The following is a 142,522-nucleotide window of genomic DNA, read 5'->3' on the forward strand; positions in this document are numbered from 1 at the left end:
GTGTGGAGAGTATGTGTGGCCCAAATTTTTATGTCGTTCAAACTGAATCATGCGTCTAGGATATTTGATTCGTTTCTGTTTAACTGAATTTGGTGCGTGTTGATCTTGAACGCGGCGGTACTGTGGACAGCATAAAAGTAAGCTTCGCTGGGGAGAAATTTCTACGACTACGAGCCGGTCTGCGCGTGCACGCGGTCTGCGCAGTGTCTTCCTGCAGTTTGATCTGACCAAAAGAAAATTCAGAGACGGAGAATAACGTTAGAACTGCTCGAATCTTCTTCAGCGCGTGTTTAGTTGCGCGAAGTTTGGATTTTGGGCTATTGTAACACTTTTGTTTTTATTTGTCAATTAGTGTTCAATCATGGACTAATTAAGCTTAAAACGTTCGTCTCGCAATTTTCAACCAAACTGTGTAATTAGTTTTTTTTCGTCTACATTTAATGCTCCATGCACGTATCGTAAGATTCGATGTGATATGTACTGTAACATTCTCTCTTAATTATGGTGACTCTTGTTGTAGCCTATATCTTATGACTTCATGAATCTAAATTTTGGTTTTTCATATTTTAATCTTGTTAACTATTACATATTTTATCCTTAAGTTAAGTTAAAACTCTTTTGCGCCTTATTGTATATTTTATCAACTCTTCTATTGGACCTTTTCAAAATAAGAATTTTAGGTCACAAACTACACCCTTAAATACTATGATGGAATAAACAATTATTTAAATATGTACCGCATTGCAGATCGGTGGTAGAGCTTGAAGTGAGATCTATAGGTAGCGATGTTAACCACATAAGGATATTAATATTTAAGCTTTATAATAATTATTTACTCCAAAGAAATTCCAAATGTCAAGAAGATATAGCTACATGTAGTTTGCACTAGTCTCATAAAACAACCTGAGGTTTTAAGGTTTGACTAATCTTATCATAAATAATCTAAAAGGGGTCTTCTAAATTTATATCTAAACTAATTGCATTTCTCATAAAAATAACAAAATTAATCCCAAAAATCTACATCTAAGTTACTTCCTCCATCCCAAAAATAACGTAATCCTACCACAAAATTTATGTGTAATTGTTGTTGAGGTCAGCTTTTCAGGTAAGAACCCACCAATTAAAAAACCATGGCATGCAGTTTGACCGCACTATCTCATCCACGTAGCCTCTAGCCTCCTCCACAAGAGAAAAAACACCGTCCGAACATTCTCCGAGCATTCCTGATACAGTGATGGATGTTGTGTTCAGATGCTTATCAGAGAGGGGCACATGCATAATTTTTCCCTCTCACTAATCTGGCCTCGGTAAGCGAGATTTATGGGACGGAAGGAGCAGCTCCTGGTACATGTTTTAACTATTGAGGACGGAGTGTAGGCGGTGAAAGCAGACCATGGTATCACAGCTTGTTCGGTTGGCTGGTTTGTATCGTTGCTGGTTCATGAAAAAGTACTGCTGGCTAGTTTGTGTGAGAGAAAATATTATTCTGATTGAAAATTTACGATCGTTTACGACAAGCCACAGTCAAACGAACAGGCTTTAAGTGGTCATGCAGGAGAAGTTTAAAGTTGAAATCCAACATGTCAACTTCTGATTTGTACTATTTGAAATCTATCGATAGAAGACGCCACACTTGTGGTGCCACCTCTCGGACGTGTGAAGACGCAAAGTTGTGGTAAGCGCAATATATATGCTGTGTAGTATATACTCACTCCGTCCTGAAATATGGTAATTAATTTTCTTTCATATAATAACGGGAAAGCATGCTGATCTTGTCAAGTATTCCGTGCATTACTAGCCGGTAATTAGAGTTGCCAAATTAAACCGTACACGTGGCATATGGTTTTGGACTGAGATACCCCCACAGCTAAAGATGGCAATGAGGACCCGCGACCCGATAGCCGACGGGTATTTACTCTATTATGGTCTAAATATGAACTAAACACACTACCCACGGGTACGTAAATGGACCAAACCCTTCACCCATCGGGTACGCGGGTATGGGTATGTTCCAGCAGTCCCCGTAACCGTTTACCCATGGGTGAAAAATACCCGGCCATCTGAAAGAGATCAATGCTCCGTGGTTAGACTACAGATTCTGAAAAGTAATGCAGGTAGAGAGAAACAAATATGCTTGCCAGTAACCTTGGTCATATTTGGTGTAAAAACCATAGCAATGTTGCGAGCATTCATCTTGTTGTACCTTTCATTTTCCACCACATCTGCCATGAGATTGATGGTCCATTCAAGCAATGCTGCTTCAACAGAAGGTAGGGTACTTGCAAAATGGCTACACTCTTCTTCAGTGTTGCAGTGCATCACTTGTTCTGGAGTCAACGAGTCCAATACTCCACTTGAAAGTTCCCGAAACCATGTCTATAATCAGTAACTTCTACATTAATCATGACTAATGTAGAGGAGAAACTAAATGGAAAGGAATATTAATTTGCAGAAGATATTATTATATGCTATTATTTGTCTAATTTTATGTGCTCTGGTTAGTAGTGGTTGCTGTTGAATTGTTGATTTTCATGTGCGTGAATAAATTGTTGGTGGGTATGAGTGACCCGACGGGTATGATTTACCCGGCCGGGTATGGGTATTCTGATGGTACCAAATTTTTATGACGGGGATGGGTCTAGGGTGGCCATACCCGATGGGGATTTACCCATTGCCACCCTTACCCACAGCCACAGTTCACAATATGAGTCCATTATTTTTGTTTTCTCTTTGTGGAAAGGAATGCTAGCTTTAATAATTTACTGGGCCCGAATGATTCGCGGTCACGTGATGCAGCGGGAATGTAAAAGAATGTTGTTGGTAGGAGGAGTCACCTGTTCCTTCAAATGATTCCATCCATGCAACCCCCGACCTTGACCACGAGGCCGGAGATCTCGTTGCGCTCACTGTCACTGACCAAACAACGAAATAAACAGACACCTTTCTTCTCACTCCTCTTATCTCTCTTCTTCCTGAAGCCCCATTCGGCTTACCCCATATTTAGCTTGTTTAACTTGTTTTTTCAGTCGGAACACTGTTTTTCTCACAACAATTCAGCCAGAACAGTATTTTCAGCCAGTTTCAGCAAGATTCAAAGACCAGGCGAACGGGCCAGAGAGCAAGCAGAGTAACCACGCTCGATCGGGATAAGATTGCAAAATATAATGCAACCATATTTCTTTCCACCACAAGTATAACTCAATAGCATATTGTGCTTCTAAAAATGATTCAAAAGTACAGATCAAATGCACAAATGAAAAGGTACAACAAAGACACATCTCAGTTAGTTAGGTCGTTTGCATTGTGAAAATTTTTTAAACATGCCCCCCTGCATCCTATATCGGCTCAACACAATTGAGGAGTTTGAGGGGATTTTACCCCTACAATTGAAAATTTTCCTTAATCTCATTCAATCCCCTCACAGCCTGTTCGTTTGGTCCCAAAACCAACGAGGATTGGGAGGGACTGAGGCATTTCAAATCCCTTATATAAGTCAAAATCCTCCTCAACACCCCGTCAATTTCCTTTGATCCCTGTGATTTTGAAAACAAACGAACAGGCCTCAGATTGGAGATTAAACTGAACAACCCTTAAGTGGTAGTCGATGTCCCCGTAACTAGTACGACAACCTATTTTGACTTTGCCGATATCAAAACACTTGGGAGGTAATTGGACGTATTGAATATTTCATTACTCATCATTTCTACATGGAACCACACGTGGGATCTTCTAAGAAAATGAGAATGAGATCTAAACACTGGGTTTAGGATAAGATTCTAGAATCCAACCTATCTGCTCTAAACCAACTTTTTGAAGATTGTCACTATGCAAAGATAACAGTTGCTATAAGAATAAGATCCACATTCATTATTTTTTTATTCAGATCCGAATTCTACAATGGATATCTAGAATTCAGATTCTCACCATGAGAATAAGATTCAAACAAACCATAGTCGATTCTGGCCTTTTTCTTCCACGAGTCGAAGGACTCGTTGGAGTTGCACTAAGGACTTGTTTGGCCGAGCTCCCGGCAGCTCCGGCTCCAGCTGACACCCACGAACACTGTAGCATCACTGTAGCAGCGAAGCTGTTTTCGACGCCCCACCTTTTTTCTCTCACTGTAGCGGGGTACTGTTCACGGAGCCAGTGAAGCTCCAGTTCCGGGCTCCTCCGGCTCCGGTTCTGACACGCTACAGTGCACGAACAGTATAGGAGCCGAAGCCTCTAGGAGCCCGGCCAAACAAGTCCTAAGTTATATATAAGCACTCTTGCTCACAGAAGATTTAACTAATTTTTGACCCGACGGTTCCTGCGGCTGATAAGCCGGCTGAAGCTGATTTACTGTGAGAAAAAAACACTGTAACATAGCTGATAATCCAGGCCTATAAGGTCAAGTGAACAGGGTGACTCATAGTATTATGGTACTGGTACAGGTGTGCACAGTAAAAGCGAGGCAGGATACGCTAGCTGTTAGTGAAAAGGCGGGGACGACACCGTTTCTCCGACAGGCGAATTCCTCCAAATAAATGCATTGGTATCCTGCTGTGTGTGCTGTTGCTGTCCGGCCGGGCGTCGATCGTCTGCTCCTGAACGTCTCTCGTGACCGCGCGGGAGGGGAGGCAATCCATGCTGCATGCATGCCAGCACAGGTGCGCTGAAGTGTACTGTATCTGTGCGCACGTAGTATCATCGCGGGACTGTACGTGCACATAGCAGCGGGCGCAGGCTTTTCCACGGGCTACTGTACGGGTGTTTGGATATTAATAAGATGTACGTCGGAAAAATATTGTATAGGGTATTTGAATATTAATAAAAATAAATTACATAATTCGTCAGGAGTCCACGAGACGAATTTTTTAAGCCTAATTAATTCGTCATTAGCACATGTTTGCTATTGCAAAACATTATCAAATCATTGACTGATTAGGCTTAAAAGATTCATCTCGCAAATTAATCACAAACTATGCAATTAGTTTCGTAATTAGTTTATATTTAATACTTCATGCATATGTCCAACATTTGATGGAACAACGACTAAAATTTAGGAGGCACAGCCAAACACCCCTTAACTCTACTCTCCGCGTTCCATCTATCTCTGTAGTTCTGTACGTTACATGCATAACTGCTGCCACGTACTTCTCCGGCCCCGACACCGGGTGAGAATGCCGGCGGACGCCACTGGCTGGCCGGGACCGCGCCACCGCGCCGCGCCGCCTTTCTTCTTCGATTCGAAGCCTTTTTGTTGTCACTGTTGACAACGGAGCAACAGCGCTTTGCAGTATATTTTCCGTACAGTAGTGTAACGAGATTTACTCCAAGATACTCCGATATGCTATAATACTCGTATGATATACTTGTAACGTGCATTCTGCGTGTACAAACGCGTACGCGACATTGTACAGACGTAGGAGTAGCTTGTAGCTACTAGAGCCGAGCTGTAGATGTACTGTACATATGTACTTCCTCTGTTTCAAAATAGAAGACGTTCTTGCTTCTCTTCTCTATTTATATTGAATATATTTTCATAATAAATTTATTTAAAATATAAATATTGCACATGCTTTCTATAAGTTAAAATTTAGAAAGTTTGACTACACATCTCGTAATAACCTCAATCTATTCTGCGACGAAGAGAGTAGCTAGCTGGCGGGTGCAGCCATCCGGCCGGCATATGGGGCGTTCACGCATTGCACGCAGAGGCATGGCCAGCCCCGGCCGGCCGTGTGTGCCTCGGGAGTCGGGACCATGCACGCGTACCACATCCTAGTAGCAGTCGAGTCGGCAGTCGGCCCCATCCTCGCCGGCCGGGCGCCGCGACAACTTTAACGTTGGGCACAAGAACTCGAGACAAAACACATCCGGCGGTCGCGGTTGGTGCGCCTCGTTAAGCCCGTGTTTAGTTGGTGGAAAGTTAGAAATCTGGCTATCGTGGCATTTTCGTTTTTATTTAGCAATTAGTGTTCAATTATAGACGAATTAGGCTCAAAACGTTCGTTTCGTAATTTCCAACCAAATTGTGTAATTAGTTTTTTTTGTCTACATTTAATGCTCTATACATGTATCGCAAGATTTGATGTAATGGATACTATAGCACTTTTTAAAAAAACTTTTCACCATAAACATGGCTAACCCGCTCCCTTCCCTTCCCTTCCCCGGCCGGCCGTTGGGCGGAGTCACCCGGCAGCAGTCCGGCCACCGGGTCCTCCAGTCAAGTGGAGTCGTCCGCAGTGTCTGTGGGCTGTGGCGGCCGCCGCCGCCGCCGCTGCATGGCACTCCACTGCAACTTTTTCACCCCGGCCGGCTCGGTCACGCTGCTGGAGGCTATGATTGCAGCACTGACTGCAGCCTATTTCTGGGCGGTTCCCTGCTCCGCCCGCATCGTCTTCTTCCACCTGTGCCCTGTGCCAAAGGCGCTGTCGTTGGAACACTGGCCGGCCGGTTTTTGACTTTTTACTGGCGGTGGCGGCCAGCTGGCCAGGTAAAAAACTGAAACAGCAGCAGCCGGCAATCACTGCAGATACAGGCGTTTCGCTGCGCGCCTGCATCTGCATGCATGCGCACGCAGCCCATGAGCCATGCACCAGGGCTAGCCGGAGACGGCGGTCCTGCATGATGAAATGAAATGGAGACGGACAGCGGAGAGACAGCCGGAGACGACCGAGCGAGACAACGCCGTGTCGGGGTGGCGCGACCCAACCCTGGTCTGTCTCATCGTGTCCCCTAGCCTGCCGAGGGCTCGCCCAGCATGGCCGAGTGCGAGTGGGGTTGCCGCGCGCTGAACAGACTGTTTCTTACGTAGCTACCAGGTCAGGTGCTGTGCTTTTCGGCCCCGACCGACGATCCATCCATCCTTTAGGCTGGCTGCCGAGCAAAGTGATGGCCATTTGCATAGGACGAGTACTCATATCTGATCCCGATCCCTAGTCGTGGAAAAACGGCCTTTTCAGGGGAACAGAAAAGCTGGGGTACGGCGGTGCACTGCTTCAGCAGCCTAGTACACGCAGCACGAGCGTGGCAGGGTACTACGTTCCCTGCCTTTTGCAATTATTGTTCCTCTCTATTCACAAGCAAGTTGCGCGAACGTGTCAGCATAGTTGTCATGTACTTGCTTTGGCCAAACAGCCAACGAAACGAGCTCCGAGACGGAATCGTCAAGGACGACGACATGCATGCGCTCTTCTATTCATCGGCACAGCTAGGGCCCGGTAGCGGGGAGGATGCGGCCGGCGGCGGCAGGGCCGGGCAACGCGAGGAGAAGAACCAGCGTTCAGAGAGTTGAGACGGAGAGGTGGTGGTGATGCGCCATACCGGTAATAGTTTGGCTTAGGACGACTTCAGAAACTACGTACTATATTTTGGTGTAGAAGTAAGGCCCAGTTTAGATGGCAAAAATTTAATCATAGTCTAATTAGGTTTAAAAGATTCGTCTCATGAATTTCGTCTAAACTATGTAATTAGTTTTATTTTTTATTTACATTTAATGTTTCATGCATGCGTCCAAAGATTCAATGTGACAAAGAATCTTGAAAAATTTGACATTTTGGAGGGGAACTAAACAGGCCCTAAGTAGTACATCTTAGCGATACTATGCTATCCGTACGTATATCAACATTTGCACAATACATGTTACACGCTTTTGTACCCTTGAGACAAGACATTTATACGTAATATCTTTCTTTCTGTCGACGTACGATTCCGGATCGTCGATCGGACTGTGTGTATGTGTATGTGTATCCAACCATGCATCAGGTACCCTCTCACTTTTTTGGCATTAAACATGTCCTCTCTTGTACATGGCATGTCCACTCATCTTCGACAGCACAGCACATAAGCCTTATCTGTTTTTTTTTCTCTGGCCAGCCCATCTCTTAGAAGGACATCTCCCTTTTAAAGTATGTAAACCGTTTTAGCTTTACTATGTACGTAACAGACACTCTTATATATACCTAGAAAGCCAAAGTGGTTTATAATTTACAATGGAAGGAGTACATCTCAAGAAAGAAACTACACTGCGTGCTCACTATTTTCGAGCGCTAGACTCCCTTTTCTGTTGGTGATCGCCGCATAGTTATCTCCCACCCCAGACTATGCAATGGCGACAACACATCTCCACCCATCAAAAGAGAAAAACCAATGCAAGCACAAGTAGTATTATAGTAGTCGTCGTCGTCTTGTGAAAAAAGTTGTACTCCATGTAAACACTAGAAATTTAAGCTAACACCCAATGCAAGCAATATTTCTTTTCTTGACTTACCTCACTCCTCTCTTTCCCTTCTCTACAGTCACTTTTAATCCTCATATTTTCTCTCACAAGTCACAAGGCAGCCAACACTTGCCCTTTGCAACGGAGCTAGCTAACAACTACTAATTGATTAGCACGCTAATGATAATTACTCCCTCCATCCCAAATTTCAAGTCATTTTGGCTTTTCTAGATACATATATCTTGCTATGTATCTATACGTACGCTATATTTAGATGTATAACAAAATCTATGTATTAAGAAAAGCCAAAACGACTATATTTAGATGTATGACAAAATCTATGTATTTGAAAAGGAGAGTATTAACTATTAGCTAGCTAAATATTAATGGAGGATTGTTTAGATTCATCTATTAATATGTTTCTAATAGGTGGTTGTGTCCTATGTGTACCTCAAACTGGGTGGTGGAAAGGCTGCTTAGCTAATACTCCTATATATCTTTAGACCCTTAAGGTTGTGTGTCTACTCTTTTCTAGGGTCAATCTTTATTTTCCCTTGGCGAATAATTGTTGCCTAGCACACACACTCGGTTTGATCGGTGACAAAGAATCCCACTCCTCCACCCATCAAGAGCCCTCGTCCTATGAGATTCGAGGGATCTAAGGCTAATCATGAGGGCTTTTCGATCGGTGACAAGAATCCCACTCCTCCACCCATCAAGAGCCCTCGTCCTATGAGATTCGAGGGATCTAAAGCTAATCATGAGGGCTTTTCTATGAAAAATTCACGCTCCAATCTCTTGTCTCTCCATAGCCAGCTTCCAAATGTTATCGTATCTCCTCTGAGAAAGGTAAATTCCATTCTTCTTTCGAGAATTTCTCTTTTATTTAGGGAGTCCGATGGCCTTCTCATCCTATGGAATCTCAAACAGCTGATTGCACTCGACAGACATGTTTAAGACTACTCCGTTTTACTTTGTTTCAGTTCTGCTTCTAACTTTACTAACCAAATAGGGATATCATTTTTTTTCTCTATATAAAAGGTAGATTTTTTCTTACATTTTGTGAAACACCTAAAGAGATACTCTAGAAATTCTATGTTTTTAAGCTACTCTATGTTGGAGTTGATGAAGTAGAGTTGGTGGACTAGTCACAAATAGGCCCTAAGGCCCTACATGGATTCATTAACAGTTAATTAATAGTTAACTAGCCAATAGTTCATAGCTACTACCATTAGCTAGCTAACTATTAGCTGTTATTAGCCGGTTTGGTCTAACCAGTGAGATAATTATTAGTTAGGTACTCCAACCGTCCTAAAATATAAGATATTGAAGCATTCAAATTTTATCCCAAATTATAAGGTATTCTACTGTAACTCGTCTGAAAGTCCTAATCACATATGTATCTTCCATTAGTATCTATTACTAGACTTTAAATATGGTAAACACATAGTTTCTTTATAGTTAAGGGATGGTTACATGCGTCATTTGCATAATTTGTCCTGGAATTCTAAGTATGCTTTATATTTAATGATAGAGAGTAACTAACAATTAGGTAGACTATTGACCTGTTTAGATTAAAAATCAATTATTAACATCTAACTATTAGCTCGGTGATCCAACGAGACCTAAATTATCGAACACAACGACGCATCAATGCATCACACACACAAACAGAAACCGCCGGATCCAAAATCCAGCCGCGTGGCTGGCAGCACCTGGATTCATAAACTTTCACACCAAACGCCAACCTCACTGATCGATGATCAGTGATCACACCAAATCAGACACCTCCATTCATTCAGTTCATACCATGTCTCATCAGCCATGTCCTCGATCGCCCCACAACAAATTTTCCACGTCACCAGCAGTCGCCAACGTTACAATTGGCCATGTTCGGCTTATCCCATATTCGACTTGTTCGGCTTTTTTTCTTCGGCCAGAACAGTATTTTTCTCTCACAACAATTCAATCAGAACAGTATTTTCAGCTAGTTTCAGCTAAGTTTCAGACCAGCGAACGGAGCAAAAATGGCAGCAGCGCACGTGACAAAAAACGGGGAGCAGAGAACAAGACGCATCGCTCGGATCAGAAAAGAGAAAAGGAAATAAATAAGCCGGAGAAAAAGGCGAGCGAAAGAAAAGGGAAAAAGGAAACGGAGAAAACGCAGGGGCAGGGGACGGCACGGCAGCGCACTGCGCACCCAGCCGCACCCCACCAAGACCCTGTTTACGGAATTTCAAAGAAAATTCATAGGAATCCATTTCTTTAGAAATATTTCTAGAAATGTTATTTGGAATTTATGAAACTTCAACAGTAAAATAAAGGAAAGTTCCTATCTCTGTTCATTTCACAGGAAACAAAACATCCGGTCCAAACCAGATTCACGAAGACCGAGACAGCAAGAGAAGAGGAGCAAAAAATAATGTTATTTCCTGTGTTTTTTCTTGTGTTAGGGACTCATGTGTTCCAAATCCCCTTCTATATCCTGTGTTTTTTCTTTCCTCTATTTTACCATTACACACTCATCATATTCATACGTTTTTTTCCTATTCCTATATCCTGCGTAAAAAAAAAAAGGCCCCCAAGTGTGGCTGGCGGCGGGCGGCGGGCGGCGGGCGGCGGGCGGCGAGCGGCGGCAAACGCAGAAAGCAGGGTAAGGCCCCGTTTGGCTACTTGAGAGCGACAACGAAGAGAGAGAAAACCGGCTCTCGTGAACAGTGACCGCACAGGAGATAAACAGTATCACTAGGAGCCGGAGCCGCCCTAAAATCCAGCCCGCCACGCCGGCGACAGGCGTCAATGTACGGATGTCTCCCCTGGACTGCCCCACCCCCGCGATCCTCCCTCCTCCGTCTCCGTTCCGTTGCTCCGCCCCCGGCCCGTCCGTCAACTGATTCCCCGGCTTTTTTTCCGGTAAAACCACCCGCCGCACCGAAAGCGCAGACGCGCCTCGATGCCTCGTGTTCCATAACCAACACCCCACACGGCCATTTGCCGTGCTAGCCATAGAGCCCCCCACAAGGCACCACACTCGCTCGTTGCCACCGCCACTTTCCCCTCGTCGGACCTCGGACGGAAGAGCGCTCTCCCCCACCGCCGCCGGGGGGGGGGGGGGGGGGGGGGGGGGGGGGAAGCGGAGCAAACGGGCGGGTTTTCACCGCGGCCTGAGAAGGAGAAGGACGACCTGCGCCGCGCGCATCGCGACGAGCCGCTCCCCGCTGGCACCCACGCCAAAAGGCGAAGATTCTCGGCCGAGCCCCCGTCCCCTCCACCACTCCCCGTTGTAGCCGGTAGGAGGAGGTAGTCACCCCAGATCTGCTCGCCTCCACGCCCGCCCGCTGCTCCCCCTCTAGATTCGCCCCACCCGCTGCTATGCGGTTGCCGCCGCTGCTGTGACTCTGGGCGAAGCAGCGAGGGGAGGAATAAAAAGCGGTTCTTGCGGGCGTCAGGCAGCCGGCTGCCCCGGTCGGTCGGGTCGCCATGGGGTGCGGCCAGTCCAAGATGGAGGAGGAGTACGCGGTGCGCCACTGCCGGGAGCGCTCCGAGCTCCTGGCGCTGGCCATCCGCCAGCGCTACATGCTCGCCGACACGCACCACGCCTACGCCGAGTCGCTACGCGCCGTCGGCGCCCTGCTGCACGACTTCCTCCGCGGGGTCCAGTCGCTGCCGCCGCCGCCGCCCGAGCCCGCGCTCCGCCTCCCGCAGCAGCGGAAGGGCGACGGCCTCCCCGCCGCGTCACCGCCGCCCGCAATCGCCTCCTCCTCCACCGCGCCGCCCGTCGCCAAGCAGGTCCGCATCGCCCCCGACGACGGGCATATCCACTTCTCCGACGACGACTCCGATTCCGAGAGCGGGCACATCAAGTTCCACGACGACGAGGAGCCCGACCCGGCTCGCCGCCGCTCGGAGGTCGTCCGCTCCGCCGGGGAGCCGGGTCCTCCGCCGCCGCAGATGGGACCGCCCTACGCCTCCGGGTATGCTCCGCCGCCGTATGGCCCTGGATACAGCTACGGGTACGCCAATGGGCCTGGGCCTGGTCCGGGTCCTGGTCCTGATTATGGCGGTATTGGCATGAACGGCGGCGGCGGTTATGAACCAGGCTATGGTGTCATGGGCGGCGGCGGCTACGGGCAAAGCTATGGCGGCGCCGGCTATGATGACCAGGGCTATGGTGGCATGGGCAGTGGTGGTGGCGCTGGCGGCTATGACCAAAGCTATGGTGGCATAGGTGGATATGGCCAGAGCTTCTTTAACATCAACTACGCTCGCAGCCAGCCACCTCCACCGTCTGTCTCGCACGAGCACCGCCTGCAGGCCACTAACGCCAGGGTCCACTACTATTCCGGCAATGGCGAGCAGCAGCCACCCCCGCGCGGCTACGGTGGTGGGTACTATCCACCGCAGAGCTCGAGCTCATATAATCAGTATGCCTATGGTGGTTACTATGGAGGTGGTTCTGCTCCTGCACCACCAGCAGACATCCCTTCCTCCTCCCGTGAGCCAGCCACACCACCGCCGCCTCCATCTCCGCCGATGGTGTCCACCTGGGATTTCCTGAACCCGTTTGAAACTTATGAGAGCTACTACGAGCAACCAACTGCTACAGCAGCTCCATACTCTCCCAGCAGGAGTTCAAAGGATGTTCGCGAGGAGGAAGGGATTCCAGACTTGGAGGACGAAGACATGGAGGTAGTCAAGGAAGCTTATGGTGATGAGAAGCACCCTGTGAAGGGTTACATGGGGAACGGGAAGGCGGCCAAGGAAGAGGGTAGGAGCAGCACGGGAGATGAACTGCCCCGCAAGTCCAAGGCGTCTGAGGCCAGCAGTAGTGGGAGCAGCTTGGAGCATGACGTGCATGTAGTGGAGAAGAGTGTTGTCCGAGAACAAGTTCAACACTCGGAGCCACGGCAGCATGTTGCCGGTCTACCACCCACAGGATCAGAGAAGATATACATTGATGACACTGAGGTGGTGTTGGAGATCAGGACTCAATTCGATCGTGCCTCTCAATCAGCCGGTGAGGTATCCAAGATGCTTGAGGTTGGAAAGATGCCTTACTACCAGAAGAGTTCAGGTTTCAAAGGTTGGTAAAGCTTATTTCACATTTGCAATAATAATTTTCAGTCTTACTGTACACTTAGCAGTATGAATGCTAATTTGACACAATTTGTCATTTAGTCTCTGCAATGATGGTTTGTGGTATACCGACAATGGAGGAGGAGTTTCTGCATTTTGAAGAGGACAAGGCGATGGGATCCGGCAACCTCTCCTCTACACTACAGAAGTTGTACATGTGGGAGAAGAAGCTTCTTGAGGAAGTTAAGGTATAGAATGTGCTTTACATCTTTGGATCTGTTAGGAATGTTGTGGACTAGTGGTATGTGAGATCGCTTTTGGGCATATGATTCTATCTGCTTGCACCTACATGCTTGTAGATCTTAACTGAGTGCACAGTCAAAATCTCGTATGTGAAGCTTCCAGATTTTATCCATTCTCTCATGTTATCCTGGGTTTCTTCTATTTATAATTTTTGGGGTTGCCGTATATGGAAATTTTAGCTTCTGATTAGTTTTGACTTCAAGGCGTTAATTACAGATCAAGTAGCTAGTTTAGGTTATGATTATGAATGTGCCCGCACCAATACCTATTTTGGAGTGCCTATTCATATGTTATTAAGAAATTAATTGTGCTTCTAATATCCTTGCATTTTCTCCCTTTTTCCTTTTTTGAGAAATGGTCTATTCCGGAAATGATTGTGTCTATGGTTTTGTGCTCTCTTTTGCATGGGCTTTATGTTTTCTACATTCAGCCTTTTTGTTCCCAAGGCTTCACTCTGACACCACAATGCTTTTACTTTGCCAGCCTACTTATGGGTCCATGTTTTTTGGACAATTTCTCTTGTTTTGTTTTTATTATGTCAGGCCTAGTAAAAGCCAGCATGGATTTCCAGTTCATTATTATTTTTTGTACTGTGTAAACTGATGTAACTTCCTTTGGAACTTACAGACATAGGAGAGGATGCGCTAATTCTGTTTTTGTACCGTGTAAACTGATGTAACTTCTTTTGGGCCTGACAGACAGAGGAGAGGATGCGGGTACTGTATGACAGAAAACGTGAGGAGCTGAAAATGTTAGATGAGAAAGGTGCAGAAGCTCATAAGCTTGAGGCCACTGAACTTTACATCAGGAAGCTATCAACTAAGATTAGCATAGCTATCCAGGTTGTAAACACTATTTCAGAAAAGATTAGTAAGTTGAGGGATGAAGAGTTGTGGCCACAAACATGTGAGCTCATTCAAGGGTATGTCTTATCTCAAAGCAGCTCTAACCTTCTTATTTTAGCCACGTTATTGCAATACTTCCTCTATCTGTGTTCTGATTTTTTGGCATGTCTTGTTTTGCGCTTGTCTAACTAGTAATTTGGTTTGGGTTCCCTCTGCAATTCTTAGTATGGAAATAAATTACTCAAAAGGTTCTCACTGGCCTAAGTAGTAGATGCTGTTTGGTTCATGTATTTGTAACGCCATTCGATTACACTGCTAACGGATAACATATGATTGTGTTTGTTTCCGTCCATCTGTAATTTGGTCACGTCGTAATCCCATACCGCCCTGTAGGAATTTGTTACCCCTGCCAAAAGAGTGTGAATTGTTAGTTTGTTACCTGCGTGTTTTCTCCTCTGCTCCACATCTTCTGAACCAGGCCGGCTGAGGGTCTTCTCCGCTCCACATGTTGCGAGGCGCATGGCCGCATGCAGGCCCTTTCCATTTCCGTTACCATGTGAAAACAAACATATCGAGTGATCTGTTACTTTATTAACGTTACGCCTGTTTTTCAATTACATTTCTGTTTTTGTTACAGTTTCTGAACCAAACATCATCGTAATGGTTTTCTTGGAAGTAACCCACACAACATCTAACAAAACAGGAATAACATATTTGTTGTCATTCATGCCTAAATAGATTGATAACCCTGTGTTAATACTGATAGAGTGATATATAGGTGCAAAGTTCAAAAAGGCGACGCCTTAGGCGCGCCTAGGCGCGACCAGTCGCTAGTCGATGGGTTCCCGCCTGGCCTATGGGGGGAGGCGGACATCCAGGCGCAAGGCGGCGATTCGGTGGGCTAGGCGGCGCGGAGGCGCGAACGCGCGGAAAATTGCTGCAGCGGGAGGTCGCCGGTGGGGGAGGAGGAGCTGCGAGCGGCGGCAGGCGCGCACTAGAGCAGAGAGAGAGATGCTAGAGAGGGGAGGAAGAGGAATCGGTGGCGGCGGCGGCTGATGCGGGAGGAAGCGGATGCGGCTTGCGGCGTCGAGAGGATGCGGGAGACAAGTAGATGGATAAGGTTGGAGACCTGGAGTGGGATAAGGATGGAATAGTGGGCTGGACTGTTGCCTCTTGGGCCTTTCTATCTCTCTAAGCCAGCCTTTCTATCTATCTAAGCCCACTATTCAGCTGTTTATTTTTCTTTTAGAATATAAATATATGTATATTAGTATATATACAAAAAACGCCTAGAAAAACGCCTTGGAACGCCTAGGCTGGCCTAGGCGCTAGGCTAAGGGTCAGCGCCTAGCGCCTTCTTGAACTTTGTATAGGTGTAACATCTTGAATAAAGTTAGGACTTTCTAGAATGTAGTCATTGGTGTTCCTGACATAAAAGATGCATAAAACTTGATTGGAGTTTGTACATGCATTCTTAGATTCAAAATTGTATTTACAATGAGTTGTATTCTTAGATTCTTAGATGTATAAGTTGGCATCTGTGAATCCTGTTTTTTGTCCATAGTTACTTGATTATTTGTACGTTGGTATATTTGCCATAGATTATTTCTTGAGACTAAAAAACAATATATTTCAGGTTGATGAAGATGTGGAGCGTTATGCTAGAATGTCATCAGATACAATTGCATGCCATATCCCAAGCTAAAAACATAGACTCCATGATAGACACTGCAAAGTTCGGTGACGCTCATATGGACTTGATCAAGCGGTTAGAGCTTCAGCTATTGGATTGGATTGCTTGTTTTGTTGCATGGGTTAGCGCTCAAAAGAATTATGTTAAAACTTTATATCAGTGGCTGAGAGATGGTGTTATCTACGTTCCTGAGGAAACTGAGGATGGGGCGCCTCCGTTTTCTCCTGGAAGATTAGGAGGGCCACCAATTTTCGTCATATGTAATAATTGGGCTGCCAGTGTGGACAGGATATCTGAGAAAGAAGTAGTCGAGGCAATGCAGACCTTTACATCCAACGTGCTGAATCTCTGGGAGAGGCACAGGTCAGAGCAAAGACAGGGTCTGATGGCGAATAAAGGTATGGACAGGGATCTTAGGTTGATGGAAAGAGATGAACAATCAATGCGCAAGGCTCTGGAAGAACAAAATAAGAAGCTTGTGCTCATTTCGAACCAGGGCAGTGTATCCTTGTCTGCACAAGTGTTACATGAGCGAGGCCCTGGTGCTGAAGCTGGTAGTTTGCAAACAAGTCTGAAAAATATTTTTGAGGCAATGGAGAACTTCACTTCTGCATCTGCAAATACATACAAGGAGCTCCATCTTTGCGCGGAAGAAGAGAGAGCCCGAGTTGCACAGGCATAATCGGGGTTGTTATTGATCTGTACATGAATTGGGCAACACGCTGCATTCTTTGATCTGGATGACCAGCCATTCTCCTCCAGCCATAATCGGGAAGCACAGTTATAAAAACAGGCAATCACCAGACATATTCTGGTAGTTGGGAGACCCCTGAGGCGACAGAGTGAAGAGGCAGGCCCTTGTGCATCTGAGAAGCTGAATTATGACCTCTAGTTCACCGGGAAACCCCAGAAGATAGTTGGAAGATGTAAGCTGCATGATCTTGGTTCAGATCAAAGCGTGGGGCAAATAAGATGCAAGATTCATGGAGTGCTCCCCACCCCATGTCAACACTCAGCATACACACAAGAGGTCAGGCTATCAGATTTATCAAAAGGTGTTCCATAACGGCAGCATTTTGGCATGTCAATGTACATTCATTGTACAGAGAGGTGACGCGGGATGAATCGAGCTGGAGCCTTCTGTCCGCTGCCGAGAGCCCGGACATGTTTGCTTTGAGCTTCCTCTGCAGTGTTTGGACTGCGGCTTCGCCGTGCAACCGCACCGGAAGTACTCTTGTAGGGTTTACCAGAGATTGATGAGCTTGTAGGGTAGGCGTCCTGACCCGTTCTGCAGATCAGCTAACCAACCGCTCCGGCCATCGTCGACTTTTTTTTTTTGGTTTTGTTTATTTATCATACATATTATTAATTCATTTGTAGCACCCCGTGTACAGCTGCTGGCTAACTTATTAAAACCTGCCGTGCCATATTTTATTCATTTTTTTTTACACCCCGGTTCGCCCTGCTGAGCCACCTGTGTGATTGCCAGATGGATAGTTGTAACGGTGGTTAGCAGTGATGGCACAGCATTACGATGGTGAGGTTATTTAGTTGGCTTCCCTTCCGAGTTGCGTCGCAGCTATGGCAGCCAGGCTGCGTGGCCAGGGTCCAGCAGCTTGTCCTGTGCTCATGCATGGATCCGATCCGATCGTTGCACACCGGCTGCTTGCATCGCATCGCATCTGCGGAAAAAGGATGACAGGAGCTGGACTGGCCTCGCGGTGTCGTGTCAGGCAGGCAGCACCGCGCGCGCTTCGTTGTTGGTTTCCCCGTCGGCGTGTACAGCCGCGTCGTCGTGTTCCTTCACGTGACCAAGGTGGCGCCACGCACCATGCGCTGCACGCCTCACGTCCGTCCGCGTTAAGTCGCTTTGTGCGGGTGGGCTATTCAAGTTCCGGCCTCAGGGTCCGGGCCCCCACGGAGCAGTCTCCCGCCGCGTCGGCTCGTCTCGGCCCAGCGCGCCCGAGGTGCTGCTGGCCGGGCCATAGCGTGCGTGCCCAGGAGCCGCCGCGACGCGCGCTTCCATGTTGGGCTGAATTCCCTCGATCGGCACGGCCTGCGCGACGAAATCGCAGGGGATGGCATTTGGCGCGTGCGCAAGGTTATCCTTTGGCACTCGTCAGTGAAGGGCGGGCGTGATGATTGGAGCGAATCGGCAGTGAAGCGTCCACTCGTCGTTCTAGCTTGTAGGCCCCCTAGGCCGTGACATGGCCTACTGTCGGCTTGTCGCCACTCAGCCCTGCAGCCAATCCGGAAGAGGTGGTTGCTCGCACGGGTGAACAACGAGCTAGCGGTAGGCGAGCACACCCCCCATGGGCCATGGCCAAGAATTTCCTCGCATGCACGCACGGACGCAGTTACCCGCCGCCAACGCAAAGCCAAGCAAAGCGATTTTCCGTGCTGGCTCCTGGAGGCGCCTGATTTTCCCTGCAGAACGACCATATAGGCACTAAACAATCCTGCAAAACCTGGGCTTTACGAGAAAAAGGATCGGAGCTGGTCGACGTACCGGGCTGATGAATTCGCATTTTTTTTTCGCACGCACGCACGAGGCCGGAAAGCAACGTTATTAGGTCACAACAACCAGGCGCACTGCACCGGGATGGATGCATGGATCGACGCATAGGCGCATGTCGGAATAGATTTATATTTTCTGACGGGGAACATGATCCGGGCCTAATCCACCTGACGTTCGATCTTGCAGTGCAGCTGCATTGCCCGGCCGGTACATGCTATGCTAATGCTATAGCGGGTAGCGGCAGCACGAAAGCGCGCGTCTGTGGCACGCGCACGCAAGCGCTAACGAGCTAGCCGTATGTATGTGCTAGCATGGCAGGCGCGCTACGCCGCGCCGGTGCCGGCAACACGGATGAACAGTAGTCACGTCAGTTAACTGTGAACAGGAACTAACGGACAGCAACCAAAATATACGGTTCAAACGTGATGTCTGCCGAACAGTAATACGAACAGTATCAAACAGTGACTGAGGTCCTCGGCTGCCTTCGATTTATCCCCTGCTGAGGGATTGTTGTTGTTACGTATTATATATATATATATATATATATATATATATATATATATATATATATATATATATATATATATATATATATATGAGGAACTGCCATATTTTATATAGAGTAAAATGTATATGTATAGTCCATTAACTTGCTGAGGGATTATTGTGGTTACGTGTGTGTCTATATATATATATATATATATATATATATATAGATAGAGAGAGAGAGAGAGAGAGAGAGAGAGAGAGTAAAATGTATATGTGTAGTATTAACTTACGAGGGTTTATCGATTTGGTCTATCAGGTTTGAAATTGTATTTTTATCTAAAATCTTGATTATTATTACATAAAGAGTTCATACCCCTTCGTTTTATGTTTTTTTTCTACGTGGACAGACCACCGTGGTAGTTGAACTAGCTGTCAGCGTGCGAGCAACGCCCGTGACCGCGCCGGTCCGCACATTTTTCGTAGAAAGGCCCCTCGAGGAGGCCGATCTGCTAAAAAGGCACCTTCGAGGGGCCTATCTGCTAAAAAAGTGCAGCCCAGCGCAGTCACATGAACTGCACGCTTGCTGACGGCCAGTTCAGCTGCCACGGTGGGCTGTCCACGTAGACAAAAAAATATAAAACGAAAGGGTATAGACTCTTTATGTAACAATAATCAAAGATTTTAGAATAAAAAAATGCACTTTCAAATTTGATGGACCAAATCGATACACCCTCACAAGTTAATGGACTATACATGTATTTTACTCTTTTATATATGCCCATGCAAGGGGGGAGAGTTTTTTTTTGTGACTTGCTTGTCTTTCGTTCAAGTTGGGGCGGCCGAGGCCTCATACAAGATCAAATCACTCACACATGAAGGAGTTACATGCCACCTTTCCATGCAATGTGTGCTAATGACTTGCTTAGCTAATACAGAGCCATCTTATTACACTTTCTATTAACATAACAAAAAGATAGGCAAGTCTAAGCTCCTCAGTCTCCTGTAGGATCGGGTCAGAGTTGGGCACGCCTTATTATTAACGTCCTTTGGTAGTCCTGATCACCGGTGTGCGCCCTTGTTTCCCAGCAGACGTATATCTCCGAGCATGACTGGTCATGCATGCTGATGCATGTGTGAATCAATCAGGTCAATCAGTCGGGCCTACATAGTAGTGCATTTGTGTTGACAGCTACTTTTAGTTCAAGAGATATAAACCCGACTAACGCCTTTCTCGCCTTAAAGTTTACTTCCTATCACATCAGATGTTTGATAGAGTATTAAATATAAACTAAAAAATAACTAATTGCACAGATTATGACTAATTTACGAGACAAAATTTTTAAGCCTAGCTAGTCCATGATTTGACAATATGGTGCTACAGTAACATATGCTAATGACTGATTAATTAGGCTTAATAAATTTGTCTCGTAGATTACTGAGGACTTCTGTGATTTATTTTATTATTACTATCCGAACACTCACATGTGACACCCCGATATAACACCCGATGTGACATCCTAAAACTTTACTCCATGGATTTAAACACCACCTAAGCAAGCATGAGAACGCGGCTACCCTAGGCCTGCTTTTACCATTGTATCCAAGCTCAAAACAGGGAAGCTTGTTAGAACAAGTTTTGAAGCCGGCCAGATCGGATTTGGCCGCGAGTTCTAGAGGAAAACTAGAAAACATGCGGAATTTAACTTGATGATGTTTTTAGTGGGATAAAACAACACCTATAGGGGCCTGTTTGGCAGGGCTCCTCTCCGGCTCCGGCTCCTACACCTGCGGAGGAGCCCTGCCAAACGTTTTTCTAGATGTGACGTTTTTCAGTAAAAATCAGAGGAGTCGAAGCCGTTTTAGAGGAGCCACAAATTGTGGCTTCTCTAAAACGGCTCTGGCTCCTCTAGAGGAGCGCCTTAAGAGGAGCCGTGCCAAACACCCCTAAATACTAGGGGATTACGATCGGTTGTTGTATCTAATCGATAAAAAATGAACCTACTTTTTATGTATCACTAAACCCTAATCTCTTCTTGTCCTAATATACCCTACTGTTCTATGTATCTCTTGATGATATTCCTGAGTGCTTTAGGTAGCCGACTCTAGGGTAATTCCAAGTACATCTTCTCGACGGGTTTCTCCCGTGAGGCATACATTGGCATTTCGCGTAGAGTTGCCCGTCTTTTAAAGTTAGCTAGCACTTGAGATGTGGGACCTTCTTCGTGTCACACACTTTGTGGCAACTCCATTGAGGAGTAAATAAAAAAGATCACTTGTTGTAATATCTGAGGCAGAAGATGATTTGATAGATCTGATGAATCCCAAGAATATCGTCAAACCTTTGGTTATTGAGCAACTTTTTGTGGAGAATTTTACGATGTCGGAGGAGAGGGCCAAAAGCTGATGCTGATTTGGAGTGTGCCCTTGCATGCTTCTCAGTGGATCGACGAGTTGTCATCTCGCACTAAGTCAAGGAAATCAACTTCAACCCTCCTTCTATGGTATCTACTCTCTTCGTCCACAAAATAATGCAATTCTCGTTTCCCGAGAAGTTAATCAATCTGAACTTTGATCAAAATTTTATAAAAAAATACGAACATTCATAATGCAAAATTAGTATCATTAGATTAGTCATAGAATATATTATCATAATAAATTTATTTGGAGACATAAATATTAATACTATTTGCTATAAACTTGGTCAAAATTGAGTTACTTTGACTGGCACGATTCCCATAATTGTATTATTTTCTAGACTGAGGCGGTACATTTGAGATAAAAACCAACAGGAGAAATTCTGACCCTCTCCCTACAGTGGACCAATATGCAACAATGCTTGTTGGGTTCAGAAAACCATGACAAATGCCATTGATGAGAGACTCAATAAGATCGATTTGAAATTTGCAAAGTTGGAGGGTAAGAAAATTGATACTGGATCTGATACTTTACCTCATGATGAATCTACAAGTGGAGCGGCATCGATTGCTAGTCAACCTCAATTTGGGATGCCGCTCAGCCTTGTTGATGGGCAATAGGGATATGCACAAGCAACCATCTGAAATTGGCTATCGAAGCCAAAAAGAGCAGTTTAGGGTCTATCACTACCACACTCCCTATTGCCACTGTTCTCTCTCTTTCGGCTTCTACAAGCCGAATTAATGAAATTGGAAATTTGACTACGCTGTATACTTTGTATAGCTTTTAGCACTGTTTTTCCTAATCCATTTAAGGTCGTGTTTGGATGCGCATGTATTTATATCATTCTACATGTGTTGAAGTGGATTGGATTGGAATTAAACTAAATTACATTCTATTCCACTCTAACACATGTGAATTAGAGTAAATACATATGCATCCAAACAAGGCCTAAGCAGCAAGAAGAGATGGGCGTCGAAGACGGACTGTGTTAGGAGGGGACGAGTTGGTATCGCAATTTTGAAGGGATGGGATGTCTCAAATCTTCGTCCTGTTCGTTTGGGCTTGTTTGGCTTATAAGCCATGGCTGAAAGTACTGTTGGCTAATTTGATATGAGAGAAAAATATTATTCGTTGGTTGATAAGTCATGGCATATAAGCCAAACACGATCAAATAACAGGCGGAGAATCTCTCTCCTGGGAGGCTGGATTTGGTGCTCTTCTGCACCGTTACTCATATCCTATCAAAGGCTGCCACTGCCTAGGGATGAACCAACACAAGATTATTGCAGCTGCTGCAGCAGCAAAGTGTATATGTAGTACGCATCACATCACCATCAATTCTTTTCTTACTCTCCGTATCCTAAAATAAGTGTCGCTACGTTATTTGTGTCGATCAAACTTTCTTAAAGTTTAACTAGATTTATAAAAATATTAGCAATATTTGTATATCTGAATAAGTTTATTATAAAAACAGATTCAAAGATATATTAATATTATGTATTTTAAATATTAACATTTTCTTATATATATTTGGTTAAAGCTAAAAATAATCGATTTTTTAGGAAGCGACAACATTTATTTTAAGACGGAGCTAGGAGCGCGTAGGAACAATCATCACGAACGCATGCATTTATCCGCGCACATTCTTTTGATGGGTCGATCTCGACACACCAATTTGATGATTTCGCGCATTGGAAAACGGCGACGATCCATGGATCGATCTTGGGACGGTAATTTTTTTTTTCTCAGAATTACCATTTCGAATTTTTGCGTACAACTGTAAGATGGACGTACTGTAGGCGTAGAATCGAGAGCAGTTGCTATTTACACTTAGACTGGCACTGCCGGGACCAATGGACGCATCTGACCGGCTCGGAGAAGGCTTTATTAGTATCAGTTAATTCTGCACCCTTTTTATTCGACAGTATCCGACGGGCCGGGGACCAACAAGGCCACCATGAGGCCGGTTAATTGAGTTGAAATTATTAGGGACCTGCAACTGCAAGCGAATACATGCTACTGTTAGCCTGCATAGCCGTGGACCTGCAACTGCAAGTGAATCTTTTGAATTCGATGGACTGATGATCGATCGCCAGGACGATGCTTTTCTTAGGACCAGCCTCGATCGATCTGAGCCGACGACGATGCATGCATGCTCTACCAGCTCACTACTGTCACTGCTCACCTCTCACTGTTCTAGTGTTCTGCCAGTGCAGCAGGCCGCAGGTAGCTGCATGCTGCATGCTACAGAAAGTTGAATGGACGTGTACTACGTGCGCCGTGCTAAGACTGTCCACAGCGTTGTGCGGTGCTGAAAACAGATCCGTACATGCAAGTGGGTACCGATGCCAAGACTCATGTCTATCCATAATGGCACCGGTGCTTCATTTGTGTGGGCCACCAATAGCCATGCCATGGGGGCCAGTAGCCAGCACCAGTTGCATAGCAGATGGGTGAAGAATACACTTGTTTATTCTTTCAGCACCAGTGAACCTACATGTCACGGTGCTTGATTTTTTCAACTTAACATCGCACTCTATAATGACATGAGCCGGTACCTGATCCTTCTCTCTCCTAATTCAGCACCGGTGAAACCCAATGGGCAGTCTAATATTGGCGCCACGCCGATCAAGGCGCCATAAAACAACACTGCGCGTCTAATTTACTGGTCTGGGCAATACTCCTACATTACCGAACAGCAGTGAAAATAAAAAGTTTACAGTGGCAGGCAGCTCTGGGAGCAAGGGAACGGCACTTTCGAGTCTCCATATCATGGTCCCGTTGACCAGTAAAGTTTTTTTTTAGAAAATAGCTTCATGCATGAGCAACTTTTTAAGTGGACCAGCTTCATTCATGTATGAAGGAGAGAAATGGAAGAGAGAGCTGGGATAAGCTACCTTTTCCAGCTTCATCTCAACTCATATCTGTGTGAGAGGATGAGAAAAACAGCTTCACCTATGAAACTGTTTTAGAAATGAGTGTTTGGTAAATAAAACAGCTCACAACAGCTCATGAAGCTATCTATGAGATGATCGAGCGGTGGGGGAGAGGAAAGGATCGGCCGATCGTAGAAGAGGGGTTGCGCACCCAAATCAAACTAGGAGTTGTAGTCCAACTGAGCGGCAGTGGCCGTGGCAGTACAGCTAATCGAGTGTAAACCCCAGCCCTGTTCTAGGGATGGATAATGGAAATAGATATACGAATTATCTGATATCTGTATCCGCTAGAACTTGTAATATCCGTATTTGTATCTGTTTCTAATATGGATACTAAATGGATATATCTAAATTCGTTTTTTAGTGTTTTTCTCGATCCGATTCTAGATTCATATTCGACAATATCTGACAGTATTCGTGTCCACAAAGAAAACAAGGTATCATGAACCTACTTAAAAGTTTTCGCTTCATAACGAGTGACCAATTATTAATTTTATTATTACTAATAATGCATTGAACCCATTCAATAGTATATATCTATAAATAGCTTTTAGAATTAATTTAAAATTCTTAATGGTACATAAATATTAAAATAATTTTAGTATTTTTCTAAATTGAGGAATATTTATTTATTGATGTAAATTATTTTATATAAATTTATTTAGTTCTCTTTAGATTATTAGAAGTGTACTTTGATTTAGTTCGCTTTGGTTAACGATGTACTTAGTAGTAAAATTTTATCATGTATGTTAAATTTTACAATAAACATTTTAAGTTAATTGAGTAAATATCCGAATAGAAATCCGAATCCAAGACATCCGTTTTCTATTCGTATGCGAAAATATCCGAATCCGTATTTATATTTGAATTAAAATATGATAAAAAAATAATATCCGGATCTGATTCCATGGGATCCGATCCGTTTCCATAGTACTACGCATTATTTACAGCCGCCGCAGCATGGCTGGCTGTAACTCCTGCTCACATATAGCAGCAGCAGCCGCCAGCCGGCTGTGCAGCGAACATGTAGATAAATAACTGCACCTGCACATACACAGACACAGACACAGCTAGCTGTTGCTTGTAGCAGTGGAGTGTAACTTTCACTCGCCCACTTCACTGAAAGTAGCTGGATCGGCTGCTCCCTGCTTATAATTAAGCTACTGTACTACACAATTAAGCTACTGCTGCCATTACATGCACGCATTTAACAGTGCATTAGCTGCAGGGCTCGAACTGGAATAGTACTACACATATTCCTACATGGGATTAGCCTTACAAGCTCTTCGCTTGTGCTATTCAGCCGGCTTTAATCCATACAAATCAGCAGAAACCGATTTAATACCAGCCTAACATAGCATTAGAGGGTAGTAGTAGATCGAAGTGCGTTGGTACAGTGAATTAACATCGGTAGGCAGCAACGCGGAGGAGCAGCAGCAACGGGCCAACGGCAGCATGCAAGGAGTAGGTCACTGTGATGGACCGATCATTAATCCCCTATCAATTGATTGGCTCTCGCACGAAACGGGAGGGTAGCAGCAGCAGCAGCAGACTAGCGGTATGTGGTGGATTCTGCAAAGTTGGTGTGCCACTCATGAGTCATGACTCATGTGTGCGTATTGCGTAGGTATGCGAGACTATCGTTTGAATTCCGGCAGGGAGATCGGAGAGGTCCGGGTTCCCGGCCGGGAAGAGAAGAGAGAGCAGTGGAGATGTGTCGTGCATATGATTGCAGTTTCCAAGGCCAGGTTCTCTCGTCTCCTCCGTGGATCAGGAGGAGAGGGATAAAACGTGTTTGGCTTCGTTCGCGTGTTCTTAAACCTGGCTTGATCTATTTCTTTTTCATTCGAAATAGTATTTTTCTCTCACAAATTCCTTCAAATTCATCCAGATTCCTATGAGCGAACGGGCCAAAGGCTGACGTCGTGAGTTTTGGTAGCGACTGCCATGTGCAGCTGCCAGTCAGTCAGCTGAGCCTGAGTGAGACGGGTGAGTTGCATTGGCTGGAGTGTCGTGTCGACTGTCGACACCGAGGGAGCGAGGTTCCACTGACTAACTGACGATCGACATGCGTGCTTGCCGGCACTATAAAGGCAACAACAAGTTGGTCGTCTGATCCACCAGACCGCCACGCGAATTGAAGCCAAAACAAGAGGAGGAGAATTTTAGTCTGATCCAAACATTTGGCAGATTCGGCTTCTGTCTGAACCTGTCGGAGTGCTTTGACTTGTAGAGTAGAGCTGGACCTGTGGCCTGTGGGCCACATACTTACTATCTGTATCAGATGATGCACTGGAAATGATACTCGTCTCATGAGTCTATTCTTCCTTTTTGTATATTACTCTAATACCCTAGTAGCACTACAACCTCTCAAATACTACTATCACCTGAAAAATGTGTGTAGAAAGAAAGAACCCGGGCCAATTTCCAGGTCCCGTCCTTTTCAGAGCGAGAAGCAAGGATCACCAAGCATGAGCTCGCGTCCACAGAGCAGCACAGCACGCAGGTGGTCGCTGCTTCCTTGCGCGATTGGATGGACATCGTTAGCCAATAGTCACCACAGGACGCACGCAAATCTACAGCGCTGGAAGGGAGACGAGAGATTTACACGTCATTTTTTTTTCTTCTCTTTGACCGGAGAAAGGAAAATCCAAAAGCTATATCCCCTGGCAGTGGCACTGGCACCACGACTGATCAGCAGCCCGCACCACACTAGCGCCACTTGGCTTGGCTGGGACGGCGCCGTGCCTTAGCCTGAGGCGAGATTACAATTACTCCCGGCACATGGCCGCTAATCATTGGCGGCGTAACCCTAGCTACCGTGCAGTAGTAGCGGTGGTACCGATACCCGCAGCCGCAGCGCGAATCAGGCCCGGCCTCGCCTCTGAAACCTCGGTGGATCCATCACAACTCCTGTTTCCGCGCGGCCCCGGCCCAAAAGCGCTCGCGCCTTTTATATCCTCGCGCCGGCCAATCGATCGGCCACAGCACCACCGCCCACACGCAGACGCAGAAGCTTCTTCTTTCTTTCTGCTATACTAGGTGCTACGTGCTAGCAAGGCATCAAGGCCGACGATGGAAGCAGGGTCGGCGGCCGAGAACGGCGGCGCGGGCAAAGAAGGGTCCGGCAGCAGGTTCAGGCGGGTGTGCGTGTTCTGCGGGAGCAGCTCCGGCAAGCGGAGCAGCTACCGGGACGCCGCCGTCGAGCTCGGCAAGGAGCTGGTGAGTGAGCACAGAGCACCCGCACGCACGCCGTACCCCTGGCCCCTGCATCTGCATGGCATGGTGGTGTTCTGTTTGGTTCGTCGACCCGACCCGACCCGACCTGGGCGTCGGTGCCTGACTGCCTCAACGTTGCACTTGCACAGGTGGCGAGGAAGGTGGATTTGGTGTACGGAGGGGGAAGCCTGGGGCTCATGGGGGAGGTCTCCGAGGCCGTGCACAAGGGCGGCGGCCATGTCATTGGGTCAGTCGCCTCTCTTGTCCGGCCGTTCACCGCCTCACCAAATTTCTGTGTCTCGCGATCATCCATCTGACTGACTGCTTTTGTTTATTGCTGCTGCAGCGTCATACCCACCACTCTCATGGGCAAGGAGGTGAGATGAAAACAGAGACACACGCACGGCACGCGCGCGCGCGCCGGCAGAGGCAGACGCAGCAGGTTCTTGGCCAGCCCCGCAGGCCGCAGCTCATCTCTGTCTAACTGTGGCCGCGTGCGTGCCTGCAGATCACCGGGGAGACGGTGGGCGAGGTGCGGGCCGTGGCCGGGATGCACCAGCGCAAGGCGGAGATGGCGCGCAACTCCGACGCCTTCATCGCGCTCCCGGGTACACCTGCCCTGCCTGCCTGTTCGATCACCTTCCGTCCCTCGACTGCACACCAATCTAGCGACCAGCATCATATCATTGAGCCGGCCGAGCCATGGTTTGTTGGCTTGTTGCAGGCGGGTACGGGACGCTGGACGAGCTCCTGGAGGTGATCGCGTGGGCGCAGCTCGGCATCCACAGCAAGCCGGTGAGCGCAGACGACGATACGATACCTGGCACCCACACACCCACACGGCCACACCCTGTCGTGGATGGACACGGAGGCAATGCAACTGTACACTGCATGCCTCTGCACGCCAAGGGCATGAGCTGAGCCTGCACTAGTGTAGCATCGGATCGGACACGTGCACTGACAACTACTACTCCCACAACACACTGTGTCTGTATGTGGCGCAGGTGGGCCTGCTGAACGTGGACGGGTACTACGACTTCCTGCTGGCGTTCATCGACAAGGCGGTGGACGACGGGTTCATCAAGCCCTCCCAGCGCCACATCTTCGTCAGCGCCCCCGACGCCAGGGAACTCGTCCAGAAGCTGGAGGTACGTTGGTAAACACTCGGCTCGCTACAGTGACTAGTGACCCATCACCCGTGCGCCCGGCAGCTTGCACGCTCTCTCCCGGGTCCCGGCCTACGCACGCGCATGGGTTGGGGCCGCGCATCTCATCATCCAAAGCCGCGCGGTCGTCCTGGCGGCCTCCTGGTTGGTTGAAGCCGGTGGGTGCGTGCGTGCGTGCGTGCGTGCGTGGTGGCAGTGCGCCTCCTCGCCTGCCCGTCTGCCGCGGTGCCGCGCCCGGGACTCGCTGGTGGTCGTCCTTGATGGATGATGACTTGGTCACGCCTGTGGCCTGGCGCCCTGGCACGTACACGTACACGCACGCACGACCTCTTTTTTTGTCTGGTCGTCATCCAAACACAGCTAGCCACAGCCCACAGGCGGAGGGGGCAGGCGGCAGTGTCACGCTCACGCTCGCCTGCCTTTGCGCCGGCCCTGCCTGCCTGCGCTCGGCTTCCCTGCACGCACGCTCCCAAAAGCGTCCAGATTCTCTCTGGTAGGAGTGGTGGTACAGCTGCTGAATTGAAACAGTCTTAAGCAAGGACCGCCCGGTATATATCTATAGTAGCTTATACTATTATATTATATACAAAGATAGTAGTACTACTCGTAATAACTTTGGTGTGTGTACATGTGGCGCCTCTCCTACTGAAACCAAGCGTGCCAGGTGTAGCCAGCAGTTACTACGTGTGATAACATGCCCGTTCATGCATGATGCGTTTCTGACCGTCCGTGGAAACCAAAATGTACATGCATGCAGGAGTACGAGGCCGTGCAGGACGAGGACCCGGCGACGCCCAAGCTGCGGTGGGAGATCGAGCAGGCCGGCTACAACGCCTCGCTCCTGGCCGAGATCGCCCACTAATCGGCCGCCCGGCCGATCGATCCCTGGCTCAGTGGCTCTCGCTCCACCCATCGCCTGCCGGCCACCACCACCTATATCCACTCATCCATGCGATCATCCCGCGCGTCAGCAGCAACATATGATGTATTTCTCTCCTTAGCTAGCTAGCCTAGGCATGCAACAAGCAAGTTTGACCGCAAAAGCGGGGCGCCGCCGAGCAAAACGCACGTTCTGCTCCTAGCCTGCAGCGGCTGTTGGTTGTCTGTCCTGCTAGCTACATGTATTCTTCTCCTAGCCATGTATTCGTACTAGTTTTCCTAAGCTAGGTACCCTGCAGATCATGTGTTGTTTACTACCCAGTAGCAACTATAGTAGTACTAGTTAGTTGTCCCGGCCCCTTATTAGTCCCTGATCATGTATTTCGGTGTAGTAGAGAAGTCATTGGTAATCTGGTAATGTAATTGACCACCAGCTAGTAGCTGCAAGAATTTTTTTCCAAACCGAATTACACAAATACAGACGCAGACGCTCAACACGCACGTACACTCACCCCTATGCTGCAAGATTATTTGATCCAGCACCTCTCCCACCTAATAGCGTATCTGCGTTTATCTTCCTCCGTTTGCTCGTCACGCGTGATGCGTTTAGCCGTAATTTTGGCTAGCAAGATGCCCACGCAAATAGCCACACGGGTAGCTACTTCTTATTTTTTATTATACATTTTTTCTTTTCTTATTACTTGGAAAAAAAATATTTGACTATTTCCAGCAAGCTACTGATCTCAGGCATGCCACAGCAAAGCCCGTCTGTTTTGATGATCTCAACCCAAATTGAGTTTTATCACCTCTACAACAAGTTCACCCCTTTCATGCTGTTCTTCGTGGTGTCTAGATCGGCCAGCCAGTTTGTTTTCCTTTCCTTTCGTGGGTGATGTAGCTTATTTCCTAGTTGCTTATATTTTGATCAATGGTACAATTGTAGTTAGTTTCCTGATGGAACCAATAACTTCAAATTATGAATTTTTTGGGACTGAACTACTCTTGGTTAAATCTATAGTGTTAGATAGTCATTAAAATCAATGGTGTATATTCTTTTTTTTTTACAATTAATCTAGCTAGATTGTTAAATCATCATAAAATCCAAAGCTATATGTCGTTTTGTTTTTCCCGATTAACACGAGAACTTCAGTATGTACTTTTAGTATACCAATTGTAGGCTCTAAGCCACTAGTGTTGTGCCATCTAGGCATCTAGGGCACCTCGTGTAGCCATCATTAGGGAGCCCCTCCATCTTCCTCCTCCATGGCAACGAGGTGGGGACTCATCCCTCATCTATAGTTGTTCTTTATGTTTAGTCTAAATAAATCTAATGATGAAATCATCGCTAATGTTTAATTGAAAACTTGTTACCTACAATGACTTCAACAATAGCCACAAGATCGCTGTTACGTTGCCGAGATCAATTTCACCGGTAGGAGGTAATTTATGATTAGTTTCTGTAATAGCAAGGGTGCTTATGGGCACTTTTCGTAGGGATACTAACTCCTGGTCATCGGTCTTATCATCAATGACCGCAAGAAGAAAATCAGAAGTAAACTTGATGGATCAAGAGTTAGAGGTACTCAATATGCAACCTGTGGTGTGCCCGATGACTCAACTATTAATGTATTGGAGTTGGTCGGTGGATTCGTTATAAAGAGTGTGCTATGGTTTCAATGTTCAATGATACTTTGTTCATCTACAACACCGACTGTATCGATCGAAGCCACTATGGAAAAAGATGATAGAATCAACGCTGACTGTATCCATCAAAGCCAAAGCCACTATAAAAAAACGATGATAGAATGACTGATAGAATATTATTTTTTTTTCAAGGTTTTTTATGTATAATTTGAAGATGTACCTTGCCCGAGTTTCAATATAATTTCCCCATTCCTTTAGAAGAAAAAGGTATACTACCCACATGTTCAAAGTAAAAAAGCACTAAAGCGTACAGAATACCTGTACAGTCATCTAGCTGAATATCCGCACATATGTACCAAGGGAATATGTCAATGCAACACGTGTTAAACAGGTTGGTTACATGTACAGGGACCCCAGCCCCTCCACGTACGCCTAGGGAAGCACGCCCAATTGTCCGGCTCGTACGTTTCAGAGCGGCATACGCACGTACTCCTACGCGTACAGGTACGTGCGGGTCGCAAAGTAGACGGGCCCGGACGAACACGCCACGTGTACCTTGCTCCTGCTGTAGCACACGTCGGCTTATCCGGCATGCCTCTGTATAGTCTGTACGCTACGTACGCTCTCATGAGTCATGACGGACGGGCGGGTGACGGGTGTCCACGGTGCACCGGCTGCATGCCGCTTTTGACGTACGTACCTAGGAGTAGTGTACGTGAGGTGACACGTGAGAGTGGAGTGACCGGGCCGAGTGGACGGCTGCACTGCGACAGCTCAGCAGCGGTAGTGCGGACTGCGGAGTGCTGCCTGTACCAGACCCAGACAGACCCTTTTTTTTATCAACAGACCCAGACAGACCTGGCACGGCGCGTACCGCGTCCCGGGACCGCGCGCCTACCGGGAGCCGGCGGCCACGTACTGGCCACACCGTCCATCGTTGGGCCGCGTTCGGCTGGCTGGCCAGCGCTCTCATAGTGGCACTGTTCACGCAAACAGTGTTCTTGATAGAATTGTATTTTTTTTATAATAATTAGCTGGAACAGTATTTTGGTTTATTTTTCAGTGCTGCCGAACAGATGACAAGCCCGCCCGCCATCCCCTGTAGGCTGTAGCCGCGGTCCGCGCGGCGGCAGCGAGAGGCACCGCGCAAGTATGCATGCATGGCGCGCTGGCGCAGGGCGCAGGCGGTAGTTGGGTCGTCATTGGGTGCTCCGTTGCCTCATTGGTTGCCGCTCGATGAGCACGTCGCACGCCATCTCCCTTTTCTGCTTTGGCCTCCCGTCCCGGACACCACACCACCGGCCAGCCGAGTCCATGAAGCTTGCTGAAGCCCCCCGGTCCCGGATACCACTACAGACACAACTTGAGCTGCACCTAATGCTTACCCGCCATGCTGCTCCTGGCACCTGGCTGTACGTCGCACGACGACGGACGTGAGAGTGGACGGCTGCACTGCAGGCCCCCCCAGCTCCATCTCAGCACTGAGCTGAGCTCACCAGCGGTCGTGTGTGTGCTCCTCAGCACGCCCACTGACTAGTGACTGCTACCGGATAGTCCGGCAAAGGCGGCGCCAACAACTAGGGACAGGTGTGCACAGATATGCGCCCTGGATTATATATTTTTTAGGCAAACCAACCAACCTATGTAAATTTGAAAACTACCAATCAGGACCACTTGATGCTGATCCAATGGATGAAGTGAGAGGGCTTAAGCGCAAAAAAAGGCCGGCGGGTGGGGGGCTTAAGCGCAAAAAAATCTCAACTATCACCACATCCATTGGATCAGCATCTAGTGGCCCTGATTAGTTTTCAAGTTTACACAGGTTGGTTGGTTTGCACCTGATACGTCGCCATTTTTTTAATATCATTGGATAAGAAGTCGGATTGCACCGGTCAGAGAGAACAGTAAAGTGTGGGTTTGGTGGCCAAACGAAGCTTGCATCATATATCCGGATGAGAGGATGCGGGATGGGTTTATTAGACGATAAAAAGGCGAAAAAACTATACAAAAATGCTTTTACATTTTAGGAGGTGAGGTTGTAAAAAAAATATGGCATCCTTTTACATTTTGAATAATACCAAAGCTAAAAACTCCGGATCCGCCACCGCCACTGATCTCAGCCTCTCAGCGCGCGCGTGTGGTAGCGCTAGGCCGCTAGCTAGAGTGCACGCTGGGTGGGACGGGCGACGGCCCATACCTTATCGTGTCTGTTCCCTTTGCCGATCTCTGCCGGCTGGGCCTGCCTGGGACGGACGCGAGGGAGGTTGCCTGAAACAGGCGATCGAGGCACGGCCCGATCGGGATCGCCCTCGCGGCCGGGGCACCGTCTCTGGTCCACGAACATGGACCAGCTGGGATGCTGCATGCCCCGACGCGTCTATTATCTATCTCCCCGGAGAAGAGAATTATTGGCCCTCTGTTCGTAGGAGGCATGTGCGTGGGCGTGGCTATTCAGAATAAGCTCTCGCCTAGCTGCTAGGGGGCCAAAGCCAAACGGATCAATCAAGCACCATAACGTGTCACGCCTCCATGGGGGAGCTGCGCGTTCGATCGCTCTGCTAGCTGGTACCACGCTATTGTCCTGTCCGGCTGCGTCGATCGATCGGCGGTGCTCCGATCCGCTGGGGGTGATTCCTGACGTCGCCGACCGGTCCTTTACTCCTTTTCATCCATCCAAGCTAGGACTTGGACTTCCATTAGGGCTTGTTCGTTTAGGACTGGTTGGTTCTGGGTAGGAATCAATCCTAGTGAGCACTTTCTATATAAATTACACAAGCAATCCTGGCTGGAATGATTCCAGGGCACGAATCCATGTCAACCGAACGCAACCTTAGGCCCTGTTCGGTTCTCCTCGATTGCACCATGAATTATTCCAATTGATCAATGCTTATATAAATTTGCAAAGCAATCCAGGTAGAATTCATTCCAGGCAATGCTTCCCTGCCAAACGAACGAGCCCTTAAGCAGCAGCAGCAGCGGTCAGTGAGTAACATATCTGAAGAGGTGGCATGCACTTTGGACAGATTGTACGAGCTAATAAGCGCATGCATGACGAACCTGAAAGACAGAATTGAACGTCCTCCGTTCGAATCCTGTAATGCAATGCATGGCCCGTACAAAATTTTGTTGAATATAAATACCAGAAGAAGAAGATATACATATCTGCTACTTGTGAAGGAATGTAGGCACGATGTCAACCTAATAATGGAGGAAGCTCTGAAGACCAAGACCTGACGTGTGTTGTGTTGTTCTTCTGAAGAGACGAGCGCTTAAGTGGAATGAAATCAAGGGCCTTTTTGTTTGGGCTTTTCGGGAGTTTTTGAGCCGCAGTTTTTGGACGTTTCAAAAGCCGAAGAAGTTTCCGGAAAACTCATAATAGTGCATGCAAGTGGGCTTCTTCTTTGCAGCATATCTCATGAGGGCCTTGTAAACAATGCAAGAGAGTGCATGCAAGTGGGCTTCTTCTTTGTAGCGACTAGCGACCTTTCGTGCGGCCTATCTGTGTTCGGCCAGGCTAGTTTCAGAGCCCACGGCCAAATCCCAAATCAAAAGGGTTCTCCACGCCGGTCGTGCAGCGAGTATAATGACCGTACTGACGCTACAGTTTAACTAGGTAACATAAATCAAACAATAAAAAGTTGATTAACAGTAATCAGAAATTAATGTGACACTTTTTCGCAATTCTAAGGCCAGTACAGTATAGCTTAATTGAATGTCCTATGTAGCGCAGAGCTCCATACTGAATATATGGATATATACATATATAAAATTGTCTTTCTCACGTGAACCAAGGTAATAAATAGCGGCGGTAGCGGTCGCAATAGCAGTAGCGGTCCGTTGCCGCTACCGCTATGAGGTAGCGCTTTGAACTTTGTATCCTGAAACTTTGATGCCGCAATTCTGAGTAGCGGGGTGATATTGCGTCCGCAATTGCACGTAGTAGGCCGTAATAGCATGGAAGCAAATAATTATAATCAGCCCACCCCACTATGACTCACACCCCCAAGTCAAACACTCACACATCAGCTATAGCCTCCAAGGTCCAGATTTAGGCGTTCTTTGAGTGTAATTACATGTCTATTTATACTCATTATTCATGATATATGTACTTAAAATTATGTGGGATTATCGGGTGCCGCTGTTGGAACTTATCGTCCGCTATCCGCAATTCGCTACCTCGACACCAATCCACTACCAACCTGCAATACGTTATTTATTACCTTGATGTGAACACATCATTTACAAACAAGAACCATATTGTGAAATTCTAATGTGGTTACACCGGCGGAACCAGGGGTAGCAGGGGTCGTCCTCCCCCCCCCCTCCCTTTAAATACCACCTATAGAAATTTAATTGCATAGCTACAAAATTATTATTTCACTCTAATTTGATGATGAATATTGTGTTTTTGTGTTATGAGAACTAAATATATGTGCAAAAACAATGAAAAGTTATTGAGACATACATTTGTTGTACATATTTATCATATTTATATGGGGTGTCATTGTATTATCCGGCCTTCCTTATTCAAAAGTTCAGGTTCCGCCGGCGTGTGGTTAACTAAACAAAATTAGTGCAGTCAATATAGCTTTTAGTCAGCCCAGCTCAATAAAAAAGAGTATACAAGGAGCTCAATTACGGTATCCATGTTTATTACTGGCCCAATCATCTCTTCAACAATGCTATCTCAGAAGCTTGTGATCCAATAAGATTTGGCTTATACTGATGTTTACATTAAAATGGTGTGAAAAAAAAATATTGTTGGTTCCCTAGAAAGAAAGTATTGTTCAAGTAGCGCAGCAGAAATCCCAGGTAGAGGCGGAGCGGGGGCGGGGGGCATGCGGCAAAAAAAAATTTAGACCCGCTCTCGTCCCGTCGAGTTCCCCGCGCGGCCGCGCAATCAGCGATTCATATTCATCGCTCAGCAGTTCGTGTCCCTTCCTGTTGCCCTTCAACGGGAGTAGAGCTGCAGACTGCAGCCATCGCCAGATCGCCAGAGCTGCAGACTCCAGCAGATTGATCTTCAGGCTAGCCTGATCGCCGCCCATCGGAGAGCAGAGGAGCAGGCGAGCGCCGAGCACTAGCAGGCAGCAGCCGAGCATCACTAGCAGCAGCCGAGCGCCGAGCGAGCAAGTCTGCACTGCAGGTGCAAGCAGCCGCAAAGTAAGTATAATTTATATGATGCGATTTCTATTTTTTAATTGCTAATTTGCAATGATCATCCGCGCAAATTTTTGATTCAGTTTGTATCTAATTCAGGTAGGAAATAATGCCGCCTAAAAGGACAATTGATTCTTTTTTTCAGAAGTTAGATAGAGATGGCGATGGACATGGACAGGAGCAAAATAATTCTCCTGTTGTTGCTGAAGAACAGAGGACTGCTGAAGCCCCCAACCCTGAAGAACAGAGGACTGCTAAAGCAGCACCAAGACAACCAGCACCAAAAGTGAGGCTCATATGAACAAAAAAAAAGTAAGTTTCTTTTATCCTCTTTTCTAAAAGAGTCACTTCTATGTGTTGTCACAACAAACATTATGATTATATGGATATTTATATTATATATATATATATATATATATATATATATATATATATATATATATATATATATATATATATTTTGCGAGAAAATTATATATTTATTAGGACTCTAATTGTCGCGCTTCGTAGTTTTAGGACTTCGATCGTCGACTTCGTAAAAATAACCCTCTAAACATTGGACTCTTGATTTTCATGATATTATGTGTATTTTCTTTCTTTTTTTACATTTATATATGTATTTGCCGAGACGGCTCCTTCTGTTCCTGTCGTACGTACTTGATGGCCCAGACCGCTGGCTGGGCAGGCTTCCTGGCCGCCGCTGCCCTCCATGGACAGAAACCACCGGGCAAGGCTGGGAGTCAGAAATGGCTGAGACCGCTGCCTGGGCTGGTCCTCCATGGCCGTGGCGTTGGGAGCCTGACCCTCCATGGTCGTGGCGTCGGCAGGCTATCCCTTGGCGACGGGAGGCTGGACCTCCATGGCTGCTGCCGCGGCGTCGGGATCACGATGGAGAGAAACGTCGCGGCGTCGGGCGGCGGCGATACGAACAGACGAAGGGTTAGGGCTTCTCGCCTCTCGGGCGGCTACAAAACGTCGGGCGGCTCAGGCTTCCCTTCCCAGGGAGGTACGGTGCCAAATACATGTATATATATGCAAGGAAAAAAATACACATAATGTCATGAAAATCAAGAGTACAATGTTTAGAAGGTTATTTTTACAAAACCGACGATTAGAGTTCTAAAACTGCGAAGCACGACGATTAAAATCCCAAATATACAATTTTCTCACATTTTGCCTATCCTCGTAACAACCCCCCTCCCCCTTACGTATAAAGCAATAAAAAGACGGTCTTAGAACAATATTCTATCGAAGCAATAAAAAGACGGTCTTAGAATAATATTCTGTCGATGCAGCAGCAAGTGGTGCATCAAAGCTATCAAACATGTGGGGCATCTATGGCCTCGTTTGGTTTGCTGAATCTTAGTTAAAACTGGCTGAAAAACACCGTTATGACTGAATTGTTGCAAGAGAAAAACACTGTTCTGACTGGAAAAAAACAAGCCGAACAAGCCGAATGTGGGATAAGCCGAACGTGGCCATATATGTTCTGTAAACATGCGTGTGCTTTTAGAAGTTTTGCCAACTCTTCAAGCAGCTGTGTCGGTGTTTCGGACCGGCGGGCCCTCAACCAACTAGTAAATTTATACTGCGTGTTCCCAATCCCGGATGGTGATGCAAAGAGACACAAGGTTTATACTGGTTCGGGTAATGAGCACCCTACGTCCAGTTTGGGAGATCGATCTTGTATTCCTTGCACCGAAGCGCTCGTAAGTAGGGGGGTTACAAGCAGGACGAGAGAGGGAGCTAGTCCCAGGTCTCTACGTGGGGCGGCGTGGATTGCTTGAGATGTTGATCTCAGGCAGCGGGGAAGCTCGAGCGTTCGTCTGTGCGTTTATGTGTGAGTTCGTTGCGTGGGCGTAGGCCTAATCGTCCGTCCCCCAGAAACGGCCCAGGTCCCTCCCTTTTATAGTTGAAGGGGGGACCAGGGTGATACATTCGCTAGCTACATGGCGTCGTGCAGACGGAGGCGGCATGTCCGAGCCCTATAGCCTGTTACTGTGGCGGCGTGGGCGACGGAGTGGTCCCGTCCTTGAAGTACTGGTGCGACGCGCCGGTCACATCCGATCCTATGCGTCGTGGGAGCTCCAGTGCTATCTCGAAGCGGGCGTGGCGGTCGACGTGCTGGTCACTGTGTGTTGACTGCGCGAGAAACCGAGGCTCAGTTGGTGCCAAGGCCCAGTTGGTGCCGAGGCCGAGCCATCGTGGGGGTCTTGGCAGACGTGAATCCCGAGGTTGCCGAGACCCTGATGTAAATTGCCGAGGCTTGGAGGGAACAGTTGGTCTCGTTCGCTGATTCCGAGGCTATGGTGACCCGGACTAGACTCCCCATGCCGCGTTGTTTCCGGGGCGGGGGTTACGTGGTACAGTGTAGGTGCAGGCGCTGATCGTGGGCACAAGCACCAGAGAACAGTGCCCGGTAATCCCACCGGCCCTGTTCAGGTCGGTATGGCGTTGATGCGACTTCTTGTCCCGTCGGCCACTCTGCGGTGTCGAGCCGTCATCCAGCTGAGATTGCGGGAGTGGTTGACTCAATTAATGGGACGCGGAACATGCTATCGGGGAGACTGGTCAGGCGGAAGCGACGGGTTGTTGCCGAGCCGGCTTCGAGCGAGACGGAGAATCGACATCTCGTCCGAGGCTTTACGCGCGGGGCCTCGGGCGAGACGGAGAAATCGGTTCCCGTCAAGGCCCCCTGTGCAAGGCCTCGCGCGAGGCGGAGGTTTGGCAGGCCGCCGAGACCTCCCGCGCGAGGTTCAGGAAGGAGGCGGAGAGCCGGTGGGCTCGGACAGGGCGGGGTTTAACGAATAGCTTACCCTTTGGCTTTGTTTTTTATGGATTTAAGTGATTCTTTTGGTATACGCTCGGGGTACCCCGTTTTATGGTACCCGACAGTAGCCCTCGAGTCTCAGGGAGAGTGTGAGCGCTCTTCTTGAGGTTTTGATGAGGCTTGACTTGCGGCAGCTCCTAGCAAAATAGTGTTTCGTACTTTGAGGCCTCGGTGGGTGCGCGCGAGCGCACCCGCCGGGTGTAGCCCCCGAGGCCCTAGGAGAGTGGATTCATTCCTCCAGGGTCTTTTTCTCACGTTGACCGAGGGATGTTATCATATTTGCCGAGCCCATAAGTGCGAGTTCGGGTCGCGGGGTCTCAGCAAGATCGCAGGAAGAACCCCCGAGCCTCTGCACAGAGCGAGAGGGCGATCAGGAGTCCTTCTGACTTTTTGTGCGACCCTCGTGCTTCCTTTTCGCTCGGAAGGAGGGGTGGAATATGCCAGGCTACCCTCGGTGGACGCGAGCGGTGACACTTTCGGCGAGCTGTTATCGGGTAAGTCCGAGTGGAGGCCCATGCCCCGTTCGCTAGGGGTCGGCTAGCGGTCCAAAGATGCACTCAAAGAGTACCAGAGGGTTTCTCTAGTGGATGCCGGGGCCGTTCGCTGGGCCCCGGTGGCTCGGTGCCTCCCTACAGTGGGATCCCATTCGGAGACCTCCCTGCCAGTCTCGGACACGACTTAGGGCGTCCCAAGCATTTTGCTTGCTTGGGCCTTGGCCCCGTACGGGCTCGCCCATAGTTGTCCCTGACTCTGTTGCCCTAGGGCGGCTGTTGAAACCCTTAGGGGCCCAGCCTTCGAACCCCTGGACCGTAATGGGCTCGATGCCCTTTATCACGTTTTCTCGAGTTTTCAAGTGCGGGCTTGGGTCGCTTGTCTTTGTCTTGGGTGCAGGTGGAGCCCCCGAGCCTCTGCATGGAGCAAGAGGGCGGTCAGGGGTCCCCCTGACTTTTTTGTTCAACCCTCGCACATCCTTTTTGTTTGGACAGAGGGGTTTTTTGCCGAGCCCACTCGTGTGCGAGCCTGGGTCGCTGGGTCTCGGCAAAATTGCAGGGAGAGCCCCCGAGCCTCTGCATGGAGCAAGAGGGCGATCAGGAGTTCCCCTGGCTTTTTGTACGCCCCTCACGCATGAGGGTTTGTTTGCCAAGCCCCCCTCAGGTGTGAGCCTAGGTCGCGGGGTCTCGGCATATCTACAGGAAGAGCTCCCTAGCCTCTGCGCAGAGCGAGAGGGTTGTCAGGAGTTCCCCTGGCTTTTTGAACGACCCTCGCGCGTCCTTTTCACTCGGAAGGAGGGGTTGTTTTGCCGAGCCTCCTCGAATGCGAGCCTGGGTCGCTGGGTCTCGGCAAGGTTGTAGGAAGAGCCCCTTAGCCTCTGCATGGAGCAAGAGGGCCATCGGGAGTTCCCCTGGCTTTTTGTATGACCCTCGCGCTTCCTTTTCGTTCGGAAGGAGGGGTCGAATATGCCAAGCTACCCTCGATGGGTGCGAGCGGTGGCACTTCCGGTGAGCTGTTATCGGGTGAGTCCGAGTGGAGGCCCATGCCCCATTTGCTAGGGGTTGGCTAGCGGTCTAGAGATGCACTCCAAGAGTACCAGAGGGTTTCTCTAGTGGGTGCCGAGGCTATTCGCTGGGCCCCGGTGGCTCAGTGCTTCCCTACGGTGGGATCCCATTCGGAGACCTCCCTACCGGTCTCGGACACGTCTTAGGGCGTCCCAAGCGTTTCGCTTGCTTGGGCCTTGGCCCCGTGTGGGCTCACCCGCGGTCGTCCCTAACTCTATTGCCCTGGGGTGGCTATCGAAATCCTTAGGGGCCCAGCCTTCGAACCCCTGGACCGTAATGGGCTCGGCGCCCAGTTCCTTCGTTTGAAAGGAATAGGGTGGGGGGATATCTCCCCCATTGGCTCGACAACGGCTGGCGCGCCTTTTGAGGCGATTTTCTTGGGGAGGCGGAACGACCCCTTCCACTGCAGCGGTCGGACGCGACGTGGTGTCAGCGGATGGGACGTAACTGTTCCCGCGATTAATGAGGAAAAGGTGGGCACGTGGGCGTTAAAATCGGATCGGGATTAACCACGCCGGATCTGAGGGAAACTTCCCCGATTTTGTCGCCCGTCCGTTTCGCCTTTGTCCTACATAAATACGCAATGAGCCTCGCCCCTCCCCTCCTTACCTTGCCTGCATTAGCTTTGCCGCCTTTGAGCTATCGCTAGAGCAGAGAGCCCCGGGAGGAAGAAGGGAGAGAGGCGAGGCAGAGAGAGAGAGAGGGAGAGAGGGACTCACCGCCGTAGTCGAACCCTCCACCGCACTCTTGGCCGGCGACATTTTTGTTATCGAGGTGGACCCTTGGGGTCCATCCGACGTCACCATGGAGATGCTTCAGTCGCTCGTCGACGATGGGCTTCTTCGTCCGGTTACCGACCCCAATAGGCCAGAGTGGGTCGCTCCGTCGGGCGAGCCAGAGCCGAGGCCTCGCGACGGTTACATCGTGAGCTTTGTGTCTTTTCACGAGCACGGCCTCGGCCTTCCGGTGGACCGGTTCATGCGGGCACTCCCGCACTACTATGGCAGTGGAGCTCCACAACTTCAACCCTAATTCCATCGCGTAGGTGGCCATCTTCAGTTGCTGTCTGCGAGGGGTATCTGGGGATTGCTCCCCATTGGGAGCTGTGGCTCCACCTCTTCTGGGCGGGGCACACCACCAAGCCGATGGGTACATCGGGCATGAGGAAGGCGGTGAGGGCCGGCGGCTGCACTCTCCAAGTGCGACAGGACCGTCAGCACCTCTACATATCGGCCCAGCTCATGTCAACCAATCGCCGATGGTACACGAGCTGGTTCTATCTTCGTAATGACGACGGTGGACTTCCCCCCTACACCGGGCGGATCGTGGGGAGCTGCCGGAGAGGTGGAAGTATGGCGTCCCGAGGGAGGATCAGCCCAAGCTGCAGCCGCTCCTAGAGGGGCTAGAGAGGCTACGAGACCGTGGCCTTACTGCGGCTGTGGTCGTGGCTGCCTTCCACCAGCCGGAGGGTGCTGCCGCTGATGGCTCGGGCGGGGCGCCTGTTCGAGATGAGGCCGATGAGCCAATCGAGGCATCCGGATGTCTGCCTCCGCCCTTTCCGATGAGGAAATTCTTCGCCGAGTGAGGGAGACGGTGGAGGCAAAGCTGAGGGGGCGGTGGCCTGACCCCCTTCGCGATGCGCCCAGTCGTGGGGTTCCTCTCGCTGGTAAGTCATCGTGCCCTCAGCCCCCGAGGCCTCCCTGTTTCTCATTATTTCTTGTTCCCTTACCCGTGTTCGCCGTTCCTGCAGGGGATGAGGGACGTGCGAGCCTCCCCACCGCCCATTCCCGAGGAGCGAGTCGGGCGGCAGTCAACCGGGCACACGCCTAAGGCGCAGAAAAGGCGAAGGACCCAAGGTGGCGAAGCGCACGAAGAAGATCTCGCATGCAGAGGAACTGGATAAGCGCCCGCCGGCAGCAAGGAAGGATGGTCTCCCCTTTGGAGGAGTCCCGTCGCGGTCGCTATCGACGGATGCTCGGACGGAGATGACGAGGGTGAGATGGGGCGGGGTCCCCTAGACCATCTCCCTAACATCAGGGAGACGGTGCCCGGGGCGTTGACAAGCAGCCCAGTGCTCCTAGGGGGAGAAGGAGGAGCTGCCCCGGGGTCGGCATTGCCTACCTCAGGGTCGAGGCCGACACGCCCGAGGCACGGGTGCTGGGAAAGCATGTCGTCAGCCCGGTGGGCTCGATGGCAGCAGTGGAGCAGGTGGTGGTGGGGGCGACGCAACTGTCCCTGCAGAGGACCGAGGGGGCGCCGGGGTCCGTCGAGGACCGGCCGGCGCCAACGAATACAGCGGTCGTGCCTCTGCCGCCACCACCGCCTTTGCAGATAAGGGTCACCGTGCCGAAGCGGTTGCAGCCCTGCTCGAGGTAAGCGTATTTTTGGTGGAGCCACAGCGTTTTTTGTTCGTTCTTTTGTCTCGTGCTGACCCTGTAAGTGTTTTGTCCTTAGCCAGAAGTGACCTGCGAAGGTGCCTACCTTAGCACCCCTTAAGGTGCTCAAGGTGAACCCCGGCTCCACCACCCACTGGGTGGTAGAGGCGCAAGCTACCCTACAACGTGGCACGGCATCGGTGAGGGCCGACCCAAAGGAGCCGGCCACCCAAGGAGGGGCTACCGAGGCGGCCCCAACACAGATGGGGGAGGGAGCGCCTCCGCCTCGTGTGGGCGAGGCCCGTGAGTCGGACGAGGCTGAGGTGCCCTCAGTTGCTGAGGCCACCGAGGTCGAGGCCCTCAGGGTCTCTGAGGTCGAGGTGGCGGAGGCCGGGGCGCCCAGGGCCGCCGAGGCTGCAACGGCGGGCGCCGGAGCCCCTACAACCACCGAGTCCATGATGGCAAAGGCCGGAGCCCCTAGGACCACCGAGGCCGACGTGATCGCGGCGAGGCCGTCAGCCTAGGAAGTGGAGATGAAGGCGGCGGAGGCCTCGGTGGCACCCTTGGTTCAAGGCCCACCGTCGTTGCGGGAGAGCGCCCGGGAGGTGGAGGTCCATCCGATCTCCTCCGATGATACTTCTCGGGCGTAGGAGGTGGTCGGCGTAGAGGTGGCCGGCGCCGTGGAATAGTTGGTTCCGACCCGAGCGAGGGAAGCTCGGCCCTCGCGCGGGTACGACCCGAGCCCCATGGGTGGGATCACTCGCGTGTCCTGTGGCAGAGCTAGGACAACCCTAAGGCAGAGCCTCTGTTCACCCTTGAGGACGCGGCCGAGGGCGAGCGCTGGGACACCTTCGAGCAGTACCGCCAACTGGCGGAGCGGTCACTACGGACGGCGCTGTCCGTGGTGGTCGACGATTTGCCCGGAGTCGCCCAGGTTTGCGCTTTCTTTTTCTCATGCGATGTTGTGTTTTTCTGGGTTTTCTTATAGGGAATGTCCCCTGTTCTGTTTCCCCAGGAGCTCGAGGCCCGGTCCCTCGGGAAGTCGGTCTTTCTCCGGCAGGAGAGGGACGTCTAGGACCAACTCCAGTGGCAGAAGGGCCTTCTTGCTGGCGCCAATGAGCTCCTGTCGGCGCAGAGCATAGAGGTGGAGGACCTGCGCCTTCATTGTGCCGATGCGAAGGTCGAGGCGGCCATGGCCTAGGAGTAGGTCGCCCCTCTAGCGACGTGGGTCAAGGAGTTGGAGGAGGAGCTAACTCGCGTGGCCGGTGACCGGGATGCCTTCAGGTCCCGGGCTGAAGAAGCCACGGCCTCGGGCAAGGTCCTTGCTGGGCAGCTAGGGGTGGAGCAGAGTGCGCACCAACTGACGAAAGGCGCCTTGGATGAGGCCCTTAAGGTGGCTGAGGCCTCTCGGACTGAGGCTGTGGTCTAGAGGGGGAAGGCCGAAGGTGAGTCTCATTCCCTTTATTTAGTTTGTTTTTCTTGTATTCGGCCCCTAACTCCCTGGTGTGATGCAGAGCTAGGGAACGAGGCTTCCAGGGCAGCCGAGGCTACTTGGGTCGAGGCCCAGCGCCTGAAGGAGAAGGCTGAGGCTTCCCTGGGTCAAGGCCCAGCGCTAGAAGGAGAAAGCTGAGGCCTCTCATGTCAAGGCCCGATGCTGGGAGCAGAAGGCCAAGGGTGAGTCCCATAGGCTTCCGTCCCTATTTGGCTTGTTTCACTTTGCGCTCAACCCCATTCTGTTTCCTGTGGCGTGGAGTTGGAGGCAGAGGTCACCCGGGCAGCCGAGGCTTCCATCGCGGTGCAGGTGGTGCTCGAGACTGAGATCGGGGAGCACGACGCACTGAAAGGTGTCGCCCGTACCACCTGTGAGGCCCTGGAGGTCGAGGGGGTTTAGTCGGGTAGCTCCCTTGGGAGCCGTATGATCGCGTTGAGTGGCCAAGTGCGCGAGCGGCTCTGAGGAGCGCTGCACACGGGTGTCAAGCGCGCGCTGACCATCATCGCCTTGCACTACATCGGCGTTGACCTCTAGGCCATCAGCGATGGCTACGTCCTGCCCGACGATGATGAGGAGGTCGACGAGGCGGTCGCGAAGCTGATAGAGGCGGCGGAGGGCCCTGGCATGGTGCTGGCCAAGCTATTCGAAGAGGAGGTGGTCCCTCCCCGCCGTCCGCCGACGCTGGAGGCCCTGAGCCTTGACCTGGGCCCAAGAGGCCATGTAAATAGAATAGGGATTAACTTTGTATCGTAACGCTTGTGGCCGTCGAGGCCTTTTTTAAAGTACTCGTGCTTCTTAATCGTTTTTCTTGTATTTCCGAGCCTCTGCCCTCTGTTGTCTCTGATCAGATGTCTTTTGCAAAAAAACCCTCTTTGGAACCTAAGCCGCCCCTTGGGCGAAAGGTGGTGAGGGAGTGCCATAGCCCGGAGGCGTAGGCCATCTCGCGACTCTACCGGCCTTCTGGCCCTAAGACAGACTTTCGGTCCTTGGGTTTTTCACAACCGATTCGTCAGAGCGTGCTAGAAAGTTTGGCATAGGAATTTTTTTCAAAAAATGACTAAAAAATGGTGTGTGGGACTTAGGGGGGAGTCCCCCATCTAGCCCCCGAGGGAGGCTCGGTTCTACAGAAGCAGAGCCGTGTCTCCCTTGTGATGTTATCGCACTACCGAGGCCCATGATGGGGCTCGGGGGGTTTCTCGAGGAATTAGAACAACTGAAGAACGCTTCTTAATTGTATTTCGAGAAACGATGTATACAATGCTTGGAAATTTAAGGGTAAAAGCGACGTAGCTATTCTATGTTCCAAGCGTTGGTGAGGATTTCGCCCTTCTCGTTGGCTAGCTTGTAGGTCCCGGGCTTAGCACTTGGGCGACGATGTATGGTCCTTCCCACGGTGGGGTCAGCTTGTGGCGGCCCTTGTTGCTCTGCCTTAGCCTCAACACTAGGTCGCCTACCTTCAGGTCTCGGCTTCGAATGCGCTAGGCCTGATAGCGCCATAGGGCTTGCTGGTACTTGGCCGAATGTAGTAGTGCCACATCTCTGGCTTCCTCTAGTTGGTCGAGGGCGTCTTCGCGGGTGGTGCGGTTGCTTTGCTCGTTGTAGGCCTGTAGCCTCGGGGAACCATATTCCAAGTCAGTGGGGAGGACAGCCTCGGCTCCATAGACCAGGAAGAAAGGTGTGAACCCCGTGGCTCGGCTTGGAGTGTTCCTCAGGCTCCAGATGACCGACGGGAGTTCGGCGAGCCATTTCTTGCCAAATTTCTTCAACCGGTTGTAAATTCTTGGCTTGAGGCCTTGTAGGATCATGCCGTTAGCACGTTCTACTTGGCCGTTTGTCCTTGGGTGTCCTACGGCCGACCAGGCCACACGGATGTGGTGGTCATCGCAGAATGTCAAGAATTTTTGGCCGGTGAACTGTGTCCCGTTGTCGGTGATGATGGTGTTGGAACCCCGAACCTGTGGATGATGTCCGTGAAGAACAGCACCGCTTGCTCGGATTTAATTTGATTGATCGAGCGAGCCTCGATCCACTTGGAGAACTTATCGATTGCTACCAGCAGATGGGTGTAGCCCCCGGGGGCCTTCTGCTAGAGGCCCGACCATGTCGAGCCCCCACACGGCAAACGACCATGTAATGGGGATGGTTTGGAGGGCCTAGGCCGGGAGGTGCGTCTGCCGCGCGTAGTACTGGCATCCCTCGCAGGAGCGTACTAACTTGGTGGCATCAGCAACCGCCGTCGGCCAGTAGAACCCTTGGCGGAAGGTGTTTCCGACTGAGCGTCCGAGGCGCCGCATGGTGCCCGCAAGCCCCCGCATGCAAGTCCCAAAGTAGGGCCTAGGCCTGCCTCGGTGGTGATGCATCGTTGGAGGACGCCAGATGGACTTCGCCGGTATAACTCGCCGTTGCAGAGGACGTAAGTTTTGGCTTGTCGCGCAAGCCGCCGGGCTTTGGTCCTATCAGTAGGAAGCTCTCCACGAGCGAGCCAATCAAGGAACGGGACTCGCCAGTCCGTGTCCTGGTCGGTCTAGGGAGGCTCCGTGTTGACTTCCATGACCTCGGGCTCGGCTGAAGGAGTCTCGGCGGCAGAGGGGGCGTCGAGCCCTGCGGTGGGTTCGGCCGGCGGGCCCTCTTCCGCTATCCGAGGCGCAGTCGATGGAAGGCTTGTGGAGGTCTCTGGCAAAGACGTTTGGGGGGACCGGAGCCCGTGCCGACGCCATCTTTGCCAGTTCGTCCGTGGCCTCGTTGTATTTCCGCGCGATGTGGTTGAGTTCAAGACCGTCGAACTTGTCTTCTAGGCGACGTACCAACTTGCAGTACACCTCCATTTTGGGGTCGAGGCAGTTTGACTCCTTCATGACTTGATCGACGATGAGCTGCGAGTCGCCCCGGACGTCGAGACGCCGTACCCCAAGTTCGATGGCGATTTGCAAGCCATTGACGAGGGCTTCGTACTCGGCTACGTTGTTGGAGGTGGCGAAGTGGAGCCAAACCATGTAGCGCATGTGTACTCCGAGGGGCGAGATGAAGAGCAGACCCGCGCCTGCCCCGGTCTTCATCAGGGACCCGTCGAAGTACATGGTCCAGCACTCTATCTGAATTTGAGCAGGTGGCAGTTGGGTGTCGGTCCACTCAGCCACAAAATCGGCCAAGACCTAAGACTTAATCGCTTTCCGAGGCGCAAAAGTCAAGGCTTCCCCCATAAGCTCGACGACCCACTTGGCTATCCTACCCGAGGCCTCCCGGTTATGGATTATCTCTCCCAAGGGGAAAGATGATACCACGGTCACTGGGTGGGACTCGAAGTAGTGACGCAGCTTGCGCCGGGCCAGGACTATGGCGTAGACCTAGCTTCTGGATGTGGGGGTAGCACGTTTTGGTCTCGGAGAGCACCTTCGCTGATGAAGTAAATAGGTCAGTTGGATGGGTAGAGCGTGCCCCTCTTCCTGCCTCTCCACTACCACGGCCGCGCTGACCACTTGGGTTGTTGCGGTGATGTAGAGTAAGAGGGCCTCGTCCCTGGCTGGCGGTACCAGGACGGGAGGATTGGTGAGCAGTGCCTTGAGCTTGGCGAGGGCTTCTTCGGCCTCGGGGGTCCAAGAAAAGCGTTCGGATTTTCTCAAGAGGCGGTACAGAGGCAAGCCCTTTTCGCCAAGGCGCGAGATGAAGCGGCTCAGGGCCGCAAGGCATCCCATGACCCTCTGCACTCCCTTGAGGTCTCGGATCGGTCCCATGCTGGTTACGGCCAAGACCTTCTCCGGGTTGGCCTCGATGCCACGTTCTGAGACTATGAATCCCAAGAGCATGCCTCGGGGGACCCCAAACACACACTTCTCGGGGTTGAGCTTGATGCCCTTCTCTCTAAGGCAGTTGAAGGCTATCTCCAGGTCATCGATGAGATCCCCGACCGTTCTGGTCTTGACCACGATGTCATCCACATAGGCCTCGATGGTTCGCCCGATGTGCTCGCCAAAGACCTAGGTCATGCACCGCTGGTATGTGGCCCCTGCGTTTCTGAGGCCGAAAGGCATTGTCACATAGCAGTACATGCTGAATGGTGTGATAAAAGAAGTCACGAGCTGGTCGGACTCTTTCATCTTGATTTGATGGTAACCGGAATACAGCATCAAGGAAAGACTAGGGTCTCGCATCCCGTAGTGGAGTCAATGATTTGATCGATTCGAGGTAATGGGAAGGGGACTTTCGGACAGGCTTTATTCAAACCAGTGTAGTCTACACACATCCTCCACTTCCCATTTTTCTTTTGACTAACATGGGGTTAGCCAACCACTCTGGATGGGATACTTCCTTGATGAATCCGGCCGCCAAGAGCTTCTGCACCTCCTCGCCGATGGTCCTGTGTTTTTCCTCATCGAATCGGCGTAGGCGCTGCTTCACCGGCCTGGAGCTGGCCCGGATGTCCAAGGCGTGCTCGGCGACCTCCCTCGGTATGCTCGGCATGTCCAAGGGACTCCATGCGAACATATCGGCATTCGCGCGGAGAAAGTCGACGAGCATGGCTTCCTATTTGATGTCGAGAGTGGCTGCTGATCCTCAGCGCCCGGTCGTCGGGGCAGGCGGGGTCGACTGGGACGAGTTTGATGGCCTCCAGCGGGCTCGAAAGTCCCTGGCTCGACGCTTGGGCTCGGGCAGCTAGCTGCCGAGTCGGTCAAGGTCAACGATGAGGGTCTCGGCCTCCATGAGAGCCTCAGCGTACTCGATGCACTCGATGTCGCAGTCGTATGCATGTCCGTACATGGACTCAATTGTGATGACGCCGTTGGGACCCGACATCTTGAGCTTGAGGTAGGTGTAGTTGGGGACCGCCATGAACTTGGCGTAGCATGGCCACCCCAGGACGGCATGGTAGGTTCCCTTGAACCCAACCACCTCGAAGGTGAGGACCTCCTTGCGGTAGTTGGAGGGGGTGCCGAAGCAAACGGGAAGGTCGATGCGCCCGAGGGGTCACATGCGTTTCCCTGGCACAATGTCGTGGAAAGGCATGGTGTCACCCCGGAGCTATGACCGGTTGATCTCCAGGAGCTCCAAGGTGTTGGCGTAGAGGATGTTGAGGCCGCTGCCTCCGTCCATCAACACCTTGGTGAGTCGGGTGTTGCCGATGATCGGGTCGACAATGAGTGGGTACTGCCCGGGATTAGGGACATGGTCGGGGTGATCATCCCAATCAAAGGTGATCGCCTCTCGAGACCAGTCGAGGTATCAGGGAGTGGCCACCTTAACCGAGAAGACCTCTCAGCGTTCCCTCTTTCGCTGGCGTGCCGTAAGGCACGCCGAGGTTCCACCGAAGATCATGAAGGCGTTGTGCACCTCGGGGAACCCTTTGTCCTTGTCGTCATCCCGGTCACCGGCGCCCCTCTTCTTGGCGTCGTCATCGGGGAGCCCGAGCTTGGCGTAATAACACCGGAGCATGGTGCAATCCTCGAGGGCATGCCTCATCGGGCCCTGGTGATAAGGGCAGGGCTTCTTCAGTATGTCGTCAAAGAGCCCAGGGCCCCTGGGGCCTCAGGGATTCTTGTGCTCCGCGGCTATGACTAGATCAGCCTCGAGGATCTCCTGCTTCCCCTGGTGACCCTTTTTCTTTTTCCTAGGGAGGCAGGGAGCCGAGGCCTCGGTGGCCTCGTCCCTCCGCTTTCCCTTGGCGTCGTTGTCGGGGAAGATGGCTACAACTACCTCTTCGCCCAAGGCGAAGTTGGTGGCGATGTCGAGGAGCGCGGCGGCCGAGCGTGGCATGTTTTGGCCTAGGTCTCGAACCAGGTCTCGGCAGGTGGTGCCAGAGAGGAAAGCCTGGACGATTTCTGAGTCGCCGACGCTGGGCAACTCGGTGCACTATTTAGAGAAGCACTGGATGAAGTCTCGGAGAGACTCGTCCGGTTTCTGGCGATAGCTCTTAAGGTCCCAGGAGTTTCTAGGGTGCACGTACATGCCCTGGAAATTCCCGACGAAGATCCTAACCAAGTCGCGTCAGTCGTGGATTTGCGAGGGAGGAAGGTGTTTGAGCCAGGCTCATGCCGAGTCTGACAAGAGCAAGGGGAGATTGCGGATGATGAGCAGGTCATCATCCGCGCCGCCTAGCTAACAAGCCAGGCGATAATCAGCCAGCCAAAGCTCGGTGTTGGTTTCACTGCTATATTTTGTGAGGTTGGTCGGTTGGCGAAACTAGGCTAGAAACTGAGCGCCGCGGATGACCCTGCTAAAAACTCGGGGGTGAGGCGGTTCAGGAGAGGGGCTGCGGTCCTCCCCACTATCGTAGTGGCCCCCTCAGTGTGGATGGTAGCCATGGGTAGGCCCCTCATTGTCGTGGCGTTGTCGCCTGCTGACCACCTCGTGGTCGTCCCATGCTTCGCATCGGTTGTCGAGGCGGTCATGCAGCAAGGGGACCCTGTTGATTGTTGGTGCCCGAGCAGGCTCGGGACAAACCGAGGCCTCCCTATCCTACCGATACGGTGCTGAGGGGAGGTCCGAGGTGGCTCCGCGCTATCGGGAGGCGGAACTCTCGGCCTGCTGCACCGCGGCGGTCTCTAGGAGATCTCGGAGCTCGCCGCGGACCCATCGCTCCTCCATGGTAGAGGGCTCGGGCATCGTGCAGACTAGCATCACCGCAGCTGCGACATTCTGGCTAGCGCGATTGAAGATTGGGGGATGCTCGCCCCCTTCGTCGTCGTTGATGCAGTGGTGGATGTCGTGGGCCCACCGTCGGGCTCCTCTGCCGTCACCACGACCTTGCTGCTCCTGCTCGAGAGTGTTTCGGAGCTGTTGCAGAAGGAGTCGGTCTTGCTCGACCTTGGCCTGAAGCTCACGGAGCTGCTCCAGGTCCGGGCGTCGAAGCTGTCCGAGGGCAAGGTTCTCGTTCCGTGCTACTGGTGGGACAATGCATGAGCGTGTGGCGTCGCCCGTTCCCTGGCAAAGCGGAGTACGGCTGCCTGCCCCTCGTCCTCATCGCCCGTGCTCGGCATCCCGAGTCCGACGTGGAAGCACTCACGAGTGGGATCGTAAGCACCTTTGTCGTCAGAGTCGGAGTAGCCGAAGCAATAGTCACTCGCGGCTAGGAAGCGGTGCATGGCTTCGGGGTCACAAAGTCCAGAGAAATCCGCTCTGGCCCACGCCTCGTCCTCCTTCGAGGAGTCGGCGTGCTGGGAGTGAATCGAAGTCGTGGTATCGAAGTCGAGGGCGAAACATTGGTGGTGTCCCGAGGGCTCCGCGTGAATAGAAGCGTAGGCATAAGCATAGGAGGCAGCGGCATTTCTCAACCCGAAGGGGTACCGAGATGGTGCCATCGTCGGTTCTGCTTCGCCGCAGCTGGCTCCTCAGGAGGTGGTGGGGCAGAACTTGATGACGGGGCGTTGTTGCATGCCACCGGCGTCTTTTCCTTGTCTAGGCTCAGGCTGGACAGGTCCCCAACCAGGGACCTTGTGCCAACAGCTGGGCATGGGACACCGATGGAGAGTGGCGTGTCGCCCTGAGTTCGCGTGGTGTCGGGGTGACCCCGCTCGCATCGTGCCTGGCGAGCGCGGCGAGAGCGGCCGCCCGGGCGCCACCTGCGCCTAGGCTGTGGGTGCATGACGTTGTCATCGGTCGGTGGGGCTTGGGGTGTGAGAAGTACCATATCGTACTCACATCCTAGAGACATGAACTCTAGGCTCCCGAACCAGATCACCGTGCTGAGACATAGCGGTCGTACGGGGTTTGCTATCCAGAACTTGTTGGGACGACGAAACTGACACGCAGAGGCCCCTACCTGGCGCGCCAACTGTCGGTGTTTCGGACCGACGGGCCCTCAACCAACTAGTAAATTTATACTGCATGTTCCCAATCCCGAATGGTGATGCAAAGAGACACAAGGTTTATACTAGTTTGGGTAATGAGCACCCTATGTCTAGTTTGGGAGATCGATCTTGTATTCCTTGCACCGAAGCGCTCGTAGTAGGGGGTTACAAGCAGGGCGAGAGAGGGAGCTAGTCCCAGGTCTCTACGTGGGGTGGCGTGGATTGCTTGAGATGTTGATCTCAGGCAGTGGGGAAGCTCGAGCGTTCGTCTGTGCGTTTATGTGTGAGTTCGTTGCATGGGCGTAGGCCTAATCGTCCGTCCCCCAGAAATGGCCCAGGTCCCTCCCTTTTATAGTTGAAGGGGGGACCAGGGTGATACATTCGCTAGCTACATGGCGTCGTGCGGACGGAGGCGGCATGTCCGAGCCCTATAGCCTGTTACTATGGCGGCGTGGGCGACGGAGTGGTCCCGTCCTTGAAGTACTGGTGCGACGCGCCGGTCACATCCGATCCTGTGCATCGTGGGAGCTCCAGTGCTATCTCGAAGAGGGCGTGGCGGTCGGCGTGCTGGTCACTGTGTGTTGACTGCGCGAGAAGCCGAGGCTCAGTTGGTGCCGAGGCCTAGTTGGTGCCGAGGCCGAGCCATCGTGGGGGTCTTGGTAGACGTGAATCCCGAGGTTGCTGAGACCTTGATGTAAATTGCCGAGGCTTGGAGGGAACAGTTGGTCTCGTTCACTGATTTCGAGGCTATGGTGACCCGAACTAGACTCCCATGCCACGTTGTCTCCGGGGCGGGGGTTACGTGGTACAGTGTTGTGCAGGCGCTGATCGTGGGCACAACACCAGAGAACAGTGCCCGGTAATCCCCGCCGCGCCCTGTCCAGGTCGGTATGGCGTTGATGCGACTTCTTGTCCCGTCGGCCACTCTGCGGTGTCGAGCCGTCGTCCGGCTGAGATTGCGGGAGTGGTTGACGTATTAATGGGACGCAACGTGCTATTGGGGAGACTGGTCGAGGCGGAAGTGACGGGTTGTTGCCGAGCCAGCTTTGAGCGAGACGGAGAATCGACAGCTCGTCCGAGGCTTTACGCGCGGGGCCTCGGGCGAGACGGAGAATTGGTTCCCCGTCGAGGCCCCTTGTGCAAGGCCTCGCGCGAGGCGGAGGTTTGGCAGACCGTCGAGACCTCCCGCGCGAGGCCAGGAGCGAGACGGAGAGCCGGTGGGCTCGGACGAGGCCGGGGTTTAACGAATGACTTACCATTTGGCTTTGTTTTTTATGGGATTTAAGTGATTCTTTTGGTATACGTTCGGGGTACCCCGTTTTATGGTACCCGACAAGCTGGTTTTCAGTATTTTGTTGATCTTGAAGATTTGATCAACATTTTTTTTACCCAAGCAAAACTATTACCTCTGATGTCTGTAGTTTGCGTGCATGGCATCACCAGGGCCTAGTTTAGATCCGAATTTTTTTTGTAAAATACAACTGTAGTGCTTTTCGTTGTTATTTGGCAATTAGTGTCCAATTATAGTCTAATTAGGCTTAAAAGATTCGTCTCGTGGATTTCGTCTAAACTGTGTAATTAGTTTTATTTTTTATTTATATTTAATGCTTCATGCATGCGTCCAAAGATTCGATGTGACAGAAAATCTTGAAAAATTTGGCAAAATGAAGTGGAACTAAACAGGGCCCAGGTCTTCTAATAACGTTGCGGAAGCGAATAGCCAGCCGACTCGCGTAGTTGCATATGGCTCCGTCAGGCGTCGTCAGTCCACGACTCTGCGAGCATGTTGCACCACACGCATGTCGGCATGACGCAACAGCTCCGAGGCCGAGATCGACGCGCGCATCGTAGGCAGAGCTAGGCAGCCAGCCCCTGGATGACTCTTCTTCGGTCACATGGCCGCAACACCAGCGCGACACGTCGTGCGCGGATGCAGAGGCAGGGGACACACGCCGTTTCGGTCCAGTCGACAAGAGGTATATTTAGGGGGGCTAATGGTTGTAGACCTAATGCCCTTTCACAGTATAACTCACGAGTTAGCATTTAATAATCATTTAAGCTTAAAATACAAGTATATACACAGAAGAGTAATCGGACGTGCTCATAGTTTTTACAAATGAGTGTGTATTGATGCAACAACTTGTAAATGCTTAATTTGGTGCAACAACTTGGTAAGTTCATAGATACGATGTCAGTTACACCTCCAATTATATATTTAGCAACGAAATTGCTCCTATTCAGACGTCTGGACCTGAATAAAAGATCTGACACCTACGTCTACCTCACGAACCTCTCCCTACCCACTGAACCGTTCATTCTTTTCCACTCATTGAAGGCTTAGCCTCACATTTCTCATCTTATCTTCTACTCCCAGTCTTTACTATCTGCACCCAGAACACCACTCTCGCTTCATATCTTCCTCGTGCTCCTCTCACACCAAGTCAAGCACGCGGCACAACGAGCTCGGCCATGCTTGCCATCTCAATCCGAAGCGATTCCTTGTGGTCAAGCCTAGAGGTGAGCGTTGTGACACAGGGGCAGGGGCAACGCCGATGTCGGCAAGCTCCAACACACATGCCGATCCTCGTGCCCCCCCTGAATTCGAGACTATCCCCTCCCTCTCTTCCCCTCTTGGATGGATCTCTACTGCTACATTGGAGGAGCATGAGGCTCTGACACATATGTGGGCAAGGAGCAAGAGGCAAAGCAGCGATGCGCTCATGAGCAGAGGGCAATGGGCGTGCAGCCAGGGCAGGAGTTCCTCGCCAAGATCTATTTTAGCAGGTACTTCATTCTTGTGATGTTGCAACATATGATTGTTTATGTTATATTCTTATGATGTTGCAACATATGACTGTTTATGTTTTGGCAATTATTATAGCTAGATGTCCCGACAATAAGTTAGTCTTGTTGCAATGACTTTTCTCTGCCTATTGTTGATTTGTTTGGTCGAGATCGATATGGAGTAAACAAGTGTTTTCCTATGTTGCAGTTGTAGTTGCCTTTTTTTCGATGGTGCAACAAGCGACCAAGTTTTTTTTGAAACATTCTCTATTGTGCTGTTGTAGGTTCTCTAGTTTCATAAGATGATTCAAGATGTTGCAACAACTATGTTTTAATGTTGCAATGGTTTTTCTCTAGTTGTTTTATAAGATGATTCAAGATGTTGCAACAACTGTGTTTTAATGTTGCAGCCATATCTCTCTCCCTTCTCTTCTCTGCCATATTTGGGCGGTGAAGCATGAGGTTGTAGGTTGGTGCGCAGTTGTGCTCCATCGAGGGTGGGTGCTCCACCATGGGCGAGCGAGGCGAGCGCATGGAACATGATGGGAAAGGAGGCCGGGTATGCAGTGTGGTAAGAGTGCAGGCGGAGAACTGGGTGCTAGCAATTCTGTTTTTTAATTACGGTGGTGGGTCGACAGAGCATTAGATATTTTATTTGCGTCCGAACGTCCAAGGGCTAGCAATTCTGAAGAAGAAAATAAAAGAGGAAGAGATGGACTAATTTGTAGCATCTAGGAAATTGCTTATCTACAAAGTATGGATGTACTGTTTTTTATTCAACTAGCAATATGAAATTCGTATTAGAAAAAGGCTAGCATAGTTCAAATGTCTTTTCTCTAGAGTACTGATACTTGTTATGGAATCGAATGCAAACCAACTCTTGATAGTGGTTAGTTTGCTCAGTGCTGTGTGGACCGTGGTCCAAATAAACACCCCAAATTTTTCATTCATGATTTTAGAGTCCTAGTTTCACTTTTTACTCTATTCCATTTGTGCGTTTTTTCTATTTCTATGTGTTTTGTATTCCTTTATTCCAAATATAAAACAGGGCCACAACCTAATGTTGCTTCCATATGATATGAGTGAGGAGAGGCACTACACAACAAGGGTCTAGCGGACGTAGGTCACATGGTAGCCTTCAAATGGCTGGTTCCTTGGTGGCCATTGGCATTGCTCCAAAGGCGAGCTGGCCAACACCGTTGGCAACGCGGGCGCTTGTAATCGGAGAGACGCGGTGGTGTTGGAATTCAGCAGCAGAGCGCACACGATGTTTTGGCAGGGAAACAACCTAGATCTAGGTGACGGGGTGTGTTGCAGTCGTGTCTAGCCCTTAACAGCCGGAAACGTGAAACATGGCCACGTTCCTCGTTAAAAAAAACTTTGTTTCATAGACGTTTATGTCCCTATTCGAGAACATTTACGTTCGTGCATTATAAAATAACACCTCAAGTTTCTGTTTTCCGTCCCACTTTCCCGTTTCTTTGTGGGAACATGGCTGCTAAGGTCTCGCCCTGATCCTAGTACTGAAATTGAGCCAATTAGTGGTTGAGTTGTGTGCTATATACCCTGTCCTTAACATTATCACTTGGATAGTCATTGTATGTAAGTATGTTTATATAGAATGGGACATAGGGGCCGGTACAAAAGTGAGTTGAAGACTTGAAGTGAAAGGGACATGTAGTGTGACTACAGTAGAGCTGCTTGGAACCTTTGGTAGTCACTATGTTGCCTTTTGTTGGATATATTATGGGCTTGGCCCGTATAATATTTAATAAATCAAATAAAACTCTATGGTACATAACATTAAGTGTTGTATGGTTTAATACCATACGAGATTTTGACTGAACGTTGACTCAGCTTATTTGGTTGGAAATTCTTCATCTTAATTGAGAAGCTAAGAAAAGGACATTGGCGTGCCACACGCGCGCGCGCGCCGCCACCGACCGAGGCCGTGGTAGGTAGGCGGGCGTGGCCAGTCTTTTGCCACTTAATCCACGTAATCACGGAAGTTTCTCCCTTTGATGGTGGAGGCGAACTGATTGCGTCAGTTACCGTCCTTTTCACTTCCGCCTCTCCGTCTCCTAGGATTCTCCGCTGCCTTTCTCCCTTCCGGTCGCAGCCATATATCCGTAGTTCTCCATCAGTACAGATCTCCATCATCCACAACTGCTCCTAAGAGAAACCATATCTCAGCAGCCCTCTGGCTTCCTCGTCCCGTACATCTGCGCGCATGGAGTAGCAGGAGAGCAGGTGCCTCCGGAACCCTCGTCCGCCTGAGAACCTTGCACGGGGTGTGCGGTGATTAGGTTTTTGGGGAGCGATCCGCGACTGCTCATCCACGTACGTCTTCTTCCCAGTAATTGCCTGCAGAACAGCAAGGCGTCTTCTTCCTGTTGATCTGTTCATGGGACTGCACTGCGAACATCATCCTGCATTAACTGTGGTCCACGACTTCGAACAACGTACTATGTCGACTAGTACGAATGGAGCCTCCAATGCCGTCGGCATGGGACCCTCCGCTGGGTACAATCTAATCTCTGTGATTACTATACTTTGCGCTTTTACTGTATTCATCTGTATGTCATCACTGCATGCTGTAGCGTTCGTTAGAGATATACACATGCATATATATGCCATCACGAACCTGCTGATGTTATATTTCTGGATTAAATTGACTATGAAAATGCCTAAATATCTAACAATCCAAAAACCTAATGTTAGGTAATTTTCTGTTAGTGGTTTTGCTGCTGCTTTAAAGCCAAATAATTTTGATGACAAGAATTTCATGATATGGCGTGCCAAGATGGTATTGTGGTTGACTGCGATGAACTGCTATTGCGCCGCGTAGGAAAAGCCTGAACAGTTTATTCCTAAGGAGCAGCAGAAGTTCTTGGCTGTCGATAACCTGTTTCGAGGCACCGTGATTAGTGCACTTCATCCCAAGTATGAGAAAAACTACATATCTTGCACATCAGGCAAAAAATTATGGGATGCTCTTGAGGCAAAGTCTGGAGTATCTGATGCTGATCGTGAGTTGTACCTTATGGAGCAGCTATATGACTACACAATGGTTGAAAACCGTTCTGTAGTCGAACAGGCTCATCAGATATAGGCGCTAGCAAAGGAACTAGAACATTTCCCATGTTTGTTGCCCGACAAGTTTGTGGCCGACGGTATAATCGCTAAGCTGCCACCTTCTTGGAGGGATTTTGCTACTTCTCTAAAACACAAGAGACAAGAGTTTAGCATGGTTGAGCGTATTAGATCTCTTGATGTTGAGGAGAGGGTGAGAGCAAAAGACAATCGTGGAAAAGGAGTTGAGTCTTCCACTGCCATTATGGTGCAGAAGAAAAACTCATTTCCATCCTGTAATAAAAAGAAGAAGAACATGCAAGAGAACAACAATGCAAAGCCTAAGCAAACTGCACAGTTTAAGAAGAAAAACAACAAGAAAGGTGGAGGTTGCTTTGTTTGCGGAAGTGATGAGCATTGGGCAAGTACGTGGCCAGACCGCAAATATAAGCAAGAAAAGAAATTAGCAAATATGGTAATTAGCGAGACTAAAGGAGGAACATCTGGGTATGGTAATTCTTTACCTTTTATTCTTTTAGTTTGTCTTTCACCTGAGTGGTGGATGGACAGCGGTGCTAATATTCATGTGTGTGTTGATGTTTCTTTGTTTACTTCCTATCAGGCCAGCAGGACTGGAACCTTACTGATGGGAAACGGTTCGCATGCGCGTGTTCTTGGTGCTGGTACAGTCGTTCTAAAGTTTACTTCCGAAAAGACGGTGCTATTAAAGAACCTGCAGCATATCCCCTCCATCAAGAAGAATCTTGTTAGCGCTTCTCAGATGTGTTGTGATGGCTTTAAAATTATGCTTGAGTCCAATAAGTGTGTTGTGTCGAGACATGGAACATTTATTGGAAAAGGTTATGATTGTGGAGGCTTGTTCCGCTTATCTTTGCTTGCTGATGTGTGTAATAAAGTGGTGAACAATGTTAATGTTTCGGATGAGTCAAATATATGGCATTCATGACTTTGTCACATTAATTTTGGCTGTCTCACGCGCCTTGCAAATCTGAATTTAATCCCAAAATTTAACTTAGTCAAAGATTCTAAGCGTCAGGTGTGTGTGCAATCGAAGCAACCGCGTAAGCCTCATAAGATTACTGAGGCGAGGAACTTGGCACCATTAGAATTCTTTCATTCTGATTTATGTGAAATGAATGGCGAATTGACTAAAGATGGTAGACGATACTTCATGGCATTTATAGATGATTGTACTAGATTCTGCTACGTGTATTTATTGAAAACTAAAGATGAAGCGTTGCATTATTTTAAAGTCTATAAAGTTGAAGTAGAAAATCAACTTGAGAAGAAAATCAAGCGTTTGCGGTCTGATCGCAGGGGAGAATATTTCTCAAATGATTTTTTGAGTTTTGTGCGGTGCATGGAATTATTCATGAGAGGACGCCACCATACTCACCACAGTCCAATGGGATTGCAGAGAGAAAGATCCACACTCTAACTGATTTGGTTAATGCCATGTTAGAGACTACGGGACTATCTAAGGAATGGTGGGGTGAGGCTATATTGACAGTGTGTCATGTCCTAAATAGAGTGCCCACAAAGAACAAAGAAATTACATCTTTTGAGGAATGGGAGAAGAAGAGATTAAATCTCTCTTACTTATGAACTTGGGGTTATTTGGCAAAAGTGAATGTGCCAATAAACAAAAAGCGAAAGCTTGGACCAAAGACTGTTGATTGTGTTTTTCTTGGTTATGCTATTCACAGCGTGGGTTATAGATTTTTAATTATAAATTCTAGTGTTCCTGAGATGGCTCTTGATACAATCATGGAATCTAGAGACGCTATATTTTTTTAGAATGAGTTTCCCATGAAAAATGCACCTAGCACGACTGGTCATGAATTTATAATTCCCCATGAGCATGAAAATTTTACTCCGATAGAACAAACTAAGGAACCCTACATGCAAAATCCTAAGAAGGATGACACTATAGTCACAAGAAAGAGTAAGAGATAGAGGACCGCAAAGTCTTTTGGTGATGACTATATTGTGTACCTTGTGGATGACACACCAATGACCATTGAAGAGGCATATTTCTCTCCTGATGCTGACTTATGAAAGAAAGCAGTACAGAGTGAGCTGGATTCTATTATGTCTAATGGAACTTGGGAAATAGTTGATCGTCCCTATGGGTGCAAGCCTATAGGGTGCAAATGGGTGATCAAGAAAAAGCTTAGGCCTGATAGTATTATCGAGAGGTACAAGGCAAGGCTTGTGGCCAAGTGTTATACTCAAAAGGAAGGTGATGATTTCTTTGATACTTATTCACCGGTTGCTCGATTGACCACAATTCAAGTATTGCTTTCCCTGGTGGCCTCTTATGGTCTCATCGTTCATCAAATAGACGTTAAGACAGCTTTCCTAAACGGAGAGTTGGAGGAGGAGATCTATATGGATCAGCTAGATGGATTTATAGCAAATGGTCAAAAAGGCAATGTGTGTAAGTTATTAAAGTCATTATATGGCCTAAAACAAGCTCCTAAGCAGTGGCTTGAGAAGTTCGACAGAACTTTAACATCCGCTGGCTTTGTTGTGAATGAAGCTGACAAATATGTGTACTATCGGTATGGTGGGGTGAAGGAGTTATTTTGTGCCTATATGTTGATGACATACTGATATTTGGATCTAGCCTCAAAGTGATTGAGGAGGTGAAGGAATTTTTAACTAATAATTTTGAGATGAAAGATTTAGGAGAGGCTGATGTTATTCTTAATATCAAGCTTTTGAGAGAAGGTGATGGTGGGGTAACTCTGTTACAATCCCACTATGTGAAAAAGTTGGTGAGTCGTTTTGGGTTTAGTAATTGTGCACCTGCTCCTACACCTTATGACCCTAGTGTGCTATTACGCGGAGAATGGCAAGGGATCAGTTGAGATATTCCCAGATCATTGGTTCGCTCATGTATGTTGCTAATGCAACAATGCTTGACATCTCATTTGCTGTGTGCAAGTTGAGCCGGTTTGTGTCAAACCCGGGAGATGATCACTAACGTGCTCTGGAGAGAGTGATGTGCTATCTAAAAGGCACCATGAGCTATGGTATTCGTTATATCGGACATCCGAAAGTGCTGGAAGGCTATTGTGATGCCAATTGGATTCTGATGTTGATGAGCTTTATGCCATAAGTGGATATGTGTTTTCGCTTAGAGGTGGCGTTGTTTCCTGTAAGTCTTGCAAGCAGACTATCTTAACGAAGTCTACAATAGAAGCATAACTCATAGCATTAGACACCACTGGCTCTGAGGCCAAGTGGCTTCGTGATCTCCTTATGGATTTATCGGTTGTTGAAAACCCTATACCGGCTATTTGTATAAACTGTGATAACCAGACTGTGATTACGAAGGTTAACAGTTCTAAGGATAACATGAAGTCCACAAGACATGTTAAGAGATGACTAAAATCTGTTAAAAAATTGAGAAACTCCGGAGTAATAACGTTGGACTATGTTCACACGTCTAATAATCTGGCAGATCAGTTCACTAAGGGTCTGTCACGCAATGTGATAGAAAGTGCATCGAGAGAGATGGGTTTGAGACCCACTTAAAATTTACTATAGTGGTAACCTATTCTATGTGATCGGAGATCCCGTGAAGTAGAATGGTAAAATAAGCTAGTAGTAAATTATGAGGAAAGATCCTTAGTAAGACTTATTTATGATGCATATCTTTTTTTTCTATAAGACAGGTTGATTTTTACCTTAATGTGTTCCAAGTGGCTTGCTAAAGCAAAGATGTTGTCCTACAGAACATCTTTTGAGGAACACACCTATATGAGTCAGACTGCTGGTCACAGTCTATGAGATTTGGGTGATCTCTAAATACTCATGAAAGGCACTATAGTATGACTTACATGCTTCAAATAGAGAGGATGCCTTTTGCAGCTAAGTATCAGCTAAGGACTTTATGACATTCACCTCACACAAAACTATCAATTCAAGGCTTAGTCCATTGTTCAGTTGTGACTGAGTGAAACTATTGTTCTAGATGGATGTTCAACTTAACAGTCTCCATCAAAACGCTGGTATATAAAAAAATATGGTTCTGAGACTACTTTGTTACAAACCTTAGAGTTTGGCGGGGATTGTTGGATATATTATGGGCGTGGCCCGTATAATATTTAATAAATCAAACAAAACTCTATGGTACGTAACATTAAGTGTTGTATGGTTTAATACCATACGGAATTTTGACTGAATGTTGACTCAGCTTATTTGGTTGGAAATTTTTCATCTTAATTGAGAAGCTGAGAAAAGGACATAAGCGTGCCACACGCGCGCGCGCCGCTGCCGGCAGGGCCTGGCCGTGGGCGTGGGCCGAGGCCGTGGGCGTGGTGAGGCGGGCGGACGTGCGTGGCCAGTCTTTTATCACTTAATGCACATAATCACGGGAGTTTCTCTCTTTGATGGTGGAGACGAACTGATTATGTCAGTTACCGTCCTTTCCGCTTCCGCCTCTCCGTCTCCTGGGATTCTCCGCTGCATTTCTCCCTTCCGTTCGTAGCCATATATCCGTAGTCCTCCGTCAGTCCAGATCTCTGTCTTCCGCTACCGCTTCTGAGAGAAACCACATCTCAGTAGCCCTCTGGCTTTCCCGTACCTCTGCGCGCATGGAGTAGCAGGAGAGCAGGTACCTCCGGAACCCTCGTCCGCCTGAGAACCTTGCACGGGGTGTGCGGCGATTAGGTTTTTAGAGAGCGATCCCCGACTGCTCGTCCACGTACGTGTTCTTCCCGGCGATTGCCCGCGGAACAGCAAGGCGTCTTCTTCCTAGTGATCCGTTCGTGGGACTGCACTGCGAACATCGTCCTGCATCGACTGTGGTCCACGACTTCGAGCAATGCACTATGTCGACTAGTGTGAATGGAGCATCTGATGCCCTCGGCATGGGACCCTCCGCTAGGTACAATCTAATCTCTGTGATTACTGTACTTTGCGCTTTTACTGTATTCATCTGTATGTCATCACTGCATACTGTAGCGTTCATTAGAGATATACACATGCACGTATATACCGTCACGAACCTGCTGATGTTATATTTCTAAATTAAATTGACTATAAAAATGCCTAATTATCTTAACACCTTTATCAGCGAGAAATCAGAGCGAACGTGTGCTTGGATCCTGAACGAGCTTATTATCTCGTAGTTTTATATGAACAAGACTTTAGCTTGCCATTGTGGAGAGCGAAATTCGCTCGCCCTACTAGAGTACTAGCAAGGCAAGCTTGCTCAGCCATGGCTCACTGCGAACGAAGCAGCTCAAAAACGTGCAAGAGAAAATTTTAGGACAGCTTCAGCTACGACTCCAGTAATCTCAGCTGAGAATTGAATCTTTTTATCAAGCTCAACTTTTAACTGCTCGCCTGCAGCTTCAAAGCAGTCGGAGGCATTTTCACTCGTTGAGTGCTCCGCCTAGCTAATTTGACGATGCGTCGATGCCTCCACTGCACGGAGACAGCTCCAACAGCACACGCAAAACCTGTTGGCGCCCACGCCTCCACGAGGCCACCAGGCTGGGCAACAAGCGGACAAGGCCCCCGCCGGCCCACCCACCTCACGGGCTCCCGTGCCCCGCGGCCCGCATCTTGCCGCCCGACCGATCCGACACCGCTGGCCGAGCACGACGCACCGGCCTCCCCAACCCCACGACACGCTGCCGCCCCCGCCATACCTGCCCGCTGGAGTCTGGACCACGGATATAACCCGCCGCGAAGGCCGAAGGCTCGTCGAAACCTCGGACAAGGAGGCCAAGGCCCCTGCAGGCGCATCGCAACAGTGCAAGTGCAGCACGCCGCAGCACGGGTCGTCGAACTCGTACGGTGCCGCGTTAAGAAACGAAGATCATGGCGTGCCTGCAGCTGCGATCGACCAGCCTGCCCGTGAGGCCGCACGCCCTGGTGCAAGAGGTCGAGGACGAGCTGCAGCGTCGGCGTCGGAACCGTCGCTCGCGGGGCGGCTCGGCGACGCGTACGGCCGCATCGAGGAGCTCGTGCGGCTCCACGGCGACCGCGACGCGCCGTTGAGCGCGCGCTGGAGGAGCGCCGTGGAGGCGGAGCTGGACGCGTCGGTGGCTCTGCTGGACCTGTGCCAGTGCGCCCGGGAGGCCGTCGCGTCCGCGAAGCAGCACGTGAGCGCGGCGCGGCGCGCGGTGAGGCGACGCCGTGCTCGCCAGGGCGGCTGTGCGCGGGTACGTCCGGTGCCTGGCGAAGGCGGGGAAGCACGACGCAGGCGGCAGGATCTCCTGAGCAGGCGTGGTGCGCCGGCGAATGCAGACGGGACGCCGGCGGCGGTGAAGGTGCTATCGGAGGCGGTGGCGGTCACCGTGGCCGTGCTGTCCTCGCTGTCCAAGCGAGTTGCGGACACGGGGATGAAGAGCAGGTGGTGCGTCGTGTCGAAACTGTTAGGTACCAATGATTGGTCACTTGTTGGAGTATGTAAAGACTTGGAAGGCCATGAGGGGGCGATGAGCGCTCAAGAGACGCTGCAGGAACTAGAGGACGGCGTCGAGGCCGTGGAGAGTGGGCTGGAGCATCTGTTCAGGCATATAGTTCAGGCCAGAGTTGCCCTGCTCAATGTGCTTACCTTGTAAAAGACGTCTCGAATTGTGAATAGATTTTGGGTCAGTGTCAGGAATGACTCCTGTGAAGACCCTTTTTTTTTCTAGCCATTGGCCAGATCTTGTATCTATTGGGTCAACGCTCTTTCAGACAGCACATCGCTCAGATAGATAGAACAAGTAAAAAAAATACTTAAACTTGGAACCACTTTGGAACAATTTTCTGGATAGTGCCTTTTCGTTTCAAAAAATTTTTTGGATAGTGCCTTGGGAGCACTTTCGTAAAGGTCTAATGATCGTACCATACCATGCATGCTTGGGTGTTTTTGTAGGGACAGTGCTTGGGTTGTTTGGGTGGCAAGTGGCAAATCTGTGCCATAGATTTCCCTTGAAATGGTGGAGAATTCCTAGTGGCGGTCTCGCAAAGAATTCCTAGTGCAAGTCACACTTGATTGAAACCGCGACATGTCACGAGGCGTCTTATGAACCTGCTCCTCCTCCCCTTGAGCCACTTTCTGCGCCAGAGGTTAAGAGACGCTGGTCAACACGCGCATGCAGGAGTGCAGCACCCTGGAGAAGCCATACTCTGCCTGGATCTTTTTGGCTGAGCACGCTGCTCGCCAAGCGCGGACGAGCAGGAGCGGTGGAACGCGGCGCCCCACTCGCGACGGTACAACAAACAACTAGGATGTAGGATCACGGCTACCCCGAAATTCAGAAACTTGCTACATTGGTAGGAGTACATATTTTCGTGACTCTAGCAAATCAGCAATGATCTTAAGCCCACAACAAACTACTGCTAGGAGATCCACCACGGGCCAGCCACAACTCGACTGCGAAGTTGCAGCCACAACACCACGAGCCGACCGAAACGGGCGCCTGTTGGCAACTCCCAAGCGTGCGTGCACCGGGGCTGCGCCTGGACGTCAGGCGTCAGTACCTGCCCAAGACTAAGAGGCCACCACTACTCCCGGAGTTGTTCAGGTATTGAGAGATGGGCCAGGCCCAGGGCATGTGTTTGTGGCCTGCCTATGGGCGATGGGTGTGTGTCATCTCAGTCTCAGACCAAGGCTTCCAGCTCCACACGGTCCAATGTGTCTCCAGAGAAACACATTGGAGTTTGTTTATCCTCGTGCTTAGTTGATTAAACAACCATCTCAAAACAAAGTTGATTAAACAGCATGCAGCAGGTAGTTTGCGGCAATAATATATGATTAGTTCTAGATCAACCGGCCGGTAATCTAGCCAGCCAGCCACATGGTGTTCTTATATACAGGGTATGTATCCGCTCTAGCTATATGATCGATCGGTAGGCGGTTGTTGCACATCTAGCGCATAATGAACCGAATTATTTGGACATGCATGATTGTCACAGTGGATGATTGTAACAAAGGTTAGTTACACCAGGTGCAAAAGACAGACAGGCCACAAGTTGCACGAGCCAGTGTCTGCTATATCCACGGTGTCCACGCGGACTCTGTCACTCGCACTGCAGCCAGCACGTGTTAGTTCACGATGCCCCGGTCTTCTCACCAAAAGCACCATGTATGGAGAAACAAAGCCGAGATGTTAAATAGGAGTACGTACGTGACATATAAAAGGGCAGCAAACCACATGGACATTTCAGGAACCTAGCTCTTGACTGCTTGATCGATCCATCTCTCTTCTCGCATCATCCATCGCTTCCTCTTGCAACAATCCGATCCATGGCTGCCCATCTGCGATCCATCAGCTTGCCCGCAAGGCCGCACTCCCTGGTCCTCAAAGCCGAGCAGGAGCTGCAGCGCCTCAGATCATGCATTTCGGTGTCGCCGCCGCCACCAGCGCACGCCCTGCGCGCTCTGCTCCAGGACCTCAGCGACCTGCACGACTACGTCGAGGAGGTCGTCCGCCTGCCCAGCAACTGGGACGCGCTCCGCCTGACCCGGCACCGCCGGCTGGTGGAGGGCGAACTGGAAGCGTCGGTGACGCTGCTGGACCTGTGCGGCGCGGCGCGGGACGGCCTCGCCGACGCCAAGGAGCAGGTCCGGACCTGCGCTCGCTTCTCCGCAGACACCGCGCGGCGAACAGCCATGGAGCACCACGCCGAGGCGGTGACGCCACTGCTGTCAGTGTCAGCGCCAGGGCGGCGGAGGCGTGTGCCGGGCCGCCGAAGAAGGTCGCCAGGGCGATCAGGCGGGAGTCCGGCAGGCGTGCTGGTGGTGCGGCCCTCGTTACCAGGGACGATCTCTCTTGCGGCAGCGCGCCGCCGAGGCCGCTGGCGATGCTGGCGGAGGCCAGGGAACTCACCGTCTGCGTCCTGCAGTCGTCCATGGAGGCTCTGCTGCGGCAGGTCGTCGTCAGGCCGCCGAGCGCCGGCAAGTGGTCGCTCGTCTCGAGAATCTTGGCGCACAACAGGAGCAGGTCGTTTGGATCCGGGGAAGCTCGGGAAGGCGCTGCTCATCCGGGGAACGCCGATGAATTGATGTTGGGCTCTTTCGGCGCCATCAAGGACGGTACAGGCGGCAATGAGCCGTTGACTGCTCGGAGCCATTTGCAGTCGCTGGAGGGCTGCATCGAAGGCCTTGAGGACGGATTAGAGCGCCTGTTTAGGAACCTTATCAGAAGCAGAGTTTGCCTCCTGAACTGTGTTAGTTTGTGATGCCGTGTTTATTTCAGGAGGAGTATTTTGACAAAGTGTCTGATGATGATTAGCGTCCATCTTTTTAAGGATTGCTTTATCACTAGTGTTTTGTTCCTCCGATCCTCAGACGCGTGATAAACAACCTATTGCCAAATTGATCAAAGTTTTAGCAGACAGCTTATGCTCTGCAGGAACTGTGACACGCCAAACACTCCTAAACACATGGTGTCGGTGCAGAAAGTGACCAACAAATAAATATTTATAGTTTTGCCGTACGTTGTGATCAGAGGTGGCATAGCACTCAATGACACAGTGTTTATACTGGTTCAGGCAATGTGCCCTACGTCCAGTTTGAGTTGGTCGGTGACTTTATTTCTGAGTCCAGGTGCTCGAAGTTTACAGTGGGGTTAGTTACAAACGAGAAGGAGAAAGATAGTATGTACGAGAGGTTCGGTCGGACTCCGGTCGAAAAGCCGAGAGCGACAGGAGCTCCGCTATGAACTAAGTGTTCAAGCGTGTGCTTAAGGTTCGAACCTGACGGTTCTGTGTTCGTGAATTAGTGAACTTGATCGATCTGATGAATATGGAATCATTTGAATGTTGGGAGAGAGCGCACCCCCTTTTATAGATGAAGGGGGTGGCCTTACAAGTGAGAGGGAGAGAGTATGTATGCTTCTAAGCCTTGTTGCCCACACCATTAGGTACGGGATGATGGTAGGCGCCCACAACACTGTTGGATGTCGGATGCACGTGGGAGGTTCCGTCGTTTCGTTCGAGTATGGTAGATGTCGATACCTGCTGTACTGTTGGTGCCCAAAGGCATGTAAGGAGTTTTACCATGTTCGCTCGGTACGGTAAAAGTCGACGCCCAAACACTATCGATGCCCAGAGGCATGTGGGGGCCTTACCGTATGGGAAGTTAATGGACGCCCACAATACTGTAGAGAAAAATATTAGGCGCCTATAATACTGTTTGTGTCAGAGGAGGTTGCAGAATACTATTTCTAGTAGGTGTACAGGGTACGGTCCTCTAGTATCGTGGTTTGACTTGTGCAGCCTTGCCTTGCTTTCTTCGTTCGTTCGTGGTCCCTTCCGAGCAGGCGTCCTCGGTCGGTTGGTCCCAGTCAGCTCTGGTTGCGCCGGTCGGAGAAGAGCAGTGAGTAGGGATTTTTGCGTACCCTGGTCGGAGACATGGAGTCAGGAGTCGAAAGTAGTGCTTTGGCCAGGCCTTCCGATCGGAGAGGACCGTTCCGGAGGACGGGCTGGAGATCGAAGTGAGTGCTCCTGGTCGGACAGGTGGGACTAGAGTCGAAAAACGGGCGCCGCTCCTTCTCGGCCTGGCCTTTCGGTCGGTGATTGGATCGCCCTTCTGGCCTGTTGTTCTGATACTTGGGTCGGTCCATGAGTTGCGCGTTGTCTGCTTGGACCGAGCCTTTGTTGGAAAGCCAGTCCGCCAGGGACCCCAGGTTTATGAACCCGATAGAAGCCCCTGAGCCCCCGGACGATTCGGGTAGAATCGTCTAGGGGTTTTTTTGTGTTGTTTTGTCAGCGGGGGAGGTTTTTTGTTTTGTCAGCGGGTGCGCGCGAGTGCACCCGCGGGTGTAGCCCTCGAGCCCCCAGGCGATTCGGGCAGAATCATCTGGGGGTGTTTGGTAGTGGGAGTGTGTGCGTGCTTTTTAGTCGAGATGGAGTTGTTAACCAAGGCGTCGTTGCGCAGCCGAGGCGGTTAGTTTTTAGGGATCGGGTGAGATGGAGCTCGCGGATCCTAGCGTCGATGCGCGCCGTTGGATCGGACGAGGCAGTTAGTTTTTTGGGATCAGGTGAGATGGAGCTCGTGGGTCCTGGCGTCGGTGCGAGCTATGGGATAGGGTGAGTCGGAGTTGTGGATCCTAGCCTCGGTGCAGCCTGTGCAGCCGAGGTAGTTAGTTAGTTTAGGGATCGGGCGAGCCAGAGCTCGTGGATCCTGATGGGGCGAGTTCGGGGTCGCAGACCCAGGCGTTTGGTGTGCAGTCAAAGTGTAGCTAGATGGGGCGAGTTCGGGGCCGTAGACTCGGGTGTTTTTGGTGCAGTCGAAGCGTTGCCGATGGATGGGGCGAGTTCAGGGTCGCAGACCCAGATGTTTTGGTGTGCAGTCGAAGCATAGCCAATGGATGGGGCGAGTTTAGGGTCGCAGACCCAGGTGTTTTGTGTCTTGAGTCCCCGAGCCTCGTTGGGCCTTAGTAGGGGTTGGTTTGAGTTGTGTGCATTACCCCGTCCTCGGTTTCTTACAACCGAAGGGGCTGAGTTTTGTCGCTTGTCCCGATCACTCGGGCTCGAGTGACGCGCTCGGTGAGTTCGCTAACGGGTATGATCGAGTGAAATCTGGGTCCGTCGTTCGTGACGGGATCGACATAGCCCTCTTGTGACATTCCACTGCTTCTTTACCTACAACTCAGCAGATGCCTGGGTCGTTCCGAAGACTGACCCGGGTGGCCTAATGGCCTCCCCTCGATGGAGATTCTGTGGGCTTGGCAGAGGCTTAGGATCAAATGAGAAGGTTGAGATAACCCTGTCTGCTAGACTGGGTGAGGGCCGCACGGGGCTCATCTGTGTTTTTCTCCCCTAGCTCTATTTGACATGGGGCGGCCTCAAGCCCTTTGTGGGCTGGCCTTCGAACCCTAGTTGGTCGTTGCTCATGTTTAAATGAAGCAACTGCTGCTTCGTGACCCAACACAGAGCGTTGTGATGCATTTTGCTGCATGTGAGATGCTTAGTTCTCGAGCCCCCGGGCGGTTCAGGGCCCGAATCATCCGGGGGGCACAGGCGTATGGAATGAATGCGCATATGGATGTATGAAATGATTATAAAGAAATAGCGGGGGGTTGGTAGTGTTACCTTGATGACTCGAGTGACGGGGTGTGAAGAGCTCTAGTCGGAAATGTCTGACCGGGATCCATACTCGTTGTTCGTGACGGAGTCGGCATGGCCTACATGGGGCGTCCCTTTGCTCCTTACCTGTCTCTCGGTATTTTTTCTGAGACGTTCGATTGACTTAGGAAGCCCGACGATCTCTCCTGGCGAAGATCTCATTTTGTGTTTTTTCTAAGTTCCCACCTAGGGATGCGGAGAGCTGCCTATGTGCGGTGCCGCTTTGGTTCTTGTGCTCGGCATGCGGTAGTGGTTGGCGTGCGGTAGTGGTGAGCCATACCCAGGCCATGTCCCATCTGATCAGGAGCCGTTTCATCGGGTAGGGCGCGTCTCATCGGTCAGGGCGCATCTCATCTACATTAAATGGGGAAGAGAGAGGGTTTTTCGCTCTGCCATTTCATCTTTCCCGATCGGCGCGCCTTCCTTAAGTAGGAGAAGGGAGAAGGTTTTTGCCCTGTTCCTTCGCCTATTCCTCATCTGCTGTCTCCTTTCCATTTCCTTCTTGCCGAGAGCGTTCTTGAGAGCCGCGGCGGTTTCTAGGAAAGAAAAGGGGGAGAAAGAAAAGGGAGAGAGCGAGGGAGAAGAGAAAAACTCACAAATCTTTTTGTGATCCCGGAGCGAAATGTCGGATTGGAGGTTATCCACTATGAGGGAGTCAATGTTGAAGGCCTTCGCCGTGAAGGGGTTTCTACCGTCGAAGGAGGTGGCGCTCTGGAGGGCTCCCAGGAGGGAGGAGTTTCCGCAACCTTAGCCCAGTGAGGTGGTTTCCTTTCTTGCCTTCCATGAGCGCGGGTTGGGATATCCCGCGCACTGGTTCCTACGCGGACTCCTCAATGAGTGGGGTCTGGAGTTGCAGCACCTCAATTCGATGGGGGTGCTGCATATCACCGGCTTTGTTACTATATGCGAGTCCTTTCTCGGGATGGAGCCGCACATGGATTTCTTCCGTCGACTATTCTCTGAGCGAGCTTTGCCAGTGGGGAATCCGCCTGAGGTCGCACTGGTGGGGGGTTTCGCCCTACAGAGGAAACCAAGCGCGGGAGACTCGTATCCCATGTACATCCCCTATAACTCCAACCGAGGGTGGCACGGGGAGTGGTTATCATAAATCTAGAGGAGCCATCGTTCCCAGCATTCACCGGTGGGAGGCCGGAGAAGCAGGAAAGTTGGTCGTGGGGTTGTTCTTGTCAGGAGAAGAAGAAGGTGGAGATCATCGAGGAGGTGCTCCGAAAGCTTGTGTGGCACGGCCTTAACGGGGTGTGGGTGTTCCACACCCTCTACCACCGTAGGGTTGCTCCGTTGGCGGAGAGGACGCAGTCGATGTGGAAGTACAACGGCCCGATGGACCTAGACTGTGCATCGCCAGAGGAGCTACCGAACGACGAGGTCTGGAGTCGCCTTGACCAGGTGCTGTAGATGAAGCCCAAGGAGAAGGTCGATGGGAAGCATGCACCTTTCAACTCCGTGATCATGTCCAGACTGGTATGCTCCCTTCCCTTTAGTCCGTGCTTCTTCCTCTATTTTCCTATTTTGATTTTGAGTCACCTGTTCCGTAGGGACTTGGAGTTTACAAGTCTTGGTCGCACCTTCCCAAGGGCCCAGAGGGCATGGCTCGGCTGGCCACCCAGAAGGAGGCGACAGATGCCAGGAAGAAGAAGAGAACCAAGGAGGTTTGGCGGAAGTAAGAGAAGGAGCAGGAGATCGCCCGGCGCATGAAGACCGGGGAAAGAAGGAGTGACATCGAGTCAGAGCTCGAGTCGGAGGCTCCTGCAGAGGTGGATGACATGATTTTCTCTGAGGAGAAGGAAAGCCAGGAGGTCGCTGTGACTTAGGCGGAATGTCATGACCCTATGGCGATGTCCACTGGTGATGAGCAGGAGGCGGAGAGGCGCGCGATGGTTCCTATGCTGAGGAAGCATGATGCGAGCATGGACGCCGTCGACAAACAGGAGGCAAAGTGGACGCGGTCACCGCACCCCTCAGTGGCGTCGCCGGTCTTGTCCCCGCCTGCCTTAGATGCGGCCGAGCAAGCTAGGTGGTCCGAGGAGCGGGCTGGTACCCGTGCGTCACCGAGACTGGTGCCAGCGCGTGACTCATAGCCGGAGGATGCCCCACCTACTGCCCCAGTCGGGGCGTCCTGAGCCAAGGGTCACGGTGACCTACAGGCGAGGTAGGAGCCGGTTGGGATGACTCCACCCCTAGCTGAAGTGAGGGGGCGCGGGTTGTAGCCTGGGAGCAGTCCTTGCCCTACAGGCCCATCGACGTCAGGTCTTGCCTTCAGAGTCGTGCTGCTTACCTCCCGGTATGTTTTTCTTTGTTTCTTTTTTATCTTTTGCTGTTGAGCCTTTTTGGAGTATGACTTACTTGCAACCTTTTTTTTGTCAGCAGCCGGGCGATGACGGGGTTGAGCATCGCCCCAACTCCCATGCATGAGGTTTGGAGGCCCACCCTGTAGCGCGTCGTGGTAAGCGGTGTGGGGAATAGGGTGGTGGCGACGAACCCTTCCCTTCTAGGGGTGGTGCCCCCTGGGTCGGTTGCTAGTACGGTGGCAGTGACGATAGCGGCATTGGCGGCGATCCCAGTGCTAACGGTGAAGGCCATGTTGGAGGTGACTCTCACGGCCCCTCCTCCACCTGTTGAGGCAGAAGAGGAGAGGGAGTCCAAGCTCCCTGTCTCACTGGGTGGACGGCTGCACAGCTCACCCTCACGGTCAGAGCTGAAGGTGCCAGGGGGAGATGTGGCCGCCAGTGGCCCACACAACCAAGGTGGTGGAGATCTTGTCCAATGATGAGGTGGATGACATGGTGGAGCTGCTGATGTTATCACGGGACCTAGCGGTGGTTCAGTCGAAGGTTGGGCCCTCTGGCATGCTGCCGGAGGGTGACCTAGAGTGGCCCTACCCCGAGGACCCAACAAAGGTGCAGTTTGTCCTTTGGGATTCCCAAGAGTGTCAGCTCTGGGACATCATTGGGGGGAAAGGACTTGCCACGGTGTCCAAACTTGCCAACCTATCTGTGAAGCTCGAGGATGCCTAGGAGTAGGTTAAGTCTGCCTTGCAGTTTGTCCAGGTCGACCTATAGCTTGCTGCGGAGGTGAGTTTTCGTATTTGTTTTTGACTTCTGAGTCTCTTGTTGGTTGCCTCAGCATGCTTGCTTTTCGTTTTCATAGGGTCTAAAGGAGATGTCGTCCCGCAAGTCCTGCTTCCTCTGGATGGAGCATGTCCGGGTGGCTAAGCTTGAGCATCAACTAGAGTCTACCCGCTATGAGTCCCAGGACTAGGCGGCTGAGGTGATCGTGGTGCTGGCGGAGGACCAGCATGCAGCGGAGTGGGTGACCGTCGCCGAGTAGGGTCTTAAGGCGGCGAAGGCCTGCTAGGCAAAGACCAAGGTGGGGCTGCAAAAATCCCTAGTGGACACCGAGGTGGCGCTCAAAAAATCCTTGGAGACCCTTGAGTCGGAGCAGAGCTCCTTGGTGTCAGAGCGGAATGCCCTGGAGTTGGCACGAAAGGCCCTAGAGTCAGAGCGAAAGGCCCGGTCAGAGGCAGACCAGGAAGTGCTCGCGCTTCAAGGCCGGGTGATGGGGATAGAGGAGGCAAGCGCTCGGCTGCGTGAGCAGGTGGCTCGGTAGGCGGAGGAATTCTCCAGCCTTGAGAACTTCCACCTCGGTACATACCTTTTTTGTTTTTCGTCGCGTGGGTTTTGTTCCTTCAGCCTGTTTTTGAGCTTGTTGCCCTTCTTCCAGAGCTGGGCGGAAAGGTGAAGTCGTTGGAGCGGGACCTGGAGACGGTCAAGGCGACTTTTGGCCGGAATGCAGAGGAGCTGACCAAGTCCCGTGAAGAGCGACGTGCTCTCGAGGGGGAACTTGACCAGATCCGCAATGTTGCCCAACTTATCATCTCGAAGGTCTTCAGGTCATCGCCAAGTACTAGCACGCCCGCCATCCAGCTGGCGGAGGCCCCGGATGAGGTCCGGGCCCTTATCACAAGCGGGCTTTTCTATGGAGCATCGAGGGTGTTGACATCGATGGCGACATACCACCCGAACCTAGACTTCACCACTATCTGTAGCGGGTATGCCGATGGCTTGAGCATGGAGGATATCCAATCGCTCGGGGAGAGATTGCTGCCGCATGCAAGGTTGGTGGCAGAGCAGGTCTCTGCGCAGTGGGTGATGGATGTCTGTGATAGAACCACCCAATTTATACAAGATCAAGTACGGTTGTCCCCGCTAACACGTTGACACACCCATACTTTCACTCATATAAACCCGGTAGTCCGCCGAGTGTCCCAAAAGACCTCGGTAAATCAACATCACAACCAAGATCGCATGATTAAGCAAATACACATCACATACATCGGGTTGCAGCGGAAATAATATTACAAAGGGGTTAACAAATAATAGTACAAGTTTGGGTTTCAAAATCGCTTAGTGAAAACAACATAGCTTTCAAATGATTACATTAATATAAGTTCCAAATATATTGCTAGTATAGTGACATCATCCGACAAAAGCATATAGATGAGAAGTAAGTATAGAATCACCGAGCCCACCGGTGGTTAGCCACCATCATCAACAGGTCGAGAACATCACCTGCAACAAGGTGAGATAAACCCTGAGTACTCGAATGTACTCAGCCAGACTTACCCATCTTAAACCAAAATAAAGTGACACCAAGGATTATGCAAGGCTTTCTTTAGTGGGCTAGCTGACTTATTTGCGAAAAGCAGAAGCTATCATGAAGAAACCATTTTAAATACTTTGCATCATCTTTATTATGACCTATCCATCTAGGTAAGCACCTGTACTATAGCAATCACTTGATTAACCAATAACATCCAGTTACCAATTTAGATTTAGCATATCCCATACCATCCAGATAACCATCATTGTTCCATAATAATTACTACGATGAAGTAACTCGAGTCAAGTGCTCACTATCCAAGAGCGATGGCGATTCGAATCGATTCCTAACCAGCTGGTGATTTATTTCTTACACAAACCTCACTCACCCGCTAAAGTGAGATATTGATCACCGAGTCAACTTTCCAGGAATCTCGAGTTTGCCAGGAACCACATGTACCCGGGGGCCGACCGACTGCACTTTGGTCTTATCATCTCGCCCCCGTGTCCTACCATACCTGCTCCGGCATAGTGCGCTGCGGGCAATCTACTTGGCCCGAAAAATCTCCCAGCTTCGCGGTCGGAAGGTACTTTATCCGGCCAGCTAAATGTAAGGCATGCGTTCAACATGACTCGAGGCCCAACAACGGTTGGTCCTTAATCGACACAGATGGAAACTAACAGCACCCCAGAACCCTGTCTGGTTGCCTCCAACTTTTTCCGTCTGGTCTCCAATTATCCATCACACATGGTTAATTCCAGGATATCATTCTTTCCATAGCTAAATTCTTCCAGTAACCACCTATAATGTAGGTGACCGGATATCTCCGATCGCTACCGGTCTAAGCAAGGCTAAGCAGTTATTCGATCCTGACCTAACAGGGTAACAAGGTAGTAAGGTAGTCAAGGATAGTAATAAATGCATCAACGGTTTCAATCAACTCCTACAACTTAATGCAACAATATAGATAAACTCATATATATAGAAAGAATTGCTTTTATAAAGTAGGAGACTTAGAATGCTCTGGGGCTTGCCTGGCATCCGACACAAGTCAGTTCAGTTAGCTTGCACCATCCTAGTGACATCTCAGATCCTAGCACTCGCTTAGTCCTTCCATCTTCGGGATAGATCCATCAAACACCGTCTTCGGGTTTGGCTCCAACATCATGTCCTTCACGTGGTTCATCTAGCGTACCTAGATGAGATGCAATATGCAAGTGCATAAATATGAAGAATAGTACCCTGAGACACATCACAAAATAGCAAGCAAGACAAGCATAGTTTACACTAACACACTTAAGTACTTTGCGATGCTTAACTTAGACATCACACAATCTATTATGTTAAGATGGCAAAGAAGACGACAACACCAAGCATGACACAAGTTTCCCAAGATCTGAGGTGCTCTAACTCAGTCATCATTCAAGGCATAAGTCACACTTAACAATATACAAGCAAACACTATAATTGAAATCTGCCAATTTCTAGACATGCAAACAGCAGCTACAAGATTTAGCTATAACTGGAGTTACACAAATCCAAATGACTTGAAAGAAGACATTATGGAAAGCTTATGAAATTTTCTACAATTCATCTTTAATCATCTTAGCATGATTCTCAAGTTAACTAAGTCAAATATATCTATTTACAGAAACTGGTCTACAATTGACAGAAAGCAGCCATTTCTGAAACCCAACTTTAAACAGCTGTAACTCTTAAACTACTTGGCCAAATGACACATAATTTTAATAGAAGCTAGATACATGGATTATCTACAACTTTTGTATAAACAAGTTTCACAACAAAGCACATTATCATGAAGAACTTTGCTAAGTTCTCAGATCTGTCCATAAACCACATCGGCAAGAAAATAATTACTAACTTATGTTGCAAATACATAATTGGGCAAAACTAACTTTACCAATATTTCACACATGACTAAAGAACACCAGAAAACCTAGTGTCCATGACCAAATAAATTCTTTAAATGCATTTCTTAATTTATTTTAGATAACAAGGTGACTTAATGAACATATACCAAAAGTGCACAATAACTTCTACAAAAATTACAGTGGCTCACATATCCTCTCAATAGTCTACTGTACAAATTTCACTCCATTTGGATATGTATAGCAACCTCTATGAAAAAGACAAGTTGCTAAAGCAAGAATTCATGTGAGAGCAAGATAAACCAATAACTCACTCATACTTCATCCAATACTCATGAAATTTTCACCACACATCAACTATCACATGAGTAGCATGCCATAAAAATTTCACTTCATTTGGAGCCCTACAACTACAGTTATGAAAAAGACAAATACCACTAGCATTACAAACCTAGCTGCATAAATATATTTTTACCGTTAAAACTTTAAAGTAAAACATGTAATATTATAGATCTAGTGCATAGAGAATTTTACAAGGATTCCAAAAAGTCCTCATTTACTATTTTACGAATTTTCTATGATTTACTATGAATTTCCAAAGTTCCTACAAAATAATTACAAACCAGTCCTTACGGCACTATTTACATGAGTCACTGACTTCGCAGTTAGGACCTCCCCTTTAGTCGAATTGCTGCGCGAGGTCCTTCACGTGAATCACAGCAGAGGAGGTCGTCGGGGATTCGGCCGGTGGCGGCCGGAGAAGGGCTCGCCGACGGCGGCGAGTGGCGGGGAAGCACCGAGGGACCCGCGCACACCCGATGGTTCCCTCGGCTCGGCCCGAGGAGGAGTGTGGAGGGCTGGCCACGTGTGCATGCGGCTCGGCTACGCGTAGACCGACGGCGGCGACGCTGTGGGGCGCGACGGGCGGCGAGGACGAGCCACGTGAAATCGGGTGGCCACAGCGCGCCCGCGGCTGGGCTCCGCTCGTGCCATGGCAGGGTGGTGGTTGGAGGCTCGAGAGAGAGCGAGCGCGTCGCGGCCATGGGAGCACAGCTCGGTGGCCATGGCTGTGCACACTCCGGCAGAGTCGATAGAGAACAGAGAGGGAGTGGGGAGGCAAGTGAGGGGCGTCAGGGCAGCTCGGCATCATCACATCGCAAGCATGGGTGATGTGGCGGTCATGCAAACAAGCACCAGAGCCACGCGGCAGCGGCGTCCTGCGCTCGGTCGGCCGAGCTTCAGTTTGAAATCAGCTGAGCTGACAATACCACCTCAAACATACAATTGAAACTCCATCTTTTCCATCCTATATCTCCCGATACGACTGTACTGTGACCATGGCACAAGAGGCAAAGTTGCAGATCTTTGTGAGGTGAACAAGATTGCTTTAATCATCAAGAGCTAACTCGGCCTAGATTTAGAGATATGGTTCTTCAAAGGAGGGTACCTCAAAACCGAATTCTGCAGTTCATTTACGGGCTGACTGAAACTACATTATTCTCCCACTTATACTCCCTAATCCATCCAGTTTCAGTAGAAACCTCTGTAATAGAAGTTGTATAACTACAGAAGTACTACAACTTCTATTAAAGGTTCATGAACTGGTTCGGCCTGGTTTGGAATATACAGAGCTCCAAACAAGCTAACCTGGAACTAAAATTTTAGGTTTCAGTTAACTCAGACTTAGAATATTTTTGGACTCTATAAACAGCAGCAGATTCAAAGTTGAGCCTCAGTTTGACTTTCTTACACACTGATCTGGCTCTTGGTACAAAAACAAATTTTGTTCTACTCTACTCAATCTTCAACTTTTAATTAAGGTGCAACTCCATGCAAGCACTATAAGTGATTGGTCAACACCGGTCAAAGTAGCATCACGGAAAAGCTTAAATCCGAGTTTTAGACCGATTGAGGTATTTTCTTGTCCTCCGCCCAATACGAACCCTTCATGACTTTTGTTGTAGAGTTCCATTAGAGTCATTTGGGAAAGGTTGCAAGGTTTGGTTGACGATCTAGAATTCCATTCATTTTATAAAACAATCTAGGCAAGGACATAACTTGTCATTTCATGTGACTTCTTGATTCCAAACTTCATGAAACTTTTCCACGGGTCTAGATGGATGCATGTGGATGTAATGTACATGGAAGAAGCATGTTTAGCATTACTCTTGCATAATCTTAACAAGGGTCCATATGTAAGCAGTTGTGTGTGGCCCAAGTTTAAGTTGGAGCTCCATTATGTAGATTTGATCTTGACACCTTGATTACCACTTGACATGTCATGTTTGAGCTCAAACCCATTGCTTAACTAGTGATAAACACCTAGGGTGTTACAATGTCCACCATGAAGACATGGCCGAAAGCATGTGTTGGGAGGATGTCACCCAACCTGTGGATGGCACGGAGCCTAGGTTGGAAGTGGATGTTGTCCCGCCTTTAGCCGAGCCGAATGTGGTCCCACCGGGGAGTGAGCAGCCTGTGCCTTCGCTGGTCGTACCGACAGCAGATGCCGTCGAGCCGTCCCAATAGTTTGGAAAGTATAAGAAGTTTAGTAGATGTAAAAAGATTAAGTTCGTGGGGGAGCCACTGTGTAAATGTTCTTGTGTACTTAATGACTACAGTCGATTTCATTTTTTGTGATGGAGTCACTCTGTTCGGGGAAGATTGTCCCTTTCGTTCCTTAGTTTTCCCTTAGCATAATTTTGTTTTTTATTCTTTCTTTCTCATACTTGCCCATTCGTCCCATAGGCTGCAACCTTGGGAGCCCGAGGCGTGGCCTGCGAGGCTCAGCTACTCATAACCATAGGAAAAGGCAGGGTGCGATCGGTCGGAATGTTTTAAAGCAAAGCTACGTAAGGCAAATTAAAGGAATGACCTACCATTTTGTTTGGGTAGGAAGGAGTTTCACCATATGATAGTAAACGAAAAAGAGAGGTAGTAGTGTACCCTCGTGGAGCCCCCGAGTGACCCAGGCCAAAAAGTGTTCGGGTCGGGGTGCTCTTATAGGAGCAAATGCTAAATAAACAATGGTAAGACTAAAATTTAGGGGAAGAAAAATGACATAGCTGTTCCAAGCGTTTGGTGAGAATGTCATCATTGTCGTCCTTCAGTTAGTAGACGTCCAGTTGGATCAATTCAACCTTCAGTCATCCAGATCCTTGTCCGCTACGCCCCCTTTCTTCATTGTCGCAGAAGGCACTTGAGGAGCTCACAGTCCTTGTTGAGGTGTTTGACGGGGTAGTCGTGGTTGATGCACGGGCTCTCCATGAGCTCGTGGAAGTGGCCCGAAGGGTCCTACTAGGGCTACTTACCCGTGTGACCAACCGTGGCGACCAACGCAGAGTTGGTCGGTCGACGATGATCTTTTCTGTTCTTTTTCCCCTTCTGCATGGAGGAGCCCTCGTCCTGATCCTAGCGCTTGGCCTTGCCTTTGCCTCAGCCTCTGTTGGAGCGCAGCAAGAGCGGCGCTCGCTGGAGGTGTTGGACAAAGGTTCGTCATCCTGAGCCATTAGGGCTGGGACTTTGGTCGCTGTTGCGTGCATCTCAGTTCGGCCTAAGATGTGCGTATATAGGCGGTCGGTGCAGAGCAGTCATCAAGTCAAGACAAGGCGCAGGTGTGACCTCTTGTGCCGTGCTTGGCGGTTGTAGCGGTGAGCGGGTGGAGTGACTCGTCTGTTGCATCCCTATTCCCCTAGTGGGGAGAGAGGCCATGAGTCGATGTCGCGATACGGAGCTCTCCGCCTACTGAATGGCGGCGGTCTCCACTAGTGCCTGGAGGTTTTGGTGGATCGCTTGTTCCTAAGGGTCGTTTGGCTCGGGAAGTCCGCGTAGAAGCATTGTCGCAGCGATGATGTTCTGATTGGCCTGAGCAAACTATGAGGGATCATTCCTCCTGTTCATGGTGTTGCGCTAGATCCAACGGGTGTGACCCCAGGCACTATTCGTCGGTTTATGCGCACGGGACATAGTGTGGTACGCCGAGCGCATTGGCACAGTCGGTGGCTGGTGTAGCCACTATTGTCGTAGTTCCTTGTTGTGCTCCTGTGTGAGCTCGAGGGTCTCCACACGAGGGTCTAGAGGGGCGTGAGTCTGCAAGGACTCCATTACCACCAGTGGCTTTCCCGGAGCATCCACCATAGCGCACTCTCAAGACGGATGGTGGCTAGGCACCATGTCGCCGATTCTGGAGCCATCACTCTCAACATCGTCGTCCATGAGGTCAAGGAAATAGGTGGGAGCATAGCTCGCCATCCTCACGAATTCAGGCATGAGAGGGGGCAGCGCCGGCATCCTTCGGAGCCCCCGGGCATACATGTCCGTGGGAGACATGAGGCCATAGGGGAACCGGTCATACGACGGTCGCGGTGGGGACAACGGGGTTCCTCCGGGTAATCGATGGAAGATAGAGAGTAGCAAGTAAATAACAGCATGTACATTACTCACAGTGGGGTTTGAGTAGAGAGTTTGCTTAGAATAAAGTGTAGAAGCCTCGTTGTTAAGGTCATCGTGCGTCTCGGAGCCGATGGAGGGCGCCCCTATGATGGGCGCTGGAACAAGAGCCTCATCACGGGGGTGTAGTATACTGAGCCGGTCGGCGACGAAGTCCAGGCTTCCGAGGAGGAAGGCCTAGGATGGCTTAGAGATAGGTGGAACCCACATCCCAATAGGTGAGAGTGCAGGAAACTCTAGTGAGCTGAAGCGAATCGTATCGCCTGAGCTTGCCATGGCGAAGGTGGTAGAAAAGTGGGCCATCCGATGACCAAAAAGTGTTGAACGTACAGCGTCCTCCCCACGGACGGCGCCAACTATCGGTGCAGAAAGTGACCAATAAGTAAATATTTATAGTTTTGTCGTACGTTGTGATCGGAGGTGGCCTAGCACTCAATGACATAGGGTTTATATTAGTTCAGGCAACGTGCCCTACGTCCAGTTTGAATTGGTCGGTGACTTTATTTCTGAGCCTAGGTGCTCAAAGTTTGAAGTGGGGTTACAGATGAGAAGAAAAAAGCTGGGGTGTACGAGAGGTCCGGTCAGACTTTGGTCAAAAGGGCCGAGAGCGACAGGAGCTCCGCTATGAGCTAAGTGTTCAAGCATGTGCCCACATCGATAGGTACAGGATGATGGTAGGCGCCCACAACACTATTGGATGTTGGATGCATGTGGGAGGTTCCGTCGTTTCGTTCGGGTATGGCAGATGTCGATACCTGTTGTACTGTTGGTGCCCAGAGGCATGTGAGGAGTTTTACCATGTTCGCTCGGTACGGTAAAAGCTAGCGCCCACAACACTGTCGATGCCCAGAGGCATGTGGGGGGTCTTACCATATGGGAGTTAATGGCGCCCATAACACTGTAGGATAGGAGAAAATGTCGGCACCTATAATACTATTTGTGTTAGAGAGGTTGTAGAATATTGTTTCTGTAGGTGTACAGGGTACGATCCCTGGTATCGTGGTTTGACTTGTGCACCTTGCCTTACTTTCTTTGTTCGTTCCATGGTCCCTTTCGAGCAGATGTCCCCAATCGGTTGGTCCCAGTCGGCTCTGGTTGCGTCTGTCGGAGAAGAGCAGTGAACAGGGTTTTTGCGTACCCCAGTCGGAGACATGGGGTCGGAGTCGAAAGTAGTGCTTTGGCCAGGCCTTCCGGTCGGAGAGGTCATCCAAAGGCGGGCTGGAGATCAAAGTGAGCACTCCGGTCAGAGAGGTGGGCCAGAGTCGGAAAACGGATGTCGCTCCTCCTCGGCCAAGCCTTTCGGTCGGTGATTGGATCGCCCTTCTAGCCTATTGTTTTGATACTTGGGTCGACCCATGAGTTGCGCGTTGTCTACTTAGGTCGAACCTTTGTGGGGAAGTCAGTCCATGAGGGACCCTAGGTTTATGAACCCAACACATGGTAAACAAGGCATTCAATAGGGCAGCTAAAAATGCTCTAAAACTATTACGGGGGTCGTCTAGGCTGGCCAACCAAAAAACAACCTCGGTCAACGAACCACCAACCAGGGCGTGTCTAGGGGCCAGGGCTACCACCTTTTGGGCCCATCCCATGCCCCCGCTAAAATACTCCAAGCCGCTAGGCCGCCAGGGCCTACCCACCACTGTCGCCACTAGGGTTGAAAATAGACGGGATAATTCCCGAACCGACCCACCCGGATTTCTACATTTGACCCGCCTGTTTCCGTATTCTTAGAAAAATCCAGAAATGGGATGGGATGCGGGATGGAAGTCGACGGGATCAGGATGGAAACGGGAGAGCTCTTTTCCCGCCCGTTTTCTTGGGTTCCCGTATTTGGGCGGAAAAGACCTAGATTTGACCTGGATTCTTCAAATACGGGTGAAGCCCAATAACAGTAGTAAAGGCCCATCCAGCCCAAAACTTCTAACCCTACCTCTCCTCACTCCTCTGTCTCGACTCTCAAGTCTCCTCACGACCACCACCCCGACCCTCGCTGTAGCCTGAGCCCTGAGTACCCGACGTGGCGCCCCAATGACCCCAGCGGTCACCGCTGGTGGCCGATCCCCACAGACCTCGTTGCTAGTCCCCATGGCCCCCCACTGCTCAATGGTTGCCTCCTCCTCCTGATGTTGCGTGACTCGTGTCCTGGAGGTGCTGGAGCTAGATGTCTCGGGTCTGCCTCCATGCTGTCTGAGAAATACTTGGGGCTGGGCACCATGTTCCTGCCGGTGCCACCACCACCACCATCTTCTGTCAAAGGCAGCACCAGTGGATCCGAATCCATTTCAGTGGCAGCAGGTATGTCTCTCAGTCTCACTTAGTCACTTGTTGAGATGTCAGACTCAGTATCACACAAATAGACTCAAGTTGCATACTTGCATTATTGTTGATTTTTTTGGTAGGCAACAAGAGGAAAGAAAGTGAAGTTGGCAGTCAGAGTCAGAGTGTACCACACAGTGTATCAACCTCATCTTCAGCAACAAAGAATGCAAATCAAGTGGTTGGCACTAGCACTTGTGGTGTTAGTGGACCTGGAACTAAAGTTGATGGGGGTAACACTAACCCTAGTACCCAAGAACCAGGTGCTATTGCTGCTGCAGATATAGTGGCCCTTGATGCTGACGATGATGAAGAAGAGGTTGTGGGGTCATCAAAGAGGGCGAAGAGGTGCACCTCTGCTATGTGGAAGTATTTCACCAAGCGCACTATTGTCATAGAGGAGGGTGGCAAGAAGTATGAGCAGCTGTGGGGCCATTGCAATTTCCCACATTGCAAGCATAAGTATAGGGCTGAGTCCAACAATAGAACAAATGCATTTTGTAATCATTTGAAGTCATGTCATAGTATTGTCAAAGGACAGATGCAACTTAGGGCTAAAAAAGACCTTGGGAAAGATGTTAGCACTGTTGTTCCTTACAGGTATGATTATGAGACAAGTCTCAAGAAGTTCTTTTTGGCAGTAATCATGCATGAGTACCCATTCAACATTGTTGAGCATGACTACTTTGTTGATTTCATCAACTCCTTGCATCCTAGCTTTACATTAAGTCTAGAGTCACTGGTAGAAAGGATATAATGGACATATATGAAACAGAAAAGGATAAGTTATATGCTTATTTGAAGACAGTTAAATGTCGCTTTAGTGCAACAATGGACATGTGGACATCATGTCAAAACAAAGGGTATGTGTGTGTCACGTTGCACTGGATAGATGATGAGTGGTGTATTCAGAAGAGAATTGTGGGTTTCTTTCATGTGGAAGGTAGACATACTGGTCATAAGTTGTCAGAGTCATTTACTGAAACCATGGTGAAGTGGTTTGTTGAGCAAAGGTTGTTTGCCTTGACTTTAGATAATGCATCGAATAATTTTGTGGCAGTCGCTGATATTGTTGCTGATCTCCAAGTGAACGGAAAAGCTTCTTTAGTGTGTGATGGGATATTTTTTCATATTAGATGTGTTTGTCACATGCTTAATTTGGTTGCAAGAGATGGGCTGGCTGTTATTTCTAAAGCACTTAAGAAGATTAAAGCCTTGGTACTAACTGTGAAGGGTTCTCCCTTACAATGGGAAGAGCTTATGAAGTGTGCTACTAAGTGTCGACTGGATACAACAAAGGGAATTCAACTAGATGTTACAACTAGGTGGAATTCAACCTACTTGATGCTTAAGGATGCCTTGTACTACAAATATGCTTTCATTCGACTCAAGACATCAAATCGAAGTAAGTATACGAAAATTACTTCTAATGATGATGAATGGAAAATGGCTACAACTGTATTCCAATGCTTGAAAAAGTTCTATGACCTTACTGTATTGCTTTCTGGTACATCATATCCTACTGCAAATCTATTCTATAGAGGTTTTTGTGAGATAAAAGAGTTGCTTGATAATTGGTGTCTTGGTGCAGACTTCACTATTAAGAAAATGGCCATTGCTATGAGCGAAAAGTTTGAAAAGTATTAGACTTGTTCTAGCATGAGTCTTGCAGTAGCTTGCTTTCTTGATCCTAGGTACGAAAAGAAGCTTTTAGAGTACTACATGAGAAAGTTCTATGGTGACTACTATCAAATTCATCTTAATGAGTTTCTTACTGTTGTGAAAAACTTGTACCAATTTTATGCTAGCTCTAGTTCAAAGAATAAGAGTGATGTGAATCAAAATGAACATCTTAGTCCAACGGATCCTCTAGCTGAAAATAGAGATGATGAACTTGAGAGCTTCTTATATGATGATCATAGGCCTAATAGCAGTGACACAAATGAGCTACACAAATACATGGCAGAGCCACTATTGAAGCAAAATCCGTTTGATATTTTATCATATTGAAAGAATAATACCGACAAATACCCTATCCTTTCACAAATAGCTCGTGATATGATGGCCATTCAAGTGTCCACGGTTGCATCAGAATCTGCATTTAGCAGAGCTGGACGAATAATTGATCCATATTGTAATCGTCTTGACCCTGAGATAGTACAAGCGTTGATCTACACCAAAGACTGGGTACATGCTGCAAGAAAAGGTATTAATTGGCTCATTTGTTCAATTAGAATTTTCCAAATATATGTGATGTACTCATGTATTGTAATGATGCATATGTGCCTTGACTTGTCATTTTTCAGATTCTAAATATATTCCTTCAATTGTGGCTGATTTCAAACCTCCAGAACTATTCCGGTGAACTCGAGTCACCTAACAGATGATGAGGTATTTGTTTATTCGTCTTGGTTGTTGTTTCAGTAACCATTCTTGTAAGAGAAAAATAACATAGCTACATGTTTGCAATTAATCATGAATACATATGTGCTGAAAATTATAGAAAAAAAAAATGTGATAAGTGATCCAGATGTCATGATTGAAGATGGTGGTGAGCTTTGACTGCAGAGCTTTATTTCCTTGTGGTAGAAACTTTATGATTTATGGACTTATTAAATGTTGTGGACTATTGTACTAGATGTTTCCTTGTGGTTGTGACTATGGCCCCATTCGCTTCGCTAAAAAAACAAGCCGAAACTCTGTTCTGACTGATTTGTTGTGAAAGAAAAATACTGTTTCGGCTAAAAAAACAAACTAAAAAGACATATTATAAGAGAAACGAACAGGGCCTATGTGATTTTGTGAACTTATTAAATGTTGCTTGGTCATTTCTAATATTTTATGGTTGGCTGGTTGCTTAGTTAAGGTTGAAAGGTCCTTGTTTGGTTTTAGTAATTGAGTGACAACTTAGGTGGACTAATTGTGTTTATGTGAGATACACAGGTGATTAGTCCACAGGTACGTGTGTGTGAGCAACATATGCCATGAAGGTGAAGATAGCTTGGAGATGTTGCAAAGCTCACACATGTGATGATGAAGGAGCTTAAATGCACATGAGACATGACATTGAGTCATGTGATCAAGGTGGAGAAGACTAAGACAAGACTTGGCTTGATGGACCGGTTGCAAGCGTAAAGGACAAGTCGAAGGCTTTGGAGTGATGGACCGCGTGACGGTAAAGCTTGAGCAAGACTTGGCGCCGATGGACGATGGCAACGGTGAAGAGTAAGTAAAGTCAAGATCGATGAACCAATATGATCACGTGATGATATAAAGTGGATCATATCATTGTTGATCGAGTTGGTGCATGTGTTGCATCGACATTGAAGGAGATAGAATGGAATACGCAAGGCAAAGGTATAACCTAGGGCATTTTATTTCCTCGATCATAGGTGTGTAGAGAAGTTTATGACCGGGTTTAGGATAGATGGCCGTACTATCAAGAGGGGCAAACTTATTTGCATATCGGTCATCTAGTGCCACTCGAGTGATCTAACTTTACATCATCGCTAGGATCGAGTGGCGTGGCAAGTTGAGTGGCTAACATCCTTTGGGAAATTATTGTAAAAATGCTAACACACATACATATGGTGGTGTACACTTAGTGGTGTTGGCACGTTTTACAAAGGAGGTGGTGTTTGCAGGGTTGAGATATGTTTGGGTCCCTCTCTGGATTCGGCGCTTTTGGGAAAATGGAATGCCTATTTTCTATTGTGCCAGATACAAATTCTTGGTGGTTAGCCCATTGGAGCAAGGGTGAAGAAGTTAGAAGTGAAAACGAGTTGATCGTGAAGATGCTGGCGTCGGTCAACTAACCGGACGCTGGATCTGAATGCACCGGACGCTGGCAGGCTGTGTCCGGTCAGGCTGATGTACGATGACGCAGAAGCTGGAGTGTGACCGGACGCTGGCTGCGTCCGATCAAGTGTGACCGAACGCGTCCGGTCGAGGTCGGTACCTTACTGGAAACGACCAGACGTTGGGGGTTCAGCGTCCGGTCAGTTGAAAGCTGCTGCGTCCGGTCAGGTCAAGTGACCGTTGGAATCGGGACACGTGGTCGTCTGTGGGCGACCGGACACTGAAGTTCAGTGTCCGATCAACTCGACCGGAGCGTCCGGTCGGCCCGACCGTTGCCTAGTGAAGGGGTAACGGCTAGTTTAGTCCTTGGGGCTATAAATAGAAGTGGCCTTCGGCCATGGCTGGTGTGGAGCACCTAAGGGGACTTTGTGTCCATGCTTGAGAGTGCTTAGGAGCCCTCCATCTCACACATACTTGATAGCGATCATCCGATTGTGTGAGTGAGCGATTCTAGTGCGATTGTATCGTGAGATTGCATCGAGTGGCACTAGGTGATCGAGTTGCAAGTCGGTGGTGCTTGTTACTCTTTGAGGTTGCCACCTCCTAGACGGCTTGGTGGTGGTCTCCGTCGAAGCGCGCAAGAAGCTTGTGCAGCGCTCCGAAGAAGTGCTTGTGAGGGGCATTGTGCTCGTCCCGTGGGAGCCACGAAGAGCAACTCTAGTAAAGCGTGTCATTGAGCTACCCTCACTCAAGGGGTAGGTTCTTGCGGCGCCCGACGTGCGGGCTTAGCGGGTGATGCTAATTAGCCGCCGAACCACCAAGTGAGCGGTCGGCACAACGGGGACTAGCGTGTTGGCAAACACGTGAACCTCGGGAGAAAAATCATCGTGTCAACCTTGTTCTTCCCGTTGGTTTGTATCCCCATTACACAAGTTTGCAATTACTTTTATACATATTAAGCTTATGTAGTTGCTCTTGTAATTAGATAGCTTGTGTAGCTTGCTAATTACCTTCTTGCTTGTGTAGCATAGAAGTAGCTCCCTTGCGTGGCTAATTTGGTTTTAGTAACCTTGTTAGTCACATTGCTTAGTTTGTGTAACTAAGTATTTTGCGCTCTCTAATTAGGCATTGGTTGCCTTGTTATTGAGCATTGCTAGTGAGCTTAGTTAGCTTTGTGCTTTTGCTTACTAGCATGTGTAGGAGCTCTCTTTTTGTTTAAAGTATTAGTGGCATAGGTTTGTGTAACCATGCTCCTAGAATTGTTTAGGAGAGCTCTAGCTAGCCCGGCACCTTTGTTGCATAATTGTTATCTTTGCAAGGTGCTAGTGAACATATATAGTGGGGGTGTAGTCTTGGCTACACCGATAGTTTTAATTCCGCATTTGTATCGGTTAGCCAATGCGATTAAGTTTTAGAAAAGACTATTCACCCTCCTCTAGTCCGCCATCTCAACCCTTGAAAGGTGCTCTTGAATTCTTGACAATATTTTGTGATTGCTAGCAGTGGTGGCGCGGTGCACTGCACTGGTGCCTAGTGGTCTAGTGCTGTTAGTGTTAGTAGTGATATGCTGGCAGCAGTTAACTAGTCGTGGTATATTGCTTTTTTCAGCAGTGACAATAGTGCACTGCATTGCGCTGGTGCTTGACTGGTTGCCACTTGCAGCACTGGTGACGTACCGTGCAGCATATAGATATGTGATTAAGCATGTGATATGAATTATGATATTGCCATGCAACAGCTGGTGTTATGATATTAATATGTGATCGTCATTCCAGCTTACGTTTCCGCCCGTTTCCGTCGTCTTTCTGTCGATATTTGTCCATTTCTGCTCCCGCACCCGATCCCAGCCTTTCCGATCCCGATACCGTTTTCGACTATGAAATGTAGAAACGAAAACGGGACGGAGGTTTTTCCGCCCGTTTCCGTGCGTTTTCAACCTGAGTCGCCACCCTCCCGCCCCACTCGGCCCCGCCGACCGCCGCAGATGGGCCAGCCGCTGCGGCGCGGCTACCCGCACGGGCACGGCCGCCACCACCGGTGCCTGCGCCGCATTGCGCTGCCGGCGGCCGGGCTAGGCCTGCTCTTCCTAGCCATCTCGCTCCTCTCCGTCTCACTCCTCTCCGCGCCGACCCCCGCCCGGGCCTCGGCACCTCATCCTCATCCTCCTCCCGACGGTTCCTCCGCCGCCATCCGGTATGGACGGACCCTAGCTCCTCGCCTGGCAGCCTTGTCCGTGCTTCCCGATCTGATTGTTTTTCTTTCTATTACTCTGTATGAGCCCGCAGACAAACGGCTCCGGCGGCGAACTGGAGGGCTCCGAGAGCAGCGACGCGTTCAGTGTTCCGGTTAGATGAGAATTCATGGCTTGTGGTTTATGTTTCGGATTGTGCATAAATGAGTCGAACTTGGATAGATGTTTCTACTTATTTGATTTTATCCTTGTGGGTTTGAGCTCCGTGTCATATCAAACCACCTAGCCCATCCTGTCTGTTTTAAATCATAAGAAATGTCAGGTTGGACCTTTCATTATTAATAGCTCATCATCCAGTTATACTTCGCCCAAAATGTAGACACATGGATGGACTAGGCAGGATGATCTTTGGCGATCGAAGCTTGCTAGCAACTTCCATGGATGCAGCAACTCTAGCAGTAAATTTCTTGGTGAGTAGTAACTCTGCTGTGAATTACTGCTTATAATCTATACTTTCTTGTCATAACTGTTGGATGCTATGTACTCTGACCTGTGTTGTGGGTGTCAATGATGAATGACTATGTGCATCGTTTTTCATTAGCATTATGATGTATGATGATTTAACAACTATATCCGCCTAAAGGCCTTTCCTTTTTTTATTTGTTTTTGGCAGATTCTGGTGTTACCACTCAACCAGATCGATACTTGATTGTTGTTACAAGTGGAGGTCTCAATCAGCAGAGAACAGGGGTGAGATGTTTCTCTGACTGTCTTCTTGTAAACGGATTGATATGATTAAAACACCTGAAGTAAACATGAATTCTTTTCTCCACATGTTTCACAATCTTTTTTATCTTATTGCTGCAAACTAAGCTACACGTGGTGTATAACTTATGTTGTCAGGACCTGTTCAAACAACCTGGGGTATCTAAATTTGTCAGCCTCACCAGTTGATGTATAATACATGTGGTGTATAAAACTAAGCTAGTTTTCTCTATAGACGTATCATGACCCCTGCTTCTTTCTAGATAGTTGATGCTGTAGTTGCTGCACATATTTTGAACGCTACACTTGTTGTTCCCAGACTGGATCAAACATTTTTCTAGAAAGATTCAAGGTATGCAATAGTGACCAGTGAACACTTCTCAAATTACAGCCAATGATCTTTTACCATTTATAGGTGTTAAGATTTAATTTATTCCACTTCTTTTGTATCCAATACTGCAGTAATTTTTCAGAAATCTTTGATATGGACTGGTTCATCTCATTTCTTGAAAAGGATATCAGAATTATCAAAGAGCCTCCAGAAAAAGGAGGTAAAGCAATGAAACCTTATAAAATGTGTGTCCCCTGAAAATGTACTCCACGGTGTTACTTGAACCGCGTCTTACCAGCACTTCTGAAGAAACATGTGAGTTATGCAACCTATGGCTTAGCTGGCCGACATTTATTTATATGAAGTTAATCTTAGTCCTTTTCTACATTATCATGACTATACTATATTTTATTATGCCTTTTCATATATCACTAAATAAATTTACTGACCAGTTATTTTAGCGGTCAATTTTTTTTCACTAACTTGCACTGCTTTTGAGGAATTTATCTTTTGAGGGCGATTTTTCAATAATGCTTTGCTTCTTGTGTTTTTATGTAACTTATTTGCACACTTCGTTATTTTTATGCTTCTATGTGTAGTTTTATTTAAAAAACATAGAAGCATAAAATAATGAAATTTGAATTTTCTTTGATGCCTCTATGTGTAGTTTTGATTTAGGAACTGGGCCTCAGCTCAGTTGGTAGGAGGTGTGGATGCACACCCCCACCACCCAAGTTTGAGTCCTCTTCGACTTGAATTTGGGTGGCCATTTCTTTTCTTATTTATAATGCCTCCTAGTCCTCTTCTACTAATTTTTGTGGCTGAGAGTTTGGGAGATATTTGATTTCATAACAATCCAGTCACATAGCTCATTTTAATTCCTGGTGGTGCAGGTTATTCGAACGACTAAATATGATTATAGGCTCTCAAATAAGTTGGACACTGACCTGCAAAAACTACGTTGCATAGTCAATTATCATGCTCTGAGATTTACTGACCCGATACAAGAATTGGCTGAAAAGCTAATACAACGAATGCGAGAAAAGAGCAGATATTTTATTGCTCTTCACCTAAGGTTGCTTCATCCTGTAACATTAATTGAACCTTTTGTCAGTCTCCATTTATCATTTTGTTCAAATTTTACCTGTTTCAGCTCACTCAGTAGCAAGTACATGAACGTAGACTACTTTGGACCTCTGATCTATCAATAGTGGGTGGTGCATATGTTCCTGGGCAGAAAACCTTATACTATTAATAATGATTAACCAAAGCTGTAGTCTGAATAATGACGATGATTTTTCACTTCTTTGGCCATTGAATTGTCTCAAACTTTTCTCTTAGAGCTTCTTTGTTTCACCATCTCCAGAATATTTCCTTCTGTTCTGTTTGTGTACTATAAGAAAATGAATTAATTGTTGAAATAAAATTTCTAAGATTGCTAGTTGGTTTCCCTTCTGCTCCTGCCGGTTCTCTGTGATCTTAAATAAAATGGCAATTTAGCAGAAAAGAATGAAAGATGGTTGGTTAAATATATAAAAAGTGGAAATGTATCTTATTACTCCCCCATTACTGTTCCGTACAACATTAGCTCGTTTTGTTTTCTTGAACAAGACATGATTGTTATTCTGATGGCAGATTTGAACCTGACATGCTCGCTTTTTCTGGGTGCTATTATGGTGGTGGAGAAAAGGAGAGGAGAGAATTAGCTGCAATTCGCAAACGATGGAGAACCTTGCATGTACGAGTTGTGTGATGTGTAGTCGTTACTCACATACTGAGATAGAATTACCTTTTGCTAATCTTGTTACGTTTTCATATTCCAGATACGTGACCCGGAGGTAGGTGTCCACTGACTCCTGAGGAGGTAGGGTCGATGTTGAGGGCATTAGGCTACAGAAGTGATGTGCACATTTATGTTGTTTCTGGTGAGATATATGGAGGCGAAGATACTTTAGCATCCCTCAAAGCACTGTTTCCTAATTTCCATACAAAAGAAACGCTGTCAAGCCAAGAGAAGCTTGCTCCATTCCTGCAGTTCTCATCTCGCATGGCTGCAATCGATTTCATTGTCTGTGATGAAAGTGATGCTTTTGTGGCTAACAACTTTGGTAACATGGCCAAAATTCTGGCTGGGCAAAGGTAATGCATCTTTTGAAACTGTTCTTATGTTTATCTGCTGTTAACTCCCACCCCCCCCCCCCCCCCCCCCCCCCCCCTTTTTTTTTACTTATTGTAATCCAATCTTGTTCCAGATCATCTGTACTTATGCTCTCTCCAGGAGATATTTTGCCCACAAGAGAACAATCCGGCCAAATGCTAAACAGCTCTTTCCCTTATTCATGAAGAGGGGAAATATGTCTTGGGATGCATTTGCCTCACAGGTGCGAACAGTCCAGAAAGGATATATGGGAGAGCCCATGGAAATCACACCAGGAAGGGGTGAATTTCTTGCCAATCCTGCGGCCTGTATATGTGAAAAGACCGGCAGAAACTCAGTAGTAGTCAAGTCCATTTCTGGAAGTAGCCAGGAACCTGTAACTGACACCGGAATAAGGAAAGCCATTGCCATTGGTAGTGGTAGGCCGCCATATCCTGTTTATACTGACGAAGAGGCAGATGGATCTGATACAGAGGAAGATCCAGATAGCAGCGGGAGAGGAGAGGTGATTGACACTGAACCTGACGATGATTCTGTGATCAGACAAGAGGATCCTGAGCTAGAGGAGATCCTGTCGGATTAGTCAAGTTGTGCAGCTATTTCTTCCGGTAGAGCTATGCAAAATCTGACTTTGCATATACATGTGTTGTATGTGGCAGCAATTTTATGGTTTGGACATCTCCGAACTAGCTTAGATCTGCAGCCCCTGGTGTACATAGATTTTCTGGTGTGCAGCTGTCCATCCTCTTTCCCCTAGCTGAATGAGGGCATGATTTTCCCTCCTTTTCTTAACATCCTGCCATTGCTAATCGCTCATGGAAATGTGTATATCCTGCTTAATTTTCTAAACTTCTTTTTTTGTTGGTAAGCCAGATTTCTTGGCATCGTTTTTTACAGTTACTGTTGTTTTGTGCTGGACCTTGTTGACACATTGCAATCTAACATTGTCTAATCTTTGTCAGAAGAAAGTATTTGTCACTGACATCAGGGTTTTATTGATCGCATTTTGCTTGAATAGCAGAGACAACGTTTCGGTCTTTCTGCAATGTTGGGAAGTTGGCGTGATGCATGAATTATGTGATAAATGCATTTTTTTTCGAATCACAGAACAAACACAGAAGATTACATATGTGCACACGCGCTCACAACACATGCACATAAGCTAACTCTTTGAGCATCTCCGACGACATATCTGAGGAAGCACCTATGTTAAGGAAATATGAGCGGGCAAGTCTCGTCACAAGGAATCCAACAAGTTAAGCTAGTTTCAATTTGCGTGTGGTAATGTATGTTTGTCAGCTTGTGTATGTGTCGTCCTATCCATGAACGAACTGTCCAATTTAAGGCCAGGCCTGGTCACCTGAAGGCTGAAGCATTTGCATAGACACTTCCACCACCTCTCCATCGTCTAGGACCAGGCCTGGCAAGCAGGGCTCGATCCAAATCCAATCCCCTCGGACAGGACCCGCGGTCAAAGATTGGATCCTGATGCCTCGTCGCCGCCCGTCACGTGCACATTCTCCAACTTCCTAGCGGTTATTGGGATTCTGGGAAGATAAGAGGTGGTAACTGCCTAACTGGTAGCCGGTAGGTGCAGTGCAAAGTGCGTCTCGGAGTAATCCCGATTTCGCAGTTTGTTTTGTGGTTTCTGATTTCTGAAAAAGGGTAGGAGTACGTATTTGTTCGAAACGATGATGGGGGTAATGCAATGTGATAAACAGACCAGAGTTAGTAAAAATTTCCTCTGTAACTGTAACAGGTAGTATATATAATTAAATAAAAAAAATAAAAACAAGAGAGTTGCTTCTCCGATGCCGTTCACCACCTTGAGCATTGGACGGCCCATATGATATGGCCCGGAATCTTTGCCCGACAAGCAGCTTCAATCCAGTTCCTGGGAGGACGTGTTGGCCCTTATAATCGGATCGAAACAGTATTTTTATCACAACAAAGCCGTTGAAACAGTGTTTCGTTTTTTTTTTTTCCGCGAAGCTAACGGGCCATAGCGTCGAGTGCGGGAGCTCGCTTGTTTTTAAGGCCGCGTGTCCTGTCCTGATGATCCGCTGCAGCTTTGAAAACTGACGCAGCGCTGTTGACCCCCAACCCCAACGGTTCCGGGTTCAGGAGCCATGGATGGCCGCCGCACTGGATTCTGTCAGGAACTGGACATGTTTCGCGGCAGTAGAGCTGGAGCACGGGCTCCGCAAACCTCGGCGCGCAGCGGACAAAGTTCGTGCAGAAAACAGTAGGATAACTGATGAAACTCATTTCACCTCGCTCGCTGCTCGTTGGCTCACATCATGTGATGCACTAGAGTCAGAAAACTCCAGGAACGAACGAACGCCAACACCGCGATATCGTGAACTCACAAACCAACAAGACCGGCGTCCTCTGGCAACTGGCATCACAGCGTACAATCACGCTGCCGATGCCGTGAGCATGGCGCCCTCTCTGTTCTGTGGGACGGGAGCAGGCACACGGACGTCGGACAAAGGGCGCCGCACCCACTTCCGGCGGCCGGCCAAGGGACAGATGGGATCGCCGTCCCTTTGCTACTGGGCGGCTGGCTTTTCACCGCCAAGGAACGCAGATGCGAACCGCGTGTCGCATTGCCGGCTTGACGCTGCCGCCCACTCGGACTCGGGCACTCCGACAAACCACGCACCAGCACGGCGAGCACGCAGGTTTCCCCTGCACCGGCGTGGTGGACGATCGGTGATGGCTAAACGGCCACCAGATCCTCCGCGCGGTCGAAGCGATTCCCAGCAGGCAGCAGCGCACGCAGACACGCTCACGCCGAGCAGGCGAGCCTGAACCGTCTGCACGTCATGTCAAGCTACGATGCCACCGCGCACAGAGAATCCCCGCAAGCTGCTGAAGCCTGCAGGCGAGTGAGCCAGCGCCCACGCTTGTTCTGTCTTCTCCCTCAACCCCACCCCACCCACTCACTGTGCACACGCCACTAGGCTCACGCTGTCATCCCCACCGGTGCCTTTTACGCACGATCCGAGCCGTACAGGGAGCGGTGGACGGCATGGATCCCTCGTCAAGCTCAGCTTTGACCGCGCGGCAATGGAGAGAGAGACCACAAACCATATGACCACCGCCCAGCTCGCTGCTGCACACTGCCCCCACCCTCCTCTAACTCCGCGCCAATGCGCCTCCCCAACATCTATGCCTCGTTTAATTCCTCAACTAAAGTTTACATTTCTCATTGAATGCTTTTGATGAATAGAGTATTGAATATAGATTAAAAAATAATTAATTATACAGATTATGACTACTTTATGAGACGAATCTTTTAAATTTAATTAGTTCATAATTTAATAATAAAATACTATAGTAACATATGTGCTAATAACGAATTAATTAAATTTAATAAATTCATCTATTGATTTATTGGGAAATTCTATAATTTATTTTATTATTATTATTCGAATACCCCTACGACATGCGATTGACACTCCGAAACTTTAGAACGCAAACTAGACAAGGCCTCAAACGACCAAACCAGCCCAAAACCCCAACCCCACAACAGTAACACGGGCACACTAGCTTAAGCTAAACCTCGCCTCGCCATGGCAGCAATGGCGCCGCTCCCCGCCGCCTCCCTCCTGCTCTTCCTCTGCCTCCTCGCGGCGCCGTGCCCCGGGGCGCGTGCGGCACGGTTCGCGTGCAACGCCACGGCGCCGCGGGCGTCCACGTGCCAGGCGCTCATCTCCTACGCGCCGCCCAACGGGACGGCCACGCCCACGCTCGCCGCCGTGCGCGCGCTCTTCCAGCTCCGCTCCCACCGCGCGCTGCTGGCCGCCAACGGCCTCCCGCTCTCCACGCCGCCCACGGCGCCGGCCCCCGCGCCGCTGCGGGTCCGCCTGCCCTGCCTCTGTTCGGGCGGCGCCGGGGCCACGTTCCAGCGGCCCACGTACCGGGTCCGCGCCGGGGACACGCTCGACGCCATCGCGCGGGGCGACTTCGCGGGCCTCGTCACCTACCAGGACATCGCCGCCGCCAACAACGTCTCCGACCCCAACAGGGTCGCCGTCGGACAGCAGCTCTGGATCCCCGTGCCCTGCAGCTGCGACCCCGTGGCCGACCAGCCCGTCGTGCACTTCACCTACGTCGTGCCCACCGGGACCTCCGTGGCCAGCATCGCGCAGGAGTTCAGCACCACGGAGGAGACGATTCTCGCGGTCAACAAGATGCCCGACGCCAAGGCCCTTATCGCCGGCCAGGTTCTTGACGTGCCACTCCGAGGTAGGCCTCCCTTTCTTTTTTTTTTCTTTTTCCTAGCAGCTCGTGTGTTCTTGATCTATTCGACTTGTTTGGGTAGATTCCTTGAGCTTAAAAGAAAGTAGATCCACTTTCAATGATTTTGAGCTATACTATGTTACTGTTGCTGCTTACACATGGACCCTGAAAAGTTCTGAACCTCTTTGCATTTGCATCTTTATTGCTGGTAAAAGCTGTGATTAAACATAGACATGCTTTGCCGTTAGGCAAATGCAGAGTCTCTCTCTTTTTTGCTCCCCCATTGTACGCCTAAAAATGTTCAGGAGTTCTTTTCAGATTGTTTGCCTGAAAAGCTTGTGCTTTTGAATAGACAAAAAGGATGATAAAAAAAAACGACACTACTAGTTGTTTCAGCATTTCTGCTCTCCGCTCCGAACTTCTGCTCGCAGTTTGCAAGTAGCTGCACAGAGCATGTCTTGAACATTAGCTTGTAGACCGAGTGTTTTTGTTCTTGATGACATACGTGTAGGTTACTATTTGTGTAAATGAATTAGTATCTCCAACAGAAGTACTGGAGTTGTTTGCTTCAGCAAAATATTTTTTGTTAGTCATAGTTCAGGATAAGGTAATTGATATGTATCTGGCTTTCTGAACGTAGAATTTGGATCTGACGTTCTGGGCATTGACATCTGTTTTATCTCATAGGTTATATTTCAAGAGGATGTTAAACCTCTCTCTTTGGAATGAAGTTTGGACCAAATGTAATTTTTTTTTTTGAAACGAATCAGGCAGGAGAGCTGCCGATTATATTGAAAAGAAGAAAACCCAGACTGGGTAATACAACGGAGCAACAAAGACCCCCTAAAGAGTCAAACAACAACCACCACCACAACAACAAAGAGACTACTAAAATAGAGAGAAAAAACTCAGGCCGGTTGGATTAGGACATCAACAGGAATTGCTACAATACTAGCTGAACTAGATTATGGTAGCAGAAAAGTACGATTCAGATAGTATTCTTTGTATACTTCACATCATTGGAAGTTCGTTCATGTCACTCACCTTGTTTGTTTGTCATTATCTTAGTCTTGCTATTGCTAATGCTAATGCTGTATTGTGCAGTTAAAATGCACTTCAGCCTTACATCCTGTTCATTTATCTTTCTAAGTGAACTGAATTTGTATCAAGATCAAGCTAGCCTGTAATGAGCATTCAAGTCTTAATTGCTTCAGAAAGTGTAATGCTTCATATCATGTACATAAGATAGCATGCTCATTCAGTCATATGACATTTAGCCATTTACTCAGAGTTCCATTTTGGAGCTAATGGTTTTGTGTTTATATATGCAGCTTGTGGTTCTGCCATTAGCAGTACAGCCATTGATCGTAACCTTCTTGTGCCAAATGGAAGCTACGTCCTCACCGCCAACAACTGTGTCATGTGTGGCTGCAGCTCTAGCTCCTGGCAGTGAGTGCTCGTCTATTGAAACTTGTAAATTCTGAATCAGCCTTTATAATCAAATTCTAACCTCATAATGCTCCATGGGGTTCAGGTTGGACTGCCAGCCAACACAGGGATTGAGCTCGTCGTTCTGCCCTGCTGCCAAGTGTGGAGACATGTTCCTCGGCAACACATCCTCCACCTCATCCTGCGAGAGCAGGACATGCTCCTACGCCGGGTACACCAACAGCACAACGTTCGCCATCCTCGCTAATGTCACCACCAGTAACGTGTGCAGCGGTGAGTAGTGCCCCGGTTCTGTTTGTAAGAGCCAGTAGCCAGCATGTTGTGTGCCTTTGGCATTGGCAGTGCTTTTCTAAGTTGCCGTTGACCCCTTCGTTATTTTTGTCACTGTCAGCTGGGATGTCTCCAGTGGCGCAGCCGGCTCACTCCTTGGCGTTTCGGTTGGAGCGGGCGTGGTTGAGATGGACGGAGCTGGTTGTCTCTCTTCACGTCGTCTTGCTTTGTCTAGGCTATCTGCGGCAAGACTGAACGTTGTTGCCATGCGTATGTCGTTAGATTCTGGTCCTCCGATTCCTAGTTTGATGTTGTGAGTAATATCTGCAGTGTTTGCGCGACTTTGATCTGTAGCTGGTTGGATTTGTAAGTGCAGACCCTAGGGCAACACTTCTGTGTTAGAAGGTAGATCAGGAAACATTTGTACTTCGTCAAACTTTTGCAAAGATACTTTCTTCTGTTATGACCGTAGCCTTTTTCGTGTTCTATCTGGAGTATTGCTTGGCTCGAGACGTTCCAATGTATGGATTCAGCATCATTGCCTGTAATCTCAGCTAAAACCATTTGGATTCTTTCGCTAGGAGGAATTGAAATCTACTTAATAAACTAGGCTATTGGCTTGACACTCCATAACTTTTCAAAGTTCACGTATAAGTCCATCTCAAATTTATAGGGTGGAAGATGTGAATTGATTCTTGAGATCACCATTGTATGTTTCTACTTTACAACTTATAACACGCTCTTCAACTCGTGCCTCTACGATAGAAATATGACACATAACTATCTCTCTCGTATAGCCAACAATAATACACAAATATAATCCATATTAGCTTAATTAATATATATCTAAATTATGATTATTAAAATAAATTTAATTTCAAGATCCAAACGAGGCTTTAGATGATTAATACAGAGGGGATAATACGTGGGATAAGAGTGAGTAAGCCCTTGGCTAGTTAGCACAACTAGCTAACAAGGGATAATACTTTATTGCTCGAGATTATACACGTCTCCAAAAGCTCCCTGAAACAATTCCCTCATTGTTTTTTAAGAGAGAGAGAGAGAAAAAACAATCATTCAACAATTTGTATCTTAATTCTCTAATAAATAATCACTTGGTAAATCTTTCTCTAAGAGCAAGTACAACAATTGGCTTGTAGCCAAGCTAATCAGTATTTTTACTGATTAGAAGAGAGAAGGAAGGAAAGAGAAGAGAGCTTAGCTCTCATGCAAGCAACAAGCTTGATATGAAAGCATAGACGGGTCCCAATAGAGATGTATATGAGGAGTATTAGGACATAGAATGGAAATATATAATAATAAAGAAATTTTGTAGACAAATAGAAGGCTAACTATTATATAGCTATGCTTTTACAACTTTGACTTATAAACAAACACTTGACTCTTTTATTGATCTTGCTACGATAACTCACAGATGCGTGTGTGCATTTGGTGCCTCCATCTTGCGTGGGTTTTCCGTCCTCCTCCAGATTTCATCTATCCTTTCCAGTTTTCGAGTTTTAGAGGCTAACCATAGAAAGCTGTTGGAAAAAAGACAAAAATAGACTATTTCATTTTGTTAACTTGGCATATTCATTTATTTTCGAAGTGATTTTAAATAAGTTTTTGAGGTTGTCCCAGTTAATTTTTAGCTACCTAATTTTAACACTGTCGTTCAAATTAGGCCCATGGTCCAACGAAGGTGATACGAGGCCCATACGCCAGTCCATCCCGCGCGGCTGCCACTGTACCCCGGTGGGAACCATAGGGAAAAGGCCTAAATTAATTTTAGTTTCACAATATATTTTAAAATCAAAATCTTCAATATCGTACGTGGGCCCATACACCAGTTGTAGTCCATTCCCGCACCTAAATTATTTTAGTTTCAAGTTATTTTTATAAAATTCAAAATCTTCAATATTGATCGGTATAATTCTAAAGGGTGTTTGATCCCAAAGCTAATAATTAGCCCATGCTTTTAATACAGATTAGAATGTGGGCTAATTCTAGACTAATAAGATCTAATGAGGGCTAATTTATGGTTAGAGTCCATTAGATTAGCCTATAATTAGCTCGTGTTTAATCCATTTTCACAAGATGAGCTAATTTTTAGCCTTGGAATTCAAACATGCCATAAACCGAGACTCGAAAGGCTAAACCGTAGCACGACGCTGGTGGTGGACCTATGTGCCATTGGCAACACAGTGTCACGATCATGGTCCACCGGTTGGAACGGCCGGAGCCCGGGTAGGGCCCTAGGCTCGCGAGACCTACATAGAAATGCTCAATTGATGTTTCAAATCCGTATTTGACACCCAAGTCAGCAAATTTTAAAATTAATGAAATCATCATAGACGTCTCGCTTTCAACAAGCATATCGTTTACAACGAAAATAATAATATCATTAAATTTTAAAATAAATCTAGAGAAATACGAGAACCTGCATAAATTCGAGTACTTAAAACGACTGAACAGGTTTCACCGCAAGAAACTAAAAACCAGCTGAGTTACACTCATCTGGTTCTCGATTTTTTTTTATCATTGACTCTTTGTTGATCGTCTTAATATGATTTGAATGTTAATATAGTCAAGTGATATACAGCTTTAATACACATGCATGTTTCATTCTGACGATAACGAGACACAACTGCTGATCAATGGTATAAAAAATACAGAAGAAGATGATGAGCAGCATTTTTCACAACGCAGCAGTCGCAGCTGCAGCTCGTTTCGTTTGGAGCAATCAGCCGCCGGGCGTGTGACCGCACACGAGCGGCGCGCAACGCGGGCTCGGCTCCGGCTGGAAAGCCTGGAAACAGGCTGAACTGAAACCAAAACACGAGGGAACACACACACACGCCGCGGCCGCGTGCCCCCTGACCTGCCCCTGCTTGCTCCGGCCTCGCTGGTGCTATGCGCGCGCTCAGGCCGAGGCAGCCAGCCAGCCCAGCGCGTGCGTCGCGCACGGCCAAAACCCAGGGGCGCGCGGGCGGAGCCTCCACCAAAAAACCGCCGCCTCTCCGCCTCCACCTTCCCGTGCTCCCCCCGCCTCGGCATCGTAGGAGCCAAAACGGCAGCGACGCGCGCGCTGTCTCTTCCTCTTCGCAACACCACCCCGCCACCCCCTCGCTCGTTCGATCGCTCTGCGAGCTTATCCGACGCCGCGGTCACTTGAGACAGAGCCCCGATGGAGTTCGCCGCCGGCGCTGGGTTGGCCCCGCGCTTGCGCCTGCGCCAGCTGCCCGCCGGCCCCGTCCCCGTCCCCGGCCGCAACCGCTGGGTTAGGGTGGACGGCGGAGCGATCGGCATCGGTTGGGCCCGCCGCGCGACCGCGCCGGGGCTCTCGCTGGCTCCCGCCGTCGCGAGACGGGCGGTCTCCGCGGCGGGAGGAGGCCACCTACTTCACGGCCGAGTCGGCGTCGTCGTTCGCTCAACCGGCGACGGCGGCGGTCGTGTGGGGTTCCGCGGCGAGGACGCCGAGGGTGATCGATCACACCCTGCTCGCGCGTCTCCGTCGGATGGCGCGAAGGGCGCGACTCCTGCGGGGTGAGTCCTTGACCGTGTCGATTCTACAGCAGGGCTGTTAATTTGTGTTTCGCCTCTAGCGCGGTGGCTCTTGGAGTGACACCTGATTTATTTTTGGCGCGTGTTCATTGCGTCCTCACTCCTCAGCAATTCAGTTCGGGATCATCCTGGAGGAATTAGGAAGGAGCTCATGAATCTGGCCGTACCGGCCATAGTTGGGCAAGCAATCGATCCTGTGGCGCAGTTACTGGAAACCGCATATGTTGGCCGCTTAGGTAAATTTCCCTTCCACTGTTCTCTTCAGTTGGGTCATTCATTCACTTCATAATACGATGCTTCAATTTAGTGATTAGTATGTGATGAAGACGAATTCATTATTTTCATTTTTCTATCTACTTTTGTTGTGGTTTGTCTGAAGTCTGACACACTGACCTCTCTAAATCTGGCAGGTCCTGTGGAGTTGGCTTCGGCTGCCGTTGGTATGTCAGTATTCAACATTATATCAAAGCTCTTCAACATACCCCTCCTAAGTATCACGACATCATTTGTGGCTGAAGATGTGTCAAAACATGACTCTTCACAATCTGCTTCGGGTACAGATGATTGCTGACTCTTATGTGCTTAAGAAACATGCCTCATTATAGAATTCCCAAGCTAACTTTCTGTGCTGATACGCATAAGGAAATATATCTGGCAAGATTGGAAAAAGGAAGAGGCTTCCTTCAATTTCTTCTGCTTTACTCTTGGCAGCTGCAATTGGTGTCATTGAAGCCTTGGCTTTGATTTTGGGGTCTGGAATACTCCTCAACATTATGGGTGTCTCACATGTATGTTAAAATCTCATATCTTTGTATTAATGCTAGTATGCTACAAAAATGGGCATTCAGAAGAAGGAATAATTAAGTTTGACTCCCTTTGTCCCTGTATTAGACGCACTTACTACTTATCACTTATCAGAAACTATTTTTTATAGTAAAAGATTATAAGTATAAAATCTTTGTGTTTGGAACTTAACTTACAGATTTGGATTGCAATGATAAAGTGATTAATCTTTTTTTCCTCAACATGCAGGATAACTGCATGTCATTGCATTAAGAAGAAGAATGTTTGTTACAAACTGCTAGGTTTTCCCGATTACATTCATGCTTGTGGTTAAAGTAAAAAAAAACCACGGCCACTGCTTATGGATATCTAGCCTCTACTGGTCTCCAGGGACATCAAACCCTTGCTGTGCAACGATAAAATGATTAATTAATAATTGGATATGTTTCAGATTTTATTATTGATTTTAACTTTTCAACCTAATAACAAGTAGGACCCAGAAATAATTGTCTTTAACACCTCTGATGTCACTCATTTCCCTGTGGCTCCAAAAACTAGTGGTTTGGTAAGAAAATTCACTGCATCAAATACCACATTTCATGTCACTAGAGCCTTGATTCTGCCTTCGTTTTCTTTGGCAGGCATCATCTATGCATAATCCAGCAAGGCTATTTCTTTCTGTAAGAGCACTTGGTGCTCCTGCTGTTGTAGTTTCATTGGCTATCCAAGGTGTGTTTCGTGGACTAAAAGATACAAAAACACCTCTACTTTACAGTGGTAAGTCTCGACACCTCGTAAATTCAGTGTTTGTATCTTCTAGGTTGTTTCATTGTCACTTCACTGACATGGATCGTAGATGGCAACGATGACCTGAATCATAAGCAATGCATTTCCTTTTGAGAGCCATGTACAATCTATGCTTTCCTTGATTCACAAATGGCCTGAGTTGCTTCAGAAAGCTTACACAATCTCAAAATTATGTGGAATGCTGACAGAGTGCTGTTTGTCTTCTTGCTCTTTAATCTATCAGCGTATTGTGCATAATTGCTGAATTTTGAAATATGCCTTCAGGTTTGGGTAACATCTCAGCGGTGGTTCTGCTTCCTTTTTTTGTGTATTCCCTGAACTTTGGATTAACTGGAGCTGCACTTGCAACTATTGCTTCACAGTATGTCTGGTATTGCATTCAATTATAAGTTCGTTGACATTCACACAAATCACATGAACTAGATTTCATATTATGTCTGACTTATCATTTCTAATGTTCTTATCTTGAATTATTCAGATATGTTGGTATGTTTCTACTTCTTTGGTCTTTAAGCAAGAGAGCAGTTCTATTACCACCAAAATTCAAAGACCTAGAGTTTATTGGGTACATAAAATCTGGTGAGTTGTAAATTATTGCTTGCACTATGTTAGCCAAGTTATCACGCTTAAGTCATTCCTTTCATTCACACATATACCACAGTTCTTGAGCATCTTGGTTCATTGGTACTTATACTTAGATGTGCAGAGTAGTTAATGGCTTCTTAGGCTCATTATACATTCACTAAAATGCCTTAAAACTCGTCAACATTTATTTGCAGTTCTAATATTGTGGGTTGCATGCCCTTGAATACAAGCATGAGCTCTTTTGAAACTTCTATAGGTGGCATGCTGTTAGGGAGAACCCTTTCAGTTCTGATAACAATGACTCTTGGGACTGCAATGGCTGCTCGGCAAGGCACAGTAGCTATGGCCGCTCATCAAATATGTCTGCAAGTTTGGCTGGCAGTATCATTACTTTCGGATGCGTTGGCTGTTTCTGCTCAGGTGCATCTCTTATTATTTATATATTTTGTTAACACTGCCTATTTCCAAAAATATCACAATTACTTCTCAATTCACTTCGGTTTTCGTCCCTGGTTTCACCTTAAAAACTGAGTCAATTTTTCTTCTAATAATATATGCGGCAATGTGTTTGCGCTATTTCAAAAAAAACCAAATTTCTCAATTCACTATGTGTTTCTCAAACTTGAGCAATCTCTATCTTTCTCAATGGTAACTACAACCTGATCTATGGAATTTAAAGTTCTGCACTAACAATGCAAGTGTTTAGGCATGTATGTAGTGGCTCGGACTTAAAAGTGCCACAAAAGGTTGTTTTTAGATTGGCCTTTTATGTAAAGCTTGTGATGGTCGAATTGCCTCCTTGCCTGCTCATTGTTTCCTGACCCTATGTATGATATACATACCTCTTGAACTGGGGCTGAGTCCACTGAATTTATTTGTTACGTACTTGATTTCAGGCACTGATTGCAAGTTCATTTGCTAAACTTGACTACAAAAAAGTGGAGGAGGTCACGTTCTATGTGTTAAAGGTTGCAGCCTTAACTAAGTTATTTTACTGCTAATATGTATAAGACTATAGTATAAATAATGTTGATCATGTTTTATTTGCTAGGCAGGAGTGTTCGTTGGTATCGCTTTGGCACTTCTTCTGTTTGTCTCTTTTGGTAGACTTGCAGAAGTATTCTCCAAAGATCCCATGGTTATAGAAATTGTGAAGGGTGGTGTTTTGGTATGTATCTGTTTTTATGATACTATTTGGTCCCTGTCAACACTCTCTTTGCTCATTGCTTTTTTTGTGTGTATGTTTTTGAAGTTTGTTAGTGCTAGCCAGCCTATCAATGCCCTCGCTTTTATCTTTGATGGACTCCATTTTGGTGTCTCAGACTTCTCGTACTCAGCTTCCTCCATGGTATGCACATAAAGTAACTTATGCTATTCTGATCATGTAACTACTACTGCATTTTCTGTTTGCAGTGTTTCCTTTCCTTTCCTTTCTGCAGTGATTTATTAATATCCCTTGGATCCTCAGATGGTAGTTGGGGCAATATCCTCTTTCTTTTTGCTGTATGCTCCACAATTTTTCGGGCTTCCTGGTGTTTGGGCTGGCCTGGCTCTTTTCATGAGTTTGCGTATGACTGCTGGATTTTTGAGGTAACATTTGTCTCATTGACTTTTTGATACATGTTTTGGATGTCGTCAGTAGAAGATACCCTCTTAACCAAGTTTGACTTTTATTTGAAAAGTATGATTGTCTCTTCTGTAGCACTCCATAAAGGTTGGAAAATAGCAGAGTTTAATTCTCTCTCTTTGTTGAAAATGCAACATTTGCCATGAACAGAAGGTCCCCATGAACCGTTTAAACAGCTGCAAACATGAAATTCAGATCATCCTAAGAATATTATTTTTCGTAGATTGACCATCTTCTGTGCGTCCTGCATTGATGCAATAGATATTGGGCCCAGTTGATGATAACCAGTGATCAAACTATCAGATGCTTTGCTACAAAATTTGCATTATTCAATTGTGACATGTTGTCCTCCTTAATTTACAGATTGGGATGGAGAGCAGGGCCTTGGTGGTTTTTGCACAAAAAAGAACCCAAATACAACTAAGTGAAAAATGCAGCATTTTTTAATGCTTATCATTGATTCATGTAATTAATGATAGTCAATTTCTTGTAATACTTGCATGTTGGGCCTACCAGATGGCCGCATGGTTGCTGACATATAATAAGGCGCTCAACTGTTGTATGCAGGCTGCAATGAAGAAAATGTTGATCTCTGGAGCTGATTAACCAAATGACGAGATTAGGATGGAGAATAGAAGTTATGAAAGGCACACTACAATGTCGAAACATATTTACTTTTATGTTGACTCCTGTGTATGTTTCAACCATTTGGTGGTTTTAGGACTTAGAATTTGAGAGTAAAGGTACATCAGACAAAGTTCACTTGTAGGTGTCACTTAGGCGATGAGCTAGTCACAACTGAGACCTAGCCCCCTCCCCCTCCCCCACCGTCGGCGGCCACCCAGTCCGCCACCGGCCACCAGCCTTCCCCCGTCGGCTACCACCCTGGTACCGGCGTCCACCTCCCCCCCCCCCCCCCCCCCCCCCCCTTGCCCACTCGCAACTCCCACCCATCCTCCCCGGGCCATGGAGCGTGGCTCCCCCTCTCGTCGTTCGTGGGCTGATGAGGTCGAGGAGGCCGACTCTCAGGCACGCTCCTCATCGGCCCTCAACCCTGACACCAAGCCGTTCTCGCCGGCCATCTCGGGTCTCGGCAAGGGGGAGCGGCTCTCCTTCTCCGACTCGGAGGCCTCCTTTGGCTCGGACGCGCCGTCGCCAGCTATCTATGACAGGGGCAAGGCGGCTGTGACGGCCGGTGGGCGTCGCAGGCGTCCGCGTCGCTGGCGTCGTAATCGTCGCCATGGCGTGCAGGGTGGCTTCATGGTCGGTGTGCAGCGTGCATTCCGTCGGGCGGGCCCGTCCACCCCGCCACCTGCGGATAGGCTTCGCTCCATCGTCGTCCACCTCGCTAGGCTATCCGTGGAGCCTGACGCCGAGGGCTTCCGCGAGGTCCATAGTCGTCGTCGCTGGTCCCCGCCCAGGGTGGCAAGGCCAGTACCGGAGGACCTCATTGGCCTCTGCTTCAACTGCCTCGGCGATGACCACGTCAAGGCGGACTGCGAGTTTTCTGTTAAGAAACGGTGTCTCTTGACAGACACCCCTTCGGTGATCTCATCAACAACGCCATGAACAAACACTTATTCACGAAGTGATCTCATCCATCAATTATAAGATTAGTGGATAGGATTAGATAGTTAGTTTTACTCCAAAGGGTATGTCCTTTGGGAACAGTCGTGTCCCTTCGTGACACCCATTCACTTGTATAAATATATTTCAGAGATCAATGAAAGAAACAGTTCTCTCAAATTTGTTCATTTACATTCATGCTTTAACACGTTATCAGCACTTTTGCTCTCAAGAACGAGAGAAGAGAACGAAACCGGCACCCTGATGGCTTGCATCGGAGACACTTTGCTCTCAAGAACAAGTCACGAAGGTGTAATCGTCCCTGCAATCAGCAAGAATCACAGTGTAAGCCATTCATTGGTATTGTTCGTACTTGTTTTGCAGTGGATTCGACTTCCTTCATCCACGGACTGGCCACCGCGTTCTTTTCGACCGTACCCGTCAATGGTAACCATCGATGTCCCGTCCAACATGGGTTCACGCACGGCCACAGGCTTCACGGCTGGAGAGCCCGCTGCGGCCCTCTGGCGGTGGCGGTGGCCAGCTCCACCCCTTGGCGTGCGGCGCGCCCCGTCGGTGGTGCCGCGTCGGCGTCCGGCTACTCTCGAGGCAGGCAGCCCGCGCAGCCTCCCGCGCGTCCTCCGCGCCAACAGTCGGTGACTGGCGGTCTCGCGCGACTCCGAACCCGCACACCGCGACGACCTCTGCACGCGCAGCCGGCTCCCGCGCGGCCAGGCGCCCGCAGTCCTGCTGCCCAGTCCGGCGGTCGGACCCTGCCGCGGCCGACGGCCCCGCGTGGCCCCTATGGTCGGCCCCGCGACGGCTCCTCGCTGGGCCAGGAGACGGGATCCGCGGCCGATGAGCCCGCCCACAGCCGGCGAGACAGCGCCGGGGGCTCCCGTGGCCCCAAACAGCATGCCCGGAGGCCAAGAGACTCGACCGACGGGAAAACCGTTCGTGCATTGGATAAGTTTGTGCAGAAATGCACGAACACCCTTGTATTTTCTATGAATTACAGGATACTCCAAATGGATTATTTATATAATCCAGATTCATGATTAAGCCCTCAGGTTTTAACACGTCTGTAGCATACTATATTTAGCTCATGTAAATATTAATTTTAGACCCTAGGTTTAAAATACATTGTGATGTATAATATTTACCTCATGTAAATAAGTATTTTTGAGACCCATGTGTCATCAAGAATGCATCATGACATGTACTGCTACAGATGAATTTACCACTGTAAATTCGCTTTCTAGATCTTATGTTTTCTGGAATTTTTTAGTATTGTTCAAAGCGTTTGGCCAAATTAGCAAACCCAATAAACATATGCTATTAAAATTGCATGTTCAAAGTGTTTGTCCAAATTGGCAAACCTAATAAACATGTAGTATAATCATTACATTGTTCAAAGTGTTTGTCCAAAATGGCAAACCCAATAAACATGTAATATTATTATCACGACCTTTGCATTGTAATTACTTTGTTATTTGCAATTTTCATTTCATGTTAAGCCCATTCATGCTTTATTTAAGGCTCATAGTGCTTACATTTTTTAATGCAAAATCGATTAAGTGTATTACCTCATTATTTGTATAACATAAATGTTCCACATTGTATGTTGGCCATACACAAGGTAGCGCCATAGTTGCTACTGTGGGATCTACACTAAATTCTTAGTGACTATCCTCAATGTGCGTACCCAACATCATAAATTGGAACATATGGTCTACATCTTTTCACAAGATGACTACCATTAATCAGCATTCCTATTGGCCATACACAAGGTAGCACCATAGTTACTACTATGGGATCTACACTAAGTCCACAACTTAGTGACTATCCTCAACGTGCGTACCCAATTCGTTTGCGGATTAACTAAGGTCTACATCAATCTTTTGATGATTACCTTAAAATGTGTTTATACAAATTGCATACACCACTTGGCATCTACTGTTCAACAGACTATATCCATATTATTAGAGGTCTACATCTTTATAATAACTACCTCTAATGTGTTAGCATAAATGAGGTTTACACTATTAGTGAGATAGATCTTATCTCCTATTTATTTTGCATTAATTAATACAGCATCACCATAGCAATTTTAAATTTACCCTTAGCGTAAATTTAGAAAATCTATGGTTTAAACATTGTTAGAATAATAGCCAGCAAAGAGTTTGATCTCTTGCTCTTGATGGTCACCATTATCTAATATGGTCAATGGACGTAATGTTAAACTTGATGTTCTATGGATTCATGGCAATATTTGGTGCTCCTCATAAGAGAGCATCACCACTTATGATCAATTTAAATACGGAGTTTTATTTAAATAAAGCACCATATACATTCAGGTCACACGTATGTGTATCTCAATGGGTGCAAATCGAAGCACTATATGGCTAGCTTTCAATGAGTGATATGAACAACACAAGGCAATCATTCTGCCCAATGCCAACTATGATTGGCCACAACTTTATCTCTAGGATCTTAAGTCCACTTGAGAATATAATTATGTTGTTCCAAAATATCTCCCAACATTGTGTTTTCGCGAAAGCACACTACTTACCAAATGTATTTTAGATTAATTCCTACATTACTTCAGGTCTAAGTGTATGATAAACTCTTATCGAGGAATCATCATAAGCATTATAGTGATGCTCTATAATCTGAAGTATATTGAATTTTCAGAATCATAACAAGTTCGATGCCATGTAATAATGTCATCCATAGAACTTTAATGGTAAGATTTAACGCAAAAAGAAGTAGCAGCCCCGTGCATTCTTTAGGGTCAATGCATTTCTCAAATATGACAGAACCATATTTTGTCCCAATTGTGTATGTTACAGCCACATAACTTTGAAATGTTATGCCTTGAAACATTTAATTGATCGGTATTACAAATTCATTGGACATAAATATTCGGCTCAACAATAAAGATATGAAGCATGCTTCTATCTTCAACCTGACACCACCAGGAAGGCCAGTTGTTCACAACAAGTTTCATGAAAAAACCAAGTAGCAACCAAACACTTAATTAATAAGTGGGTCTTATGAGCATAGAGAGCATGATCATCGAATTTAATTCGCTTGATCCATTTTGGAGACCAAATTTGTCTTCCATTTACAAAGATACCTAGTATCTTCGTCCCATTTTGGTGTTGTAATATAAAATGTTGTCATCAATTTCAATTGAATATCACAATAATGTGCCATCACATTTGATATTCCATTAATTAACTTGTATGTAATCTATATATCTGCAAAGAATATCATTATATTCTTCATGCTATATATAGACTTATACGGGAGTCAATCCAAATGCAAAGAGGAATTTTGCCTAGTGGATAGTTGCACCATAAACTCTATATATAGAAAAGCAAAATATTTCTAAACTCTTACATAGAGACAAGGAAATATTTTGTTAATCGCTTAACGCGATGTCATGATAGTGGGCTTTGGTCGTGCTACTATCATACTCCCTATTGGTACTCAAATAATAATCATGAATCCATTCTTGTATTCTGATTCTAAGATGTACCCAATTAAAATTATAGAGGTATCCATTAATGTGGTTTTCATATGGAAACCCCAAGATGACAACTAAAAGGAGTATTTTTCTCTTAACAACGGATATGGCAATACTTAAACAAAACATCCTCAGTTGGATTTGACTATATATACATAACATGTATCCAATGTTGCGTACAAATAATTCTCTCTTGATGTCAACAAGACTTGACACATTTGGCTTGGTTATTCAACTATAGAGATAACTTGAGAATTATTGTCAATTCTATTCATCATAGTATCAATATGAGCCACTACATTTCTTAAAGAAATTCAAGAACATACATGTGACTCTATTTACCATTTTATGGACCATTAAGATACTATGTAATGCACATTTATGCATCCATAATATAGTCCTAGGTGTGTCTCTTAGTCATGAGAACCATCACTATACCAAACTCATTGCTCGAAATCTTCAATTTAGAGCAAATTATCCTAGATGCGGGATCAAATCCATTTTTATGGAACAGTTTGGTTTTTGGGTACTATATACCAAGTACCTTATGTCCATACCAATAATGGTTTTATTGAGTCTCTTATTGAGAATTAAATTGCATGACATATTAAAATAGAATTGTAATTTACCATAACTAAGTTATTTTCATGCGGCCTTACACACCGCATCGTTAATTCAAATTCATCAAGATGCACTTATACAACTCCCTCCGTTGCAGTATGTACGTGAAACTTTGGCTGCAGCCAAACATTTCCCATCTACGCATCGAGTATGTTTTCACATACCCATATCACCACCCCCAACATACAAATGGGCATTAGGGATCCCAAGAGGTAACTCTACAGGGGATTTATAAATTGTCCGTATGTTGATCACATTTGAGGATAATTCCAGGCATTAGGGGGAGATTTATACCACATCAAGAATGCCAGGAATCAAAAGAGCAATCCTCACATCCACGTACCAAAAATTCTAAACCTAATCATTTAGAATATCTTATATTTGCATCATATTGCAAAGAATCTGTCAGAAACATTTACTGATAATAAGGGTGTCACAAAATCCTCTTATCTTACTTATAATGCGCCCGAAAGAATGAAGGTACAAATTAAAACCATTTAACTCCCACTTCCAACGAAGAGGGGGAGAAGTACGGCCGCTCCTAAGGATAATGCTCTAAGTAAGCGTCCGAGGATACCGAGGACAATATCCTTCAAATCAGTAAATCCAGGCCAACCTCAAGTTGGTAGACACCCAAAATGGATGAGCATCCAAAACCCGGATCAAAATCCACCCAGATCAATGGTGCACCCAAATTCTGATCCTGAGACATTGGAACACCCTGACTCCATATGGGAAATGACTCAGAGTCCAAAAGGGTTAACATTTTCACATGCTATATTGATTTCAAGAACCGAATCAATCATTTAAAGACTACAAATTGTCGCGGCATATACTCCTCAAAGATTGCTTTTTTTACCTTATTGGATCCAGACCAAAAGTCCTAGGCAGAGTGTCTTCACACTCAAATTTGGTCAAACTAAAAGGTGGCAATTAAGAAGATTGCTCTTGTTCAATGATGAGAAGTATTACCATAGTAATATCTTTCCTCATAAAGTTTCTTTTCAAAAGCAAGGTGGTGAACAATGAGAGCTTGTAGCATATGGTTTCACGCAGAGACCTAGCATAGCATACCCCATGGTATGTGTGAAAATGAAGTTTTCCAAATTCAATAATTGGCATATCAAATGAATTTGATAGATTCGGACATATAAGTCCCAATGGACTTCATATTCTGAATCCAAATACAAATCGCAACATACATTGTGTATAATTAAGCATGATTGCGTATATTGGTTATTTTGATATCATCATGATACAGAAATAATTATGCAATCATTTGAGATACAATTTCCATCATGTGGATTCGAGATGGAGGATTTGGGTAAGACCAAATATTGCCTAGGCTTACAACTTGAGCACCGTCCTTCAGGGATTTTAGTGCATCAATCAGCCTATATCTAGAAAATATTGGAGAAATTCAATATAGACAAATCATATCATAACAAAATCCCGATGGTTGTTCGTTCTTTAGAAATAGAGAAAGATCAATTTAGACCACGTGATATTTACGAAAAGATATTGGGACCAAGGTTCCATATCTTAGTGTCATTGGAGCACTTATGTATCTTGCAAATTGCATCAGGCCTGATATCGCATTTGCAGTGAACATACTAGTTAGACATAGTGCAAATCCAACTCACCGTCATTAGACGAGAGCGAAGCATATCCATAGATATCTTAGTGGCATAAAGGATCTTGGTTTATTCTTTAAGAGAAATCATGATCCCAACATGATTGGATACACGGATGCTGGTTACTTATCTGGTCCCCATCTTAAACTGGATTTGTATTCTTACATGGAGGTACAACTATTTCATGAAGTCTTTTAAACAGACTCTGACGACGACCTCTACTGATCATTCTGAAATTATTACTCTATACGAGGTATCACATGAATGTGTATGACTTCGTAGAATGATTAACCACATACAACAGGCATGTGGTATTGGTTCGATTAAATCACCTACAATTATCTATAAAGATAATTTCACTTATGTTACATAGATGCAAACATGTTACATAAAGAGTAATGTCGCTAAGGACATTGTCCCTAAGCTGTTTTATTCCCCATAAGTTATAAGAAAGCGGGAAAATAAACATCTTGCAAATCCAGTCATGTGATAATCTCGCTGACCTATTTACTAAGTCCTTACCAACTTCTGTGTTTCAAAAATTGGTACATGGAATTGGTATGCGGTGACTTCGAGATTTGCCAGAATCAGGGGGAGACATCTCCTAAATGTTGACCTGTATCAGCATCATATTATACTCTTTTCTTTCACAAGTTTTACTTATAAGGTTTCTTGTTAAAGTTTTTAATGAGGTAATATTAACATAAGCACGTGTCATATTTCCTATTTTCCCCACCGGGGTTTTTGTGAGAAATATCAAAGACACATATTGCCCTCACAACTCATCCATGGTTTTCCCTGAAAAGGTTTTTCATGTGAGTTATCCAAGAGGCAATACCAATAATATGTCGTCATATTTTCTCCTAATTTTCCCACTGGATTTTTACAGGAGTTTTAGCGACATATCACTTTATATTGCTCCTCATATTTTTCCTGAAAAAAGTTTTTGGGGGAGTTATCGTTATGTCGTATCTCTAATATTTTTCCCCATTGGGGTTTTTAATGGGATACCAATGACATAGTGGTTTATTTAAATCACAAATAAATATGCTATTTTCTCCTTATTTTCCAATAAGGTTTAAATGAGTTTTTATGGCATGTCATATATTCCTCAGATTTTTTCCATAGGGTTTTTCGAGAAATTTCAGCTTACAGCTGTATTGATCTCAAGGAAGATTCAATCAAGGGGGAGTGTTACGAAACGGTGTCTCTCAACAGACACCCCTTCGGTGATCTCATCAACAACGCCATGAACAGACACATATTCACGAAGTGATCTCATCCATCAATTACAAGATTAGTGCATAGGATTAGACAGTTAGTTTTACTCCAAAGGACATGTCCTTTAGGAACAGTCGTGTCCCTTTGTGACACCCCTTCACTTGTATAAATATATTTCAGAGATCAACGAAAGAAACACTTCTCTCAAATCTTTCATTTACATTCACACTTTAACATTTTCGTAGCGCTGTCGCTGTGAGGGGCATCGTGCGCGCTTCTGCCCTAATGCCCCAGCCGTTGCCGGCTCCAAGAGGGGACGCTCGCCTGCTGTTGCTGGTGGTCGGCGCGGTGCGCCTCGCCGTTGGGCTTCTCCGGCGCATTGGCGGGCGCCCCGTGATGATACGGTTTCCGCTCGTTCCGCGTCGACTGGTCGGTCCCCCTCCGTTCCACGTTGCTGTGCTCCGCCTAGCCCGGAGGCGGCCGATCAGCCAGCTTCTGGTGCTGAGGTCGCTGGTGGCAAGAGGGGTTTTCGGACGCCGCCAACCACGACGTGGGGGAGCCGCCCGCCGCGGATCCGCCTGTGCTGGCGGGGCCGACGGACGCCGCGCGGGCGAGTAGTGGGCAGTCTGCGCGACCGCGTCTTCAGCTCAGGCGCCATCGTTGCCCGGCGGTGGTCGATCGCCCCGTCGTCGTCCCCCGAGATCCAGGCTGCCGAGGAGGCTTTTGTCTCTGTCATTGGTTGCCATGATTGGTGGCACCAGACCGCCGGTCACGTCGGGGATGGTCCGGGAACACCTCCGCAGTCGTTTCCTAATCGACGATGCGGATATGTCGGTACTGCGGCATGCACCGGAGGACTTCATCGTTCGGTTCAGTCGTAGGGAGGACCTTGAGCGGGTACTGCACGCGCCGCCGCCGGAGGGAGTGTCGCCGTTCTTCCTCACGTGGCGTCGCTGGACGTGGCTTTCTCAGGCAACTGCGATGGCGTTCACTTACAAGGTCCTCGTCGGTATCAAGGGTGCGCCTGCCCATGCACTGAGTGCGGAGGTGGCTCAGCAGCTCCTTGGGTCATCCTGCGCCCAGGTTCAGCTCGCCTTGTCTGACGTCGATGGAGTTGATGAAGACGACGCCCGCGAACTCTTTGTTGCGGCATGGTGCCTCCACCCGTTGCTCGTCCCTGCGCAGAAGCTGCTCATCATCCCAGAGCCTCTTGGGAGCCGCATGACCCGGGCATCTTGTTCCCTAGGGAGCATGAGATTATCCACGCCGATCGAACTGCCGATCCTGCACTATCTTGCCCGGATGCGTGTGGTTGAGTACCAGGATTGAGATGCTTCATCGAGTTCTTTGGATGATGATGGATTCCTTGGTGCCAATGATTCTGATGATAATGGTGATAGCAATTTCAATGGCTACAACCCTGGTATTGATGGGCCGTCGAGGAGATCGTCGTCCTTCGGTCCGGCCACTTTTCGCCCGACTGGTGGTGATGGTGGTTCATCGCTTGGGCGGGGCTCTGGCCCGACGTTCCGGCCGCGGCAACGGGTGGTGCGGTTGGCGCCTCCGGCCGATGGCGGCGCGGGCAACTTGGGGCAGGATAGTCCAGCGATCAAGTGGTCACCCAATCCGTACAGGATGGTGCGTGAGGGCCAATGCTCGCTCGGTGGCAGGGCATGATCCTGGAGCGGGAGGTGCCTTTCCGGGCGTGGCAGCCAAAGACGTGAGATCCTGGACGTCACATCGCCAAGGGGGGAAGTCCGAGACGTCGTGGCGCCGCTTCCCACGTCCACACCTGTGTCTGACGTTGGGGAGCAGGAGATGTCAGGCACGCCATCGCGTCTGTGCATGACGCCGCAGGTCTACGAAGTTGACTTCGGGGCTTGGGATGTCGACTTACAACAAAGGGATTTGATTCGGATCCGATGCAGCTAGAGGCTCTGCTAACTCGGGGGCTGGAGCTGAAGCTGCCACCGAGCAAGGGCACCGGATTGTTGGGCCTCTGCTCGCCTGACCTGCCCCCTAACCGTTCGACCCGGTTCGTTGGGGCACACTTTGATGAAAGCCCACGCATCCGAATGGGAGAATCTAGGCCCAGCTCGTTCGGTGGGCTGGATGATTGCTTCATACCAAGCCGCTAGGATGGAACAGCTTCTATGGACTTTGATGTCATGGAGCTTGAGCTCAAGGGACCGTACGTCGTGTCCTCTGATAATGAGGCTGCTAGGGACGGTGGCCTAGGCCTGGATGTCGCTGCAGCTGGTGAAGCGGGCGAGGCATTCACCGATAGCGAGCCTGGCCTGGACGTCGGTGCTGTTGGCGACGAAGTACCGGTTCATGAGGTGCTGGATGCAATGATTTGCGCTCCAATGCAGACACCGATCCTCTGCGAGGGTCCGAGGCCTCGCCGCTCTAGGACACCGATTTCCATCAACACGCTGAGACGTAGGTCATCTTGCTATCAAGCCTAGGGCAGCAAACTCCACCAGACAGGCTCAAAATGTGCTTATGAAGAAGCTAGGCATGGACGTTGACATCACGGCGGTGGACTCGGAGATCAAACGTAAGTTCAAGGCCGCCTTCTCTGGGCTGATCTCGGCGAGGAAGCAGCAGGCGTTGCAGATTCTCTTCTCCGGTGACTTCGACCAGGCGGCCATGGGGCTCGAGTTGGGCACTGTCGAGGTGTAGCCTCCGGTGCCCCTATACCCCTATCGCCAAGTCGTGTCTTATGTCGATGTTAGCTAGTTGCTTTGTTTGGAATGTGCGGGGGCTCAACGGCCGTGCACGTCGCAATGTCGTCCAGGCTCTTGGTCCAGGAGCGGGCCACTCTCATCTGTATTCAGGAGACCAAACTCTCCGTAGTGTGTAACTCCTTAGCCATTGAAATCCTAGGACAAGCTTTTGATTACGACTACCTCCCTGCGTTGAATGTGTCTGGGGGCATCCTCTTGGGTTGGGATAGAGAAGTATGGACAGTGATCGATGTTACCAAGGGGCGCTTCACTCTATCGGCCAAGATTGCCGAGAAAGGCTCATCGCACAATCCGTGGTGGATCACCATTGTGTATGGCCTGCAGCTTGACCACGAGAAGGTTGAGTTCCTAGAGGAACTGCTGCGGTTCAGAGATGCTTGCCCGGGGCCTTGGTTTCTTTGCGGCGACTTCAACATGATCTACGGGGCGTAAGACAAGAACAACGACCACCTTGATGATCGGCGCTGCATGAGACGCTTCCGATCGTTCCTTAACCGAGCACACCTTGAGGAACTTAACCTTGTTGGTAGAAGATTCACGTGGTCAAGCGAGAGGGAATGGCCGATGCTGGTGCTGCTTGATCGCATGCTTGCGTCATGTGACTGGTTTGCGGCATTCCCAAACCACGTCCTAAAGCCCCTCTCCTCGGATTGTTCGGACCAGTGTCCACTACTTCTATAGCTCCACACGCTACCGGGGACGAAGAGGCGGTTCCGTTTTGAGTCGTTCTGGGTAAAGTTGCCTGGATTCATGGATGTGGTCGCCAACGCCTGGGTGCCGACTATGACCAATGCGGACCCATTCCGAGTGATTGATTTCAAGCTCAGAAATGTGGCGAAGGTGTTAAGAAATTGGAGTAACACCAAGATCGGCAGTGTTCGTCTGCAGCTTGCGATGGCTAGGGAGGTCATCTTAAGATTTGATGAAGCTCAGGAAGTTAGGGCGCTGTCTGACTGGGAGGCAGCCTTGCGCAAAGCCCTTAAGCTGAGAGTTCTTGGCTTAGCCTCGCTAGCCCGCACGATCGCCAGACAGCACTCACGGTTGCTGTTCCTGGCAGAGGGGGATGCCAACACCAGGTTCTACCACCTGCAGGCCTACCATCGAAGTCACAACAGTAGGATCAACTCACTTCGGGTGCAAGGACTGGAAGTGGTTAGTGACATGGCAATGGCGGTCGTGCTCTTCGACGATTTCAATGAGGTTCTGGGGTGCAACTTCGAACGCTCGAGAAGATTCGATTTTCATGGCATTGGTCTACCAACATCTGAACTATCGGTGCTCGAGCAGATGTTCACTAAAGATGAGGTTCGCACGATCATCATGGACCTCCCCAATGACAAAGCTCCCTGCCCCGATGGTTTCACGAGCTTGTTCTACAAGAAGACTTGGGAGATTATCAAGGTGGATATTATGAATGTGTTTCATGCATTTTGGTCACAACATTCAAGAAGTTTCAACCACCTAAACGACGCCTACATGATTTTACTAAAAAAGAAAGAGCACCCAGTCAAAATCCGTGACTATTGATCGATTAGCTTAATTCATAGCTTCGACAAGCTGGTCACCAAGTGTTTGGCTAAGCATCTGGCCACGGTGCTGGATGGGCTAGTGCTGCGCAACCAAAGCACATTCATCAAGGACCAGCAAATTCATGACAACTTCAGGCAGGTGCAGTTTGCTTGCAAAGAGTTGCACAAAAGAAAGTCTCCAGCGACCCTACTGAAGATTGGCATTGCTAAGGCTTTTGATATGGTATCCTGGACTTTCCTTTTGAAGGTTCTTTGGCACATGGGCTTTGGGCGTCGATGGAGAAATTGGATATCCATCATTCTATCCACGTTAAGCATGAAGATACTGCTCAATGGGTAGCCTGGTAGAAGGATCTGCCATGCACGCGACCTTCGCCAGGGCGACCCCTTATCGCCCATGTTGTTCATGCTAACCATGGAGGTGCTTAACCACGCCCTACTTTGGGTGGAACAACAGCACTTCCTAACCCCACTTAGCGTTGACGTGGGCAGCCAGGTCAGCCTCTACGTAGATGATCTCATCCTCTTCATTATGCCCACGGTGCGGGATCTAGAAACAGTGAAGGCGGCACTAGCCATCTTTGGCTTAGCCTCTAGGCTCTTCTCAAACTTGGATAAAAGCGTTGCCACACCAATGCACTGCTCTGAGTCTGATGTTGCACGGATTAGGGACGTCCTCTCATGTAAGATTGAGGAATTCCTTTGTTGCTATCTTGGGGTTCCGCTATCGGTGCGCCGGCTCAAGAGATCCAACGAGCAACAACTCATTAACAAAGTTGCTGCTCGGATTTTGAAGTGGAAAGTGATGGGGACGGGGTCCTGATCTTCCGTCAGGTTCAAGATAATTATCTATTTGGGCGAAAAGCGACACACCGATCCGGCTTCAAATCACAAAGACCCGAACCCTACAACCTTAGCGCCACGTCTCCTCTGGTTATCAACCGTATCACAATCCAGTTGACCTCGCCAAGAAGACTAATCCCTGCTGTGAATCAAAGAACATAAGCAAGAACAAGATAAAACACAACTCAAGTATAGTGACAATTGCGGATGTATGATTAAGCACTCGAATGTGGGGTTTCACAAACTAATATCAGTGACTATTCAAAGACAGATTGATCTAAAGCAAAACTAAAACCCTAATGTAGGCAGCGGCTACTGATTATATAGCCTAAGGGGCGTATAAGGACCTCTCTTCACATCCTAAAGGTGTCCCAACACGTTACAAGGCCCAATGGCCTAAAAACAGCGACGCGGCGCCCTAATAGATTCTGGACATCAACTTGTTTCGTTGATTCCCATTTATTTTGATGGAATTTTAATGTGGGATGACTTCCATTAGTTACCTTATCAAATTATCTTTTCATTTATATATGGATCATCGAAAACATAGTCTGTATGCAACCTGGGTGTCCGTTTTACTACACGCTGCTCCTAGAGCCCTAGATGGACTCAAACTTGACTTGGATTAGGCCTCCAACTTGGTTTGAACGCTCTTGCTTGCCTACTAAGGTGGTGCCCAAGGGGGAGGATATCCAAGGGCTTCCTTTATGTGTTCTCCATCTCCTTGGGGTGTGCTCCAACTTAGGCCTGGGTCCCAAGGGTGAAAAACAAGCCCATGATGACGATGTAGCTCCCGGCAGAAACAACGACAACATGTCTTGATGATTTGGTGGCCTTGCCAACGTAATATTGAGATGTGACTAGATCTATTTGAAATCTTATCAAACAAGCTTTCCATCAAGTGCTCATTGACCGTAATCACACTCCGGATGGATGAGTTCTGACCTTCCCAATGAAGCATTGCCGTGCCATCGATGAACTAAAAGTTCAACTTTGATGGACTTGCACTCTGAGACACATTTATACCTATAAGCAAATAATGACATGTACATGTGGAACCAAGTGAATTGTACCAAAAATCACTATGCAAATATTGGAATTAGCTCACCTTATAATCAATGGTCATATCTGAAGGTGTCATGTCCTCATCAGAAAGGCGATCTGTTAAACGTCACTGGTCGCACTGTGCTGGTCAAGGCGACCATGTCCGCCATTCCAATCCACATGGCCATCGCTTTGTGCCTGCCCCCTTGGGCGATTCAGGCCATTGACAAGCTTCGTCGAGGGTTCATCTAGAGCGGCTCTAATTCTACCGCCGCTGGTATATGCAAGGTGGCATGGGAAACTGTTTGTCGTCCTCGGGAGCTTGGGGGTCTTGGCATCTCTGACCTACGACAGGTAGGGGTCACGCTATGGGTGCGCTGGGAGTGCCAGGCGCGTTCAGGGGGACAACTCACGCTGAGGTCCATGGAATGAACGGTTGTCACAGTGTTCCAAGCGGCCACGACATTCAACTTAGGGAATGGCATGTCCACCTTCTTCTGGATGGATAAGTGGCTCATGGGATCGAGCCCAATGTTGCTGGCACCCACTGTCTTCGCTACTGTTGGTGTTAGGAAGAGGCAGGTCATGGTGGCTGAAGCCATGAACGGCAATGCCTAGGTCAGGCACATCAATGGGCCATGGACCATGTAGATCCTCCTTGAGATAAGCCACCTTTGTGATCTCTTGGACGGGGTGCAGCTATCGACATAGCCTAACACCTTCTCCTAGAGATTGATGGCCGATCAAAATTACTACGGCGTCCGCCTATGGCACCATGTTCCTTGGCTCCTCGACACCTCTCGGCGCTAAACAAATTCGATGATTTCAATGAGGTTCTAGGGTGCAACTTCAAACGCTCAAGAAGATTCGATTTTCATGGCATTGGTCTACCAACATCTGAACTATCAGCGCTCAAGCAAATGTTCACTGAAGATGAGGTTCGCACGATCATCATGGACCTCCCCAATGACAAAGCTCCTGGCCCTGATGGTTTCACGAGCTTGTTCTACAAGAAGACTTGGGAGATTATCAAGGTGGATATTATGAATGCGTTTCATGCATTTTGGTCACAACATTCAAGAAGTTTCAACCACCTAAATGATGCCTACATGATTTTACTGAAAAAGAAAGAGCACCCAGTCAAAATCCATGACTATCGACCAATTAGCTTAATTCATAGCTTCGGCAAGCTGGTCACCAAGTGTTTGGATAGGCATCTAGCCACGGTGCTGGATGGGCTAGTGCTACGCAACCAAAGCGTGTTCATCAAGGGCCAGCAAATTCATGACAACTTTAGGCAGGTGCAGTTTGCTTGCAAAGAGTTGCACAAAAGAAAGTCTCCAGCGATCCTACTGAAGATTGACATTGCTAAGGCTTTTGATATGGTATCCTAGACTTTCCTTTTGAAGGTTCTTCAACACATGGGCTTTGGGCGTCGATGGAGAAATCGGATATCCATCATTGTATCCACGTCAAGCACGAAGATACTACTTAATGGGTAGCCTGGTAGAAGGATCTACCATGCATGCGGCCTTCGCCAGGGCGACCCCTTATCGCCCATGTTGTTCATGCTAACCATGGAGGTGCTTAACCATGCCCTACTTTGGGTGGAACAACAGCACTTCCTAACCCCACTTAGCGTTGATGTGGGCAGCCAGGTCAGCCTCTACGCAGATGATCTCGTCCTCTTCATTGTGCCCATGGTGCAGGATATGGAAATAGTGAAGGCGGCGCTGGCCATCTTTGGCTTAGCCTCTAGGCTCTTCTCAAACTTGGATAAAAGCGTTGCCACACCAATGCACTACTCTGAGTCTGATGTTGCATGGATTAGGGATGTCCTCTCATGTAAGATCGAGGAATTCCTTTGTCGCTATCTTGGGGTTCCGCTATCGGTGCGCCAGCTCAAGAGATCCGACGAGCAACCACTCATTGACAAAGTTGCTACTTAGATTTTGAAGTGGAAAGTGATGGGGACGGGGTCCTGATCTTCCGTCAGGTTCAAGATAACTATCTATTTGGGTAGAAAGCGACGCACCGATCTGGCTTCAAATCACAAAGACCCGAACCCTGCAACCTTAGCACCACGTCTCCTTTGGTTATCAACCGTGTCATAATCCAGTTGACCTCGCCAAGAAGGCTAATCCCTGCTATGAATCAAAGAACACAAGCAAGAACAAGATAAAACACAACTCAAGTATAGTGACAATTGCGGATGTATGATTAAGCAGTCAAATGTGGGGTTTCACAAACTAATATCGGTGACTATTCAAAGATAGATTAATCTAAAGCAAAAGTCAAACCCTATTGTAGGTGGCGGCTACTGATTATATAGCCTAAGGGGCGTCTAAGGACCTCTCTTCACGTCCTAAAGGTGTCCAAACACGTTACAAGGCCCAATGGCCCAAAAACGGCGACGCAGCGCCTTGATAGATTCTGGACGTCAACTTGTTTCAATTATTCCCGTTTATTTTGATGGAATTTTGATGTGGGATGACTCCATTAGTTACCTTATCAAATTATCTTTCCATTTATATGTGGATCATTGAAAACAGAGTCTATATGCGACATGGGCGTCCGTTTTAATACACGCTGCTCCTGGAGTCCTAGATGGACTCAAACTTAACTTGGATTGGGCCTCCAACTTGGTTTGAATGCCCTTTCTTGCCTGCTAAGGTGGTGCCCAAGGGCGAGGACATCCAAGCAAGGTTTTCATTTTCAAAAATTAAAATTTATCGAGGGTCACAGATAAAGAGGATAAACATGGTATATAAAAAATATCGGACCAAATTCAAATAAAATATAATTTGAATTTAAGTAAATTTAAATAAATTTAAACAAAATTTGTATGAAAAATATTGATATTTTCTTATCGGCACCTATGGATAAAAAGGATATATCAGGAGATTTTGGCCGATAAACTTTTCCCTGCATCCAAGGGCTTCCTTTATGTGTTCTCCATCTCCTTGAGGTGTGCTCCAACTTGGGTCTGGGTCCCAAGGGTGAAAAGCAAGCCCATGATGATGATGTAGCTCCCGACAGAAACAGCGACAGCATGTCTTGATGATTTGGTGGCCTTGCCGACGTGATATTGAGATGTGACTAGATCTATTTGAAAGCTTATCAAACAAGCTTTCTATCAAGTGCTGATTGACTGTAATCACACTCTGGATGGATGAGTTATGACCTTTGCAATGAAGCATTGCCGTGCCACTGATGAACTAAAAGTTCAACTTTGATGGACTTGCACTCTGAGACACATTTGTACCTATAAGCAAATAATGACATGTACATGTGGAACCAAGTGAATTATACCAAAAATCACTATGCAAATATAGGAATTAGCTCACCTTATAATCAATGGTCATATCTGAAGGTGTCATGTCCTCATAAAAAAGGCGATCTGTTAAACGTCACTGGTCGCACTGCACTGGTCAAGGCGACCATGTCTGCCATTCTAGTCCACATGGCCATTGCTTTGTGCCTATCCCCCTAAGTGATTCAGGCCATTGACAAGCTTCGTCGAGGGTTCATCTAGAGCGGCTCTGATTCTACCACCGCTGGTAGATGCAAGGTGGCATGGGAAACTATTTGTCATCCTCGGGAGCTTAGGGGTCTTGGCATCTCCGACCTACGACGGACAGGGGTCGCGCTACGGGTGCGCTGGGAGTGCTAGGCGCGTTCAGGGGGACAACTCACGCTAAGGTCCACAGAATGAACGGTTGTTGCGGTGTTCCAAGCAGCCACGGCATTCAACTTAGGGAATGGCATGTCCACCTTCTTCTGGACAGATAAGTGGCTCATGGGATCAAGCCCGATGTCGCTGGCACCCGCTGTCTTCGCTACCATTGGTGTCAGGAAGAGGATGGTCATGGTGGCTAAAGCCAAGAACGGCAATGCCTGGGTCAGGCACATCAATGGGCCATGGACCATGTAGATCCTCCTCGAGATAAGACACCTTTGTGATCTCCTAGACGGGGTGCAGCTGTCGACATAGCCTAACACCTTCTCCTAGAGACTGATGGCCGATCAAAATTACTCGGGGGCGTCCGCCTATGGCACCATGTTCCTTGGCTCCTCGACACCTCTTGATGCTAAACAAATTTGGAAGACCTAGGCGCTAAACGGTTCATGGAGATCATTGATGAAGACCCTATCTGGAGATGTAACCCGCCTAGCAGCCAATTTTGTGAGGAAGTCGGCGACATCATTGTGCTTTTAGGGGACATGATGCAGTTTGATCCCTTAGATCTTGTCCTTGAGCTTGTGCACCTCCTGGCAGTATGCTACCATGAGAGGGCTCTTGCAGGAGGACTCCTTCATGACTTGGTCGATGACCAACTCTGTCGGTACAGAAAGTGACCAACTAGTAAATATTTGTAGTTTTGTTGTATGTTGTGATCGGAGATGGCCTAGCACTCAATGACATAGGATTTATACTGGTTTGGGAAACGTGCCCTACGTCTAGTCAGGGTCGGTCGATGACTTTATTCCTGAGCCTAGGTGCTCGAGGTCTATAGTAGGGTTATAAACGAGAAGGAGAAAGGAGAGGGTGTACAAGAGGTCCGGTCGGCTCCGATCGGAAGGGTTGCGGTCAGAACTTGGAGGTCCTATGGTTGTGAGCTATGGATCTAGTGAGTCTGAACTTGAAGAGGTCGACTTGGGTTAACTACCTATGTTTGGAGGGAGCACATCCCCTTTTATAGAAGAAGGGGATGGCTTTACAAGTGAGAGGCAGAGAGAGTATAGACATTTCTAAGCCTTGTTGCCCATGCCGACGGGGACGGGATAATCGTGGGCGCCCGCAATACTATTGATGTCACTACAGATTGTCAGGTTGAGCTGCTTTCTTCAAGACTAGAGGACGTCGGTACCTACAAAAATGCTTTCTCGTCGACTGGAGGCATAGCTTTACCACATTCACCTGGTACGGTGAATTCTGGCACCCACAATACTATTGATGCCCAGAGGCACGGGGGGTCTTACCATACGGGTGTTTTGACCGACGCCGACAATACTGTAGAGGCAAACGTGGGTGCCTACAATACTGTTTGTGGTAGGGCGGTTTGTAAAGTACTGTTTCGTAGGGTATGGTCCCTGGTGCCGTGGTTTGACTTGCGAGCCCTGTCTTGCCTTCCTTCATACACCTTCTGGTCTTATCCGAGCGGGCATCCCTGGTCAGATGGCCCCAGTCGGTTCTGGCGCGCCAGTCAGAGAATAGCGATGGGTAGGGTTTTCTATGAACCCCGGTCGGAGACACGGGGTCAGAGTCAGAGGTGGTCCTTAGGTTAGGCTTTCTGAATGGAGGCCGTGCGAAGGCAGCCGAGGCCTGACACTAGCTCTCTGATCAGAGAGGTCGTTCGAAGTTGGCCTGAGCCTGAGCTAGTGCTCCGGTCGGAAAGATGGGCCGAAGGCGGCTAGGGCCTAAAGCGAGTGCTCTAGTCTGTTGAATTTAGACTCTCGGGCCGGTCTAGAAGAGAAAAAGGCCATCCTCCTAGGCCAAGCCCTGGCATGGAAGTCGGTCCTCGAGGGACCCCGGGTTTATGAATCCGACAGGAGCCCTCGAGCCCCCGGGCGATTTGGGTAGAATCATCCAGGGGATTTTTGTCTTGCTGGTGGGTGCGCGCGAGCGCACCCATGGGTGTAGCCCCTGAGCCCTAGGTAGTTCAGGCCGAACTAGCTGGGGGTGTTGTCTCAGCAGGCGTGTATGCATGTTTTTTAGTTTGAGATAGAATTTTGTTTTAACCATGGTGTCACTGCGCGCCGTGGGATCAGGTGAGTCGGAGTCGTGAACAAACCCTGGCATCAGTGCGTGCCATGGATGGAAATAGCTTGGTTCGGTTGTGTTAGAGCTCACTGATCTTTTGGCATCGATGCACGCCGTGGGATCGGGTGAGGTGGAGTTTGCGAATGGATTCAGGCGTCGGTGCACGCCGTGGATCGAGAGAGTTAGCTTAGTTAGTTTTTAGGAATTGGACGAGCCAAGCTTGTTGGATCCTAAGTGAAGTCATTACACGAGTTTAGGAGTCACGGTCCCAGGAGCCGTAGCCGGATGTCATAGATCCTGTCGATGCGAGTTATCGTGGTCCCAAGAGCCATAGCCGGATGTCATAGAGCCTGTCGACGTGAGTTTAGGAGTGGCAGTCCCAAGAGCCATAGCCGGATGTCATAGATCCTATCGACGCGAGTTTAGGAGTCGCGGTCCCAAGAGCTGTAGCCAGATGTTGCTGATCCTATCAACGTGAGTTTAGGGTCGCGGTCCCAAGGTTTCTTTGGAGCGCAATCAGAAGTGAAGCCGTTACGAAGACATTGTTAGTTTAGTTAAAGATCAGACGAGGCGGTGCTTGCCGATCTTGGCGTTGGTGCACGCCGAGGACTGGGCGAGTCGTAGTTGTGGATCTAGCGAGTTCGTGGTCATCGTCCTTGGCATTTTTCTTGAGCCCCCGAGCCCTATTGGGCCTTCATGGGGGTCAATGTGAGTATTGTGCATTACCCCATCCTCGGTTCCTCACAACCAGAGGGGCTGAGTTTCGTCGCCTGTCCTGATCGCTCAGGCTCAAAGACTAGCTCAGTGAGTTCGCTAACGGGTGTGATCGAGTGGAATTCGGGTCCATCGTTTGTGATGGGGTTGGTATAGCCCTCTTGTGACATTCCACTACTCCTTTACCTACAACTAGATAGATGCCTAGGTCATTTCGGGGACCAACCTAGGTGGCCTTTTGGCCTCCCCTCGATGGAGATTCTATGGGCTTGGCGAGAGGTTTGAGATCAAACGAGAAGGTTGAGATGACCCAGTTGGTCGGACCGGGCTAGGGACGCATGGTGCTCATCTATGGTTTTCTCCCCTAGCTTTGTTGGTTGCTCATGTCGAATGAGGCAACCGCCGCTTTGTGATGCAACATGGAGCATTCTGGTGCATTTCACTGCACGTGCGATGCTTAGTTCTTGAGCCCCTGGGCGATTTAGAGCCCAAATCATACAGGAGGCGTGGGCATATGGGATGAGATGCGCGTATGGATGTATGAATGTTTTAAATTGAAATAGAAGGGCTTTGATAATGTTTTACCTTGAAGACTAGAGTGACGAGGTTCGAAGAGCTCCAGTCGGCAACGTCCGTCCGGGACATGCGCTCGTCAATCGTGGGTTAGCCCTCGTGTGAACAGTTTTGTATTAATGAACACATGCTCACCTTGATGCCTGAGAGATGGGGTTCGGAGAGCTTTAGCCGAAAATGTCCGACCGAGACCCATGCTCGTCATTCGAGATGGAGTCGGCATGGCCCACATGGGGCACCCCTTCGCTTCCTACCTGTATCTCAGGTGCTTATCCTGAGTGAATCGATCGACTCAGGAGATCAGTTGATCTCTCCCGGCGGAGATTTCACATGGTGGTGCCTCCAGCCAGGGGCTCCATGTTCTTCTGCTGAGCATCTATAGGTGTGGCGCCCTGAAGGTATTTATTGCATTCGTCGAAGTCGAAGGAACGGAGCCGAGCGGGTCCCTGGTGGTTGCATCCGGTTTCTTCTTTGGCCTCCAGGCGACGTCGTTGAGTGACCGCGGTAGTATTTGTAGCAGCAGAGAATGCAATAGTTTAGTTTTGTGGGTGAATCCTGTGTGAATAGTTTTCTATATTAATGAATACATTCGTGCTGTCCTTGTGACAGAACCACAATATTCGTCCCCTATGTTTATCTTAGCATAACTTTTGTTTTTTATCCTTTCTTTCTCGTACTTGTCCATTTGTTCCATAGGCTACGACATTGTGAGCCCGGGGCATGGCCCGCGAGGCTCAGCTGGTCGTAACCGTAGGAAAAGGCAGGGTGCATTTGGTTGAGAGTAAGAATAGAGTTACGTAAGGTAAACACAGGGAATGGAATGTGTTTCTGTTTGGGGACACAATTGCTTTATCATGCGATAGTAAAAGGAGAGGTAATATTTTATTATTGTACCCTTATGGAGCCCCTGAGCGACCCAGGCTAAAAGTGTTTCGGGCAGGGGTGCTCTTACGGGAGCATGTTCTAACTAAAAAGTGGTTTAGACCAAATTTAGGGGAAAACAACGTAGCTGTTCAATGTTCCAAGTATTGTTGAGAAGGTTGCCGTTGTTGTCCTCCAGTCGGTAGGTGCCCGGTCGGACTACTTCGGTTACCATATAGGGTCCTTCCCATGGTGGAGAGAGCTTGTGTTTTTCCTTCATTGATTGGGTCCTCCGGAGTATGAGGTCGCCAACTTCGAGAATCCTTCCTCTGATCTTCCTTTTGTGGTACCTGCGGAGGGTTTGTTGGTAGCGAGCGGAGCGGATGACGATTGCTTCATGGGCCTCTTCGAGTAGGTTGACTATGTCTTGTTAGGCCTCCACAACTCGGTCATGGTCGAAAGCCTTCACTCTTGGTGCGTCGTGGTCGAGGTCAGAGGGCAACACTGCCCCGGCTCCGTAGGCCAGGAAGAAAGGTGTGAATCCCGTGGATCGGTTTGGGGTTGTTCTTAGGCTCTAGAGGATCGCTGGGACCTCCGCAACCCATCGTCCGACATATTTGTTGAGTCGGTCAAAGATGCATGACTTAAGTCCTTGGAGGACCATGCCATTGGCGTGTTTGACCTGACCGTTAGTTCATGGATGTCCGATGAGGCCCAGTCGATCCTGATGCCGTATCCGTCGCTGAAGTTTAGGAACTTTTTTCCAGTGAAGTTAGTCCCGTGGTCAGTGATGATACAGTTGGGAACGCCGAATTGGTAGATGATGTCAAGGAACAATTTGACTACCTCCTCTAACCGGATGTTGGTGATGGGTTTGGCCTCTATCCACTTGGTGAATTTGTCGACCGCTATGAGTAGGTGAGTGAAACCGCTCGAGGCCTTTTTGAGGGGTCCTACCATGTCGAGGCCCTAGACCGCGGATGGCTAGGTGATAGGGATGGTTTGGAGCTCTTGTGCTGGCAAATGGGTTTGTCAGGCGTAGAACTGGCATCCCTCACACCTGTGAATGACTTCCTTTGCATCTCGTAGTATGGTGGGCTAGTAAAAACCTTGGTAGAAAGCTTTTTCGACTAGCGACCTTGGGGCCGCGTGATGCCCACAAATACCAGCATGAACCTCGAGGAGGAGATCCCTCCCTTGGCTAGTGAGGATACACTTCATGAGTACCCCTAATGGGCTTCGTTTGTAGAGCTCGTCACCAAGTGCGACGAAGGTCTTGGCACATCGAGCAATTCATTGGGCCTCCATCCTTTTGGGTAGGAGAACCTCTTTGAGGATGTAGGCGAGTAGCGGTACTCGCCAATCGGTTTGACCAAGTGTCAATACGGTGACACTCACAGGTGGTGTAGAGGTACTTAGATCAGAGTCCCTGGGCGCTGATTGGGCGTTAGGGTCAGAGCCCCTGAGCATCAGTTGGGCATCAGGGTGCGTCTGGGTCGGACCTTCCAAGATGCGAGCGGACAACTCGTGGATGTCGTTGATGAAGACCCCGCTTGGGGACGGATCCCACCTGGTGGCCAATTTTGCGAGGAAATCGGTGGCCTCGTTGTCCCTTCGAGGGACGTGATGCAGTTTGATCCCCTAGAATTTGTCCTCGAGCTTACGCACCTCTTGGTAGTATGCCGTCATGAGGGGGCTTTTGCAGGAGGACTCCTTCATGACTTGATCAACGACTAGTTCCGAGTTGCCACGGACGTAGGGTCATGTAGCGCTGAGTTCGATGGTGATGTAGAGTTCATTGATAAGGGCCTCGTATTTTGTGGTGTTGTTTGAAGCTGAGAAGTAGAGGCGGATGGCGTAACAGAGCCTACTCCCATCCGGGGAGATCAGAACCACTCCAGCTCCTGAGCCGGGTGCCATTATAGACCCGTCGAAGTACATTGTCCAGTATTCATGGGTGACATCCAGGATTGGTAGCTGGACCTCCATCCATTCGGCGACAAAATCCGCGAGAGCCTGAGACTTAATAGCGGTGCGGGGGTATATCTGATGTCATGGCCCATGAGTTCAAGAGCCCACCTGGAGATTCATCCCACGGCATCGTGGTTGCGGACGATGTCTCCGAGTGGGTATGAAGTGATGATCGTGACTTTGTGGTCGATGAAGTAGTGTAGGAGCTTCTTGGTCGCCATTAGTAAGACGTATAGGAGTTTCTACACCTAGGGGTACCGAACCTTGGGGTCAGTAAGCACTTCTCCGATGAAGTATATGGGTCACTATACTTTGAGCTGGTGTCCCGGTTCCTCCCTCTCTACGACCAGGGCGGCGCTCACCACATGATTACTTGCCATGACGTAAATAAAGAGAGGTTCTCCCCGCTCGGGAGCAACAAGGATTGGGGCCGACGTTAGGGATGTTTTGAGGCTTTCGAGAGCCTACTGGGCTTCCTCAGTCCAGACGAAGGCATCTGTCCTTTTGAGGAGCTTGTAGAGCGGCATCCCCCGTTCGCCGAGCCAGGAGATGAAGCGGCTTAGGGTAGCCAGGCAACTGGTGAGCCTCTACACATCCTTGATGTTGTGTATGGGGCCCATGTTGGAGATGGCCATGATCTTTTTGGGGTTGGCTTCGATGCCACGCTCGAATACGATGTATCCAAGCAGTTTCCCCTTTGGAACCCTGAAAATACACTTTTCAGGATTCAGCTTGATGTTGAACCTTCGGAGGTTTGCAAACATCGCGGCCAAGTTTGCGATCAGGTCGCAAGCTTGAGCTATTTTGACCACTATGTCATCAACATAGACGGCAATTGTTGGTTTCGGCCGCTTGGCCTAATCGGGCTGGTCGAGCGGGTCGATTTGGTTGGTGAAGCATTGCTGCATGCACCTTTGATAGGTGGCGTCAGCGTTCTTTAGGCCAGAAGGCATGGTCACGTAGTAGTACGAACCATATGGGGTGATGAACAAGGTTGCTAGCTGATCAGACTCTTTCATCGTGATCTGGTGATAGCCTGAGTAGGCATCCAGAAAGGAGAGGATTTCGCAACCCAAGGTGGAGTCAATTATCTGGTCTATGCGTGGTAATGGGAAATGATCCTTCGAGCACACTTTGTTAAGTCCCGTATAATCGATGCACATTCTCCACTTCCCGGTCTTCTTTCTAACCAGGACAGGATTGGCAAGCTAGTCGGAATGGAAGACCTCCCTGATGAACCTGGCTGCTAGGAGTTTGGTGATTTCCTCGCCTATGGCCCTGCGCCTTTCATCGTCGAAGCGATGCAGACGTTGTTTCATGGGTTTAGAGCCCAGGGTAAGGTGTAGTGCGTGCTCGGTGACCTCCCGGGGTATCCTCGGCATGTCAGACGGCTGCCATGCGAAGACATCATGATTGTCACATAGGAAGTCGATGAGCTCACATTCCTATTTGGCCGGGAGCTGGGTCCTGATCCGAACTATATTGGTTGGGTTGGTGGGGTTGATTCCCACCATCTTGGTTTCTTCGAGCGGGCGGAAGGCTGACGAGGAAGTTGGTTGGTTACAGTCCGGGGCTGCCAGGACCGATGACTCCCCAAGCCACGGGAGTTCGGACGAGTTGACGACCACAGTGGCGAGCTCATAGTGTTCGTGGTCACACATGAAGGCGTGCGAGAATGTGCTGCTCACAATGATGATGTCGTTTGGTCCTGGCATCTTTAGCTTGAGGTAGGTGTAGTTGGGGATTGCCATGAATTTCGCGTAGCATGGCCACCCCAAGATGGCGTGGTAGGACCCTAGAAAGTCCACCTCGAAGGGAAGGACCTCTAAGCGAAAGTTGGCTCAGCTACCGAACATGATGGGCAGATCGATCTGCCCGAGTGGGTATGCCTACGCTCCTTGGATTAGCCCGTGGAAGGGGAGCCCGCCGGGCGGAGTTCCAATCGGGGGATGCGCATGGCATCAAGGCTGTCGATGTATAGGATGTTGAGGCCACTGCCGCCATCCATCAGCACCTTCGTAAGCTGCTTCTTGCGAATAATGGGGTCGACAACGAGTGGATAGCGTCCCGGTCTTGTGACGTGGGAGGGATGGTCCCTCTAATCGTAGGTGATCGAAGACTCCGACCAGCTAAGGAAGGAGGGGATGGCCGACTCAGCGGCATATGCCTCTCAATAGTGAACCTTATGCTGTCACTTCGTCCAGACGACGTCGGATCCGCCAAAGATCATGATACATTCGTCAGTGTTAGGGAAGTCATCCGCGTCTTTGCCTACCGTACCTCCCTTCTTGGGTGCTACCTCTTTGCCGTCTCCCTCCTTTGGCCTGCTGGCCTATCGAAGGAAACATTTGAGGAGCTCACACTCCTTGTAGAGGTGTTTGATAGGGTAGGCGTGGTTGGGGCATGGACCATCCATGAGTTTGTTGAAGTGGTCAGGCAGTCCTTGATGGGGCTGCTTGACTGTGCGATCGGTCGTGGTGACTAACGGGGCGCTATCCGACTGACGTTGATCCTTTTTATTTTTCTTGCCCCTCTACGTGGAGGGGCCCTCGTCTGGATCCATGTGTTTGGCTTTGACCTTGTCCCGGCCTCCGCTCAAGATCGCTCCGATCGCCTCCTCAGCGGAGGCGTGGTTGGTGGCTACGTCAAGCAGGTCACGGGTGGTACGAGGTTTCAAGCAGCCAAGCTTATGGATAAGGGACTCATAGTTCATCCCGGAGAGGAACGCGCTGATGACATCTATGTCAACGATGTCAGGGAGGGAGTTGCATTGTTGGGAGAACCTACGGATGTAATCCCGTAGGGACTCGCTGGGCTCTTGCTAACAGCTCTTGAGGTCCCAGGAGTTCCCCGATCGGACATACGTCCCCTAGAAATTCCTGACAAAGACCCTCTTGAGGTCCGCCCAGTCACGGATGCTATCGTGCGGAAGGAATTCGAGCCATGCCCGAACATGTTCCCCCACGCAAATGGGAAGATATTGAATGATGAAGAAGTCATCATCCACTCCATCGGCTCGACAGGTGAGCTGGAAGTCTTCGAGCCAAATGCCTGGGTTTGTCTCCCTAGTGTATTTGGTGATGTTGGTGGGCAGCTAGAAATGCTGCGAGAACGGTGCTTTCCAGATGCACCGGCTGAAGGCCTGAGGCCCTGGGCCCTCGGGACTAGGGCTTTGGTCGTCCGGCCGATGACTGCGCCTAGGGCGCATTTTGCTGGTTCCCTCGATGGTTTGGCTAGGATTCATGGCAACTGTCGCTGCATGGTGGATAGCATTATTACGTTGGGACCTATGCCGGTTGCCAATGGCGCTACGGGCATCCTGGTGCGGAGGGCCGCTTATGTACTAATGGTAGGTGTGGAGCAGGCGCTCGGTCGGACCATGGCACGACTACCGCACTCTGAGTCGGTCCTGGCGGCTATAGCGGTGAGCGAATAGAGCGATTCATCTGGTGCATCCCCGTTCCCCTGGTGGAGAGAGAGGGCGCACGTCGGAGTCATGACGCGGAGCTTTCCACCTGTTGGACGGTAGTAGCTTCTACTAAAACCTGGAGGTTCTGGTAGACTGCCTGCTCCTGAGGGTCAACGGGCTTGGGAACACCACGTAGAAGCATCGCTGCAGCAGTGATATTCTAGCCAGCCCAGGCGAATTGTGGGACATCGTTTCCCTCGTTCACGATGTTGCATTAAACCTAATGAGCGTGGACCCAGGCACCACCTGCCAGGCCATGTGCGTGGGGCGCGACGTGCTGGGCCGACCGAGCCGGCACAGGCAGCGGCTGGTTCTGCCACTGTTGTTGCAATTCCTCGGCGTGAGCTTGCGCAGACGCGAGGGCCTCCACACACGGGTCTAGAGGGGTGTGAGTCTGTGTAGATTCCACAACCACCGGTGGCTGTCCTAGAGCGTCTGCCATGGCACACTCCCAGGACGGGCGGTGGCATGGTGCCACGTCGCTGATGCGGGAATCGTCGCTCACGCCCTCACCATCCAAGGGTTCATGGGAAGCAGCAGGAGCACAGCCTGCCATTCCCATGAATTCAGATGTCAAGGGGGAAGGTGTCAGCACCCTTCGGAGTCCCCGGGCATACGTATCCGTAGAGGACGCGAGGCCATAGGGGAACCGATCGTGCGGTGTTCGCGGCGCGGATGACACAGTCTCTCCGGGTGCTCGATTAGAGATAGTAAATGAAGAGTAAGTAACAGTACATGTATTACTTATAGCGGGGTTTGACCAGAGAGTTTGTTCGGATAGAAGCGCAGATACTGCGCCGTCGATGTTGCGTGTCCTAGAGTCGATAGAGGGTGCCCCTTCGACGGGTGCCAAAACGTGCGCCTCCTCATGGAGGTAGAGTACGCCAAGCCGGTCAGCGATGAAATCTAGGCTTCCAAAGCAGAAGGCCTAGGAAGGCTCGAAGATGGGTGGGACCCGCATCTCGATGGGTGAGAGTGCGAGAAATTCCATCAAGCCAAAGCGAATCGTATCGCCCGAGCCCGCCACGGTGGGGGTGGCGGAAAAATGGGCCATCCGATTACCAAAAAAGTGTTGAACGTACAGCGCCTTCCCCATGGACGGCGCCAACTATCGGTACAGAAAGTGACCAACTAGTAAATATTTGTAGTTTTGTTGTACGTTGTGATCGGAGGTGGCCTAGCACTCAATAACACAGGATTTATACTGATTCGGGCAACGTGCCCTACGTCCAGTCAGGGTCGGTTGGTGACTTTATTCCTGAGCCTAGGTGCTTGAGGTCTATAGTGGGGTTACAAATGAGAAGGAGAAAGGAGGGGGTGTACAAGAGGTCCGGTCGGCTCTGACTAGAAGGGTTGCGGTCAGAACTTGGAGGTCCTATGGTTGTGAGCTATGGATCTAGTGAGTCTGAACTTGAAGAGGTCGACTTGGGTTAACTGCCTGTGTTTGGAGGGAGCACATCCCCTTTTATAGAAGAAGGGGATGGCTTTACAAGTGAGAGGGAGAGAGAGTACGAACGTTTCTAAGCCTTGCTGCCCACGTCAATGGGGACGGGATAATGATGGGCGCCCACAACACTATTGATGTCACTGTAGAATGTTAGGTTGAGCTACTTTCTTTAAGACTGGAGGATGTCGGTACCTACAAAAATGCTTTCTCGCTGACTGGAGGCATGGCTTTACCACATTCACCTAGTACGGTAAATTCTAGCGCCCACAATACTGTTGATGCCCAGAGGCATAGGGGGTCTTACCGTACGGGTGTTTTGACCGATGCCGACAATACTATAGAGGTAAACGTGGGTGCCTACAATACAATTTGTGGCAGAGCAGTTTGTAAAGTACTGTTTCATAGGGTATGGTCCCTGGTGCCGTGGTTTGACTTGTGAGCCCCGTCTTGCCTTCCTTCATACGCCTTCTGGTCTTATCCGAGCGGGCGTCCCCAGTCGGATGGCCCCAGTCGGTTCTGGCGTGCTAGTTAGAGAATAGCGATGGGTAGGGTTTTCTATGAACCCGGGTCGGAGACATGGGGTTGGAGTTGGAGGCAGTCCTCGGGTTAGGCTTTCCGAGTGGAGGCCGTACGAAGGCGGCCGAGGCCTAACGCTAGCTCTTCGATCGGAGAGGTCATTCGGAGTTGGCCTAAGCCTAAGCTAGTGCTCCGGTCGAAAAGATGGGCCGAAGGCGGCAAGGGCCTGAAGTGAGTGCTCTGGTCTGTTGAATTTAGACTCTCGGACCGGTCCAGAAGAGAAAAAGGCCATCCTCCTAGGCCAAGCCCTGGCGTGGAAGCTGGTCCCCGAGGGACCCCGGGTTTATGAACCCAACAAACTCTGAGTTGCCATGGACATAAAGCCACGTGGCGCCAAGCTTGACGGTGATGCGCAGTCCGTTGATGAGGGCTTTGTACTCCGCGACATTATTTAAGGCTAAAAAATGGAGACGAATCATGTAGCGGAGCCTGCTCCCATTTGGGGAGATCCGAACCACTCTAGCCCCCGAGCCGGGCGCCATGACTGACCCATAGAAGTACATCATCCAGTACTCGTGGGTGACATCCGGAGTCAAGAGCTAGACTTTCATCCATTCGGCGATGAAGTCGGTGTGAGCCTGAGACTTAATAGTGATGCGAGGGATATACCTGATGTCATGGCTCATGAGCTTGAGAGCCCATTTGGAGATTCTACCCGTGGTGTCACGGTTGCAGACGATGTCTACCAGCGGGTACGAAGTGACGACGATGATTTCATGATCGGTGAAGTAGTGCATGAGCTTTTGGGTCGCCATCAAAATGGCGTATAGAAGCTTCTAGACCTAGGGGTAGCAAACCTTGGCGTCGGCGAGTACCTCACCGATAAAGTACACCAGTCGTTGGACCTTCAGGGGGTGTTCTAGCTCCTCCCTCTCGATGATGAGGGCAGTGCTCACAACGTGGTTGCTTGTCGCGATGTAGAGGAGGGATTCTCCCCGTTCAGGAGCGACAAGGATTGGGGCCAACGTTAGTGATGCTTTGAGGCTTTCCAAAGCCTGTGATGCCTCCTCTATCTAGACGAATGTGTCTGTTTTCTCGAGAAGTTTGTAGAGAGGCATCCCCCATTCGCCTAGTTGGGAGATGAACCGGCTTAGGGTGGCCAGACAGTCAATGAGCCTCTATACGCCCTTGACATTGTATATAGGGCCCATGTTGGAGATGGCTGTGATTTTTTTGGGGTTGTCTTTGATGTCGCGCTCAAACACGATGTATCCGAGCAGCTTCCCCTTCGGAACCCCAAAAACACATTTTTTGGGATTCAATTTAATGCTAAACTTTTGGAGGTTCACGAATGCGATGACCAAGTTTGTGATCAGGTAGCTAGCTTGAGCTATTTTCACCATTATGTCATCCACATAAATGACAATTGTTGTATTGGCCACTTGACTTGGTTAGGTTGATCGGGCGGGTCGATTTGGTCAGTGAATCATCGCTACATGCACCGTTGATAGGTGGAGCCAGCGTTCTTCAAACCGAAAGGCATGGTTATGTAACAGTATGAACCATATGGGATGATGAAAGTAGTCGCAACCTAATCGGACTCTTTCATCGCGATTTGGTGGTAGCTTGAATAAGCATCCAGAAAAGAGAGGATTTCGCGTCCTGAGGTGGAGTCAACTATCTAGTCTATGCGTGGCAAAGGAAAATTGTCCTTTGGGCATGCCTTGTTGAGGCCAGTATAATCAACACACATTCTTCATTTCCTATTCCTCTTTTTCATAAGAACAGGATTAGCTAGCCAATCGGAGTGGTATACCTCTTTGACGAATCTGGCTGTCAGAAGTTTGGCGATCTCCTCGCCTATGGCCCTATGCCTCTTGTCGTCAAAGCGATGTAGGCATTGCTTGGTGGGCTTTTAGCCTAAGGCGACGTGTAGTGCATGCTCGGTGACCTCCCTCGGTATGCCCGGCATGTCAGAAGGCTTCCACGCGAAGACATCACAATTTGCACGTAGGAAGTCGGCGAGCTCGCTTTCCTATTTGGCCGAGAGCTTGGTCCCGACCCAAACCGTCTTGGTTGGGTCGGTGGGGTCGATCTCCAGTGCCTTGGTTCCTCGGTCAGATGGAAGGCACTTGAGGAACTCAGCTCGTTGCAGTCAGGGACTGCCTGAGTCGCTAAATTCCCAAGCTCCAGGAGCTCGGTGGAGTTGATGACGGTAGTGGCAAGCTTGTAATGCTCACGATCGCACGTGTAGGCATGCGAAAAGGTGCTACCCACAGTGATGATGCCATTTGGTCCCAACATCTTTAGCTTGAGGTAGGTGTAGTTGAGGATCACCATGAACATGGCGTAGCATGGCCACCCCAAGATGGCGTGGTAGGACCCCAGAAAGTCCACCACCTCAAAGGTTAGGACCTCCGAGTGGAAGTTGGCTTGGTCACCAAATGTGACGGGCAGGTCGATCTGCCCGAGTGGGTATGCCTAAAACCCTAGGATCATGCCGTGGAAGGGAGAGCTCACTCAGTGGAGCTCTGACTGAGGGATGCGCATGGCGTCGAGGGTGTCGACATAGAGAATATTGAGGCACTACCTCCGTCCATTAACACCTTGGTGAGGTGCTTCTTGCGAACGATGGGGTCGACGACGAGCGGGTAGCGACCTGGTCAGGCGACATGGGAAGGATGGTCTCTCTGATCAAAAGTGATCGGGGAGTCTGACCAGCTAAGAAAAGAGGGGATGGCTGACTCAGCGGCGCATGCCTCTCTATAGCATACCTTGTGCTGGTGCTTGGAGTGGATGGTGTCGGATCTCCCAAAGATCATGAGGCATTCCTCGGGGTTGGGGAAGCCGTCTTCATCCTTACCCGTTGTGCCTCCCTTCTTGGCCACGTCCTCCTTGCCTTTCCCTTCCTTTGGCTTGCTGGCTTACCACAGGAAGCGCTTGAGGAGCTTGTAGTCTTTGTAGAGGTGCTTAATGGGGTAGGCATGGTTGGTGCATGGACTCTCCATGTTGTTGAAGTGGTTGGGCTAGCCCTGCTAGGGCTGCTTGCCTGCTTGATCGGCCATAACGACCAAAGCTGGGTTGGTCGGTCGACGCCGATCCTTCTTGTTCTTCTTGCCCTTTTGTGTGGAGGGGCACTCGCCTTGGTCCTCGCACTTGGCCTTGCCCCTGTCCTGACCATCGCTAAAGACCGCCTCGACTGCCTCCTCACTGGAGGCATGGTTTGTGGCGATGTCGAGCAGCTCACGGGTGGTACGGGGCTTCACATAGCCAAGCATGTGGATCAAGGACTTGCAAGGTGTTCTAGAGAGGAACACGCTAATGATGTCTGCATCGATGACACCAGGATGAGAGTTGCACTGCTTTAAGAACCTATAGATGTAATCCCGTAGGGACTCATTGGGCTTCTGTTGGTAGCTCTTGAGGTCCTAGAAATTCCTAGGGCGGACAAATGCTCGAACATGCTCCCCCACGCAGATGGGGAGGTACTGGATGATGAAGTAGTCATCATTCACTCCTCCGGCTCGTTAGGTGAGCCAGAAGTCTTTGAGCCATATACCAGGGTTCGTCTTCCCAGTGTATCTAGCGATGTTGATGGGCGGTTGGAAGTGCTATGGGAACGACACTTTCTAGATGCGATGATCAAAGGCCCATGGCCTTGGGCTGTCTAGGCTAGGGCTCCAGTCGTTTGGTTGGCCTCCATGCCTAGGGTGCGTGTCCCCGTACTCCTCGATGGTTAGGCCGAGGCCTGTGCCGCCTGCTCTTGCCGCCACTCGATGAACGTCATCATCATGGTGAGCATAACATCGATTGTTGATGACGCTACGAGCATCGGTGTGGAGCAGGCACCGGATTGGGCTGTGGTGTAGCCGTGGCTTCCTGCTCCACACCCGGCAACTACTGCGATGAGTGGGTGGAGCGATTCGATTGGTGCGGCCCTAGTCCCTCGGTTGGGCAAGAGGCCACGAGCCGGTGTCACGACGTGGAGGTTCCACCGGCTTAACGGTGGCGGTCTCCACCAGCACCCAAAGGTTTTGGTGGATTGCTTGCTCTGTGGGTCGGTAGGCTCAGGGAGGCCACGTAGAAGCATCACCGCAGCAGCGATGTTCTGGCTAGCCCGAGCAAACTAAGGGGGGTCGTCCCCTCCATCTAGTATGTTACGCTAGACCTGATGGGTGCTACCTCGAGCGCCGCTTGCTGGGTTATGCATATGTGGCACAGCGTGCTACGCCGAGCGTGCCAGCGTAGTTGGCGGCTGGCTCTGCCGCCTTTGTCGTAACTCATCACTTTTGATATATGGACGAATGGATGGATCTAAAAAAATTTCTGATCAATTTTGATATATGGAACGTCGAAATCTGAGTTCGTATGTGAAAACTAGACCAATTTGAAGAACGGACTCCGAATTAGAGGACAAAACGAGAACAATGTGCATAAAATTGGTCATGACAACAAGGATTTGATAAAAATAGTGAAGACAAGTGTAACAAATAAGATGGCGTGGACTAGGGTTTGATGAATACAAAGGAATCACAGCAATACTTGAAGGTGTTCACGGATTATGATGAAAACATAAAAAATAATCTAAAACCAACAATAAGAACTTGACCTAGGGCACAAACTCAACAACGCAAATCAGAGACGAACTTGCACGGCACAATGAGGCTATAGGACAGGGAATATGTGACGATGTATATATTTTTTGGCTTTTTGTGGACTATAGGTAATGCAAAAATAGTAATAATCTAAAGGGGGAAACAAAGTTATACCTAACAGGCAACAAGGTCTCTGATACCACTTGATGTAGACTAGGCCTGATCTTTCGAAAGGTATGATAGCATCAATTGATGGAGACTCGACGTTCATGATCTAGGCTTCGAACCAAGACTGATTTGGACCCTCACAACTGTTACACCACTGCTCCATTGGTTATCAACCACGTGAACGCGATTGACCTCGCCGAGAAGGCTTTCCTACAAGCAAATCAAGAACACAAGCAAGAACAAGATAAACGCAATCTGAAATTGCAAATAAATATGATGCTTATGATAATGAGAAAGAGTTCAAGTCTTTATTCGAAAGGACTAATCATCACAGGCGAACAAGATCAAGAACTGGGGCCCTGGTTCACAGCAAGCGGCCTTGGTGGCGACAGTTGCAGCAAAACGATGTCTGTTTCACGAGGAAATCAAGAACTAAACAAAACCCAAACCCTAAGGAGAGCAACGGCTGGTATTTATAGAGTCTTGGGCGTCACCCCCCTAGACGCACCCCCTAATGGGCCCAAACACGATACACGGTCCAACGAACCAAAAGACGGTGTCGCAGCACCCTGGTAGATTCTGGATGCTGACTTGTTTCGACGATTTCTGTTGATTCCAAAGGTCTTTTATGTGAAACCAATTGGGTTGGCTTTCTTATCCAATTAGCTTTCCATCCATATGTGGATCATCGAAAATGGAGTCCGGATACGTCTTGGGTGACCAGTTTAAGGCAGGCTGGTCCTAGAACCCGAGACAGACTTGAACTTGAGTTGCTTTTGGCCTCCACCTTGGGGACTTGAACCGAATTAGCCTCGGACCTCCTTCTTGCTTAGGACACCCTCGCTGATCTCCTTAGTTTCCATATGGTTCTCCAAGCATGGTCATATGTATAGAGGTCATGTCCTCATCAGCACCTCCTCCAATGGACATCGGGACGAGTGCCTCCTCGCGGAGGCGGAGTACGTCGAGCTGGTCAGCGACGAAGTCTAGGCTTCCAAAGAGGAAAGTCTAGAGCAGCTCAATGGTGGGAGGAACCCACATCCCAACAGGTGGGAGCATGTGAAAGCTCTAGTTTGGTTTTGGTTAATTGATGAAACCCTAAGTGCTAACCTAGTTTATCAAAGTGATTATGAGATAGGTAGCGCTACTCCAAGTGATGAAGCAATGGTGAAGATCATGACAATGGTGATGGCATGGTGATGATCAAATGTTTGAACTTGGAAAAGAAGAAAGAGAAAAACAAAAGGCTCAAGACAAAGGTATAAATAGTAGGAGCCATTTTGTTTCGATGATCAAGACACTTAGCGAGT

At 48.9% G+C, this 142,522-nt stretch overlaps 6 protein-coding genes and 2 pseudogenes across 7 annotated transcripts; all 8 read left to right on the top strand.

Annotated features, from left to right (window-relative positions):
* The first annotated feature begins 11,345 nt into the window (after positions 1-11,345).
* Positions 11,346-17,547, top strand: LOC136550094 (protein ALTERED PHOSPHATE STARVATION RESPONSE 1-like). The gene is made up of 4 exons (XM_066541563.1): positions 11,346-13,286; positions 13,382-13,527; positions 14,281-14,504; positions 16,064-17,547. The coding sequence occupies exons 1-4, from the start codon at positions 11,684-11,686 to the stop codon at positions 16,800-16,802; spliced, it is 2,712 nt and encodes a 903-aa protein (XP_066397660.1). The 5' UTR covers positions 11,346-11,683; the 3' UTR covers positions 16,803-17,547.
* Positions 17,548-27,307: 9,760 nt separating this feature from the next.
* Positions 27,308-30,043, top strand: LOC136552260 (probable cytokinin riboside 5'-monophosphate phosphoribohydrolase LOGL9). The gene is made up of 7 exons (XM_066543787.1): positions 27,308-27,703; positions 27,850-27,947; positions 28,047-28,077; positions 28,209-28,308; positions 28,425-28,495; positions 28,705-28,848; positions 29,624-30,043. The coding sequence occupies exons 1-7, from the start codon at positions 27,557-27,559 to the stop codon at positions 29,726-29,728; spliced, it is 696 nt and encodes a 231-aa protein (XP_066399884.1). The 5' UTR covers positions 27,308-27,556; the 3' UTR covers positions 29,729-30,043.
* A 31,271-nt stretch (positions 30,044-61,314) lies between these two features.
* Positions 61,315-65,044, top strand: LOC136548882 (uncharacterized). The gene is made up of 2 exons (XM_066540252.1): positions 61,315-61,418; positions 64,177-65,044. Exons 1-2 carry the CDS (start codon positions 61,315-61,317, stop codon positions 65,042-65,044), a joined length of 972 nt encoding a protein of 323 aa, XP_066396349.1.
* Positions 65,045-66,717: 1,673 nt separating this feature from the next.
* LOC136548883 (uncharacterized) lies at positions 66,718-67,652 on the top strand (annotated as a pseudogene).
* Positions 67,653-89,583: 21,931 nt separating this feature from the next.
* On the top strand, positions 89,584-94,020 carry LOC136552261 (O-fucosyltransferase 6-like; annotated as a pseudogene).
* A 2,607-nt stretch (positions 94,021-96,627) lies between these two features.
* On the top strand, positions 96,628-99,485 carry LOC136552262 (chitin elicitor-binding protein-like). The gene is made up of 4 exons (XM_066543788.1): positions 96,628-97,315; positions 98,641-98,758; positions 98,844-99,031; positions 99,150-99,485. Exons 1-4 carry the CDS (start codon positions 96,640-96,642, stop codon positions 99,281-99,283), a joined length of 1,116 nt encoding a protein of 371 aa, XP_066399885.1. The 5' UTR covers positions 96,628-96,639; the 3' UTR covers positions 99,284-99,485.
* Positions 99,486-101,961: 2,476 nt separating this feature from the next.
* Positions 101,962-107,136, top strand: LOC136552264 (protein DETOXIFICATION 45, chloroplastic-like). 2 transcript variants are annotated; one of them, XM_066543789.1, is made up of 14 exons: positions 101,962-102,574; positions 102,701-102,828; positions 103,003-103,146; positions 103,235-103,380; positions 104,017-104,152; positions 104,447-104,543; positions 104,661-104,761; positions 105,024-105,187; positions 105,664-105,735; positions 105,819-105,935; positions 106,020-106,115; positions 106,236-106,357; positions 106,758-106,859; positions 106,962-107,136. In XM_066543789.1, the coding sequence occupies exons 1-13, from the start codon at positions 102,216-102,218 to the stop codon at positions 106,816-106,818; spliced, it is 1,743 nt and encodes a 580-aa protein (XP_066399886.1). In that variant the 5' UTR covers positions 101,962-102,215; the 3' UTR covers positions 106,819-106,859; positions 106,962-107,136. The 2 variants fall into 2 exon arrangements, 1 of the variants encoding a protein (XP_066399886.1); XR_010782777.1 differs by lacking the exons at positions 106,758-106,859; positions 106,962-107,136 and having other exon boundaries at positions 105,823-105,935; positions 106,236-106,276.
* Positions 107,137-117,757: 10,621 nt separating this feature from the next.
* LOC136548884 (uncharacterized) lies at positions 117,758-118,150 on the top strand. Its single transcript, XM_066540253.1, has one exon. The coding sequence runs from the start codon at positions 117,758-117,760 to the stop codon at positions 118,148-118,150; it is 393 nt and encodes a 130-aa protein (XP_066396350.1).
* Positions 118,151-142,522: the final 24,372 nt, after the last annotated feature.

Source organism: Miscanthus floridulus, chromosome 4 (assembly GCF_019320115.1).
Source record: "Miscanthus floridulus cultivar M001 chromosome 4, ASM1932011v1, whole genome shotgun sequence".
Classification (NCBI taxonomy): Eukaryota; Viridiplantae; Streptophyta; class Magnoliopsida; order Poales; family Poaceae; genus Miscanthus; species Miscanthus floridulus.

Bases quoted from the DNA above. Each gene is read 5' to 3' on its own strand.
- LOC136550094 (XM_066541563.1), top strand. From the start codon at position 11,684: ATGGGGTGCGGCCAGTCCAAGATGGAGGAGGAGTACGCGGTGCGCCAC. The intron at 13,528-14,280 runs GTATAGAATGTG...TGGGCCTGACAG, and splicing joins AGCTTCTTGAGGAAGTTAAG to ACAGAGGAGAGGATGCGGGT. The intron at 14,505-16,063 runs GTATGTCTTATC...AATATATTTCAG, and splicing joins ACATGTGAGCTCATTCAAGG to GTTGATGAAGATGTGGAGCG.
- LOC136552260 (XM_066543787.1), top strand. From the start codon at position 27,557: ATGGAAGCAGGGTCGGCGGCCGAGAACGGCGGCGCGGGCAAAGAAGGG. The intron at 27,704-27,849 runs GTGAGTGAGCAC...GCACTTGCACAG, and splicing joins TCGAGCTCGGCAAGGAGCTG to GTGGCGAGGAAGGTGGATTT. The intron at 28,078-28,208 runs GTGAGATGAAAA...GCGTGCCTGCAG, and splicing joins CCACTCTCATGGGCAAGGAG to ATCACCGGGGAGACGGTGGG.
- LOC136548882 (XM_066540252.1), top strand. From the start codon at position 61,315: ATGGCAAGGGATCAGTTGAGATATTCCCAGATCATTGGTTCGCTCATG. The intron at 61,419-64,176 runs GTTTGTGTCAAA...CGAAGGCCGAAG, and splicing joins GCTGTGTGCAAGTTGAGCCG to GCTCGTCGAAACCTCGGACA.
- LOC136552262 (XM_066543788.1), top strand. From the start codon at position 96,640: ATGGCAGCAATGGCGCCGCTCCCCGCCGCCTCCCTCCTGCTCTTCCTC. The intron at 97,316-98,640 runs GTAGGCCTCCCT...TTATATATGCAG, and splicing joins TCTTGACGTGCCACTCCGAG to CTTGTGGTTCTGCCATTAGC. The intron at 98,759-98,843 runs GTGAGTGCTCGT...CATGGGGTTCAG, and splicing joins TGCAGCTCTAGCTCCTGGCA to GTTGGACTGCCAGCCAACAC.
- LOC136552264 (XM_066543789.1), top strand. From the start codon at position 102,216: ATGGAGTTCGCCGCCGGCGCTGGGTTGGCCCCGCGCTTGCGCCTGCGC. The intron at 103,147-103,234 runs GTACAGATGATT...GATACGCATAAG, and splicing joins CTCTTCACAATCTGCTTCGG to GAAATATATCTGGCAAGATT. The intron at 105,188-105,663 runs GTGCATCTCTTA...ACTTGATTTCAG, and splicing joins CGTTGGCTGTTTCTGCTCAG to GCACTGATTGCAAGTTCATT.
- LOC136548884 (XM_066540253.1), top strand. From the start codon at position 117,758: ATGTCGTCCAGGCTCTTGGTCCAGGAGCGGGCCACTCTCATCTGTATT.